Raw genomic sequence first — 121,896 nt, 5'->3', positions numbered from 1 at the left:
ACATACATCCTGGTGATGTACAGCTTGGCGTTGGGAGGTTGTCCATTCATCTAACTGAGCCTATTACTGTAACACAGCAAATCCAGGTCAAAATGCGGTAACATTTGGTGCTTCTGAGTCTGGGCAGTTTGCCCTTTTGTCACACCTAGGGGACTTGGGTGCTGCAAAGCTTCGTGATGTTTGTTTTTAACAAGTTACTTTTAAGAATAGGTAATATGTGCACATAGTACAAAATTTCTTTTTAAATGTATAATGAAAAAGGAATCTCCTCCCCGGTCCTTTCCCTCCCTGACAATAACCACTGTTACTATTACTTCTTCATTGTGCGTCCTTCAGAGAGAGACAGAGACAGAATGTGAATGTGGGGGGGGGGGGTTGGTTTTTTTTTTTAAGTCTCAGGTTTCTTCTTTGATTGCTAAATAAGAATTTCTCTGCCCTTATCCCCGTACTCTAGGCTCTAGTCTAGGGCATTTGTGCAGCCTCAGTAGGATTAATCCTATTTGTCTTGTACTGTAAAGTTCAGACTCTGGATCTGTCGTCTGGCTCCAAAGTCCATGGTTCTCACAGGATTGGCCGTGAGTTGATAATTGTCTAGGCTGGGTTTTTTGTTTTTTTTTTTCACAGTCCAGGCCTTTTATTTTCTTTACACCCATCATGCCATGAATTCATAGGGAATGGGCTCCAGCAGTTCAGGCTCCTTTCCATTGGTTCTCATGAAGTGTGCTTCTCTGGGTGGAGCAGGCTGGTGCTTCAGTTGAAACCAAGTACCTTTCTCTTTGGCTTCCTTCTTTTTCTGATCATTTTCCTTCACCCGTTTCAGGAAGCTATCTCGGCTCTTAGAGTGCTTAATATGCTCGATATGCACATTAATTCTCTTGGCAAGAATCTTGCCCTTAACCTGTTTGTTTACAATGATGCCAGCAGCATGCTGGGTAACATTTTAGACTCTCCCAGTTTTGCCATGGTAACATTTGTGGGGCATTCCTTTTCGAACAGTGCCCATTCCCTTGATATCTACAATATCACCTTTCTTGTAGATTCGCATGCATGTGGCCAAAGGAACAACTTCATGTTTTCTAAAGGGCCTAGAGAACATGTAGCGGGTGCCCCTCCTCTTTCCCTTTGTGTTGATCATTTTGGCGAATTACTGGAAGATGGCTGTTCCGGCCGAAAAGAAGTAGGCTGGGTTTTTTACATTAGGCTTTCTACTTCTTTTAATATATATTTGAAATTTTCTGTAATAAATTTTTTTTAATTCTTATTTCTTTAGCAGTAGCTCCTGCAACACACCTATCTGCTTAAATTTTGCGTTTGTTTTAAAGTAAGGTTTAAATTGCAACCTGAAAGCAAACCATAGATGGATCTCTAGATAGTCCCATCCTCCACTCCCTACATCCATCCAAATCAGTCATTCAAAATTCCAAAGTTACAAACATGAACCAGGATGATTATTCACTTTCAAAAGCCATCCTTCTTTTTTTTTTTGGCGGTACACGGGCCTCTCACTGTTGTGGCCTCTCCCGTTGCGGAGCACAGGCTCCAGACGCACAGGCTCCGCGGCCATGGCTCACCGGCCCAGCCATTCCGTGGCATGTGGGATCTTCCCGGACCAGGGCACGAACCCGTGTCCCCTGCATTGGGACAGGCGGACTCTCAACCACTGCACCACCAGGGAAGCCCCATCCTTCTTTTTAAACATAAGGTTGACCTCAAATTTATTTTGAAAAGCCAGCTTCTCTGGCAGGCAAAATTTCATTTGATTTGTACACTAAGTTTCTCAAGAATGTAAATCTCATGCAAAACAGAGGGCTTATATTCAGCCTTGAAAAGTATTTTATACAATATATGGGCTGAAGAGCCAGGGAAGGAAGAACCTCTCAGACCCACCCTCAGCTGGGGAGAAAACATAGCTTGCGTGGTTTGGCCGCATTTCCTAGCAGCCACCTTATTTTGTACTCCTCTGTGACAGGTGGATGAGGGGTCAGGTCTTCTCCAGATCAGAGATTCCCAAAAGATACACAGCCCGGGGAAAGGTTTTCCAATTCAAATCCCATATGGTTTCCCTAGGGCCATTTTATCCTTGATGTCCTTTCATGCTCTCTACTTTGTCTTGCTGTAATCTGATCACCCAGGGCCTCTCCAGTTATCATTAAATATATTCCCACTGGTCAGGGAGCTCCCTTTGAGCACCCCTTTAGAGCAGCTGTCACATTTGAGCAGCATCTGTTTTCTGACAAGCTTGAAGACTGAATGAAGGAAGTCACTGAGTCTTTCCCAGTGGAAGTGCATGACACAAGTAACCTTTGGGACTGCGATCAGGGTGCTGTGAGTTGAGTGGCCTGGCAGCTCGTGTGTGCAGGGAGAGGTGGGTGATTCCTAGATGGGGCAGTGGATCTTCATGGTCTCAGCCCTGTGGTCCATGCAGGGTCCTAACACTAGAATGGTTCCCTAAGCCTTTGGCTCCAGCTCTTTCTGGGCAGGGAAACAGAACGAGGCAAGACGCCTGGTGTGTTTTAAATAGATTTTGCTTGCTGCAGCCAATAAGCCCAATAGCTTGGGAGGTGAGTGACCCTTCCTGAGAGATTTCTGTTGCACCATTTCTCCGGCCTCCAGCCCCACAAGTGCCGACCACCCCCTCCCTTCCTGCTCCTTCCCTCTGACCTAACTCCCTTGCTTTCTGGATGCTTTCTGTTCAGCCCTTTCTGGTTTTAGTATTTATTACACTTTTATTGGCTTTCGCTCTCTGCTTTTTCTTTCCCTGAAGCTGTTTTTCCTCATGCGCTGTATCTTTTCATCTCTTGGAGTCTTGTTTCTGTCCACTCTCTCAAGGGCACATCTCCATCTTCTGCTCCTTGTCTGACGCTGTCATGGCTTCTCAATTGTCCCCTTGCCCCAACCTGGGCTTTATTGACCCTGGCAAGAAAGAATGGCGGGTGGAGGAATCCACCTTGAGCAATCCCAGTTGTGGGACAGGTAGTGGCTCCAGTCTGGGAAGTGGACCTTAAAGGTGGCAGCTGTTTCTGGACACGGTGGCAGTGCAGTAGGCAAGCCAAAGGAGGAGGAATCAGAGATGACAGGAGGGGTGGAGTGGCCCAGGACCCATCGCAGGTGACAGTCAGAAAAGGAGATGGAAGAGGAAGGCCAGGTGGAAGCTGGATGTCGTGAGGGAAAGCTGAGGAGGAACTGGCACCGGGGGAGAAAACCAGGGATGTGGGACCCTGCCAGAGATGCTGCAGCCCAGCTCTGCTGAGCAGAGGCAGGCAGAGTGGGGTTGGGGCCAGGAGAAGAGAGCACCTTAGAGACCTTTTCTCCCCACTCTTCTCTGGCCCTTTTGTTCTTTCTCTTTCATGTTTCTGTCTTCATGTTATATTAGCAGCAGAAAACAATACAAAACAAAAGGCAGTCTGGGGACTTCCCTGGTGGCGCAGTGGATAAGACTTTGCACTTCCATTGTGGAGGGCCTGAGTTCGATCCCTGGCCAGGGAACTAGATCCCACATGCATGCTGCAACTAAGAGTTCGCATGCCCCAACTAAGGAGCTGGCAAGCCTCAACTAAGTAGCCCACGAGCTGCAACTAAGGAGCCCACCTGCCACAACTAAGGAGCCCATGTGCCGCAACTAAGGAGGCTGCCAGCTGCAACTAAGACCCGTTGCAACTAAGTAACTAAATAAATATTAAAAAGAGGGGAAAAAAAGGCAGTTTGTCTTTGAAAGGGAATGGCGAGATCTGGAGGTTTTAAGGCTGGATACACTTCCGCCTATGCTGAACTCTTAGGTCCTTTGCCTGTCTGGCTGCTGGGGCCATGAAGGCCAGCCCCTTAATGGAGCACCTTGAATAGAGGCCCTGTACCAGCTTGACAGTCCAGCTGGAGTGCCACCAACAGTAGGAGCGGTAGCACTCCCCAGCAAGGGCAGCCAGCAGTAGGGTGCACCCACAGACCCCCTCCAGGCACACAGGGCAGCCAGGGGAGCAGGGATGTTGGCTAACCCAGCCAGAGGGCTTGGGCTGAGGGGTGGCTTCCAGCGAATGATGCCAGCCCCATCATGGACTCCTCCCCTGCTAGGAACTAAGCTGCAGAGGGGCCTGTGCTCGAAGAAAGAGAAAGGAAAACTCTTGCTTAAAAAAGTTTTTAATTGAAGAGGTAATAAATGCACGTGGCAAAAAATTCAAAAGGTACAAAAGAATATATGCAGTGAAATCTCCCACGCCCGTTCACCGCGGGTTCCCCTCCTCAGAGGTGTCCCTGGATGTAACAATTTCTTGAACGTTCTTCCAATTTCTCCTTTTTAGTTTGCTGTATTCTGGAACTTTTCAGATTCTTCATGCAGTGGAACATTTTAAATTGTCTGGGTGTATATGTATGTATGTAATATGGGCCGGGGGACCCAATGATAATAAAGAAAATTGTATCTCAGTTTATTGCCAATAATTCTTGCTGGGGCAGGGAATGGTTTAAAAAATTAAAATAAGTAAACAGAATCCTAAAATACCAGCACTAGAAAGGACCTTCCAAATTCTTTTGTACCAAAGATCTTATTTGAAACATAAGTAAGGGGTCACCAAGCTAGCCTATGGTACACCTAGGACTAAAACCCAGGTTCCCTACCTCCTAGTCATCCCAGTTGCCCGAGAACATACTAAATGCTCTGTCTTTAGGTAGTGGCCTTTGTAAAGGTATGTGATTCAGAAATGGAAGGAAAGACAAATGCTTGGTCACGGATTTAGAAATTTCCTCCACTGGACACAAATATAGGGAAAGAAATCAGTAATTCCAGGAAAAACCTGAAGTCCAATTCCAACTGAAAAATAGCATGTGCGTGCACACACACACACACACACACACACACACAGACACTGGCACTGGCAGAAGACAGAAGACGGACGTCCGTAAAGTCTATTGTCTGTCTCTCCTGCTGAGTCCGGCAGAGGCTGTGAGAGGTGGCACGACCCCCCGCTCTGCTGAAGAACCCGCGGCCCTTGGACTCACTGTCACTGGGATGCAGGTAGAGGCAGGCATCTTTGGGCAAGAGAAAGAAATGCCAACCTAGACTAGAGGAAGAGGACAGTCTGTGCAGGGACACGGGGACAGGGATGCCAAGGGAGAGCAGAAGTTGTGCCTGGCCAGGCCACCACGGAGCCCTGCCACCACTGGTCCCAGGAGCACTGGCAGCCCCAACTGTTTCTACCACCTACCAGGATGAAACACCCCAAGATTTATGTGCTGACAAAACGGCAGCATGATTTTAAAAATTCTCTCTGCTTTCACATCAGCTCCAGACACTGTGTACAATTTCAGTGTCCAAGCCAGACTGATGGGCCTTTTGATCGCTTCAGAGGGTGACTCCAGTGAGAGGGGACACGTATGACTATAAACATTGGCTGTAGAAACCCTCAATTGCTTTGAAATGGTAAATTTCCAGGCAAAGTGGATCTGATGTCACACGCCTCCTGCATTAACAGCTTTTTCTTCCTCTTCAATTATTTTGGCTGGTAAGGGAGTGGAAATTACACTTCAGAATATATCGATGGGTATTTTCAGCCTTGCTGAGAGCTTCAAATTATATACCAATCCTGGGAACATTCTCTTAGTTTCCACTTCCCAGTTTCTCAAGGAAAATGGAGGTTTCGATTATAGGCACCATTAGATGGAAGGAAATGCAGGACAAGGACCACGGGTCTCTTTTCAATTCAAATGCTCTCTGGTCTTATCACCTGACCTATTTTTGAGCCAAATTTTGTTCCGGCCCTAGGTGTAGAGGTCCATCCTAACATGTACGAGATGATGAGGTTCTTGATAAAAAGACAAGTATGTCTAACAGCCTGGGTCCAGGGCTTGAATCAGGGCATCTGACAGGCAGGGGAAAAAAAAAAAAAGCCAGTTCTGTCTCTTCATCTTCACACAAGGGATCCAAAAGTCCTGATCTCTGGTACACACGGCCTCTCCCCCGTGCTTAGGTGCTGGGTACACGGGCAGCCTCCCAGCTGCGTCTTTGCCCCAGCTGTGTTCTGGTTTTCTCTTCTCGACCTGACTGGCCTCTTCTGCTCTTCACCTGAGGACCAGACCTGGATTTACAGCTCCCTTCCTTGGCAGACCACAGAGAACTCAAGTTCAACTGAACAAGTCTCCCGAATCTGCTCCACGTCCTGTGTCCCCATTTCAGTTAGTGGTTACCTTACACCAAGGTACTTGTCTCCTACACGAGAAACGTACGTGTTATTCTCAAATCCTTTCTCTCGCCTCCGCCTCCAACCGATCCCCAAATCCTCTGAGTCTAACCCTCTTTCTCTTCTGCTCCAGTGTTTCTGCCCTAACCCAGGCTCACAGCACTGCTTGCTGGGACTGTTGCAAAGTCATTGTAATCCCCCACCACTACTCTCCAGCCTCTTCACTAAAATTTATAACTGATCATGTCATTCCCTGTTACAAAATCTTGGGTGGCTCTCCGTGGCTTACCAGAATAAGTCCAAACTTCTTACAAAAGCATACAAGACATCTGTTAACTGGCCCATCTACCTCTCTAATCTCGTTACCATCACCACTCCCTACCCAGTACACACCACCCGCTGACCATTTCCTGGTCTCCCTCCCATACACTTCCACACGTTAGTTCCTTTCTTTGCTCTTCCTCTGTGCAGAATGCCCTTCCACATCTTGTCCACCTGCTTATCCTTAATACTCAGCTCTCAGATGACTCCTTCCTTGGATGAAGTCCCCTTTGTGTTTGACTAGAGTTCTGTTATACCCTTTTGTGACCGTCTGTGCCTATTTCCCCATTATCAGTTACCGGGCTCCTCGGGCGGTGGAATCAGGTTTTGTTCGTTTTTGTATTCTTGGAAGCTAGAAGTGCTTGGCGTGGTAGGCATTCGAGAAGGAAAGGGAAGAAAGGGACTGGAAATACCACCCTAATGGGCAAACAGGCATTGGCTTACCATCTGAGTGGGCTAGGTGGCATTTTAGTGGGACAGAATGGGGAGTAGCAACCAGCCTGCTGCCCTAGATACTTATTCATTCATTTACTCATCGCACAGATACTTAGTGAGAGCTGCCATGATGGCCCATGCTGTGCTGGAATCTGGTGATACACAAAAGAAGGCTGCCAGGCCCAGAGGGACTCCCATTCGAGGGCAAGAGACAGGCATGTAACAGGCAGCGGCCTGACATTTTGGGCCAGCTGGTCTGCTCTGAGGATCTTTGCCACTCAGCTCCACAGAGGCTGTGGAGGAGGGGAAGGGGCGAAGGAGACAGGCAGTGAGATAGGGAGGTCAGGTAGGCCTTGCAAAGGGCTCTGCCTCCAGGACCAATTCTGCTGACCAGCTGGCTTTATTTATGCATTTCTCCTTTGTAGGAATTCCTTGCTGTTAAGAAAAAGCATGTGACACATTTCTAATTAGCCCTCTAACTCTGCAATCCTATTATTCCCAAATGTAGCAGTTGGGTCATTTCATGATCAGTAATAACTTTTGTAGTTCCTGCAGTTATTCACCAAATTGGGGTCATTCCTTCCCTGACTTCTGGTGGAACCACAGAGGATTTTCTCATCCCCTCATCTGGGGCAGCGGGGTTTGGCTCCTGGCCCCATGGTTGGGGGGCAGCCAGCTGCTCCTGTGGAAGCGCTGGGAGGGAACCTGGGTTACTCACTACACCGGCCCACACTGACCCAGATGAGTTGCGCCCTTTCTCTGGGCTCTAGTCCTGCACCATCTCTCAGGTGCTTGACTTAAGACAGAAATGCATGCTGCACTGAGTACCCTGCCCATCTTCTTCCCTCCTTCCTTCCACCAACAAATACTAAATGAAGGACTTCCCTGGTGGCGCAGTGGTTTAGAATCCGCCTGCCAATGCAGGGGACACGGGTTCGAGCCCTGGTCCGGGAAGATCCCACATGCCGTGGAGCAACTAAGCCCGTGCGCCACAACGACTGAGCCCATGCGCCACAACTGCTGAAGCCCGTGCACCTAGAGCCCATGCTCCGCAACAAGAGAAGCCACTGCAATGAGAAGCTCACGCACTACAACGAAGAGTAACCCCCGCTGGCTGCAACTAGAGAAAGCCCACGAGCAGCAGCAAAGACCCAGTGCAGCCAAAAATAAATAAATAAAATAACAATAAACTTACATTAAAAAAAATACTCAATGAGCATGGACTATATACACCAAGCAGTGTTCTAAGCACTGGGGAGACAGATGAACAAAACATACAAGAACCCCTGCCCTCATGGGGCTTATACTCCAGGGGCAGAAACTGATATAAAAAGCCACGGTTCTCAGACAAACAGAATGATGACTAATAAAGAACTGAGTTCCTTTCAAAGAGCCAGGTCCTCAACTTGATCTATAATGGTTCGTAGAAACTTGACTTATAAAAAGCTTTTCCTTAGATACGCTGGTGCATTAAGTGGGGACAGTGGGTAGCATACCTGCCACCTGGTGGCTGGGTGACCTCTGCAGCCATCCGTCTCTTCATCCGTGAGATAGAGAGGGTGGAGCCTTCCTCACAGGGTCGTCGTGAGTGTTCTGAGATGGTGTATTGGCACAGTGTCTGTTTCATGGTAACGTACATTCTGTTCACCATCCCTGGCTCCTCTTTCCTGCTTCGAGCAGACATGGGAGTCTAATCAGTTCCCTTCAGCCTCCTGCTGGACCCCTGCTGCAGATGCAGACAGGACAAGAGGCTCCTGAGGTGACCCAGAGTCTCGAGGGTAATGGGTAAGCCAGCGAGAATGGACACCCAGCAGAGGCTGCGGCCGTACACTCTGCCTCTCCCCTCCCCCCCAGCCCCACTGAGCAGAGGCTCTGGAAGAGGCAGCCACGCGCCTGTGGGGCAGGACAGTCATCCCTGTCGGAACTTGGGTGTGGCTGAAGAGGCCTGTCTGGGGTCTGTTCTCCTTCGCGGCCCAGGTGAGCAGTCCCCCGCAGGTGCCCTGGCGGGCCCTTCAGGAGTCCCCGTCACCCCAGCAGCAGCAGCACTGCCTGTGAGAGTGGGCCTCCAGGGGACGCCGGTGGTTACCAAGCACTGGATTTTACTTGCTTCATTTCATCCTACCTTTCCCAACAATGCTGCAAGTTAAGGGCTGTCACTGCCCCATTTTACCGTTGAGGAAACCGAGGCTAAGAGAGGGAGTAAGAATTTGCCCAAGCCACTCTAATATGTGACGGAACCAGCATTTGAATTCAGGCTGTCCAGCTCCAGAGCTCGGGCTTCACACTGACCTATACCCTTTCTGCCCTCTGTTAACAACCCCAATCCCCAGATCCACACATCAAACTCACAGGGGCAGACAGTTCCCTGGGCCCTCTGGGAGCGCCGGGGCCACACGGCACTCTGCCCAGCTTACCTGAGTGCTGGCTTCAGCAGCTTGAAAGAGAAGGGGGCCGTGCCTGAGAGCAGTGACAAGGGAGACAACTGCAAGTCCAAAATGGCACAGCTGGAGGGACCTTGGAGGTCATCTCTCGGCAACCCTTCTTTTACCGAAAAGAAAACAGAGGTCCAGAGAGGGAAGTGAGGTCCCTACATGCAGAACTTCTACCACCCTGCAGACTGCCCAGTGGCCTCAGAAGCCCGGCACGGAAAATGGATTCGAACCCAGTCCCTCCACCCACCTGTTGTATGACTCTCAGCGATGGAGGGCTTCACTGAGCCTCAGCGTCCTCTGCTGCAGGTCGCGGGGGCTTTAGAGATAATGCGTGTGAGATGTCAGCACAGCAGCTGGCACCTGCTAGGTACTCAGTGAACTGTAGCTATTATTATCACTCTTGTTGGCTCCGAAGTTCAATGATGTTAGGCAACACTACCTCTCTTAGGTGTTGCTTTGATTCTGTGGTTCTGCTAGCTAGGCCCAGAGAGGGAACAATGTTCACAGCCACCTCTGAACGCCGAAATCCATCTCAGGGAGGGCTAAGGCTCAGCTCGGTGCCTCTTTGGGATTAGAATCTGGAAGAATGACCGTGGGCTGTAGCCGAGGTGGCAGCTGCAAGTTCCCAGCTCTTCCAGCGTGCCTGTGGCTTGAGACCCATCACTCAGCCTCTGTCTATATCAAATTTCTGTGAGTCCAGTGAGCGAGGTAATCACCTGCCACCTTACCTCCACCACCCACACCCAGGGAAGTTTATTGTGCTCATTTAAGGAAGGGCTAGCTATGAAGTCTAACACCTTCCAGAAAGGCTACACTCCTAGGGGTTTTGGGGGGTTTCTCTTTGTGGTGGGGGGTGAGTAGAGAAGACTTCTCTCTGAGACAGAGCTACCTGGCGGTGACAATTTGGTGCAGATGTACAGCATCCTCACCACTGAGCCCTGAGGAATAAGGGGTAAGACTTGTAGAAACCTGCCAAGTTCCAGCTCCTTCTTCCCTCCCTCTCCTCATGGAGCCCTCCTTCTGGAGCCATCAGTAACCCATCAGCCTGATTTCGGTTTGGCATGGTCCAGCTTCATCCTCCATGCCTAGGGGTGACTTTGGAGCCTCTCACTATGGGTTGATGTGATGTCTTTGGATCCCACATTCTCTCACCTGGTTCTTTCAAGACCAAAGGCAGCTAGACCTAATAGACCAGGCTGGGATGAGAGAAGCAGCCTATATCAACAAAGGGTCATTCCCCAGGTCTTCCCACCTGGCTGACCTGAGAGCCTGTATGGGGGTAGGGACACCAGAAGGGCAGTGCCCTTACGTTTCCTCGTCATCTAGAGATGGCTGTGGGGCCTGATTCCTAAGGAGCAAGTCTCCCTAGCTTCCCACAGAGGACATGACCACTGGGTCTGCCCCATGATTGCTGCAGAAACAAGCCAGTGGCTTGACAGGGGTTATCGTGGTCTATGGAAATGAATCCTGGTTCCCTACTGCAGTCTAATTAAACTCCCCAGGCAAGGGAGACCTGGGAGAGCAAGGCTGGCCTGCATCTCCACACCATCTCCTATTGCTCCTGACTGCCACACAGCTCATGCCTCAAATTCCCTGATATTCTTCTTTTTTTGCAGTACGTGGGCCTCTGACTGTTGTGGCCTCTCCCGTTGCGGAGCACAGGCTCCGGACGCGCAGGCTCAGCGGCCATGGCTCACGGGCCCAGCCGCTCCGCGGCATGTGGGATCTTCCCGGACCGGGGCACGAACCTGTGTCCCCTGCATCGGCAGGCGGACTCTCAACCACTGCGCCACCAGGGAAGCCCGCCCCGCTATTCTTATAGATTTCTTTGTGAGGCCCTCTTTTACGTGTCCCCTTCTTTCTAGGGTCACTTTCTTGGTAGGGCCATTTTTGGACTTGTCCTCGTGGTTAGTCTTCTGAGTGAGGAAAGGGTATTGCAGTTAAAACAATGACTTTTCTGCAGCAAAAAACCCATTCAGGTTTTCTTCCTTCAATTCACTTCACTCCAACCGAAGTGTACTGAGCAGCTATTACAAAAGTGCTTCAGTCCTGAGTGCTGGAGAAACAGGGAAATGCTGATGGGGGTGGTTGGGGGAAAGCATGAACTGTGACCTCACCATCTGCCTGATTCCCGAGGTAGCTTCATTCAGAGGCCAGGACCTAATGTGGTCCTTCAGATGAGCCAGTGCCCAGGAGTACCAGCAGGATGCAAACAGCCTGACAATCCTGTGTCTCACATGAAAGGGCTTCCTGAGTCCAGACTCGCCCAGCCTGACCAACTTCAACTCCCACCAATAACTTCCCAGCATCCTGGGCCGTGGCACCGCCAGGTAGATCTCTTCCTTGAAAACATCAAGTACTTTCATCCTCTGGACCTTTGCTCATGCTGTTCACGCAGCACATCCTGCCCTGTTCTCCCTTTCCTGCCTCTTAAGAATTTATTCAAAGGAGTTATCTACCTTCTGTGAGAAGCCTCCCCCTAAGACCACCTCGCAATACAATATTTTTCCTCTGTGATCCCTGCTTAGTTTGTTTATTTCACATCTGAGTGTCTGTTCTGTCCCTGACACTGTGCTGATCTCCTAGAACTAATTTAGCCCACCTTGCCTTCTGCCCGGAGTGAGAGTAGTTCACATCAGATTCTCAGTGCCACCAGGGCTGGGGCACAATCTCAATGATTTCTGTGTCCGTGTCTCTCAACACGGTGTTTTGCACTTTGTTCAAAGTGTCAGACGGAGAGGTGGTTTCTAGACTGGGCTCTGCCCACTAATTAGTCGTGTGGTCTCCAGCGAATCTTCCAGCCTCTCTGGCAGCCTCCCTTCTTCCTGATGAAATGGTGATGATAATACCCCAGGGTTGTCCAGGGGACAACGAGGCGGGGTGGAAAGAAGCATCATGAAAGCTGGGAGCCCCAGGCCAACGGAAGAGGGGGGGTGGTTGTACCCCCATTCTCCTTTCACTGGCTATGAAACAGCGTCTCTTCCCCTTCGCTCTCTTCGAATGTCAAGTGCACCAGCTTCCAATCCCTCCTCGGGGCGGGACCTCCGGCGGCTCGGAATCCTAGGCTGCGGAGGATTCCGGTGCAAACTCCAGACTCTCCTCTTGCCCAGCCGTCCCTTTCCAAAGACACGCCGAACACACCTTAAACCCTGTTCCAGAGCGCAGTTCAGAGCGCAGTCCAGAAAGGCAGCTCCGCAGCGCGGGCCCGGGCCGGGGTCGCGCATCTCCAACCGGTGACTCAGGGCCGCTCGGTCCGGGGGTGGGTGGAGGTAGGCGGGACAGACCAGGGCCGCGCGCGGGCAGCCGCCAGGAGCTCGGTCGCCGAGCCGTTGGAGCCGAGACTGGCTCTGGCCCGTCGCCATTCCGCCGCGGGCGTCTGCCTCGCCGGGCCTTCCTCCGGCGCCGCTTTGCACCCGCTACGCTCCTCTCTCGGGGCGCAGCGGCCCCGCAGCCGGCCGGGGCTGGAGCGGGGGGCGGGCTCTGCGCGCGAATGAATGGGCGCCCGCGGGAGGTGCGCGCCTCGGACTGAAGGGCATTAGGACCGTGAGGATCGCTCCGTGCTCCTGTCTCTCCCTATCCCCCCCCCAACCCCCCACCTCTCTCCTTTTTCTGCTCTGCGGGACTGAGCAGCCCGGCGCGAGCGAAAACAAACAGCTGAGGCTGCGAGTGCCCCCGCCCCGGCTCCAAGAGCACGCCGGCCCGGGCCCCTACTCCGGGCGCCCAGCCGCCCACCATGAGGAAGATCCGCGCCAATGCCATCGCCATTCTGACCGTAGCCTGGATCCTGGGCACTTTCTACTACTTATGGCAGGACAACCGAGCCCACGCAGCATCCTCCGGCGGCCGGGGCGCGCAGAGGGCCGGCGGGAGGCCGGAACCGCTCCGGGAGGACCGCACCATCCCGCTCATTGTGAGTACGCGTTGCGAGCCGAGCGGCCGGCCGGGGAGCCGCGGCGCGCGTCCTAGCCCCGCGCGGCAGCAGAGGGCGAGAGGCCAGGCCGGGGGCTGCGTGCCCGCCGCGCCCCGCCGGCTTTGTATACGTTGGAGCATTCCTGTCCGTTGTTATGGCAACCTCTGTCGGGCTAGCGGGGCCAGGGCGCACGGATGGAGGGAGGGTGACAACGGGTGGGGGTTGGGAGAAAGTACTGCAAGTTTGGTGGGCCCGGCGTGCACGCGCGACTGGGAACGTGGCGGCTCTCTGGGTGCTGCGCAGCCTGGGCCGGGGGCCGAGGGCCGAGGGCCGGGGGCCGAGGACTAGGGGTTGTCCGCGTCTCATCCGCCCCCGAAGGCGGCTGGACCTTGCGCGCGGCGAGCCGGCAGTGGGAACCACACGCTGCTAAGCGCGTAGGTGGTTGTGCGCACCCCACTTCAGCCCCTCGGGGGCAAAGGACGTGGGGTGGGTGCGCTGGGTGAGGCAGGGTCGCTAGGGACTTGCTGGACTTTGAGCTCCCTTCTCAGTCCGGGTCAACTTGAACCTGGTTTTTGGGGGGCACGGAGGACTCCCCACTATCACCCCCGGGGTTCTTCGGGTCGGGGAAAGGTCTTGTCCTGAAGGCGTCTCACGCCCCAACACCAGTCCATCACGACGCGCTAACTAGCAGTGTCTGCGCCCAGGCTCGGAGATTGCCTCTCACGAGGTCAGCCCCGCGATGTCAATGCGAGCGGGGAAACCAAGGCGGCGGGGCACGGCGGAGGTGCGGGGGAGCCCCCCAGGCGCTCCGGGGACCTGGGCTGGGGCGTGCCTGTCGCCGCCTCCGCCCGGGCCCCGGGAGCCGGCTCTTTGTGGCAGGGGCACCTGTTGAGACGGGAGGCTCTGGAACCCGCGAGAGGCGCGCTCAGGCGGGCCGCAGTCTTCCGATGGGGGTGGATGGTGGGCGAGACTCTTGGGCGACCCGACTCGCAGGACAGACTGCTGGGCCCGGTGCAGCCTGGCCGGCGGGGGCCGGAAAGAAGGAGAGCAGAGTGAGGGGTTGAGGGTGGGGGAGTGGAGCAGGGTGGCCATTCTGAAAGATCTGGGTCTGGGGAGGCAGGGGTGAGGAGCTCCTGGAGAGGCGCAGGGTCAGGAGGGCAAAGGCTTGTGTGGAGTAGACTCTGAGATCTTTGTGCCAAGGCAGCTGAGCCCCAGGAATACGGTGTGTTGTTTGTAGTGGCAGTTGTAGGCGTGGAAGTGCTCTCGTAGTCCCATCCTGCCCTAGATTCCCTTTCTTGTTACCTACCCGGAAAGAAGTGAAAATCCCCTGCAAAAGAACCATATTTCCAGGCTTTGCCTGAGGAGACCTTGGGGTTTGTGGGTTTTCCCCAGCCCCACTCCCCCATTGCCAGATCCCCGTCTGGTTGAGCTCTCTGGGGGTGAGCCTGATTAGGTGGAGTGTTCCCTTCTGGGCTGAGGGTCCCTGCCACTAAGACACTGTTTCCAAAGCACTTGTGGATGTTTGGACGGAAGGGCTGATGAGGGAAAGCCTCCTGTGTTAAAGACCCCAGAATGTTGGGATCTAGGTGGACAGATTCAAGTTGGAACTGAGCAAACCAGGAGTGGCCCCATACCCCCAGGGAGCTCCCACAGCAGGGACTCATCCAAGCTGCCCTGTTCTTACGCTCTGAGAGGGCCAGCTCTGGTCCAGGGTAGGCGGGCCTGGAGTGGCAGGGAAGAGGCAGGCTGCCCAGATGTTCTGTCCTTCTCTGTGGTGACGTGATGGAAGGAGGGTCTGAGCTGGGTCTGAGCTGGAAGAGGAGGAGGGGAGAGAGGAGGGGGAATGGAAGGGAAGAGCACAGAGATACTAACTGCTGCTCAAAGCCTGAGGCTGGTCTCATCACAGGTGCCTCTGCTTCAGAATCGGGGAAAGCCACTCAGACTGAGAGCCTGGGAATGGTGCCGGGGGCTTGGGGGGGCATTGCTGGAGGTGGGCGACACTCGTTTTGAGTGGTGGCAATGGCAGGTCATGGGGGCTGCAGTGAACATCCTCTCGGCCCTCTCCCTGTTCCCATGGGGTTTGACTTACTGCAGATTAGAAGAGGGCTGTGAACTGGAAGCCGAGTGAGTTTAAAGTGTGAAGGAGTATCGGCGAGCCAGGAATGGAGGTGCAGGAAGAGAGGGAGAGTGGAAGTTCCTGGGAGTGAGCCGCGAGCCTTCTCTGGCCACTCGGGGCATAGCCAACTCCCTCGTTGTTCTTAGGCTTTAAGCCCTGAATGTCTGTTCCATAGGCATTGATCCCCAGTCACACCCTGCCTTTGACACAGCCTTGCGTTGTATTCCCATATTCGGGGTATTTCGCTTCAGTGGGACTTCCAGTCATCGGCCTGTCTCCTCATTGAATGCAAGCTATCGTGCAGGGACAATGCAGGAAGCTTCTTGCATCCCCACCTTGATGAGCACAGCAAGACTTAATAAGTATTGTTACACGAGTGAAGTAGGATTTCTGCCCAACTCTGGGAGCAATGATCCAAGCTTCATATCCCACTAATACTTTATTCCAGCTCCAGCTGACTATAACTAGAGAGCCAGGGGAATGTGTGTTCAGCTTCTCTGGGAGGTAAACCCTTTGTTCAACTTAAAAGGGGCAGGTGCAGCTGAAGATTTAATTTCTCTTTGAAATCTGTGGTTAACCTCTCACTGGTCTTCTTGCCATTCCAGAACACGTCTCTGTCTAGTTGGACCAGAATGCGCTGCATGTGGATTTTCAGATTCTTAGGGAATGATGTGGCTAGTCCGGCTGACAGAGGCTGAGAAAATTCAGACAAGCATCATCATCACTCCCCTGGGGAATCAGAGAGCTGAGCTGGAAAAGGGAGGGTCTGCATAACAGCCTGGGCCAGGAGGCAGCTCCGTCTTCACAATGTCTGGGTGATTCCAAGCCAGCCAAGTTGTTTCTGGACCTTGGAGACAATTGTTTGGCATTGCAGGGTGTCGGCATGGCAACCGTATGGCCCAGATATCTCAGGGAGGTCCTAATTTTTAATATTCTGCCCTGTTGTCAGCCCATGTGTCATAAATTTTGATGTGAAAAATTGGTTATAGAATCTGTAAAACTAAAGGGCGATACGGACTTCATCCATAAATGGCTGCTATGATGTGGCAGGGTTTGTGATTTTTCCATGCTGTACGTATGGGCAAGGCAGTGGATGTGGGGGTATCCACTTGAATCTACATTGATGCTCACTGGCTCTGGACTGCATCCAAAGCAGGAAGTGGAGCAGACACAGCTGGCCTTCAGCCTTTAGGACTCACAGTCGGGAAGAACATTTGTGGTTGGTTTGGTTTTCCATATGCTAATTCTCTAATAGGCATGGGTGGGATGCGAAGGTGTTACATGGAATTTCACTTTACAGACATATTTTTAAAAGACTGTCCATTGTGGGTATTTTCAGGATAGGTGTACTCATTTGCAACGTCTCCTATTCGAAACCATGAACGTTTTAGGCAAGAGTTTTCCTAAACTGGAGTTTTTTATCCTACAGTTGGGATACTGCTGAGTGAGCATGGACAAAAACTTACATCTCTGGACCTTGGGTATTTTATATGTTAAATTTGGGTGAGGGAAATTCCCTGGTGGTCCAGTGGTTAGGACTCTGCGCTTTCACTGCACAGGGCATGGGTTCGATCCCTGGTTGGGGAACTAAGAGCCCACAAGCCTCACGGTGTGGCCAAATAAATAAATAAATTTGGGTGAAATGGTTTGTTAGGTGTGTTGATCCTTGGATAAGCTGATGATAGCTTCCTTTCTAGAAGCAAATAAATGGCTTTAAGAGAGTTCTTTTGAATGGTGGTGTGAGATTTGTGGCTAGCTGAGGGATACCCCTGTCCAGAGTTGGTCCTGTAGTAACCCCTGAGGCTGCACAGGGATCCCCACTTACCTAGTAGAAGGGAACAAAGAAGATGGCTTTTCCAGCACTGTTCTCTGAGAGCAGAGGCTTCAATTAAAATAAATATAAATTAAATTATATTTAATTTGTGTAGGTGCCCAGTTCTCTTTGCCCCACAGACACCCCCAGTTCCCTTTGCCAAAATGTCTGAACTGAAAGAGCTTGGTTTCCCATCCCGTTCCAAGGAATGGAACTGTGGCTAGCGGGTAAAAGTTGCAGGGAGAGAGATTTGTTTTTACCAGAAGCAACACTTTCTCACTGAGCTGACTGTCACAGGAATGGTCCAAAGGCTGGCCAGGGTTTCTCTTCACACTCCCTGTGGCCAGCTCAGCGCTTTCTTCCAGCAGCAGTGGGAGGAGGAGAAAAAGGCCCGTGGTCCTGACTGTCTCGGAAGATGTTAGACAGCTCTGTAACCGAGTCTGAAATAGGGCCCAATTATTATACTGCAAGAGACCTGGCGCCCTGGGAAGCAAGGCTGGCTGAACACACTGAGGCCAGGGAGGAGGGTGATGAAAAAGAAACCCATAACTGCCACAGTGCTGTCCCCTCCCTGTTCCTTTGGAGCTGCCAAACAGGGAAGGAGAGGGGGCCAAGGCTGGTCAGAGGCAAGGCTGCAAAGCCGGAAGTGCTGGTCTCAGGCTCTTTCCTGCTCCCCAGAACGAGGCCCACAAAGGTTTTCCACCCACCTGAGGCCCCTTGAGTCTGACCTTCCCATATACCACTTCTATTTCCCTCATCCAGCCTGGGGAGAGTTTCCAGGTGGCCTGTCCTGCGTCCCGGGGCCTTGCCCATTGCTTTCCAGGGCGGTGCCGGCTGGCAGTGCCCCTGAGCTGTGTTTATGGAGGAGACTGAAGCCCAGGCCTGCCTGGCTCCCCAACACCCTGAATTTCAGCCACACCCTTTGCCAGTATCTGGTTAGAGACAGTAAGGCCACCGGAGGACTTCTGTGAACATTTCAGAACTGGTAGGAGTGGCAGACAAGGGGTGTTTGGGGACAGAGGGGGCCATCATTATACTCTGTAGGCAAGATAAGGCTCAGGCCACAGCTGGGGAGACACCGAGGCAAGTCTGCCCCAGGTATGGCCTTTCCACTTTTCTGGACCTATTAGGAAGAGCTGCAAGTTTAGCCTAAGGGCACCAGTGCCACTTCCTTGCCATTCCATGAAGTGAGGTGTGGCTCCGTGGAGATGAAGACAACACTGTCTCAGAGCACAGGGGTTGGGCGGGGGGGGGCGGTGACCACATCTCTTAACATGCTCCAAATTGTGGGCCCTGACGTTGCGATTCACCCAGGCCCTAGCTAGGCCAGGTCCAGGCAGAAGGAAACGGCTCAGGATGGAAACGGATGTTGGCTACCAGGGATGAGGAGGTGAAGGGATAGAAAGAGGATGCAGAATGAAGGCCAACTGATCCCTCTTCCAGGCTCAACCCTACTCTCAAGGGGCTGTGTTTCCATAAGTGAGTCACTTCCACTCTCGGGGTCTTAGTTTCCTCATCTGTCAGATGAGGGTTGAACTAGAGGATCTCCAAGGTCCCTCCCAGCTCAAACCAACTTTGACCTTTTGGACCCATTCCTGCAAAGGTGAGGTGGCCCCAGGCCAGGGCTCGTGGTCTGATGGTGCTTGGATTAAGGAGAATAGGGCCGGGGGTGAGGTGTACAAAGACCAGACCACTTGTGTTCAGAAGAGCATGAAACCAGTTCTCATAAGGAATAAACTGTACCAAGCCCACCCCGCTCTCTTCTCTTGAAACACTGTCTGATGGAGGGACGCAGCTCGCCTTCTGCTGAAGGAGAATTCCATTGTATTTGTGCGTGTCTGGGAGGCATGCAGACACATGTGCAGGAGTGTCTCTGGGTGGACTTCAGACTCGCAACAATCCGGGAAGACCAGAAGGACTTTGCAACAATCTGCAAAGACCCCTGAGTAGAGAATTCATAGTCTCAAGCTCTTGGACTTTATTCAGAAGACAGGCATGGAATTAGGCCACAGCCTAGAAATCCGCTTTTTTTGGCCTCATTGCGAGGCATGTGGGATCTTAGTTTCTCGACCAGACATCGAACCCATACCCTCTGCAGTAGAAGCTCACAGTCTTAACCACTGGACTGCCAGGGAAGTCCCCGAAATCCACACTTTTTGTAAAAATCAGTTTAAGGAGTTCAGAAGGTTGTCCATCTCCTGGTAACCTTCAGGTTTTCATAGGCTACATATACAGCAGATTAAAAGAAGCAAGATGAGGGCAGAGCTAGGAGCTGCTGATACACTGAGAAGTGACAGGTGACAGCAAAGGACCAACCAGCCATGTGAGGTTGGAGCAGCCCTCCTCCCACAGGTACACACTGGTCAGAAGTGCTGAAGGCATCGTTTATTCCTTCACTTGACAATTATTTACTGAGTACCTACTGTGCCAGGACTGTTATAGGCTCTGGGGATAACAAAACAGGCAAAATCCCTGCTCTCAAAGAGCTCACATCCTAGTCGGGGAGACAGACCATAAATAGATATACTATACAATGTGTTAGGTGATGGCAAACGCTATGAAAATAAAATAAAGTGGCAAAAGGGGACAGAAAGATGAGAGAAGGATGGCCAGAAAAGGCTTGTTGGATAAGATGGTGTTTGAGCTGCAGCATGAATGAAAAGAGTGAGCCATGCAGACATCTAGGGAGAGAGTGTACCAGACAGCCAAAGCCCAGGGCAACTATCTCTACAGGGTAAGCAAGGGTAAAAGTGGCCCAAGGTGAAAGCCCAGATCATCAGGCCTTGTAGATCATGGCAAAGATGGGCTCAGAAACATGTTCCTGAGTCATCAGGAAGTGATCAATTACATTCAGTGTACTGGCTTGGGATGTCAGGGAGCTTATGTCATTCAGTTCAGAAAGATTTCCAGCAGTGTCGTCAGATATATTAGTAAGTGTTGGTTCTTAAAGAGGTAACTAGGTTCTTTGAAAAATGTTCTATGGCTGGAACACTTCATTTCCCCACAATGTGAGATCAGTGAGGTACTTGTGTGTCCTGTGTGTGTGTGTGTGTGTGTGTGTGTGTGTGTGTGTGTGTGTGAGAGAGAGAGAGAGAGAGAGAGAGAGAGAGAGAGAGAGGAGGCTGGTGAGGGGGGACAGAGGGTGCTAGTGCCTGAAGAGATTTAAAAGACAAAAGATAATGGAGCCCTTGTTGAAATGTTGCAGTAGGGCAGGACGGGAGGCTGCTCTTGGGGAGAGTTTTGTGCAGGAAGGAGAATTCCTCTGTGCGCTGGTACCTGATCCAGCACCCCTTTGTTTCTTCGTCTGGTTCATCGTGTTCTCTTCAGGTGCATTCGGGACTCCGGAAAAGATGTTTTCTGGCAATGCAGGAACTTGGAATTCTTGCCCTTTCCTGCCCTCTTCTGTACAAACAGACCCTGGAGGCTGAAGCATCCAGGGCCTTCCCGCAGACAGGGAGGTGGGCACCTATGCCTGGGTGGACACCTGAGGCCTGGCAGAATCAACGAACCCACACAGCTTTTTGTTCAGGCAGGAGGTGGGTGAGAGGGGCTGCTTTCTGGAAGTGGGCTCTGCCTGGGCCTGTCTGAGGCCATGTGCACTGATGTTTCGTGGATTTCCCAGTGCCCGGGAGACTGGTATGATGGGGCTTCATGTGGCCGGCAAGCTGCAGCCATTCTATTTTTGTGGTTCAGGTCACACACCTTCAGTCCCAAAGCCCTGTAAGTCAAGCGCTTTTAGACACCGCTTTTCAGACTTCAGATTTCCATCCCTTTATCTTCTTACAGCAGCTCCGGCTTTTAGCTTCTTTAAACTAACTGCTGGGGACGGCTTCTGACATTTCAAGGTCTTTAATTTCAAGAGGGTCTGGCCTTGATGCCAGAGGGAACCTATGTTGCCTTCCAAAGTGGCCAAGTCAGTTCCAGGGGGCTTAGCTTCTGCTGCCTCATAAGTCTGCGACCAGATTCTTTGCTTGGAAGCCATCTTTTCCCCTTCCTGTGAAATCCCTTACTGGGTGCTGGGGGACAGCTGGCGGGGGGTATGGGAGGCTGGAGGCATCATCCCAGCGTTTGGGGTAGAGCCCAGCCTGAGGCTCAAGGAGAAAGAAACTGTGATTGATTAGTGATGTCTGCTGTGGTGCTGGTGGCTTGAAGGAGTAAAGTGGTAGGACTGAGCCACAGCCCCCAGATAGTTCACCAGCCCAAGAGGCCAGAGGAAGAAAGGGAACCAAGGGACAGAGCGCACCCTACAGGGACCAGGGAAGGCGATGGAGGACCTTCTGGAGCCACAGGCCAAGAGGGATTCCAGATAGGAGCAGAGGTGCCCATAGTAACGTTTTAGTACCATCTTGGTGCCACCTTGTATGGGCATGAAAATGGCAAGGGCCTTCTCCCAAAACACCAAAAGGAAATGACTTGCCCCTGGATGAACCCCCAAATTGCCCACCCCTGGTTTTTTGCAAAGCAGAAACACAGCATCACCTAGACAACCCTTCCAGCCAAGCAGGGTCCCTGAACCACACCTGGGCAGGGGCACAGAGCCAGGTTGGGGTGGACTAGCCCAAGAACTGCAGAGCATGGAGCCTGGGAGATCTGAACACCTGTGCTGGGACACAGCTGAGAGCAAGCCAAGCTGAGAGAGTAAGAAAGGGCCTGGTCAGAGAATGAAACCGGTTGTGAGGCCCACACCTGAGCAGGAGTGTTCAGAAGAGCCAGGCCATGGGTTCCCTGAACATAGTCACAGGGGCTCTGATGGGAGATGGCAGCTGCCCACAGGTAGGGAGAGCCCTGCAGGGTCCAGACCTGCACTGACCAAGGTCAGCAGCCACCAGCCCCATGTGGCTATTGGGTGCTTGAAACGTGGCTAGTGCAACAGAAGAAACTGAATGTTTACTTTATTTAATTTTAATTGATTTAAATTTAAAAGCAGACACCCATTTCAGTTATTGGAAAACTTCTAGGAGTGTTTAGAAGAACTTCAGTATATGGAATCTACATTTTCAGCTGTAAATTTTATGAAATCTCAATATAGATAAAATATTTCGGGTGAAAATTTAGTATCTTGTTTTTAATTTGATTTTTAAAATATTTATTTATTTGGTTGCACTGGGTCTTAGTTGCAATAGGTGGGCTCCTTAGTTGCAGCTTTGTGGGCTCCTTAGTTGCGGCTTCATGGGCTCCTTAGTTGTGGCATGCGAACTCTTACTTGGGGCATGCATGTGGGATCTAGTTCCCTGACCAGGGATCAAACCCGGCCTCCTGCATTGGGAGCGCAGAGTTTTACCCACTGTGTCACCAGGGAAGTCCCAAAAATTTAGTATCTTAATTGAAATGTGCAGACTTCCCTGGTGGCGCACTGGTTGGGAGACCACCTGCCAATGCAGGGGACACGGGTTCAATCCCTGGTTCCAGGGGGATCCCACATGCTGCGGAGCAACTGAGCCCGTGCTCCACAACTACTGAGCCTGCGCTCTAGAGCCCGAAAGACACAACTGCTGAGCCCAAGTGCTGCAACTACTGAAGCCCACGCGCCTAGAGCCTGTACTCCGCAACAAGAGAAGCCACCGCAATGAGAAGCCCGTGCACCGCAGTGAAGAGTAGCCCCCTCTCGCCTCAACTAGAGAAAGCCTGCACGCGGCAATGAAGAACCAAAGCAGCCAAAAAATAATTTAAAAAAGAAAGAAAGAAAGAAAGAAATGTGCTATGAGTGTAAAGTACATACTGGATTTCAGAGACTTAGTACAAAAAAGAATTAAAATACTTTACTAATATTTTTTATATTCTGTGTTGAAATAATATTTGGATATATTGGGCTAAATAAAATATATTATTAAAATTAATTTTACCTGTTTTTTTCCTTTTTTTAATGTGGCCACTAGAAATTTTAAAATTATATATGTGGCTTGTATCCTGTTTCTTCAGACGTCGCTTGTCCTTACATGTGTTCACGACCCCTTTCTAAAGCGCTATGAGGTTGTCAGCAGAAGGTTATATATAAACTAAAGAATGTGGCTGTGTTCCTAGCTTACCTTGACTTCAGGATGAGTACTTTCTGATCCAGCTGCTGCTGAGTCTTTAGTTCCTAATTCACCATTATCTATGGGCACAGACACCTCCCAGTCTGGGCCCTCATCCTTATACCATCATTAAAACCAAGGTCAATGTTTTCTTTCAGTGTCTTCTCTTTTTAAAGTCCCTTCTAGGGCTTCCCTGGTGGCGCAGTGGTTAAGAATCTGCCTGCCAATGCAGGGGACACGGGTTTGAGCCCTGGTCTGGGAAGATCCCACATGCCGCGGAGCAACTAAGCCCGCAAGCCACAACTACTGAGCGCCCACACCTAGAGCACATGCTCCACAACAAGGGAAGCCACTGCAGTGAGAAGCCTGCACACTGCAATGAAGAGTAGCCCCTGCTCGCCACAACTAGAGAAAGCCGTGCACAGCAACGAAGAACCAAAAGCAGACAAAAATAAATAAATAAACCCAAACAAACAAACAAATACATAAAGTCCCTTCTAGACATACAGATGGCCAAGAAGCACATGAAAAGCTGCTCAACATCACTAATCATTAGAGAAATGCATATCAAAACTACAATGAGGTATCAGCTCACACCAGTTAGAATGGGCATCATCAGAAAATCTACAAACAACAAATGCTGGAGAGGGTGTGGAGAAAAGGGAACCCTCTTGCACTGTTGGTGGGAATGTAAATTGATACAGCCACTGTGGAGAACAGTATGGAGGTTCCTGAAAAAACTAAAAATAGAATTACCATATGACCCAGCAATTCCACTACTGGGCATATACCCAGAGAAAACCATAATTCAAAAAGACACATGCACCCCAATGTTCACTGCAGCACTATTTACAATAGCCAGGTCATGGAAGCAACCTAAATGCCCACTGACAGACGAATGGATAAAGAAGATGTGGTACATATATACAATGGAATATTACTCAGCCATAAAAAGGGATGAAATTGGGTCATTTGTAGAGACGTGGATGGATCTAGAGACTGTCATACAGAGTGAAGTAAATCAGAAAGAGAAAAACAAATATTGTATATTAACCCATATATATGGATCTAGAAAAATGGTACAGATGAACCAGTTTGCAAGGCAGAAATAGAGATACAGATATAAAGAACAAACGTATGGACACCAAGAGGGGAAAGTGGCGGGGCAGGGTGGTGGTGGTGGGATGAACTGGGAGATTGGGATTGATATATATACACTAATATGTATAAAATAGATAATTAATAAAAACCTGCTGTATAAAAAATAAGTAAAATAGGGCTTCCCTGGTGGCGCAGTGGTTGAGAGTCCGCCTGCCGATGCAGGGAACACGGGTTTGTGCCCCGGTCCGGGAAGATCCCACATGCCGTGGAGCGGCTGGGCCCGTGAGCCATGGCCACTGAGCCTGCGCGTCTGGAGCCTGTGCTCCGCAACGGGAGAGGCCACAACAGTGAGAGCCCACGTACCACAGAAAAAAAAAAAAAAAAGTAAAATAAATTCAAAAATTCAAATAAAAATAAAATTGAGGTATAATTGAAAAAAAAAAAGTCCCTTCTAAACTCTTGCTGTGATGAAAATCGGTTTTGGAGGAGAGGTAAGAGCAGTGGAGGCAGGGAGCGTTTTTACTCCCTTGGAAACTAGAGGGATTAGTTCCAGTCTGTTGCTTTTGGTGTTTTGTCTTTGTCCTGTTAGAGCCAGAATGACAAATAGGTCTCAGCTCTACTGCCACCTCAGAACCTGTGGAAGTGGTGTCCTGGAGCACTGTGGTGAGAAGGATTCTGAAGCTGCATCCAGACTGAGTGGGAAACAGGCAGTTGATTAGCCATGTCTGTAAAGGGCAAGTAAGGGGACTGTAGAACATGTACATTGTATTTACTGATCCTGCATTGATGAAGCTGCCTTATCCGAGAGATTTTCTCCACTTAAAGCACATGCTTTGGGACTTCCTTGTGGTCCGATGGGTAAGACTCCGCACTCCCAATGCAGGGGGACTGGGTTCAATTCCTGGTCGGGGAAGTAGATCCCACATGCATGCTGCAACTAAGAAGTCTGCATGCTGCAACTAAGAATTCTGCATGCTGCAACTAAAAGATCCCGCGTGCCACAACTAAGACCCGGCGCAGCCTAAATAAGTAAATAAAAAGAAAGATATGCTTTAAGACATTGACCACTTTGAAGAAGCAGGGATGAGCCTTGTATTGAGTCAGATGTGCAGAGGAATGTTCTTTTTTCTCCCTTTGGACATGGTACATGTTTAATATACAAGAGATGGGAAATCAAAAAGGACCTGAAAAATCACCCTAAAACCCACCATTCAGGCTTACCACTATTAACATTTTGGTGAATAATCAATTCAGATCTTTTTTGGTGGATTTTTCTTAGTGAAATCATACATTTTATCCTGCTTTGTACCTGGTTCTTTTCATATAACACTTTATCTTTCTATGTCATTGTCTTCTTCCAAATATTTTTTAACGGCTGCCTAGAATTTCAGTGGGTGAATGTTCCATAGATTATATAATCACAGTTCATAAATGATGGATATTTACATTAGACTGAACAATATGAAACTGTTCTTTTTAGATGAAAAATAGTCAAATGTTCGCAGTTTCATATGGTTCAACCAAATGTTCTCCTGTTTTTTATTTTCGTGAACAACACAACAATGAATATCCTTGCAGGTAAATCTTTACACATAGCCTTGATTAATTCCTTAGATAAATACCTGGAAATGGAGTTGTTGAATAAAATATCAAAAAATAAAGACATAATCTGATAGGGCTGGGATTAGGGTGAGGTGAGTGAGGTGAGCGCTGTAAGTGCAGGGCTGGATCCTGTCTTTAAAATTTTAATATTTGATTTAAGAAAATATTTCAGGGCTTCCCTGGTGGTGCAGTGGTTGAGAGTCCGCCTGCCGATGCGGGGGACACAGGTTCGTGCCCTGGTCCGGGAGGATCCCACATGCCGCAGAGCGGCTGGGCCCGTGAGCCATGGCCGCTGAGCCTGCGCGTCCAGAGCCTGTTCTCCGCAACGGGAGAGGCCACAACAGTGAGAGGCCCGCGTACCAAAAAAAAAAAAAGAAAATATTTCAGTAAGATATAATCTATGTTGATTCCTGAATTTTTTTGGTGCCCCTTTACATTTTGCACCTGAGTTCCTCACTTCTCTCACACTAATCCCAGCCCTAGATAACAGTAGTATTTACCTTTTTGAATTGCGCGTAAACCTCTCAAAACAGCATCCACGGTGAGCACAATAAATGTTGTGTGCATTTCCACTCGGAAGGCATTTGTTTTCTAGTGCGTGACAAGCACTGAACTAGAAGTTGGGGTGCAAAGGTGAATGAGCCCCGGCTCCTGCTCTCTAGTTGCTTGGGCTTGGAAGGGAGCTGATGAGGGTGGGGAGGTCTGTGGGTACCATCACAGGGCATGTGCTGAGTAGAGCAAAGTCTTTGCCTCCCTTGCTGAGAGGGTGATGATGTGGCTGAGACTTTATTTATTTATTTATTTCACAAGACAACTTCAATTAAAAACTTTTATTACATATATATACATTCTTTTTTATATTCTTTTCCATTATGGTATATCAGGATATTGAATAAAGTTCCCTGTGCTATACAGTAGGACCTTGTTTATCCATTCTATATATAACAATTTGCATCTGCTAATCCCAAATTCCCAATCCATCCCTCCTCCCCCCCTCACCCCTTGACAACCACAAGTCTACATCTGTGAGTCTGTTTCTGTTTCGTAGATAAGTTCATTTGTGTCATATTTTAGATTTCACATACAAGTGATATCATACGGTATTTGCCTTTTTCTTTCTGACTTACTTCACTTAGTATGATAATCTTTAGGTCTATCCATGTTGCTGCAAATGGCATTTAAATCTTTTTATGGCCGAGTAGTATTCCATTGTATATATACACCACATCTTCTTTATCCATTCATCTGTCGATGGACACTTGGGTTGTTTCCATGCCTTGGCTGTTGTGAATAGTGCTGCTATGAACATAGGGGTGCGTGTATCTATTTGAATTACAGTTTGGTCCGGATATATGCCCAGGAGTGGGATTGCTGGATCACATGGCAACTCTATTTTTAGTTTTCTGAGACACCTCCAGACTGTTTTCCATAGTGGCTGCACCAACTTACATTCCCACCAACAGTGTTGGAGGGTTCCCTTTTCTCCACACCCTCTCCAGCGTTTGTTATTTGTAGACTTTTTAATGATGGCCATTCTCATTGTAGTTTTGATTTGCATGTCTCTAATAATTAGCAGTGTTGAGCATCTTTTCATGTGCCTGTTGGCCATCTGTATGTCTTCTTTGGGGAAATGTCTATTTAGGGCTTCTGGTGGCCAAGACTTTAAAGATGAGCATGTGCTGGCTGAACATGGAGAGAAAGGAATATCAGGCAGGAGGTGTGGCCTGAGCAAAGGCATGGTATGCTTTGCCCAATTCCAGGTCATTTTCTAAGGTTGTAGCCTGGAATGGGGGGTGCGGGGTAGGTCAACAATGAGACTGGGTGGGCGGGGGAAGACCCTGGGATTCCACCCTGAGCCGAGCATTCGTTCTGTTCCCAAGTCTCACTGACTACAGGAGAGCTCAGCCTAGGATGGTCCACTTTTACTCCCAGGGGTGCCGCTTTCCCTGGGTAACAGAAATGGCAGTATTGATGCCTAATATTGATTTCTTCTTCTTATTTTCCTATGTTTAATTGCAGTAAACTACACATAACATAAACTTTACCATATAAACCATTTAAAAATGTACACAGTGGCATTAAGTACATTCACACTGTTGTGCAAGTGTCACCACCATCCATCTCCAGAACACTTTCATCATCGTAAACTCAAACTCCGCACCCATTGAACACTAACTCTCTATTCCTGCCAGCCCTTGGAAAGCACCATTCTACTTTCTGCCTCAGTGAATGTGCCTCCTCTAGGTACCTCCTGTAAGTGGAATCATACAGTACTTGTCTTTTTGAGACTGGCTTATTCCACTTAGCATAGTGTCCTCAAGGTTCCTCCACTTTACAGCATATGTCAGAATTTCCTTCCTTTTCGTTGTTTTGTTTTTGTTTTAATTTTTGGATTTTATTTTATTTATTTTTTTATACAGCAGGTTCTTATTAGTTATCCATTGTATACCTATTAGTGTATATATATCAATCCCAATCTCCCAGTTCATCACACACACCCCCAACCCCTGCCACTTTCCCCCCTTGGTGTCTATACGTTTGTTCTCTACATCTGTGTTGCAATTTCTGCCCTGCAAACGAGTTCATCTGTACCATTTTTCTAGCTTCCACATATATGCATTAATATACGATATTTGTTTTTCTTTTTCTGACTTATTTCACTCTGTATGACTGTCTCTAGATCCATCCATGTCTCTACAAATGACCAAATTACATCCCTTTTTATGGCTGAGTAATATTCCATTGTATATATGTACCACATCTTCTTTATCCATTCGTCTGTTGATGGGAATTTAGGTTGCTTCCATGACCTGGCTATCGAAAATAGTGCTACAGTGAACATTGGGGTGCATGTGTCTTTTTGAATTATGGTTTTCTCTGGGTATATGCCCAGTAGTGGGATTGCTGGGTCATATGGTAATTCTATTTTTAGTTTTTTAAGGAACCTCCATACTGTTCTCCACAGTGGCTGTATCAATTTACATTCCCACCAACAGTGGAAGAGGGTTCCCTTCTCTCCACACCCTCTCCAGCATTTGTTGTTTGTAGATTGTCTGATGATGCCCATTCTAACTGCTGTGAGGTGATACCTCATTGTAGTTTTGATTTGCATTTCTCTAATGATTAGTGATGTTGAGCAGCTTTTCATGTGCTTCTTGGCCATCTGCATGTCTTCTTTGGAGAAATGTCTATTTAGGTTTTCTGCCCATTTTTGGATTCCGCTGTGTTTTTTTAATATTGAGCTGCATGAGCTGTTTATATATTGTCAAGATTAATCCTTTGTCCATTGATTCATTAGCAAATATTTTCTCCCATTCTGAGCGTTGTCTTTTTCTCTTGTTTGTAGTTTCCTTTGCTTTGTAAAAGCTTTTAAGTTTCATTAGGTCCCATTTGTTTATTTTTGTTTTTATTTCCATTACTCTAGGAGGGGGATCAAAAAAGATCCTGCTGTGATTTATGTCAAAGTGTTCTTCCTATGTTTTCCTCTAAGAGTTTTATAGTGTCTGGTCTTACATTTAGGTCTCTAATCCATTTTGAGTTTATTTTTGTGTATAGTGTTAGGGAGTGTTCTAATTTCATTCTTTTACATGTAGCTGTCCAGTTTTCCCAGCACCACTTATTGAAGAGACTGTCTTTTCTCCATTGTATATCCTTGCCTCCTTTGTCATAGATTAGTTGACCGTAGATGTGTGGGTTTATCTCTGGGCTTTCTATCCTGTTCCATTGATCTATATTTCTGTTTTTGTGCCAGTATCATATTGTCTTGATTACTGTAGCTTTGTAGTATAGTCTGAAGTCAGGGAGTCTGATTCCTCCAGCTCCGTTTTTTTCCTTCAAGACGGCTTTGGCTATTCAGGGTTTTCTGTGTCTCCATACAAATTTTAAGATTTTTGGTTCTAGTTCTGTAAAAAATGCCATTGGTAATTTGATAGGGATTGCATTGAATCTGTAGACTGCTTTGGGTAGTATAGTCATTTTCACAACGTTGATTCTTCCAATCCAAAACCATGGTATATCTCTCCATCTGTTTGTATCATCTTTTATTTCTTTCAACAGTGTCTTATAGTTTTCTTCATGCAGGTCTTTTGTCTCGCTAGGTAGATTTATTCCTAGGTTTTTTATTCCTTTAATTGCAGTGGTCAAGGGGAGTGTTTCCTTAATTTCTCTTTCAGATTTTTCATCATTAGTGTATAGGAATGCAAGAGATTTCTGTGCATTAATTTTGTATCCTGCAACTTTACCAGATTCATTGATTACCTCTAGTACTTTTCTGATGCCATTAGGATTCTCTGTGTATAGTATCATGTCATCTGCAAACAGTGACAGGTTTACGTCTTCTTTTCCAATTTGTATTCCTTTTATTTCTTTTTCTTCTCTGATTGCCAGGCCTAGGACTTCCAAAATATGTTGAATAATAGTGGTGAGAGTGGACATCCTTGTCTTGTTCCTGATCTTAGAGGAAATGCTTTCAGTTTTTCACCATTGAGAATGATGTTTGCTGTGGGTTTGTCATATATGGCCTTTATTATATTGAGGTAGGTTCCCTCTGTGCCCACTTTTTGGAGAGTTTTTATCATAAATGGGTGTTGAATTTTGTCAAAAGCTTTTTCTGCATCTATTGAGATGATCATATGGTTTTTCTTCTTCAGTTTGTTAATGTGGTGTCTCACATGGATTGTTTTGCATATATTGAAAGATCCTTGCATCCCTGGGATAAATCCCACTTGATCATGGTGTATGATCCTTTTAATGTGTTGTTGGATTCTGTTTGCTAGTATTTTGTTGAGGATTTTTGCAGCTATATTCATGAGTAATATTGGTCTGTGATTGTCTTTTTCTGTAGTATCTGTGTCTGGTTTTGGTATCAGGGTGATGTGGCCTCATAGAATGAATTTGGGTGTGTTCCTTCCTCTGCAGTTTTTTGGAAGAGTTTGAGAAGGATGGGTGTTAGCTTTTGTCTAAATGTTTGATAGAATTCACCTGTGAAGCCATCTGGTCCTGGACTTTTGTTTGTTGGAAGATTTTTAATCACAGTTTCAATTTCCTTACTTGTGATTGGTCTGTTCATATCTTCTATTTCTTCCTGGTTCAGTCTTGGAAGGTTATACCTTTCTAAGAATTTGTCCATTTCTTCCAGGTTGTCCATTTTATTGGCATAGAGTTGCTTGTAGTAGTCTCTTAATATGCTTTGTATTTCGTGGTGTCTGTTGTAACTTCTTTTTCATTTCTAATTTTATTGAGTTGAGTTCTCTCCTTCTTTTTCTTGATGAGTCTGGCTAATGGTTTATCAATTTTGTTTATCTTCTCAAAGAACCAGCTTTTAGTTTTATTGATCTTTGCCATTGTTTTCTTGATTTCTGTTTCATTTATTTGTGCTCTGATATTTATGATTTCTTTCCTTCTGCTAACTTTGGGTTTTGTTTTTTCTTTCTTTAGTTCCTTTAGGTGTAAGGTTAGGTTGTTTATTTGAGATTTTTCTTGTTTCTTGAGGTAGGCTGGTACTGCTATAAACTTCCCTCTTAGAACTGCTTTTGTTGCATCCCATAGGTTTGGGATCATCATGTTTTCATTGTCATTTGTCTCTAGGTATTTTTTGATTTCCTCAGTGACCTCTTGGTTATTTCGTAATATAGTGTTTAGCCTCCATGTGTTTGTATTTTTTATGTTATTTTCCCCTGAAATTGATTTCTAATCTCCTAGCGTTGTGGTCAGAAAAGATGCTTGATATGATTTCAATTTTGTTAAATTTACTGAGGCTTGATTTGTGATCCAAGATGTGATCTATCCTGGAGCATGTTGTGTGCGCACTCAAGAAGAAGTGTAATCTGCTCTTTTTGGACGGAATGTACTATAATCTCAATGAAATCTATCTGGCCTATTATGTCATTTAAATCTTGTGTTTCCTTATTAATTTTCTGTATGGATGATCTGTCCATTGGTATAAGTGAGATGTTAAACTCCCCCACTATTATTGTGTTACTGTTGATTTCCTCTTTTATAGCTGTTAGCAGTTGCCTTATGTATTGAGGTGCTCCTATCTTGGGTGCATATAGATTTATAATTCTTATATCTTCTTCTTGGATTGATCCCTTGATCATTATATAGTGTCCTTCCTTGTCTCTTGTAAAATTTTTTATTTTACAGTCTATTTTATCTGATATAGGTATTGCTACCCCAGCTTTCCTTTGATTTCCATTTGCATGGAATATCTTTTTCCATCTCCTCACTTTCAGTCTGTATGTGTTCCTACGTCTGAAGTGGGTCTCTTGTGGACAGCATATATATGGGTCTTGTTTTTGTATCCATTCAGCCAGCCTGTGTCTTTTGGTGGGAGCATTTAATCCATTCACTTTTAAGGTAATTATTGATATGTATGTTTCTATTACCATTTTCTTAATTGTTTTGGGTTTGTTTTTGTAGGTCCTTTTCTTCTCTTGTGTTTCCCACTTAGAGAAATTCCTTTAGCATTTATTGTAGAGCTGGTTTGGTGATGCTGAATTCTCTTAGCTTTTGCTTGTCTGTAAAGCTTTTGACTTCTCCATCGAATGTGAATGATATCATTGCCGGGTAATCTTGGTTGTAGGTTCTTCCCTTTCATCACTTTAAATATGTCATGCCATTCCCTTCTGGCTTGTAGAGTTTCTGCTGAGAAATCAGCTGTTAACCTTATGGGAGTTCCCTTGTATATTATTTGTTGTTTTTCTCTTGCTGCTTTCAATAATTTTTCTTTGTCTTTAATTTTTGCCAATTTGATTACTATGTGTCTCGGCATGTTTCTCCTTGGGTTTATCCTGTCTGGGACTCTTCTGTGCTTCCTGGACTCTGGTGGCTATTTCCTTTCCCATGTAAGGGAAGTTTTCGACTATAATCTCTTCAAATATTTTCTCACGTCCTTTCTCTCTCTTTTCTGCTTCTGGGACCCCTGTAATGCAAATGTTGTTGCGTTTAATGTTGTCCCAGAGGTCTCTTAGGCTGTCTTCATTTCTTTTCATTCTGTTTTCTTTATTCTGTTCCACAGCAGTGAATTCCACCATTCTCTCTTCCAGGTCACTTATCCGTTCTTCTGCCTCAGTTATTCTGGTATTGATTCCCTGTAGTGTAGTTTTCATTTCAGTTATTGTATTGTTCATCTCTGTTTGTTTGTTCTTTAATTCTTCTAGGTCTTTGCTAAACATGTCTTACATCTTCTCGATATTTGCCTCCATTCTTCTTCTGAGGTCCTGGATCATCTTCACTGTCATTATTCTGAATTCTTTTTCTGGAAGGTTGCCTATCTCCACTTCATTTAGTTGTTTTTCTGGGGTTTTATCTTGTTCCTTCATCTGGTACATAGCCCTCTGCCTTTTCATCTTGTCTATCTTTCTGTGAATATGGTTTTTGTTCCACAGGCTGCAGGATTGTAGTTCTTCTTGCTTCTGCTGTCTGCCTTCTGGTGGATGAGGCTATCTAAGAGGATTGTGCAGGCTTCCTGATGGGAGCGACTGGTGATGGGTAGAGCTGGGTGTTGCTCTGGTGGGCAGAGCTCAGTAAAACTTTAATCCACTTGTCTGCTGATGGGTGGGGCTGGGTTCCCTCTCTGTTGGTTATTTGGCCTGAGGCGGCCCAACGCTGGAGCGTACCCCGGCTCTTTGCTGGGGCTAATGGAGGACTCTGGGAAGGCCCACGCCTAGGAATACTTCCCAGAACTTCTGCTGCCAGTGTCCTTGTCCTCACGGTGAGACACAGCCACCCCCGCCTCTGCAGGAGAACCCCCAACACTAGCAGGTAAGTCTGGTTCAGTCTCCTATGGGGTCACTGCTCCTTCCCCTGGGTCCTGATGCACGTACTACTTTGTGTGTGCCCTCCAAGAGTGGAGTGTCTGTTTCCCCCAGTCCTGTCGAAGTCCTGCAATCAAATCCCACTAGCCTTCAAAGTCTGATTCTCTAGGAATTCCTCCTGCCATTGCCGAACCCCCAGGTTGGGAAGCCTGACGTGGGGCTCAGAACCTTCACTCCAGTGGGTGGACTTCTGTGATACAAGTGTTCTCCAGTTTGTGAGTCACCCACCCAGCAGTTATGGGATTTGATTTTATTGTGATTGTGCCCCTCCTACCATCTTGTTGTGACTTCTCCTTTGTCTTTGGATGTGGGGTACCTTTTTTGGTGAGTTCCAGTGTCTTCCTGTCGATGATTGTTCAGCAGTTGGTTGTGATTCCAGTGTTCTCGCGAGAGGGAGTGCAGAATTTCCTTCCTTTTTGAGGCTGCACATTTTCTACCATATGCATATACCACATTTTGCTTATCCATTCATTTGTTGTGGACACTGGGTTGTTTCCAACTTTTGGCTACAGTGAATGATGCAGCTATGAACGTGGATGTATAGATATTTCAGTTCTTCCAGGTACATACCCAGAAATGGAATTGCTGGATCATATGGTAATTCTATGTTTAATATTTTGAGGAGCTGCCATACTGTTTTCCTATTCTTATTATTTTTACCAGATAAGAGAGCTGAGGCACCAGGTACACTGCCTGCCCCTAGTGATGCTGGTTGACTGAATGAGTAACTTGCCTAAGGCCCCACAGCTAGAGGTGGGGGAGTGAGGTCAGAACAAATTCAAACCCAGGGGCCAACCCAGGGGCCAAAGGCTCTTTATCTCCAGGCTATTCCCATTTCCTGAGAGGGCCTGGCTCTCATCAGTCCTGGGAGGAGTCTCACCCTCCCTTCTCCCTTCCCTCCTTTTGGGGCAGAATCTGAGGATACAGCCCTTAGGGAGCCCCCCAACCCTTTGCAGCAATTAGTTCCAAAGTTGCCAGTGATAACTGTGACTCTTAGGAAAAGAAAGGGGCAGGCAGGTCCAGCCTCAGTCACCCACGTTCAGGAGAAAAAGAGCAGCTTGGGCTGCTCATGACTAATGAAAACTTGGGGCCTTCGCCCCATGCCCACGCCACTCCCCGAGGGCCCAGGCACCCGCTACTGTGTCATCAACCCAATCACGCTAGAGATTACTCCTCCTTAGCTGATCCTGCACACCCAGCAGACAGGGTTAGCGTTTGTACCTGACCTCCACGGTGCCTGGTATGTGGTGAGCACTCTGATTCTGGGATATTTGAACCTACAGGGCCTCCTGTATGATGGGCCCAGGGCAAAGAACTTTACCCATGTTCTCTGACTTGACTCTGTGAGCTAGGGACTGTTAGTGTCTCCATTTGACAGATGAAGATACTATGGCTCAGAGAGCGAGCGACCTGTTTGCTGTTGCAGCCAATCCTCTGCAGTGCTGGGATAGGCAGCAAGGGGCTGCTCACCACAGACTCATACAGGAGAGGGGAAATCCATGGCCGCTCCAGGCTCGTTAGGTTTGGGAGGTCTCACTTGAAGCCCCCACTTGAATCCCTAGATTAGGCAGGAGGAAAAGAGGGGTGATTCCAAACCTGGTGGACCCCTGTGCCCTGCTTGTCCGCCTTCCCCTCTTTGCAGGGTTCTGTGAGCTCCGGAGGTGGAAAGGGCTCTCCTTTGTTGCGAACAGGGCTGTGTGGTCAGGACACCAGCCCAGCCCTCCATCCTCCTGGACTCCACATGCTCCCGTGACCCGGGGAGCCCTGACTGCTCAAGACAATGACATCACTCTGTTCTCTCAGGACGCAGGCCTGTGGCATTTCTGAGGCCCGATATTTCACAGGCCTGGGGAGCCCCACTAAGTCCGCCATCACTCCAGACACAGTTCTCTGCCCCAGCATGGGGGTGTTGGTAGCAGCTGAGCCTGTCCTCAGGGCCCGTCTAAACCACAAGCCACCACGATGGTCATTAGAGAAATGATATTCCTTCTAAAATTACTTCCTGCTGGTGAGTACTTGCATACACAGAGCATGTCAAAGACCAGGTGTTAGGACTGTTGATTTTCCATAAGTTACGTGGTGGTGGTTTGCCCCAAAGGACCTCTGAGAGACATCAGGATTGATAAAGATTATGTTTGCACTTGGTAGCTTTTTTTTCTTTACATGCAGACAATTCAAGCTGCACGGTGAGGTCAGTACCCTTCACAGGGGCTTGGAACCTGGGACCGCCCTTGTCCTCTAGAGGCGATTCCTTGCATCGTTCCTTTGCACACTACCAGCTTGGACACGTTGTATGTTGGAGCACACAGGCCTGAAGTCAGCCAGGCCCAGGGTCAAATCCCCTACTTTATTGATCTCTTAATGTTCCCTCTGTTCACTGCGTCCCAGCCACACTGCCCTCCTGTCTTAACATCAGGAAGTCAAGTTGTTCTGCCCCAGGTCCTTTGCACAGGTGGTCCCCTCTGCCGAGAGCCTCCACCCCCACCCCAGAGCTGACCATACTGGCTCATCTCTCCTGCCTTTTACCTTGCTTTACTGCCTTCCCCACACTTATCACTCCTGCAAATGATCTTGATTATGTGTTCTTTACCGCTCTCCAACTCACCCCCTTTACCTGAGAGCTCCCTTCTGTACCACCAGAGCAAGACCTGCCATGCAGCTACCTGTAAATATGTGTAGTTACCATGGGGCAAGTGACCTGACCGCTCTAAGCCTCTGTTTCTTCATGTGTTCAGTGGGCATAATTACTCATGAGGGCTACATTAAAAGAGATATACCATACACATGGGGGGTGGCATAGAGCAGGCGCATCACAAATGGTGAATCGCTAATGTCCTTCACTTGAGTTCCTTGAGAGCAAAGAGCACGTCTGTCTCGTGCTCTGGTAGGTTACAGGCACCGGAGAGTGTTTACCTACCAGTAAACATTGACCGAATCAGCGGGAAGCTGACCATTATTGGTAAGGCTGCTGTTTCTTTGCTCACAGCTTGGCCCTTTGTGGGCCGTATCACCCGTGTCTTGGTTGCCAGAACATCGGAGCGTCTGCCAGATTCACACTTGTCCTCTTACAGGTTTTGATTCTTGGGCTCAGGCGAGTAAGGAGCTTGGTGTAATACTCCAGGAAGCTTGTCCAGGGTAGGAAAGATGGGGTGATGGTCATCACAGGAGTTAAGACCGTGGACCCTGAAGTCTAACTGCCTTGGGTTTAAATCTAGCTTCACTGGTTATTAGCTGTGTGATCTTGGGCAAGTTACTTAACCTGTCTGTGTCTCAGTACCTACATCACAGGGTAGTTATGAGGATTTGACTGTTTACTATAAGTAGTGCTCTTAGAATGGTGCCTGGCACTTAGTAAGTGCTATGTTAAGATTGTTATTATTATTATCCCTCTGTTTTCTCTGCTTCCCTGTGTTGTGTCTTCACTCACGTAAGATACAATCATTAAACACCTACAATGCATCCAGAACTGTGCAGGGTACCAGGGAATCAAAGGTGAACCAGTATCCTGGCCCCTGTCCTCAAGGTACTTACAGTCAGGCGGGAGAATACATGATGACAGAGGTGTGGATAGATACCAGGGGACGACAGACCTAAGAAGAATGATCAGGGCTTCCCTGGTGGTGCAGTGGTTTAGAATCCACCTGCCAATGCAAGGGACACAGGTTCGAGCCCTGGTCTGGAAAGATCCCACATGCCATGGAGCAACGAAGCCTGAGAGACACAACTACTGAGCCCACGCACCACAACTACTGAAGCTTGCGCGCCTAGAGCCCATGCTCTGCAACAAGAGAAGCCCGCGCACTGCAACGAAGAGTAGCCCCCGCTCGCTACAACTAGAGAAAGACCGCGCGCAGCAACGATGACCCAGAGCAGCCAAAAATTAAAAAAAAAAAAAAAAAAAAAAAGAATGATTCCGCTCAGCCGTGCCCCCTCCTGGTTTGGAAAAATAGATTCCTGCCTCAGGGCGCTCACACCTGCCTTGCTGAACATCTCTCTCTGACCCTCTCCTGGGACTAGACTCATCCTGACTTCTCATGGTCAGGGGCCATGGAGACCTGCATCTCTTCCTTCTCTCCCACCCAACCCCTGCTTCAGTTCCTCCAGGAAAGGCTGTCGGCTCTTCGGCCACAGGGAACGGGGAGCACAGCCACCTCCTTGATGCTGGCAGTGGGGCCATCCTGCCACCTTCCAGCCTCAAGGACCCTGGACCATCACTGTCAGCAAGGACAGAGGAACACAAATGTCGGGGAGTGGGGTTGGCGGGTTGGTGGCACACAGATAGGTATAACTGAGGAACCCTCAGCCCCGCCTCAGCTCCTGGGGCTGCCACTTCAGGTAACTCGCCCTGCCTGGTGTGTTCCGAGGAGGTGATGGTTGGGAGCCAGAGCAAGGAGGTTCTTTTCACGTGGGCTGCTCGCTTGTGACAAATGCTCCAGGGCAGAAAACTTACCACCTGGCCTCCGCTGAGCAGGCACGTGCGCAAACGCCGGGACTCCCGGCTCTGCACCACAGCTCTGGTTCCTCAGCTTACCGTGAACTTGGGCAGATTACATCTCTGTCCTGCGCCTGTTTCCTCAACTGCAAAATGGGGACAATGCGGAGGATCAGGTGAGATTATGTGTTGAAACGTGTGGTACTGGGCTTGGCTTTATTATCACTTGTTATGCTGGTGTCATTTATTATTGTCATCATTTTCCAGGGACATTTAGGTCACACCTACTGCCCATCCCACGTGGAAGCAGGATCTCATGTAAGAAAGGTCCTTTCATTTTCCTAACAAACTATCCTACATACCATTGTCTGCATTTACATTCTAGGGAGGCTGTTGTAGTTTGTAGGGAGGAGAGGCCCCCAGGTTTCCACAGACGCCGGACACCTGGAGTTGCAGCTGCAGTCGAAGGGAACTGAGGCCTTCTCTCCTGTCCTCCCTCAGGGACCATGTTGTCCTCACACAGAGGCTTGTGTCTCCTGGACGCACACTCGTGGTCCTCACTAGCCCTGGCTTCTCTGTCCTTCTGCTGACATGTGGCCCGTGACTGTGGTGACCCAGCCCCAGATCTGCCTTGTGGCCTTCACCTCGTGTCTTTGCCCAGCCAGTGCAGTCTCTCAGTGTTCTACTGATCTCGGAGGGACAGCAGTGAACCGTGGCTTGAAGCGAGATCTTAGTTCCCTGCCCAGGAATTGGACCTGGGTAGCCTGGATGAAAACCAGGAATCCTAGCCACTAGTCCCCCAGGGTCTACAGGCTAGAAGCAAAGTTCCCCTGGCTCTCCCCCCTACCCTTTGAAAGCAAAAATATTTCAAGGAGGCAAAAACTGTAAAAACAGGTGCAAAGTTTATCATTAGAGACACTGTACAACAAGGGGGAGAGCACACAGAGAAACAGTTTATTTATCTAAGACTGAAGCAAGGCAGAAATACACACCCGGAGAGAAAGAGAAAGGGTATGGGCGTCGTCCTCCTCTATAGAGGTGATTTAAATCCCTTATACAGGACAGTCCTTCCAGGTCTTTGTTTACCTTTGGCCAATTATCTAGTTTCTTTTTTCACACCTGACCTGCCCTAGGGCCCTCCCCAGCGTGCCTGCGCAACTTTTTGCTAAGATGGATCCCACCGCAGAGGCCCCTGGGGGTATGTCCACAGATTATTAGGGGGTGGCGCCCCTCCCTTTTTGACCCCCAAGGAGCCTTCCTGCGCATGTGCAGACAGGGAAGTTTTCCTTGACCTCAGGAGTGGTCATCTTATCTCTTTACTTCAGCAGAGCTCAGCTTCTGCCACTAGCTTTGCCCTTAGAGTGTCTGGGGGGAGAACAAAGCTTCACTTTTACTCCACTTGACAAACACCAGCTGTGCAGCCCAGGGGCCCATCTACCTCCTACCTTACTACCTCCTGAGAGAGCCTCTGATCGGCCCAGCCCCTCCCTCTGAGCCCGGCCACAGAGGTTGAATGTCACTAGCCAAGGCCTAGATGGGCCACCTTTGGGTCAGTGTCCACACTGGCCAGATGGCTGTGGCAAAGCAACCAGAGTCGTGGGGCGCAGATCACATAGATTACGGCAGCTGGGGCTATGGGGATGCGGTGGGCGGTGGGCCCCTTAAGAAGGAGGCGGGCAAGGGAACTCTCTGGAGGGATATTAACGTTGTATTTCTCCGCGAGGATTTGGATGGCACAGGTGTATGCATTATCAAACTTCATCTAAAGGTACACTTAAGATTTGTGCATTTTACATCCACACACAAAACCTTAAACATGTTTTGAACTCTAGTTAATGATATGCATGCTGAAGTGTTGAGGGGTGATGTATTTCAAAGCTTTCTTTGAAATACATCAAAGAATTAAGGTGGATTGATTGACAGATGGAAGGATGGATGGAGGGATAGATACACGATAAAGCAAACACAGCAAAATGCAATAGAATCGGGGTGGTGGGTACATGACTGTTCACTGTATAATTCCTTCAAGTTTTCAGTACCTTTGAAATTTTTTACAATAAAATGTAAAAGTTTTAATAAAAAAGCAAGGGAGTGTGAGTGGGCAGGTGCTGCCTGACACGATTTGTTCTTCCTCCAGTTAGAAACACAGGACACTAGCGCCCCGGGCCTGCTACAGAAGGCTGAGCATCTCTTGTCCAGCCCCTAACTGCTGTCAAAAGCTGAAATGAGTTGATGAATAATTGAGAGAGTCTCCAGGATATGTGGGTCGCTCACCACTCCTGGTTTTCCAGATCAGGTCCCACATCAAGCTAGGTCCCCAGGAAGTGGCATAGCTGGTCCCCAGGAAGTGGCATAGCTGGTGCAGTTTTGCTTGCTGTTGACAAGTCTTTTCAGAATTACAACTCTGCGTCACACCCTCACTTTTATAGACCCCCTCTCAGCATCTTTTGTACCATCAGCACTGGCATCATTGTTGTATTTCCACTGTGTGAGAATCCCCAAGATAAAATCCCCTCAGGTCTGGTTGCTATTGTAGACCCAGCTCAGTAGGCCTCTCCTAGATGCTCAGTAAGTGTTTACTGGCTAAATGGAAGACTGAGTGAGTTGCAGAATTCAGTGGAGGAAAGAAGCATCTCTCTCTTGACCGATGGATAGCTTTCTTTAAGCAAAGACTGAGAACTAAGCGTCGCACAGTGCTTCCCTTTTGGTGTGGCTAGAAATTCAATATAGCAATTATTACTGCTCCTGTAGCCTGGGGTCCCTCACCAGGAGTGGGAAAGCTACCCACTCCCTCTCTTTTACGACTCTGGATTTTTTTGTCTTCTCGTATCTGACGTTACAGGGAATACATAACAAATAAATGAACAAAGTCAAGTCCAATTCTTTCATTTTGCTGTTGAGGAAAACAATTCAGAGAGGTTAAGCGACTTGCCTGAAGGTGAACAGCAGCCTCCTGGACAGCAGAGCCAACACAGATCCAGCCTTTCCTGCTTCCACAGTTCTTTCTCCTGGATCACACTGCCTCTTGTATTCAGATCGGAGGCGAAACTACAGCTTGGAAATGATGCCACTGCCTCTAAAATGAGATACACTAGCCGAAAATCCTAACTGTGTAGGGTCCAAACCAGCAGAAAACTCTCCACTTGATCCTCTTCTGGGTATTGAGTGACTACTTCTCAGGACGCCCAGAAAGCTCTCCAGAACACCAGGAGCTCTGCATTGTCCCTGAAGTCTCCTGAGTCCTGGAAGACTGTGGTGCTGAGAAGCCAAAACGTTTCTTGGAATCAGTGACCCTGCACGTCCAGAGCAAACTAGCACAGGTGTCTGCCACTGCCTCCATCAGGTCCCCACACCCTGCTTCCCAGCTGCACCGGGAGGGAGGGCCAGTCAGATCTGAAGAAAGGACCTGGCAGGCCACCTGGTAGCCTGATTTACAAGGAAGAATTGAAGGATGGAGAGACCATCCCTTGTTTAAAGCCACACAGTCTGTTTGTGCAGACGAGGGCTGGGATGCAGGCCTCCAGGCATCCCAGCCACAACTCTTCCCACCATATCACGCTGCCTCTTCACAAAGCCACGGAACAGTTGTCCTGCATTAGGGTGAACCAGAAGGCAGTTGGAACGGGTTGACAACCGACTTCACAGAAGCCTCGGATACAGTTGTTGGTGGATGAATTTAGTGGAGATGCTACCAAATTGGACCAGCACCAACACGTCAGGCCCAGGAGACCACAGCACTCCTACCAGTAACCCCAGCACCAGTGCATCCCCAAGACCCAGCGTGGCTGGTGGCATTGACTTTATTCCTGCATTGAGTGAGCACCTAGCCTGGCCTAGTGAATTGTGGTCCCAGGCCTCACTAGTTTCCCACCTGGAATCACTTGGAGATAATGAGATTTGTGGGCTTTTCACGGGGTACATCCTCAAGGACCAGAAGGCTCCAGCAGGTTTCCATCAACCCAGAACTCAATGGGTTGGAAAATAGTCTCCACAGCCTCAGAAACTCAAAAACTCAAGCCAGGGTCTGGAAAAGTCAGCACCTAGAGAGAGAGGGAGTGTGTACGTGACCCAGGCTCATGTTTGGGTCTGACGACGACGTGGCTTTTTTCTCGGCCAGTGGATAGAGGTCATTAATTATTTTCCCTCTGGGGCCTCTGAGGGAGGCCTTGGAGAGGCTTAGTGGCTAAGCCCACCTGGAAGTCATCACTTTGATGGGATCGCCATTTTGGAGTCTTTGGTCTTAAGTTAGCATGACAGAGTTCAGTCGTAGGCGAATGTACTGCTGGGATACCTGGGAGGCTGGGAACCAGCTGCTTCAGGTGATCAAAACCTCCGAAGGCTTTACTTTGCTAGAAGGCTCACCGTCTGCACTTCTCTGTTGCTGGTCTCAAGCCTAAGGCCTAGGAGGGCCTTGTTGGCCCACTTAAGTCCCGTGGTTGCCCTTTGGTGGGAAGAAGTTGGATGTCTCCAAAGGGGCCTGAAAGGACCCCTCTGGCTTCCGTGGTAATGTTGGGGAGTGGGGTGGGAGGAGATGCTTGGATTTACCTTCTCACTGAGGTTGCCCTCAGAGACAAGAGGCATTTCTCTAAAAGGAAACCAGGGTGCTCCTCAGAAGGGGAAATAGATGCTGGGCTTCCCAAAACAAAGGCTGTCTCCATGCCCAACGTAGAAATTGTTCTACAATTTATTTTTGTTAATTAATTTAATATGAACATGTGGTTTGTTGGTCATTGTCAGTGATGTAACCTGTAAGATTCTTAAAAGCGAGAGGCAGTGCCACAATACTTTATTGCTACGTACCCATACATGCATCTGTGTCCACAGAACTCACATTTGTAGACACTTTGACCCACACCATCTCGCCTGATCTTTGCAAGATCCCTGGGAAGCAGTTTTACCGGATTCGGCGCTCCCAGGAGAATGCCCCTTTGCTTCAGGAAACCAACATCTTGGACGGCTTTGCAGGCAAACAGGAAGGTGGGGGAAGAGAAAATTGTCTCAAGACATGAGAAATGAACCCAGGCCGCCTGCACTGGGAACAGCTCTGCAGGGGCGGACTCCCAGAATCATCTGTCCTTGCTGCCTCCCCAGAGGAGCAGAGACATCGGCCTGGGCTTTACCCTTTGGTTTCACTGTTGATGATTTTAAGATGACAGAAGCACATGAAAAAGTTATAAAAATAGTAGGGCTCTCATTGGCCCCCAGATGCTGCGGTGGAGAGTGATTGAAAGATTCACATTAAGAATGTGGCCCCTGAGAGCACCTTCCTTCGCTCAGACCCGCGGAGGAAACTTCCCTGCACACTTTACCTCTGGTCTGGGAACAGAATCTCAGCCCCGGTGGTAATGGTCCCAGAAAATTACCAGCCCTTGGAAATGAGGACGGAGAATGAAAATGCTATTTCAGCCCTATCTGGAAAGGATTAAATGCACAAACCCTCCATCCCAGTTCCATTATTGATGACAGTTAAACTGTGTTACAGACGCATACATCAGCTGGGAAGGCACCCCACACACAGCTCTCGGAACCCACGGAGCTCCTGGGACACTTGTGATTCTCGGAGGAGGCCCCTGTGCCCACAGGGAGGGAGAGAGGGGCTTCCAGACGCCAATTCTCAACTTCAGTGGCCTTTACCTTAGGGTTAAATCATAAGGGAGATTCTTTTTGGAAGGGCTGGTCTTTGCTTTTTTTCTACAAGACTTAATATTTTAAACATTTACATAGATCAATACCTTGTAGTAACCTATAATGGAAAAGAACCTGAGAAAGAATATATATATGTATATATAAAACTGAATCACTTTGCTATACACCAGAAACTAACACAATATTGTAAATCAAATATACTTCAATAGAAAAATTATAGTCACTATAAATATTTAAAATGCAGAATGAATTCAAGAAAATAAAAATCACCTAAAATTCTGTCAACAATTTTTTTTATATAGAAATGTTTGAAGTTGGTCCCCAAAAATCTCTTGGAAGGACCTGACTCGACTTCCCGTGTCTCTACAGGGGGTGATCCCAGGTAGGCCAGCTGTGTTGGTGAGGATACAACCCAGTGAGACCAGGGCCTGTCCCCACCTCTCCTGCTCTTGGTCAGGGCGGTGGGAGGGGGTTTTCCTCCCACAGACATATGCCAGGCCCTGACCTTGACTCTGGCCTGCCAGGCCTGTGGTCACAGACCACAGGGCACAGAAGCTCGGGCAGGAAAGTGAGTACATGCCGCAGCAGGACAAGCCCTCACCTCTGCCACGATGAGCAAAAGTGATATGGAACAGAAAGCCCAGTGCCCCGGGCTTCAGTCTCCCTTCACTAGCTGTGCAATCCCCCCTTGAATCTCTCCATTTCTCAATCTGTAGAAACGCAATTATAATACACACGGGCTTAGATGAGATAGTGCACGTGAAACTGCTTTACAGACTGTCCAATGCCGTAAAAGCATAAGGAACCCCAGTCGTCACTGTAGTGGGTATGGTAAGTGGAACCCCGCAGGAACTGCTAACTTGAGAGGGCTTTGGATGCCCCTCCTGGGCACAGATCAGGTGGCATCTTGCTGTGTCCCTCTTTTAAGACAGGAACCTGGGGTGGGAGAGGGGACCTGTGGATGGCTTTGTCTCAGCCTCAACGCTAGCTTAATAATAGTGCTATTTGTGGAGCAGTAACTCTATGCCCAGCACCGGCCTAAGCGTTTTACACACATGATCTTGTTTTCTTCTTCCAGCATCCCTGTGGGATAGTTACTGGGGCACAGAGAGGTTAAGTAACTTGCCCAAGGCTACACAGCTAGTCAGGGGCAGAACCGGGACCCCCACATAACTTGTTTCATTCTTAAGTTAGTGCTCTTAGCCCGTTGGCCAGACCACCTCTTTGTTTCCCATTATGACCTGTACCCTGGGATGGAGGGAAAAGGTGGGTCAGCTGCTTGATGGCATTGCTCGTGATGGGCCCTGCTCCTCCTGGGAGAGGAGACCGAAGCCGAGGCAGGCAGGGCAGGGAGTGGAAGCACCATTCCAGAGCCCAGGGGAGCGTAACTGACTGCCCCTCAGCTGTCTCCTGTCCCCCGTCTCCTTCCACACCCTTCATCGGTCTTATGGCCACAGAAGTCCTTCTTTGTGCCTAACTTGGCCAGCCTCCTGGCCCAGCCTAGACCCAGCTGCTCTTCTGCTCTCTGGGGAGATGGAGAATTATTCCATCCTACCCACAATAATCTTCTACCAAACTCACAGATCTAAGTAAAGCCCCTCCTTCCTTTGGTCTTTAGTGTAGTGAGGTTGGCTTCCCATCACCCATCTGGTTTGCAGGCCCTGTGGAGAGGCTGGCAGATGCCTCCTGGGGACAGTGACTGTAGTTCCCGGCTCCCCTCCAGGGTGAGGATAGGGTTGGCCCACTGGGCAGCCTTGTCCCAATGTCGAATCACAGTGTTGGGACCACAAGACATTTGGTTAATCTTCCTCTACAAGTGCAATGCTTCCTTAATGATCTACAATGAGAAATCTACCTGTAGGTGATAAGAAAATTAGATAGAAGACAAGCGCCTCCACTTACTAAGCCCTAAGTGTGTGTCGTGAACTCATGCTGATCACTTTATACATATTATGTAATCCTTTCAACCCCCAAGCTGGTCCTCTTCTTTTTTTCAACCCATTTTACAGATGAGGAAGCTGAGACTCAATAGAAGTTAAGTATCTTGTCACTGATTGGATGGCCAAATTTGTGGAGGAGCTGGGATTAAACTCGTTCTGTTTCGCCGTAAAGACTGGGCTCCGGACGCCTCAGCACACTGTCCCACCGCCTTGCAAAGAAACCCAGGCACTTAAGTACATATTAGGAATAGCATTGACTTCTCCCTACTCTCTCCATTCCTTCATATCTAAACCAGATAGAGAAGAGATTTCTTTATGGCTGCTCTGTAGGGTTTAGTACTTTCCTTTCAGACTATTTCTTAGACAGGCTTGGCTCTTTATTCTCTGAACATTTCAAAATACAATTGGACGAACACAAGCTATTTGAGTCAATTAGATGGTGGTTTCTCCCCTCTGTAGCGTTTACTGAGTACTTAATGTAGGTCAAGAACTTTGTATTAATTATTTTTATTTAGTTCTCATAATAACCTGAGTTAGGTGGTGTCATCGTGAGGTATTGCAGTCAGGTGGTTAAGCACTCGGCCCTTGAAATCAGCCTACCTGCTCTTCTGCTTGCTAGCTGTGCGAGCTGGTGTGACCATGGGCAAGTCACTTAACCTCTCTGTGCCCAGTTTCCTCATTTGGAGTAATGCCTGGCATTATAGTAAGCTTTAGTTATTACAGACCCACTTTACGGTGTGGACATTGGAAGGAAGTAGCTTGCTCAGCTGAACTGGGAGAGCTGACATTTTAACCCAACGAGTCTAATAATGCCAAGACCCTTGCACTTAACCACTACCACTCCTTAGTAGCCCCAATTCTTTCGCTTTTTTTAAAAATTAATTTTTAGGGCTTCCCTGGTGGCGCAGTGGTTGAGAGTCCGCCTGCCGATGCAGGGGATGCAGGTTCATTCCCCCGTCCGGGAGGATCCCACATGCCGTGGAGCGGCTGGGCCCGTGAGCCATGGCCGCTGAACCTGTGTGTCCGGAGCCTGTGCCCCGCAATGGGAGAGGCCACAGCAGTGAGAGGCGCGCATACCGCAAAAATAAAAAAAAATTAATGTTTACTGGAGTAGAGTTGATTTACAACGTTGTGTTAGTTTCAGATGTACAGCGAAGTGAATCAGTTATACATATACATATGCCTCCACTCTTTTTTATATTCTTTTCCCACATAGGTCATTACAGAGTATTGAGTAGAGTTCCCTGTGCTATACAGTAGGTCCTTATTAGTTATCTATTTTATATATAGTAGTGTGTATATGTCAATCGCAATCTCCCAATTTATCCCCCTCCTTACCCCCTTGGTAACCATAAGTTTGTTGTCTACATCTGTGACTCTATTTCTCCTTCACTTTTTAAAGCGATTTTAATGAGGCATAATTTACACACCATAAATTACATTCTTTTTTTTTTTTTTTTCCGGCTGCACTGCGTAACTTGTGGGATCTTAGCTCTCCGACCAGGGATTGAACCCACGCCCTTGACAGTGAAAGCACAGAGTCCTAATCACTGGACTGCCAGGGAACTCCCCAGATTCATTCATTTTAAGTGCACAATTCCATGACTTTTATTAAATTTATAGAGTTGCGCAGCCATCACCATAAGCAAGTATAGAGCATTCCTGTCATCCCAGAAAGAGCCCTCCTGCCCATTTACAGTCACTTCCCCTTCCCAGTCCCAGCCCTAGGCAACCACTCATCTACTCTCTTTCTCTATGGAGTTGCCTTATCTGGACATTTCCTAGAAATGGAATCATACAATATATGGTCATGTGTCTGGCTTCTTTCACTTAGCATGATATTTTTGAGGTTCATCCAGGTTGCAGTTTGCTTATCGGTAGTTTGTTGCATTTTACTGATGATTAGTGTTCCATTGTATGGATAGACCACATTTTGTTTATCCATTTACCAGTTGATAAACATTTAGATTATTTCCAACATTTGACTATTATGAATACCTTTTATTTTATTTATTTTATTTTTAAATTTATTTTATTTTTTTATTTTTGGCTGTGTTGGGTCTTTGTTGCTGTGCGCGGGCTTTCTCTAGTTGCAGCGAGCAGGGGCTACTCTTCTTGGCTGTGTGCGGGCTTCTCATTGCGGTGGCTTCTCTTGTTGCGGAGCACAGGCTGTAGGCGCACAGGCTTCAGTAGTTGTGGCACGCAGGCTCTGTAGTTGTGGCTCGCGGGCTCTAGAACGCAGGCTCAGTAGTTGTGGCGCACGGGCTTAGTTGCTCCGCGGAATGTGGGATCTTCCCGGACTAGGGCTCGAACCCATGTCCCCTGCATTGGCAGGCAGATTCTTAACCACTGAGCCACCAGGGAAGCCCCTTTTATTTTATTTTACTAATTAATTTATTTATTTTTGGCTGCATTGGGTCTTTGTTGCTGCGTGCGGGCTTTCTCTAGTTGCAGCGAGCGGGGGCTACTCTTCGTTGCGGTGCGTGGGCTTCTCATTGCTGTGGCTTCTCTTGTTGCGGAGCACAGTCTCTAGGCGCGCGGGCTTCAGTAGTTGTGGCTCACGGGCTCTAGAGCGCAGGCTCAATAGTTGTGGCTCACGGGCTTAGTTGCTCCGCAGCATGTGGGATCTTCCCGGACCAGGGCTTAAACCCGTGTCCCCTGCATTGCCAGGCGGATTCCCAACCACTGCACCATCAGGGAAGTCCCATGAATACCTTTTACATTTTTGATAATTTACTGTGAAAAATTCTCAAACATACAGTGTACCCCCACAGACTCATCTGCGAGCTTCAGCGTTTAGCGTTAACATCCACCGTCGTTGCTTCATCTAGATCCCTCCCAGACAACATATCATTGCACTCCTTAACTTCTTCCTTTAAGCATATAAATTTTTATTTAACTTTAATAAGTTATATATTCATAAGATTCTAAGACCAAAGAGTATAAAAAGGTATACAGTGAAACGTTTCATTCTGGAAAGTTCTATGTCCCATCTGCTCAGTTTTCACTCAGTGCCCTCCAACTTCTGTTATTTTCATGTATTCTTCCAGAGTGCATATGTAAGAAAATAGGAATATATAGTCTTTGCCCGCGTTTTACATAAATGGTAGCATGTTTACTATAATACTGTTTTGTACTTTGATGCTTTTAACTTAATAATATAGCTTAAAAATCTTTCCAGGGCTTCCCTGGTGGCACAGTGGTTGAGAGTCCGCCTGCCGATGCAGGGGACACGGGTTCGTGCCCCGGTCCGGGAAGATCCCACATGCCACGGAGCGGCTGGGCCCGTGAGCCATGGCCGCTGAGCCTGCATGTCCGGAACCTGTGCTCCGCAACGGGAGAGGCCACAACAGTGAGAGGCCCGCATACCACAAAAAACCCCCAAAACTTTCCACATCAGAACATAGTTTCCGTATTCTTTTATCTTTATTTTTACAGCTTATACTATTCCATTGTATGGATGTACCATAGCTTAGTCAAACAGCCACCTACTGGTGGACATTTGGGCTGTTCCCAGTTTTTTACTATTATAGGCAATGCTGTGGTCCATAAACTTGTATATACATCAATTCTCACTTACACAGAATATCTGTAGGATACATTTCCTAAAATTGAATTGCTGGGCCAGACAGTATATGCATTTGTAGCATTTGTGGTTTTCGTTGGTTCGTCCTGTTTAGCAGTTGTACCATTTTATACCCACCAGCAATCTATGCAAGTATTTGATTCCCCATTGCCTCGCCAATAGTGTGAGCTATCCAGGTTTTTAACCTTACATAATAGTTCTGTTTGTCAGCTCTTGCCTCATTTTCTTTCTTTCTTGCCCTTCTTATTTTGCTTTAGTTTATACATTTTTACGTTAAGAATTTTTGAATGAGTTATTGACTGACCACCTTGAGTCAGTTTTTAAGGCTTTTCTTGGCAACAGTTCTTTGAGATATAATTCACACACCATACAATTCATCCGTTTAAAGTATACCCTTTGATGGTTTTCAGTCTGTAGGTCATTTTTAACGCTCATCTCTGACCTTTTATAAAAGCTTTTTTTTTCTAATTACAGAAGTAATACATGTTCCATTCAGAAAACTTGGAAAGACAAAAATCAAAGAAAAAAAGAAAACATAGTGCCATCACCTAAAGATATGCATTGTTAACAGTTTTTTTAATTTTATTGAAGTATAGTTGATTTACAATGTTGTGTTTAATTTCTGCTGTACAGCAAAGTGACTCAGTTATACATATATGTTCTTTTTCCTATTCTTTTCCATTATGGTTTATCACAGGATACTGAATATAGTTCCCTGTGCTATACAGTAGGACCTTGTTGTTTACCCATCCTATATATAATAGTTTGCATCTGCTAATTCCAAACTCCCAGTCCTTCTGTCCCCCAGCACTCCTGCCCCCTGCCGGCAACCACAAGTCTGTTCTCTATGTCTGTAAGTCTGTTTTTGTTTCATAGATATGTTCATTTGTGTCATATTTTAGATTCCACATATAAGTGATATCATATGGTATTTGTCTTTCTCTTTCTGGCTTACCTCACTTAGTATGATAATCTCTAGATCCATCCATGTTGCTGCAAATGGCATTATTTCATCTTTTTAATGGCTGAATAATGTTCCATTTTACACACACACACACACACACACACACATATATATATATATAAATGGGCAATGTATATATACGTATACGTAAATGTCAATGGACATTTAGGTTGTTTTCTTGTCTTGGCTATTGTAATAGTGCTGTTATGAACATAGGGATGTATGTCTCCTTTTGAATTAGACTTTTGTCTGGGTATATGCCCAGGAGTGGGATTGCTGAATCATACAGCAACTCTAGTTTTAGTTTTTTGAGGAACTGCCATGCTGTTTTCCATTGTTAACATTTTTTTAAACAAGAATGATACTTAATATATATACTGTGCTGGGGTTTGCTTTTATCTTTCTCAGTTCTTTTGTCTCTCAATTATGTCTTCAACATTCTAGGTCTGCTAATCAACATAATTATCATTGATGATGATAACAGTAGCAATAATAACCACAGTACTCCCCACTTACTGTGAGATTGCAGTGCGCCGGGCACTTGTGTGTTGCATACTCTATGGGCTTAATCCCAGTTAATCCTGGAAATAATTTTATGGCATTGGTACTATGCTCATCACATTTTACAGCTGAAAAAAACTGAGGCTCAGAGGTTAAGTAATCTTTTTTTTTTTTTGCGGTACGCGGGCCTCTCAGTGTTGCGGCCTCTCCCGTTGCGGAGCACAGGCTCCGGACGCACAGGCACAGTGGCCACGGCTCACAGATCCAGCCTCTCCGCGGCGTGTGGGATCTTCCCAGACCGGGGCACGAACCCGTGTCCCCTGCATCGGCAGGTGGACTCTCAACCACTGCGCCACCAGGGAAGCCCAGAGGTTAAGTAATTTGCCTAATATTAAACAGTAAGAGAAGGAGCTGAGGCTTGAACTCTTATCTGTGTGACTTCAAAACCCCTGGTCACTAAACTATACTTCAGATTAAAGACGTTCAGGATTGGTTCAAATAAACGGCTTCTCTTGAGACCAATCAGGAGGACCCAGGGGTTACAGCGCCCTTGTCAAGAGCAACCGTGGGGCCTGCCAACACACTCTGTTCGGAGTGGAGTTGTCTCAGGCCCAGTGCCCTTTTTTCTCCTGGCTGTGTGTGGTCCCCTCTCTGCCCCTTGAAGTCCCCCTCCCTCCTTCACCTTTCAGAAAGGGGGTGGAAGGGGTAGGTGGGTATTGCTGGAGACATGGCCTACATCACAAGAAGAGTGGGGACCCCTCTGGCACAAGCTCTTTATAGCTCTCCCCACCCCAACCTGTTGGTGGAGAATTGTGGAACAACTGCAAGAGCACTGGGCGCTGCTCCTCACAAACACCCGCCCGTCCCCCACTCACTTCCCACGTCCCCCCACCATGTTCCAGCCTCTCAGACACTTTAGGGGTATCTTCCCCTGGGTTCACCAAGCCAGATAGCCAGCGGGGGGCTTGCGGCTGCTTAGCGGGAACAGCGGGCTGGCTGCTTGGTTGCCATGGCAACAGCTGTTGTGAGTAAGTGGTCGCTGTGGCAGAAGATTTAATTTAATAAACTAAATTTGGGGGCCCAGTGGGAAGGTCTGGTACAGGCTTTACTGGGTACCTTCTGTGGCGCTGGGGCTGTAGCAGGGCATGTGTCGGAGGAGGGCTTTTGTCCTGCAGAGGTAGGCCCGGTGATGAGAACTACATCCTGTGTCCTCAGAGATCCTGAGACTCGGCTCTAGACGTCACCCATGAGCGGCCGGCTGAGGCCTTGCACCGCTGCTTGCAGCTCAGAGGTATCAGAGCAGCCCTACCGCTGGGAACAACTGGAAAATCTGGACAGAGTGTGCAGACCTTCTGCGTGAGGTCGAGACTGAGGTGGACAGGGCAGGTGTCCACCGCTAGGGATCCATCTCGGTGTGTGCAGTGGCCCTGGGGAAGCAGAATGCTGTTTCTGGGTCTCCGTGCTGTGATTTAAATAACAAACTGGAAAGTCTATGCTTCCGTTCTTTCTTGATCTACTTCAATCAGGTTTTTGTCCCTACTATTCCTTTGAAATGCTCTTGTCAAGGTCACCAATGACCTCCACATGACTAGATCCCGTCATTAAATCTGGGTCCTCATCCTTCTTTTCTATCAGCTGCTTTTGACACTGTCGGTCACTCTCTCTTTTCCTCGTCACTCTCGGCTTCTGAGAGACCGCACTCGGCCGGCCATTCCCTCCCCTCTCTGTGCTGGGGCTTCCTCCTCCCTGACCCTTAAACTTTGGAGGGCTAGGACTCAGGGCTTGGTCCTCTTGTTTGTTCTGTTTTCTCTGGCTCCCTAAGGAATCTCACCTAGATTCTTAGGTTCCCAGGAAACAGGCTCTGAGACAGAGATTTGCGTGGAGCCGGTTCACTGGGAGTGCCTGGGGATGAACACCTGTGAGGGACTGAGGGATGCTGGGGGCGCAGAGGGAGAAGTTGCACCAGTGATGCCATTGCAACAAAGGCTCCAGCCAACAGGGCTGGGATCCAGGGAGCGCCAGGCACCGCGCTTTGCGGAATTATCTCAGTGAATTCTCATAAAGCCCTTGTGGAGCAGATTTTGTCAGTGTCCCCATTCTGCAGGTGCAGAGGTTGAGGCTAGGTAAAGCTATCCAACGTGCCCCCTATGAGGAGCTGGGACTCAGACCCAGTCTGGCTGCCTCTCAGAACCCTACACAGAGCCTCTGAAAACCATACTGAACCTACTGTATAGCACAGGGAACTCTACTCAATACTCTGTAATGGCCTACATGGGAAAAGAATCTAAAAAAGGGGGGATATATGTATATGTATAACTGATCCACTTTGCTGTACAGCAGAAACTTACACAACATTGTAAATCAACTATACTCCAATAAAAATATTTTTAAAAATTAAAAAAATAGGGGCTTCCCTGCTGGCGCAGTGGTTGAGAGTCCGCCTGCCGATGCAGGGGACGCGGGTTCGTGTCCCGGTCCGGGAAGATCCCACATGCCGCGGAGCGGCTGGGCCGGTGAGCCATGGCTGCTGGGCCTGCGCGTCCGGAGCCTGTGCTCTGCAACTGGAGAGGCCACAACAGTGAGAGGCCTGCATACCACAAAAAAAAAAAAAAAAAAAAAAAAAAAATTAAAAAAATAGAACTACAAAATAATAAGCATATTGAGTAAAACTCTTGGGCCAGGTCCCTTGGAGGTCCTGCCAGAGTCTACAGCCCTGGCACTTACTCCCCTCACCACTGGCATCCTAGGATGAACCCCCGCAGGGCTCCCAGGGCCTGTTCCCAAAGCCTGTCACCTTCCTGAGGAGAGGGGACACATCCCTCCGGGGCTCTGGGGCAGGACCTGAGGCCCACAGAGCTGTGGGAGTCTCCTGTTTCATTTAAAGATGTATGAGAAGTTTGTACCTACTTCTTGTGTAATAGAAAAATAGCTAGCTCCCAGATCTTTCAACAAAAGGAAGATGCTCTGTGATTATCTCATGTCTTTGGCTGGATTACCTCATATTCTTGAGGTTCATGGGCCTTCCTTTGATAAGCACCGACATCCCCCTTTACTTAATAGACGTGGGCTCTGAGAATGAGGGCAGGTGGGCAGATTCTCCCTTCCCCCCACCCGGGCCTGGAACAACTACAATCCTCCCCCCATCCATCTTTTCTTTCCTCCCTGATCAGTCACGGTGACTCACACTGCCCTGGGCTGGCTGCCGAGAACCTCCAGCTTCTCTCTGTGTGGCTGTCAGGGTGAGGGTGGTAGAGGTGGTGCCAGAGGGGCTTCCCCTGGCTTCCGTCCCTAAGACACCAAGGTGGCCATGTTTCAGGGTCTGATGGAGCTGTTTGCGGTTGATGAAAGAATTCTATCAGCTCCAGAGCAAAATGAAGGGATGAAGACCTGCCCAGCTGGTGGCGTTCAGCACACATGTGTGCAAACTGCAGGGAGGGACGTTTCTTAGGGTGCTGCCGTATGTCACAAATGGTTCAGAAATTTGCACACAAAAGAAGTCCATGCCGAAACAAGCAAATCTCTAACCTTTGCGGTGAACCCCTCTGCCTTCTTAAAGAGCTTTTAGGGCTTCCCTGGTGGCACAGTGGTTGAGAGTCCGTCTGCCGATGCAGGGGACGCGGGTTCGTGCCCCGGTCCGGGGAGATCCCACATGCCGCGGAGCGGCTGGACCCTTGAGCCATGGCCGCTGAGCCTGCGTGTCCGGAGCCTGTGCTCCGCAACGGGAGAGGCCACAACAGTGAGAGGCCCGCATACCGCAAAAAAAAAAAAAGAGCTTTTATATTTAAACATTTAAAGTAGACGTGCATGTGCCACATCTGCGCATGCACACACACACGTGTGTCCTGATGCACACAGCATGCCCACGTCCTCACAAAAGCTTGTGCCCATGTATATACATAAGCATACCTGTGCAACCCACCAGCATACCCGTGCAGACAGACATACGCACCCCTGTACTCATACAAACATGCAGACTCAGAATGGAAGCCCTGACCGGAGTCTGCCTAGAGCGAAGCCATTCTCTCCTTTGCTGTCCCTGGGGTCACCAGGGATCGAGGGGACATTATCTGATCTCTCGGAAAACCATTCTTGCCTTTGCGCACTCAGAGCCCAGGGTGATGTTTGAAGCCTGCAGGAGAAACTTTGCATGTAGATTTGGGGGATGGCCATTGAGGCATCTGCAGAATGTTCACAGCATCCATTGTGGGGCTGGAGGGAAAGAGGGGTAGGCTGGCTTTAGATGCGACCCCTTGGATTTCACTGACTTTTGAAGTCCTGGGTGTCAGTTTGGGGCCCATGAGAGGAGGGCTGAGGACTAGGCTCTTGGTGGGTGGTGGCAGGTGGAGGTGGAGGGGGGCCTGGTCTGGTGTGGAGTCCCTGGGACAGGGCAGGGAAGGAGTGGCTTCCCAGTGGCAGAAGCCAAGAGCATCGGTTGGTCCATCCCTGAGAAGGCCAATTAGCAGTGCTTCGTTTTAGGGCCGTGGGCTGTGCCCCTAACTGGTCCAACTGGAGGATGCCAGAAGGACTGGAGCTTGGCAGACTCCTCCAATGGAATAAGAGCTGCTCAGGACGGGGGTGGTGGTGGTGGTGGTGGTGGTGGTGTGAGGGGGCTTCCCCCTGAGAACCAGGGGACTCTGACAGTCCCGTTCGTGCTCCCTCATCTCATTCATAGCCTCAGATGAAGTACCTCTATTTTCTGGGCCTCGTTTTCTCTGGGGACAGCTCTTTGCTCACGTGACTTCATTTAATCCTCCTGGGAGCCTGAGGTAGAGGCAGGAATTGTGCCCATTTTATAGCAAGAACGTCAGGTCAGACAGTTCATGAGGGGTGGAACCAAGAATTAAAGCCCATATTCTTTCTTCTTTAAAAAGGATTGTTAGATTTTCAAAAGTCACAAAAGCAACATATGCCTGTTTTTTGGGGGTTTTTTTTTTTGCGGTACAGGGGTCTCTCACTGTTGTGGCCTCTCCCGTTGCGGAGCACAGGCTCCGGACGCGCAGGCTCAGCGGCCATGGCTCACGGGCCCAGCCGCTCCGCGGCATGTGGGATCTTCCCGGATCGGGGCACGAACCCGCGTCCCCTGCATCGGCAGGCGGACTCTCAACCACTGCGCCACCAGGGAAGCCCAACATATGCCTGTTTTAACACGTGCAGTGATACAGAGCTCTCTAAAGAAAAAGCTAAAACTCTCTCTTCCTGCCCCTTTTCCCCATCCCACTTCAATCCCATCTCCCTGAGCTAAATATTAACAGCCTACTATGGAATTTCCTATTCTTTTCTCTATGTTCATAGAAGTGCATATACACATATACATAGCTAGCTTTCTCTCCCTTGCTCTCTTTACACAGAAAATGGAACCTTATAAATGATTCCTCAACTTGCTTTTCCTCTTAAAATATTGGGGACATCTCTTCAGAACAGTGTGCTTAGATGTACCTCTTCCTTGGAATGGCCTTAACACAATTGTTTACCCATTCCCCACTAATCGGCATTCAGGGTGTTTCAAATCTTTGCCAGTATACACAATGCTATAATAAACACTCTTATACATAGGACTTTGCACTCATGCCTTTATTTCTGTTGCATAAAGTTCCCAAACTAGGATTACCGGTCAAAGTTTTGTATATTTTAAATTTAAACACACCTTGCCAAATTATTTTCCCCCAGGTGGTGGAAATGAGTACCTCCGCTAGCTGTGTTTCCTGCAGCCTTATCAGCACTGGATGTTATTATTCTGTTTTCACTTTCGCCCATCTGATAGATGAAAATGGCATCTTATTTTATTTTGATTTTTTACCTATCAGTTGTTTCATATGTTCATTGGCAATTTGTATTTCCCCTTTAATGAGTTGTCCATATCCTTTGCCCAGTGATTTGGGTTGTCTTTTTCATATTTCAGAGATTAATTTTTATCTGTCAAATGTGGAATAAATAATGAGTTATTAATTCAGAGGATATTATTTGTCTTCTGAATTTCATAGTATTTCTGCCATAGGAAAATTGTTAATTTTTGTAAAGTCCAATCTATTTACTTTTTCCTTAATGGCTTATGGGCTTCCTGCCTTTCTTAAGGATCTTCCTCAATGTTCAGTGATTCTAAATTTTATTATAATATTTTTATTGTTTTAAAAATATTTATATTTAAAATTCATCTGGAATTTATTTTAGTACCTGTTATGAAGTGAGGACCTAATTTTGTTTTCTTCCATATGAGTAGCCAGTTATGTCAACACTATTTATGCCAAGCTATCTTCCTTATTGAATTAGAATGCTCATATGTCACATACTGAGATCTCATATTTCTAGATCACATTTTGTTCCACTGATCTGTTTTGTCTTTTCCTCAGCCATTACCATATTGTTTTGATTATAGTAGCTTTAGAGTTAGTTTTTTTTTTTAATTTTTATTTATTTATTTATTTATGGCTGTGTTGGTTCTTCGTTGCTGCGGGCAGGCTTTCTCTAGTTGCGGCTAGTGGAGATTACACTTCCCCGCTAGCAGTTGCAGTGCACGGGCTTCTCATTGTGGTGGCTTCTCTTGTTGTGCAGCACAGACTCCAGGGGTGCAGGCTTCAGTAGTTGTGGCTCGCAGGCTCTAGAGCGCAGGCTCAGTAGCTGTGGCACACAGGTTTAGTTGCTCCGTGGCATGTGGGATCTTCCTGGACCAGGGCTCAAACCCATGTCCCCTGCATTGGCAGGTGGATTCTTAACCACTGCACCACCAGGGAAGTCCTAGAGTTAATTTTAATAACTGGCAAGGCAAATCTCTTCCATTGTTATTTGCCTTCTTTTGGGGGTATGGGGCAGGGGAGAGGTCTATTCTAGAGAGCCCAGGGCTCTTTTCAGATGTTCTTCCAGATGAACTTTAAGATCTTTCTGTCAAGATGAAAACAAAGAGAAAAAGCAACTGGTGTTCACACTGGAAGGACATCCGTTTTAGTCTTAACATGAGCTTCCAAGCCCAGGCTCCTGCCGCTGTACAGGGCTGTCGTAGGCACTTGCTGGTCTTGTGATCCTCTGAGTACATAAGAATGAGGTGAAAAAGATAAAGGTGGCTTTAGCCCGAGCTTGGAACTTGCCCTATGCAGAATATTGTTGTGTTTTTCCCTAGGAAAAGAAACATAAATTTGTGTTATGTTCATAGGGTTTGGTGATTATGTTTTGGTTTAAAATGTATAGTGGATTGGAGATAACTTTGTGTCGGTTACCACGCTCCAAAAAAATACCCTGTTCATTCCTCCTTGGGTATGTAGGTTAAGTTTGTTTGTTTGTTTTTTAAGAGATGCCAAGATGTAGAGCTGCTAGATAGGAGGGTGTGCACGTTTAACATTCCAATAGCTACTACTAAATTACCCCGCCCTCCGTGGGGCTGTCCTCCCAGGCTCCCAGCCCTCTCCCACACCTTGTCAACCCTTGTCAAGGGTTTTAAGGGCCATAAAAGAGATTGGTTCATGTTACTTAAGTCCCTGCTTAAGAGCTATTGAAAGGAGTGGGCGGCCAACTTGGAGTTGACACAGTACTCTGTATTCCATTCCCACACCCTCTCCCTGCCCCACGCAGCCATCCCAGGAACAGATCATACAAAGCAAGAAGTACCAGCTTTGGATCTCCCTGTGGTTCTTCCTGTCAACTCCAATGTTTTTCAACAGCACTCAGGGTGCAAAAAGCTCTTCCTCTGCATCTTTCTCTCTCTCTCTCTCTCTCTCTCTCTCTCTCTCTCTCTCTCTCATACACACACACACACACACACACACACACACACACACACACACACAGCTTAAAAGTGCTTGCTGTGTGATGGTGCCCTGGGAATGCTGCGCTAGATTCTATCCCTGGCTCTGTTGCTTTTTTCAAAGTCTATATTTAACCAGTTTGGCCCTGAAGGGAATTAACCAAGTCAGGGCTCCAGTGAGTGCCAGAGGCTTGGGATTACACCAGAGGTTCTGACCTGGAGTCTGAGAATGGACCTCAGGGAGTTTGTGAGCCTCAGAAACCGCCTGCAGCGGCATTTGGGTTCATGTGTGCTTTTTTTTCTTAGGCGAGTCCATAGCTTTAAATAGGATCTCAGAGCAGGTGTGAGACCACTGCCCGACCCCCGCAGAAAAAGGTTAAGAACAACTGCCACAGGGACAGAGTAAGTAGCTTTATGAGCAAGCAGAATAAAAGAATGGCATTCTAGAATCTAAGGAGGGATTCTTAACAAGAAGGACTGAGAGGGGGGACTGTATGCAGAATTTTCTGTGAAAATACCTTCTGAGTCTAGGACAGAGAGACTTCATTAGATCCCCAAAGAGTTCATAACTCCCAAATTGAAGAATCTCAGACATAGAGGCTTAATGATGTTAAAGTACTAATGGCATCTGAGAGGCTAGATATTTCTAATAGCAATTTTTTCAAAATAAACGCATTTAGTTCATCATAGAAAATCTGAAAAAGTCTTCTAGAAATCTTCTAAAAATCACCTATAATCCCAACATCCAGAGATAATAATTAAAAAAAAAAAAAAAGGATTCTTGGGAATTCTCCGGCAGTCCAGTGGTTAGGACTCTGCACTCCCACTGCAGGGGTCATGGGTTCGATCCCTGGTCAGGGAACTAAGATCCCGTGTGCCTCGCAGCCAAAAAAAGAATTCTTCCAGAGTGTCTGTATCTTTCTCTCACACTCTCCCATTCTCTCTCTCCACATATGTGTGTGTGTATATGCAAACCTAGAATCGTACTGATTTTTTAACATGAATTTTTCTACTTATTATTTTATAGCGCTGTCTCCTGTTGTTAAATAGTTTTCTAAAACAGTGTTTTTCAACCTTCTTTTAGCAATGGAACCCTTATTTTCAAACCAAATCTTATGCAAAGGCTAAAATATAAAATAAATAAAAGATGTGATGTTCTAGCTAAAACATAGGGAGAGAAGAAACACAATTTGAAAGCCCCTGCTCTAAAAATACAAGTTTTAATGGCTACATAGTGTTCTATTATATGAACGTGTAGGGTGGCCAGATTTAGCAAATAAAAATACCAGATGTCCAGGTAAATTGGAATTTCAGGTAAACAATGAATAATCTTTTAGTATAACTATGTTCCAATTTAAATTTCAGATAAACAACAAATATACTTTTTTAGAATAAGTATATCCCATGCAATATTTAGGATATACTAAAACATTTTAGAAATTCTTATTTAACTGGGCAACCTGTATTTTACATGGCAACCTTATCATGTGCCGTAGTTTACCTAACTAAGATCCCATGGTCGGACATTTAGATTATTTCCAATGTTTTACTAGTATCAAAAATATTGAGCGGTATATCTTGTACCCATATCTTTATATATTTATTAGTTTATAACACCTTAGGATCAGAATTACTATACCAAAGGCTGTAAACATTTTAAAGTCTTTCAATACATTTGCCAAGTTGTTTCCCCCAAAGGAATGTACTCTTGAGGGCTGTGTATGCAAGCACCTGTTCTAGGAGGGGTTAAACATGCGTCAATCCATTATTAGTGGCGTATGTTAGGTGGTCATTCTGCCCCTGCAAGACCCTGAGACATTAAGGTTCAAAGCTGGCAAATTTGATCCATGAGCTCTGGGATTAGCCAAAGGGGGCTGGTTAGCTCAATAGCATCTGGGTGCTTGGGGTCAGGGGTCCAAGTTGATAAGCAATAGGGTAGAGATGTACAGGCCTATAAAAGGAGAAGGTGTCACCAGGATAGACTTCACCCACAAGAAGTAAAGGAAGCTGCAAAGAGCTAGGCCCATTGTAAGGCATTATTTTAAGTAAGCAGCCTTGCGTTCCCTAAAGACAACCATTCCAAGCAGGGGAAAGGCTACAGAGGAAAAAATCTCAAAGGAGTTTTTTCTACTTGAAAAATAAAAATTACCTAAACATAGTAATAACCGAAAGGATGGAAAATCACTCATAATCTCCCCATCCTAACAAATCGCTGTTTTTAGTTTTCGATATGCCTTTCTTGTCAAGCTCCATAATTTTTACATAACTGCAATCACAGAGTATATACAATTTTTATCTTGCTCTTTCCTCCCATTATTTTTTTAAATTTATTTATTTTATTTATTTTTATTTTTGGCTGCGTTGGGTCTTCGTTGCTGCGCACAGGCTTTCTCTAGTTTCAGTGAGCGGGGGCTACTCTTCATTGCGGTGCGCCGGGCTTCTCATTGCGGTGGCTTCTCTTGTTGCGGAGCACGGGCTCTAGGCGCGCGGGCTTCAGTAGTTGCAGCACGCAGGCTCAGTAGTTGTGGCTCGCGGGCTCTAGAGCACAGGCTCATAGTTGTGGCACGTGGGCTTAGTTGCTCCGTGGCATGCGGGATCTTCCTGCACCAGGGCTCGAACCCATGTTCCCTGAATTGGCAGGCGGATTCTTAACGACTGCGCCACCAGGGAAGCCCCTTTCCTCCCATTATTGTGCAAGTAATTTTCTGTGCTGCTACACAGGTTTCATAGCTAATATTGCTAATGTTATTTTTTCTTGATTTCACAAGTAATAATTATTCATTAAGACAAATTAGAACATCTAGATAAAAATGGAATCACAATGCACATATTAATTTGTAGCCTGTTGTTTTTTTTCACTTAACTGTGTATGGCGAACATCTTCCCATGTTAAAAAAATACATTTCTACATCTTTTAAGATAGTTGCAATGTATACTGTTGGTGGGGGGGTGTACCAAAACTTACTGAACCAATTCCCTGTTACTGGAAGTCTATGGGATTTTCCTCCACCATCTTTTGCTATTGTAAATGGAATCCATTTTTAATCATTTCCTTAGGACAGATTTCTAAAATTAAATCATATGTGCACATCTTTTTCAGACTCTTGATACACACTGGTAAGTTTACCTCTAGAAGATTTGTACCAGTTTATACTCCCTCTAATAACATGAGAGTGTATTTATTTCCCCCAGCCTATGACAGTTATAGTAAAAGGTTGCCAAATATTCTTTTTAGTTGATGGAACATAATTTACTTAATCTTTTCTCTGCTGTTGACATTGGATTGTTTCCAAATTTTCATTCTTATAAATAAGACTGTCATGAACATCTTTATGCCAGTATTTGTCTATAATTAATTATGTGGTTAAAATAAGAATCCTAGATGAGAAGGCATATTTACACGTCACTCCCTTCTTCCAAAGGTTAAATTTAAATCTTCTGGGTATGTGGGAGATTTGGGGCCCATTTGGTACCCTGCCATGACTAAGGGAAGATAATGGACAGAATAAAATAGAAAAGGCCATGTGCCAAAAGATATAGCACTAAAAATGTACTGCCAGACTGTTTTCCAAAAGGGTACTAATTTAATAACCATTCTGTTGACTTAAAAATTAATATAATCCTCAAAGATATTAGTCAAGGGAGAAAAGCACTGTCTGCCATTTACCCACCGTAATGTCATTTCCTGCAAATGACTCAAACCACAATAAAACACACATTTCTGTCCCTCCTGGGCCCAAAGCTAGCATGTCCATCTGCCTAGCTCCTGCACGTGGCAGAAGCCACAGTGGGGGTCTCAGGTTCACCCGCTTCCTGCAGCTCCCCCATTCTAGAGGTCCTTTGTATTCTTACTTCCTGTTCAAACCCAAGGCCCCAGAAGGAGCAAGTACCATTTTGGTGACACTTAATCAGAGCTGCTGACCATTCCTCCAGCTCCCTCGGAACCTGGCTCTCTGGGGAATAATGTACACACCTTCCTAATGTGACAAACACCCCCCCTGAGCACCTACCATGTATCAAGGTCACCTATGAAGACGCTCTTGGCTCTCTAGAGGGCCTCCGTGATCTGCAATAAATATGTCTTGAAAATGATGAGGTGAATGGATGTAGTTATAGTTCATTTAATGTTCAAGATGGAAGAGGCCTCAGAGGCCATCTTGTTCAACCCCCCTCCTTTTATACAATCATTTAGTGAGGGCCTCCCATGGCCCGGATGTGATGTATCTTACTGAATACGCTTGACACCTCTGGGTGGTAAGTATCATCACCTCCTTTCTGCAGGTGAGGAAACTGCTATGCTCAGAGGTTAACCCAGGCGCTGCAGAATGGCTTGTGGGCTAGCTAGCCTGAGGGGCTCCACCGACAGCCCTTCGAAGCCCTCCTTGGCCCGCCCACCCCTTTCAACCAAATTACTAAGTTAAGCACTCAACACCGGGCACTTTTAAAAGGTTGCAAAAGCTTAAAATGGACAAAATGAAAAGGAAATGACACCAGTCGCCCGTGAACCTCCCCACCAACCTCTTCAGAGTGTACTTCTCTGGTCGGTACCTGAGATGAGGTTAATGGCCCCTGGTCAGGATTTGCCCTGCACCCCATTTTCAGTTGTTAGACTCACGCTTTGGGGAGAAATCAGGAGAAACCCAGCTGGCTCTCAAGCATTACCTGAATGATGGATTCACCTGCAACAACACCCCTATCCCTGCTCTCCCCCGACCTTACATATTCTCTCTTCATCTGGCTCTTGATTTGTATCCTTTGTAATAAACTGGTAACCTAGCGAGTTCTCTGAGCTGCTCTAGCAAATTAATTGAACCCAGTGAGGGGGTTGTGGGAACCTCTGGTTTTAAGCCAGTAGGTCAGAAGCACAGGTAACAATGTGGGCTTGCAGTTGGCATCTGAAGTGGAAGGCAGTCTTGTGGGACTGAGCCCTCAACCTGTGGAATCTGATACTACCTCTAGGTAGATAGTGTCAGGATTGAGTTGAATTATCGGACACCCAGCTGGTGTCCAAGAATTGCTTGTTGGTGGTTTGGGGGAAACCCCAGCACACCTTGGATTTGGGTCCCAGAACCCTTTATCTGTCTTTATTACAGGAGTCTCAGCTAAGAATTCAGAAGGGCAGAAGGAAGATTATTTTTCCTCCCTGAAACTTCCCTTCCCGTCCTCTCCATCTGGTGCTTCTGCCCCTGGTTGTTACTTCTGCCCCCAAATGTTACAGCTGAGGAAGGGCTTACTTTCCATCAATTTATTTATATCTGAGATTCACTTTGAAGATGCTAATGTTGGTGATGACAGTAATTAGCTCAACTCTTCTGGGTAGAGAGGAATTAAGCTTCATCTGGTTTTTAAAAATAATTTTATTGTAAAAGAATAAGTACTTATTTACAAAAAAATTCAGATTTGTATAAACAGAAAGGTAAAATTCTTTAGTCTTCCAGCCCACTCCTGTGCCGCCTGCTGGAGGTGACCACTGTTTAGCAGTTTGCCGTGTATTTTTGCAAACAAATCTATGCATTTAGATATGCATGTTTTTATGAACTCTTTATAGGAAATGAATCACAATATTCATACATAACTTATTCCTTCTAACATTTGTTCAGAATTCTACTGTAAGGATAAACTGTAATTTATTTAATCAGTTCTCTACTGATGGGCATTTAAATTATTTCCAGCATTTTAAATAAATACTACTGTAATTAAGATACTTGTATATTTAAAATTCTCATGTGAGTTTAATTATAGAGTGAATATCTAGAAATGTAAGGTGATCATATAATCTATCACGTAAACTAAGGCAGATTCTAATTCAGAGGGGCTCCTGAGAGCACAGGTATATACTGAGACTGTCTCAGGAAAACCAGGTATGTGTTTATACAAAATTGAAACTTCTACCGAGTCAAAAAGTAGCATTTAAAATGCTGATGTTGTCAGGCTTGGTCATACCAATTTATAATCCACCAACATATAAGGGCTTCTGTTTCTTCAAACTTTCAAAATACTGAGCATTGTAGTAATAATTATTTGCGAATTTACCAAATTAGTAAGAAATTGTATCATTTTAACTTGCATTTATATAATAATCAGTGATGTTGAACATCTGTCATTTATTATTGGCCATTTGTATGTCATATATATATTTTTTAATATTTATTTATTTATTTGGCTGCATTGGGTCTTCATTGCTGCGCGCGGGCTTTCTCTAGTTATGGCGAGCAGTGGCTACTCTTCACTGCGGTGCACGGGCTTCTCATTGCGGTGGCTTCTCTTGTTGTGGAGCACGGGCTCTAGGCGTGTGGGCTTCTGTAGTTGTGGCACTAGGGCTCAGTAGTTGTGGCTCGCGGGCTCTAGAGCACAGGCTCAGTAGTTGTGGCGCATGGACTTAGTTGCTCCGTGGCATGTGAGATCTTCCCAGACCAGGGATCGAACCTGTGTCCCCTGCATGGGCAGTCGGATTCCTAACCACTGTGCCACCAAGGAAGTCACAGTATGTCATATTTCTATGAACTACTTGTTCATATCCTTTATGGCTACATTTCTGTTTTTAATTTATAAGAAATTGAGCCCTGGAAATTAGGTGGCATCTTTTTTTATTAATTGAAGTATAGTTGATTTACAATGTTGTGTTAACTTCTGATGAACAGCAAAGCAGCTCAGTTATACGTAGATATACATTCTTTTTTATATTCTTTTCCATTGTGGTTTATCTTAGTACATTGAAGATAGTTCCCTGTGCTATACAGTAGGACCTTGTTGTCCATCCATTCTATATGTAATAGTTTGCATCTACTAACCCCAAACTCCCAGTTCATCCCTCCCCCACTCACCCCCACTTGGCAACCACAAATCTGTTCTCTATGTCTGTGAGTCTATTTCTGTTTCATAGATAGGTTCATTTGTGTCATATTTTAGATTCCACATATAATTGATATCATGTGGTATTTGTCTTTCTCTATCTGACTTACTTCACTTAGTAGGATAATCTCTAGGTCCATCCACGTTGTGCAAATGGCATTATTTCATTCTTTTTTATGGCTGAGTAATATTCCACTGTATATATGTACCACATCTTCTTTATTCATTCATCTGTTGATAGACATTTAGGTTGTTTCCATGTCTTGGCTATTGTGAACAGAGCTGCTATGAACATAGGGGTGCATATATCTTTTTCTTTTTTAATTTTTTGAAAATTTATTTTTTGGCTGTGTTGGGTCTTCGTTGCTGCGTGTGGGCTTTCTCTAGTTGCGGCGAGCAGGGGCTACTCTTTGTTGGGGTGAACAGACTTCTCATTGCGGTGGCTTCCCTTGTTGCAGAGCATGGGCACTAGGCGTACAGGCTCAGTAGTTGTGGCGCACAGGCTTAGTGATTCCGTGGCATGTGGGATCTTCCCAGACCAGGGCTTGAACCCGTGTCCCCTGCATTGGCAGGAGGATTCTTAACCACTGTGCCACCAGGGAAGTCCCAGGGGTGCATATATCTTTTGGAATTATAGTTTTTCTGGATATATGCCCAGGAGTGGGATTACTGAGTCATACAGTAGTTCTATTTTTAGTTTTCTGAGGAACCTCCGTAATGGCTATGCCAACTTACATTCCCACCAACAGTGTAAAGAGGGTTCCCCTTTCTCCACACCCTCTCCAGCATTTGTTGTTTGTAGTTTGTCTACATTCTTTTGAATTCTTGGTTCTTATTGATTCATAAGAGCTCTTTGTATATTAAAGAAGTTAGTTCTTTGTTTGGCATATATTTGGCTAATATGCTTTTTTCCCAGTGTGATATTTGTATCTTGACTTTCTGGTGTTTTTAGTCATAAAATCTTTAAGTCTTTATGTAGTTTTTAAAATAACATTTGAATTTCATGTCCAAGATTGCCAAAAAGCAAGAATAAAAAGTAAACAGTTTTTTCTTTATACGTCTTAGTTTCTTTTTTAAATTAAAATTTTTGGGCCACCTAGAATTAATTTTGGTTTAAGAAATGAATCCAGCTTTATTTGTTTCCATGTTGTCTAGTCACTTTTCCTAGCATCATTCACTGAATAGCACATCATTCCCTTCCCCCTGCCATTTGAATTGCAACTATATCTTATGCCAACGCTTCATATTTACATGAGGTCTATTTCTGATCTCTCCATTTTCTTCTATTGATCTGTTTGGTTTTATGCCAGTAGTATCTTGCTACATAGAGCCTGCAGTCTTTGCTGTGTCTTAATATCTGTAGGTCTATTTCTCTATATTTTTTTTCAGATTTTCCCTGATTGTTCACTCATGTTTAAGCGCTCCCAGCTGAATCCTTCCTGTCCCCACCACCGCCCCTCCCACTGCCAACACAGTTGTTTTTTGTTATTTAAACAGATTACACTGAGTTTGTAGATTAAGTCAGGGAGGAGTCATACCTTAACATCACTAAAACTTTTTCAAGAATGAGCTATGTCTTCCCTTTAAGATTCTGTTTAGCTACAGGCTGGCCATCAAGGGAAACGTGGATGAGCATATATAATACGTGGCTCATTTAGATTACGTGACAACGCGTGACGTAGTTGTTTGTTGTTGCTCATTAACAACGTATGGTTCGGTGCATTGTGCAAAACTGCAGTGAATGTGGTACATAAGATCACATTTCCATGGATCCCAGCACATGCATCTGTGATACGCTGTGCTCAGATGATCTGTGTCTCTGATTTCTCATTGAATAAAACTGCATCTTTAGCATATCCCAGAAGAAGTCATCAAAAGGGCTCTATTGGTTAAAAAATATTAGTATTATCCCTGTTTCCAGATTTTTACGGCCACTTTGTATATTGTACCTAGATAAAATGCTGGGCTGCAGGGGAGGTGAGAGTCCAGAGCATGGTCCTGTGGAGGGGACAAGTTGTACCTGTCCCAGCGGTGGCCCTTGAAGAAAGTTGCCCACGAGGCAGGCTGCTTTTTCCAGTTCCCCTTCCCAGCCTCCTTTTTCTTTATGTTTAACCTGATTTTAAAAGTCTGCCTTGTTAAAGAAGATGTGGCACATATATACAATGGAATATTACTCAGCCATAAAAAGAAATGAAATTGAGTTATTTGTAGTGAGGTGGATGGACCTAGAGTCTGTCATACAGAGTGAAGTAAGTCAGAAAGAGAAAAACAAATACCGTATGCTAACACATATATATGGAATCTAAAAAAGAAAAATGGTCATGAAGAACCTAGGGGCAAGACGGGAATAAAGATGCAGACCTACTAGAGAATGGACTTGAGGATATGGGAAGGGGGAAGGGTAAGCTGGGACAAAATGAGAGAGTGGCATGGACATATATACACTACCAAATATAAAATAGATAGCTAGTGGGAAGCAGCCACATAGCACAGGGAGATCAGCTCCGTGCTTTGTGACCACCTAGAGGGGTGGGATAGGGAGGGTGGGAGGGAGGGAGACGCAAGAGGGAGGAGATATGGGGATATATGTATATGTATAGCTGATTCACTTTGTTATAAAGCAGAAACTAACACACCATTGTAAAGCAATTATACTCCAATAAAGACGTTAAAAAAAGAAAAAGTCTGCCTTGGGAATTCCCTGGCGGTCCAGTTGTTAGGACTCTGCGCTTTCACTGCTGAGGGCCTGGGTTCAATCCCTGGTCAGGAAACTAAGAACCCACAAGCCGCACGGTGTGACCAGAAGAAAAAAAAAAAAAGTCTGCCTCTGTCATGCTTTATCCCATTGATGGGTCTAACCTAATTGTTTAATTACATTAGTCATGAACCACAGGTAAAGTACTTCTTAACGTGACCCACAATGCCAATAACGTACCGCATCAGCCACTACACAGATTTGGCTCTCTGTTCTGAAAAGTGTTACAAACTGAGGTGCTCAGCCCATGATCAGGGCCTTGCTGAGTGCTAATGGGTTGAATTTTATCCTGGCCCAGCTGGTCCCGACCTCAGTGTTGAGACGGGAGGCTATTGCCGCCTTCAAAATCGTCGTACTCTTTATGTTCTATGTGTTACCTGGCCCATTATTGCTTTTATTTTTTCAGTTAATATCTGACAGGTTCAAGTTCAATAGATTCTGAATATGAAACACCAGAAGTGCAACGATAACTTACAAACATTGACATATTACACCTGTGTGACTAGAGCAGAACGGGGTGGTGACCCCCACCGTATGTTGGCCAAGAGGGTGTGTGTTGGGCCTGGGGAGCCCTGAGAGCTGTCGCGGCAGTTCTTTCCGCTGACATCCTTTCTCTCAGCTGCAGAGCGTGGCCGTGTTGTTTGGGGGATTGAGAACGATCCAGCAGACAAGAACCTGAAGGGGAATCAACTTTGTCCCCCTTTTGATGTGACTGCAGCTCAAGGTCACCAGGACCCTGGAGGCATCCCTGGCTGGAAAGACCAAGCAGGGCCTGGGCTGACCTGAGGAGATCTGGTTATGTGCTGTTTTGGTCTGAGTAATACAAACTCTTACGCTTTCCGTTTTTCTGTCTTCTTTCTAGCCGTAAGCAGAGAAGTGTTTCCATGCTCATGTTAGGCCAAGAGATGACAGCACTGGGCAGGTCCCCATCAGAGTCATGAACTGATGCTTTGAACCCTGAGCCCAGGAGGGAGGCCGCCTCTGGCCTGCACTTGTCAGGGCCTGGCTGTGGAGCTGAGGGACTCAGAGTTGGAAGTGGGCTGCCAAGCACATCTGGCCCAGAGTAGTCTGAAGGCACACAGAGGTAGCTTTATGTTTAGGCTTTCCAGACGGACCGCCTCAATTCTAGTCCCAGCCCAGCCACTCAGCAGCTGTGTGACCTTGGGCTTGTTGTTTTACCTCTCTGGGCCTCAGTTTCCACCTCTGTAAAACAAGGGTAAGAAGAGCACCTATTTGGCAATAAGACTACTTGAAGATAGAAATAAGCACCTCGTATAGCATCCAGCTTATGGTAGGCCCTCAGTGAGCAGACAGTATCGGTTCAGATTAGAAGAGGCCTAATCTTTCCTCATGTTCTGCGGCAGCTGTGGCTGGGAGGGTCAGGCAGAGATCTAGTACCCTTCACAGACCCAGGAATGCTCTACTCAAGCTGGGTAAACTGATAAGCAGGTGGAAACTGCTTATCACACCACGTATTCCTAGCATGGACCACCTTCAGAATCCCTCCATCCCTACATGGCCTCTGGGCTGGGTAGAGAGTGGGAAATGAGACTCAGAGAGCTTGACTGGGCCTGGAAGCTTCCTGGATCTGAACACAGGTGGTCTGGAACAGTGGGCCTGATGCCTTGTCCCAGCCTTAAATAGAGGATCCTAGTTGGCTCAGATATCTAAGAGGATGGGAAACGTGCCCTCTCTCTTTCTTGGTGAGATCACCATAGCCACTAGAACTCCTTCTTGGTGAGACCACTGGTATCATAAAGCTGTGCAGTCATTAGCACCCTGGAGAAGTCAGGTCATGGTGGGAAATCTAACTGGAAGTTCAAGGTGGGCCTCCCAGGCAGCCCCTACCTTGTGCTCCTTGGTATGAAATTGAGCTAGAACCTCCCAGGCCTGTGAGCATAAGTGTTGCAAGGTGGGATTTCTATAGTAGCCTTGGGGGCTCTAGCTGAGTTGCAGCTGGCTCTGCTGATGGTGAAGCTCTGGGTCAGTACAAATAGAGGCCAGAAAACCAGACTCACGGTGAGGCTCCTGGGAAGGGGTCAGGGGAGATGGCCTAGGTCCCTCCTCGTTCTTGGTCTTGTGATTTTAGCAGCCCATGACTAGCCGTCGCTCACCACCCTGCATCCATTCGAAGCAGCTGCTCAGCCTTGGTAGCACATTGGAACACCTGGAGAGCTTTAAGAACCCCTGATGCTTGTGACCCACCCCTAGAGGTTCTGATTTAATTAGTCTTGGGTGGGGCTTGGACGTCAGGATGTTAAAAATCTTCCCACGTGATTCTGATGTACAGCCAGGGTTGAGAGTCACTGCTAAAAAGACAGGCAAGCTAATGATAATTAATATATAATTTATGTGCCAGTTACCATGCTAAATATATTATCTATATTATCTCCTTTAATCCTCACCCTAATCCCCATTTTCCAGATGAAGAAGCATGCTCAGAAAGGGTAGGTGACTTTCCAAGGCCAGAGAGCGATAAGCACTGACATTTTATCCCAGGGCCATGGGATTTCAAAGCCCAGGCTGGTAACCCCTATGACAACTACTTTTTTTTTTTTTTTTTTTTTTGCGGTACGCGGGCCTCTCACTGTTGTGGCCTCTCCCGTTGCGGAGCACGGGCTCCGGACGCGCAGGCTCAGCGGCCACGGCTCACGGGTCCAGCCGCTCCGCGGCATGTGGGATCTTCCCGGACCGGGGCACGAACCCGTGTCCCCTGCATCGGCAGGCAGACTCTCAACCACTGCGCCACCAGGGAAGCCCTATGACAACTGCTTTTGAGGCAATGTGTAAAGGAAGATGGGGACATATCTGGGGCAGGCCCTTGGTAACCTTAGGTGAGTTCCGCCTGTGCCCAAGCTGAGGTTGCCAGCCTGGTGCCGCCCCTGGCATCTTGTCTGGTTGAGCAGGGGCACTGGCTGTCCAAGAGGGGTTGGCTGCTTCCGCAGAACCCAGCAGCTTGCGGGGAGACCCAGGGGACCCACCTTTTCACACGGGAGAGGTGGAACCCAAGCCTGTGCTCTCCGAGATGGTGACTCATGCTCTGTTTCCCAGCTCTCCTGATGAATGGCAGTCTTTCAACTTGGGACACAGCATCAGATGAAATTTTTGTCCTAGGGGAGTCGGGAGTGGTTGGGAATCACATTTTGTTCGCCAGGTGTTTGGCGTTTAAAGCAGACTCAGAAAAAAAAAGTCAGGAGTCATCCATAAAATAGGACCAGAGCCTTTTTATTTGCAGTTTCAGTGACTTTAGTGAAAGGCAAACAGCAGGTACCTGTTTCACTGGCAATAAAAGGAAATTGGGCAGCAGTCATTTAAAAGGGGTTCGAGTTGTTTAAATCTGAAATTTAGGGGTACATGTGCGTATAGGCTCAAAGAAAGTTTACAAGGCTTGGAGATTTGGGTTGAACTGTTTTTGATGAAAATGACTTGGAAAATATTGTCCTTTCTTATTTTCGACCTTCCCCTTGGCTGTTGGTTTCCTAAATTTAGCAGTCAAGAAGAAATAAGCAAATCTAGCTGGAAAAAAACTGATACAAGTCAGGCAGGTTTCATAGTTTAATCGGAGTGATTGACTGAAGATAAAAGTCTCTAAGATGAGAAATAATTCTTCCCATTTTATAAAGCAGAGTCATTATTTCAGCTTAAAAAATTTCAGATGTGATTGACCTTATTGGACATGGAAGTGCTGGATTTGACACTTCCTGAAAAGACAGACTGGTGATGGTTAGGAGGCAGCTGCCTAAACGTCACCAAGAACTCTCGGCAGGAGGCTGGAGGGCTGTGGGAGCCTCCTCAGGCTGGCACTCACCATCTTCCCAATGCTTGTTCCTCACCATGGCAACCCAAGGACCTCTTAAGTCGTTGTCCAGATGGAACCCCCTCCTGCCCCCCGCCCTTCCCAAAGCCTGGCCACAGCCCTGCCTGCTGGACAAGGCTAGGAATGCCTCACCCGGCTCTGGGCTCAAGTCCCTGGGCCAGATGCCAGAGAACAGCCTGAAAATCTTGGCATGGATGGCTTTCACCCACACTGTGCCATTGCCATTGGTGGCTCATTTGTGGGGTTTTGGTTTTGATTTTTGTTTCTTACTTCTGGAGAATGGCTTGCTTTTCATTGAAAGGACCGAAGGACTGACATCTCAGAACTTTTGGTTATGAGAGAAGAACAGCCAACTCAAACTAGTTCAAGAGAAAAAAAAAGGACAGATAGGTAGTTAAATAGTTAGATAGACAGATATAGAGAGATAGAAAAGCCCCAAAGTGAACTTGGATCAGATATAATTGGCTCCAGGGACCCCAAACAATATCATTAGAGCTCTTTCTTTCCATCTCTTGGCTCTGATTCTTTCTTCTTGGTTTCATTCTCCAGACAAGATTTCTCCATGTGAGGGGCAGGAAGACGCTCGCCTCCCAAGCTGACCAGTGCTGACAAAAAGAGCTCAGTTTACAGAAAAGTCTCAGGGTGGATTCTGATTGGCCCCGATTGAGTCAAATGACCGTTCCTGAACCAGTCCCCTGCGTCTGGGAGTGCAGTGACAAGATCACCCTAGCCGGGGTCTTGTGCCCACCCCATGGTGGTGATTGAGGTGTTGGTGGGATGGGAAGACAGTGATTAACAGCCTTGCCAGGAGCATGTGAGTGAGGAGGTCCCTAAGACGAGCAAAACCACCCTCACCTTCTTGGTCCACTTCAACTCCAAGCGTGTGTGAGCTGAGTGTGGGGAGCGGGGGAGGGGGGCAGGGGGGCCGGGAGATGCTTGTCGGCATGACAACTCATCACTCACATACTCATTAGCCATTGTTTTCCAGTCGCATGGGGCACTGTTCTGGGCTTTGGGGTCCAGCATTAAACAAAACAGACAATCCCTGCCCTGGTGAAGCTTATATTCTTGTAGGAAGAAGGAGTCAAAAAGATAACATTAATAACAAAAGTGCACATCGAACATCCGATGATGCTACGTGCTATAAGGAAAACCAAAGCAGGCGGGAGGATGGGGAAGGCGAGGGTGGGGCTGAGGCCACAGTTTCACAGATGGTGGCTGGGGAAGGCTCACAGAGGAGCCAGGTTTGAGCAGAGCCCTGCAGGGGGTGAAGGAGGGAGCCATGCAGACAACTGGGAGAAAAGCCTCCCAGAAAGGAAGCAGAAGGAATAAAGGGGCTAAGGAGAAGGTGCTGGCAGGCTCAAGGAACCTCAGGAGGCCAGTGTGGCTGGAGCAGAGCTAGGCAGGGGGCAACAGTAGAAGCTGAGTCCAGCGAGGTGACAGGGCATCCGCTCCTGGGCCGCTGTGAGCTCTGGGGCTTGTGCCCTGAGGGAGAGTGAAAGCCACCGGAGGTCACGTGTGGTGTCAGAGGATCCCATTTGTCCACTGTGGTTTTCTCCCCACTTGATTGTAAGTAAGGTGAGAGCAGGGACGCTGTCTAGGTATCCATTCCTTCATTCACTCCGTATTCATTCCTTTTTTCAGTAAACATCTGCTCAATACCTACTATGTGCCAGGTGCTAGGAGCTCACTATCTAGTGGAAAAGAAAGAGAAGTAAAGCACAGATGTCAGTGCCATGTGGTATAAGAATTCCACAGACAGCCCCAAATGCCCTCACCCCCTCCAGAAAGGACAGCAGTGCGAGTCCTCCTATCCAGTGGCTCCGACTGGCTCCAAGCCCAGGATCTGGGGTCTCTCAGGCGGATCCAGATATATCTCCTTATGGTCCCGCAGCCTAGAGCCAAAGGATGTATTTACCCCTCACCGATATGCTTAGTAAGCAGTGTGGCTGGGAGAACAGGATCACACAACACACTTCCCCTTTGGAAGAGGGGAGCAGGGAGGCGGCATTCACTGGCCACCAGTGCCTGGTGCCTGCGCCATCACCGGACTCCTGCCCCAGCCGGGGTGGGGTGGGCGAGGTTCCATGGCCAGTTCTCCAGCTACCCGTGATCTGAGTTTGAGAGTGGAGGTTTCTTCATGATCCTCCATGGCCATGCCTGGCATGGGATGGGGGAGGAAAGGGGAGTGACCTAGATTCCTAGATTTCTCTTCTGGGGGCCATACTTTTTGTTTATTTTCATCCTCCCAGCTTCTTGCACAGTGTCTGCACAAACTAGACTTTCAGTAAATAATCTGTTGATTTAACACTAGTGGCATGTGCATAGGACACTGCCTGTGAGACCCAGGGCGGGGGTCTGCTTCAGGCTGTGGAGCATGGGGGAGGGCACTAGGGGTGACCCCTGGATTTGTCACCTGGAGGACCAGCAGGGTGGGACTGCCCACCTCTGCAACAGGCAGCACAGAAGAAGCAGCTGCTTTGGGGATGGATGAAGAATTCATTTTGAGGCATTGAGTTAGAGGTAGCCACTGGGACACCCGAAGGCCTGGAAGTCTCAGAATCAAAGACCAGGGCCAAAGGGAAAGGAGAGTTCAAGAACTGGAGGGAAATGAGCTGTGGTGTGGGTGTGTGGATAGATATCAGGTAGAAGAGCTCAGGGCAGTGACTGAGGTGAGGCCAGAGAGGGACTGGATAGAGGGGTCACATCCTATCCTGCCTCGGTATCGCCTCCACTCCGCTGCCGCAGGGCCAACTGATGTTTCAGCTCTAAACCCCGGGGATGCTGGGTCAACGTGAAAGCAGAGCTGAGACCTCTGGGAGGGAGCAGACCCTTGTGCCCTTCTTCACAAGGTGTGTCACAGGTGAAGGGTCTAACCTCGGAGGAGGGTTGGACCATCAGAGGCTACAGGTCTGAGGGAGGGAGAAGCAGACGCATCTTTGAGGATGTCTAGCTCAGTTTTGAGTTCCTGAGAGGAACTTCTCTAGAGATGCTCTTCCACAGCCTTCTCTGTGGCCCTGAAGAGGCTTTGAATGAGGCGCAGGAAGGCAGCAGGCTGGGGATGGGGACAGTGTCAGAACCATTTCTTCTCCTTCCTGGCACATAGGTGGTGCTCAGCGGAGTTTTGCTGTATGAATGGGTGGATGAATGAATGAGCAAGTGGAGTCAAGCCTCTGTAAACAAGTGAATGAATGATCAGGTGATCCTTGGAACTTGCAGGAGGGTGTCCTAGTGTCCAGTAGCTGGTGGCTCTCGATCAATGTTTACTGGGCAATGGATGAGTGTGGGTTGAGAGCTAGGAGGTTTCCTGACCCACAGCGTGGCCATAAGTCCTAAATAAATAAGCATGGTTATTTCTCTCAGTTGACTGGCGGGGTTAATTCATTGGCACGCTCTCCCTTTGGGAGCTTCTGCAATTTTTTTTCTTATTTTAGCTCCTCCACCATCAGCTGGAGGCCGCTTTCCATTTGCCTGATCCCGGGCTAGGTGGACGTGGGGGGCAGAGTTAGCACCCACTCTTTTCTCTGGTGGGAAGGGCACAAAGGAACCCTCATCCTCACTCTCACAGTTAACAGCGTGGGTCCTTCTAGCAATCCAGGATTCAAGCCAGAACCTTCTTCCTCTCTCTCTCCTCCCCACTCCCTCCTTCCTTCACTCCTTCTCTCTATTTTTTTTTTAGATGTCCTTACCTTTTTTTTTGTTAATTTTTGAATTTTATTTTATTTATTTTTTTATACAGCAGGTTCTTATTAGTTATCCATTTTATACACATTAGTGTATATATGTCAACCCTAATCTCCCAATTCATCCCACCACCAACACCCCCTGCCACTTTCCCCCCTCAGTGTCCATACTTATGTTCTCTGCATCTGTGTCTCAATTTCTGCCCTGCAAACCGGTTCATCTGTACCATTTTTCTAGGTTCCACATATATGCGTTAATATACGATAGTTGTTTTTCTCTTTCTGACTTACTTCACTCTGTATGACAGTCTCTAGATCCATCCACATCTCTACAAATGACCCAGTTTTGTCCCTTTTTATGGCTGAGTAATATTCCATTGTATATATGTACCACATCTTCTTTATCCATTCGTCTGTCAATGGGCATTTAGGTTGCTTCCATGACCTGGCTATTGTAAATAGTGCTGCAATGAACATTGGGGTGCATGTGTCTTTTTGAATTACGGTTTTCTCTGGGTATATGCCCAGTAGTGGGATTGCTGGGTCATATGGTAATTCTATTTTCAGTTTTTTCAGGAACCTCCATACTGTTCTCCACAGTGGCTGTATCAAATTACATTCCCACCAACAGTGCAAGAGGGTTCCCTTTTCTCCACACCCTCTCCAGCATTTGTTGTTTGTAGATTGTCTGATGATGCCCATTCTAAATGGTGTGAAGTGATACCTCAGTGTAGTTTTGATTTGCATTTCTCTAATAATTAGTGATGTTGAGCAGCTTTTCATGTGCTTCTTGGCCATCTGTATGTCTTCTTTGGAGAAATGTCTATTTAGGTCTTCTGCCCATTTTTGGATTCAGTTGTCTGTTTTGTTAATATGAGCTGCATGAGCTGTTTATATATTTTGGAGATTAATCCTTTGTCCATTGATTCGTTTGCAAATATTTTCTCCCATTCTGAGGGTTGTCTTCTCGTCTTGTTTGTAGTTTCTTTTGCTTTGCAAAAGCTTTTAAGTTTCATTAGGTCCCATTTGTTTATTTTTGTTTCCATTACTCTAGGAGCTGGGTCAAAAAAGATCTTGCTGGGATTTATGTCAAAAAGTGTTCTTCCTATGTTTTCCTCTAAGAGTTTTATAGTGTCCCGTCTTACATTTAGGTCTCTAATCCATTTTGAGTTTATTTTTCTGTATGGTGTTAGGGAGTGTTCTAATTTCATTCTTTTACATGTAGCTGTCCAGTTTTCCCAGCACCACTTATTGAAGAGAGTGTCTTTTCTCCATTGTATATCCTTGCCTCCTTTGTCATAGATTAGTTGACCGTAGATGTGTATGTTTATCTCTGGGCTTTCTATCCTGTTCCATTGACCTATATTTCTGCTTTTGTGCCAGTACCATATTGTCTTGATTACTATAGCTTTGTAGTATAGTCTGAAGTCAGGGAGTCTGATTCCTCCAGCTCCGTTTTTTTCCCTCAAGACTGCTTTGCCTATTTGGGGTCTTTTGTGTCTCCATACAAATTTCAAGATTTTTTGTTCTAGTTCTGTAAAAAATGCCATTGGTGGGCTTCCCTGGTGGTGAGTGGTTGAGAGTCTGCCTGCCGATACAGGGGATACGGGTTCGTGCCCCGGTCCGGGAAGATCCCACATGCCGCAGAGCGGCTGGGCCCGTGAGCCATGCTGCTGAGCCTGCGCATCCAGAGCCTGTGCTCCGCAATGGGAGAGGCCACAACAGTGAGAGGCCCATGTACCACAAAAAAAAAAAAAAAAAAAAATGCCATTGGTAATTTGATAGGGATTGCATTGAATCTGTAGATTGCTTTCGGTAGTATAGTCATTTTCCCGGTATTGATTCTTCCTATCCAAGAACATGGTATATCTCTCCATCTGTTTGTATCATCTTTAATTTCTTTCATCAGTGTCTTATAGTTTTCTGCATACAGGTCTTTTATCTCCCTAAGTAAGTTTACTCCTAGGTATTTTATTCTTTTTGTTGCAGTGCTAAATGGGAGTTTTTCCTTAATTTCTCTTTCAGATTTTTCATCATTAGTGTATAGGAATGCAAGAGATTTCTGTGCATTAATATTGTATCCTGCAACTTTACCAGATTCATTGATTAGCTCTAGTAGTTTTCTGGTGGCATCTTTAGGATTCTCTATGCATAGTATCATGTCATCTGCCAACAGTGACAGTTTAACTTCTTCTTTTCCAATTTGTATTCCTTTTATTTCGTTTTCTTCTCTGATTGCCGTGGCTAGGTCTTCCAAAACTATGTTGAATAATAGTGGTGAGAGTGGACATCCTTGTCTTGTTCCTGATCTTAGAGGAAATGCTTTCAGTTTTTCACCATTGAGAATAATGTTTGTCTTATACGGCCTTTATTATGTTGAGGTAGGTTCCCTGTATGCCCACTTTCTAGAGAGTTTTTATCATAACTGGGTGTTGAATTTTGTCAAAACCTTTTTCTGCATCTATGGAGATGATCATATGGTTTTTCTTCTTCAATTTGTTAATATGGTGTATTACTTTGATTGATTTGCATCTATAGAAGAATCCTTGCGTCCCTGGGATAAATCCCACTTGATCATGGTGTATGATCCTTTTAATGTGTTGTTGGATTCTGTTTGCTAGTATTTTGTTGAGGATTTTTGCATATATATTAATCAGTGATATTGGTCTGTGACTGTCTTTTTCTCTAGTATCTTTGTCTGGTTTTGGTATCAGGGTGATGGTGGCTTCATAGAATGAGTTTGGGAGTGTTCCTTCCTCTGCAATTTTTTGGAAGAGTTTGAGAAGGATGGGTGTTAGCTCTTCTCTAAATGTTTGATAGAATTCACCTGTGAAGCCATCTGATCCTGGACTTTTGTTTGTTGGAAGATTTTAAATCACAGTTTTAATTTCATTACTTGTGATTGGTCTGTTCATATCTTCTATTTCTTCCTGGTTCAGTCTTGGAAGGTTATACCTTTCTGAAAATTTGTCCATTTCTTCCAGGTTGCCCATTTTATTGTCATCGAGTTGCTTGTAATAATCTCTTAGGATGCTTTGTAGTTCTGTGGTGTCTGTTGTAACTTCTCCTTTTTCATTTCTAATTTTCTTGATTTGAGTGCTCTCCCTCTTTTTCTTGATGAGTCTGGCTAATGGTTTATCAATTTTGTTTATCTTCTCAAAGAACCACCTTTTAGTTTTATTGATCTTTGCTATTGTTTTCTTTGTTTCTATTTCATTTATATCTGCTCTGATATTTATGATTTCTTTCCTTATGTTAACTTTGGGTTTTGTTTGTTTTTCTTTCTCTAGTTCCTTTAGGTGTAAGGTTAGATTGTTTATTTGATATTTTTCTTGTTTCTTGAGGTAGGCTTGTCTTGCTATAAACCTCCCTCTTAGAACTGCTTTTGCTGCATCCCATAGGTTTTGGATCATCCTGTTTTCATTGTCATTGGTTTCTAGGTATTTTTTGATTTCCTCTTTGATTTCTTCAGTGATCTCTTGGTTATTTAGTAACGTATTGTTTAGCCTCCATGTGTTTTTTTTTTTTACTTTTTTTTCCCTGTAATTGATTTCTAATCACATAGCATTGTGGTCAGAAAAGATGCTTGATATGATTTCAATTTTGTTAAATTTACTGAGGCTTGATTTGTGACCCAAGATGTGATCTATCCTGGAGAATGTTCCATGTGCAGTTGAGAAGAAAGTGTAATCTGCTGTTTTTGGATGGAATGTCCTATAAATATCAATTAAATCTATCTGATCTATTGTGTCATTTAAAGCTTGTGTTTCCCTATTGATTTTCTGTTTGGATGATCTGTCCATTGGTGTAAGTGAGGTGTTAAAGGTCCCCCACTATTATTCTGTTACTGTCGATTTCCTCTTTTATAGATGTTAGCAGTTGCCTTATGTATTGAGGTGCTCCTATGTTGGGTGCATATAGATTTATAATTGTTATATCTTCTTCTTGGATTGATCCCTTGTTCATTATGTAGTGTCCTTCCTTATCTCTTGTAACATTCTTTATTTTAAAGTCTGTTTTACCTGATATGAGTATTGCTACTCCAGCTTTCTTTTGATTTCCATCTGCATGGAATATCTTTTTCCATCTCCTCACTTTCAGTCTGTATGTGTCCCTAGGTCTGAAGTGGGTCTCTTGTAGACAGCATATATATGGGTGTTGTTTTTGTATCCATTCAGGGAGCCTCAGTCTTTTGGTTGGAGCACTTAATCCATTCACTTTTAAGGTTATTATTGATATGTATGTGTCTATGACCATTTTCTTAATTGTTATGGGGTTTTTTTTTGTAGGTCCTTTTCTTCTCTTGTGTTTCCTACTTAGAGAAGTTCCTTTAGCATTTGTTGTAGAGCTGGTTTTGTGGTGCTGAATTCTCTTAGCTTTTGCTTGTATGTAAAGCTTTTGATTTTTCCTTAGAATCTGAATGAGATCCTTGCTGGGTAGAGCAATCTTGGTTGTAGGTTCTTCCCTTTCATCACTTTAAATATGTCATACCACTCCCTTCTGGCTTGTAGAGTTTCTGCTGAGAAATCAGCTGTTAACCTTATGGGAGTTCCCTTGTATGTTATTTGTTGTTTTTCTCTTGCTGTTTTCAATAATTTTTCTTTGTCTTTAATTTTTGCCAATTTGATTACTATGTGTCTTGGCATGTTTCTCCTTGGGTTTATCCTGTCTGGGACTCTTCTGTGCTTCCTGGACTTGGGTGGCTATTTCCTTTCCCATGTTAGAGAAGTTTTCGACTATAATCTCTTCAAATATTTTCTCAGGTCCTATCTCTCTCTCTTCTCCTTCTGGGACCCCTATAATGCAAATGTTGTTGCGTTTAATGTTGTCCCAGAGATCTCTTAGGCTGTCTTCATTTCTTTTCATTGTTTTCTCTTTATTCTGTTCCGTGGCCGTGAATTCCACCATTCTCTCTTCCAGGTCACTTATCCGTTCTTCTGCCTCAGTTATTCTGCTGTTGATTCCCTCTAGTGTGTTTTTCATTTCAGTTATTGTATTGTTCATCTCTGTTTGTTTGTTCTTTAATTCTTCTAGGTCTTTGTTAAACATGTCTTACATCTTCTCGATATTTGCCTCCATTCTTCTTCTGAGGTCCTGGATCATCTTCACTGTCATTATTCTGAATTCTTTTTCTGGAAGGTTGCCTATCTCCACTTCACTTAGTTGTTTTTCTGGGGTTGTATCTTGTTCCTTCATCTGGTACATAGCCCTCTGCCTTTTCATCTTGTCTATCTTTCTGTGAATGTGGTTTTTGTTCCACAGGCTGCAGGATTGTAGTTCTTCTTGCTTCTGCTGTCTGCCCTCTGGTGGATGAGACTATCTAAGAGGCTTGTGCAAGTTTTCTGATGCGAGGGACTGGTGGTGGGTAGAGCTGGCTGTTGCTCTGGTTGGCAGAGCTCAGTAAAACTTTAATCCGTTTATGTGCTGATGGGTGGGGCTTGTTTCCCTCCCTGTTGGTTGTTTGGCCTGAGGCCACCCAACACTGGAGCCTACCTGGCTCTTTGGTGGGGCTAATGGCGGACTCTGGGAGGGCTCACGCCAAGGAGTACTTCCCAGAACTTCTGCTGCCAGTGTCCTTGTCCTCACAGTGAGACACAGCCACCCCCCGCCTCTGCAGGAGACCCTCCTACACTAGCAGGTAGGTCTGGTTCAGTCTCCTATGGGGTCACTGCTCCTTCCCCTCGGTCCCAATGGGCACACTACTTTGTGTGTGCCCTCCAAGAGAGGAGCCTCTGTTTCCCCCAGTCCTGTTGAAGTCCTGCAATCAAGTCCCGCTAGGCTTCAAAATCTGATTCTCTAGGAATTCCTCCTCCTGTTGCCGGACCCCCAGGTTGGGAAGCCTGACGTGGGGCTCAGAACCTTCACTCCAGTGGGTGGACTTCTGTGGTATAAGTGTTCTCCAGTTTGTGAGTCACCCACCCAGCAGTTATGGGATTTGATTTTATTGTGATTGCGTCCCTCCTACTGTCTCATTGTGGCTTCTCCTTTGTCTTTGCATGTGGGGTGTCTTTTCGGGTGAGTTCCAGTGTCTTCCTGTCGATGATTGTTCAGCACTTAGTTGTGATTCTGGTGCTCTCGCATGAGGGAGTGAGAGCATGTCCTTCTACTCCACCATCTTGAACCAATCCCCTCCTTCCACTCATTCTCTCTTTCCTGCAATGGATTGCGAGTCTGTGGGGACCCATCTGTCCAGTCCCCGGCATGGCACCAAATAAGAGTATCACAGTGCGGCAGTGCAGCTGTTGTCACCATCCTGAGTATGTGTGTGACACAGGGCTGGGCCCAGTACACATGAGGAAACCTCCCTCACTGGCTGTGACCTCAGGGAGCTCAGGGACTGGTTCCTAGGAGGCATGAACACTACAGAGAGGCAGCCCTAGGAGACAGGCACTCCCCGGAACCTTTGCATTCCTGTCCCATGAGGCTGGGAGCTAGGCTCTCAGGGGAATGTGGAGGCCCTGGGCTGCTGGTGGATCACCCAACACATCCATGTCCTCTCCACAGGTCGAGCTGTCTTCTTGGGACTGTTCCTCTAGAGACTAGGCCTGTGATGGAGTTCTCATGCAGGGATTCTGTGCCTAGACAACTCTCACCCACCTTCCTGCTGCCCCTGTGGGCCCACAGCTGCTGCCCGGGCTGCTGGTCCAGTGGAAGGGGCAGAGTCGAGATGCACTCACCGTGGATGATATTTCCAGGCAACATCCGGCTGGCAGTGTGTTTCAGATAATGAGATGTCAGCATCCATCCACTCACCCATGCGTCTCAGATGTATCTTTCCCCAGTGACTTTCATGGGGGGACTTTGGGAGCACAAAGCAGGGTGTGGCTAAGAGGAGGGAGGCTGGGCCATGGCATCTGTCATCCATCACTCCCCAGCACTTAAAACCAGGCTGCCCGGGAGGTCTGACGTGAGCTATTTCAGCAGCAAACACAAGTCCCAGAGAAGATGCGTCACTGCCCGTGCATTTGCATCCTAGCAGCTCTGGCATTAGCCTGTGAGGGCCCACCTGACCTCACAGGTGGTTCTCTGGGCAGCATCTCGTCCCAGCGTTGGATGTTTTACTGATCAGGCACCTCCTTCATGCCTAGCCCAGTGTCAGGCCCAGGTTTATCCCTAGGAGACTGTCATTCTGCAGGTTGCTTGGTGACCTCTCAGGACACCTCATCTTGGGGGTCAGGTGCCCTCCAGGTGTCACCATCTCCATATCCAGCGAAGAGCCCTGGTCAAGAGTGTGGGCTTCAGAGTCAGAACAACCATTTTGACTCCAGAAACCTGTGACTCACTAGCTCTGACCTTGAGCTTTTTTATTAATAGGTTTATTTTTTAAGAGCAGTTTTAGGTGCACAAAATTCAGCGGAAGGTACGGAGAGTTCCCATGTACTCCCTGCCGCCACACGTGGGGGTACCGTCACGAGCCTCAGTTTCCTCATCGGTGCAATGGGGGAAATAACGATCTCCTGCTCACAGGTACAAATGAGGTAATGCAGTTGGGTCCTACCGCGTCGTAAGTGCTTACCACACAGTGGCTACTTTATCCTCTTGCCTGTGGCCCCTCTGATGCTGACCTTTGTCTCAGGTGACAGGAACACCCTCGAAAGGCTTTGATGAGAAGGCGTACCTGGCAGCCAAGCAGCTGAAGCCTGGAGAGGACCCCTACAGACAGCATGCCTTCAACCAGCTGGAGAGCGACAAGCTGAGCCCTGACCGGCCCATCCGGGACACGCGCCATTACAGGTGTGGCCTCCATTGTGCCGGTGGAGAAAGAAAGGTGGAGGGAAGGGCCAGCACCAGTTGGCTTTTCTTTCAGTCATGTGGATTTAAGAAATGAGGAAGATTTCCTCAGACTCGGTCCAGCTCTTGAGACATTCAAACCCTTACCATCTGTCGTTTTCCTGACTCATCTTTATTTCATTGACCTCCTGAGAGCCTGAGAGGTCCAAGGAGACTTCCCAGCGAGGCCAGAGAGGCCCCTATATACCTCAGGCTGGAATCCCAGCAAGAGTGACCTGCCAGGGGACCACGGGGAGGTCTGAAGGGGGTAGGCTAGCCTGGCGTTCTTGGTGCCCGTCTGGTGATGTCTGAGGTGAAGGGGGGCCGCCAGCCCTGCCTGCACTGTGCGAACAGTAGAGTGCTGTGCGCCGCCCCACTGGTATCCCTGTCCTTCCTCTCTTCCTGCCCCACTGCTGCCACTTCCTCGGCAACTCCCAGAAATGCTCGGCAGTCTTTTGCTTTTTGTTCTCCCAGAGTGGTAGGTGGGAGAGGCCCTAGACCAGGATCAAGGACACCTTCCATGCTGATCCCAGCTCGGACTCTGCTCCGTGTGAGCGGGCAAGTCATCAGCCCCCTCCCTCGTTCATGCCCTTGTAGTGTCCCGTCTGGAGGATACGAGTCTCCACCTTCAATCTCTCCTCTTGCCATAATGAAAAAACAGTCACCGCTGGAATAGTCAGAGAGCAATTGTAATAAAGAAGATTGCCATGAAAACTAGCACTGCGGCTGCCTTCACGCTGCGGCCCCAGGAGCACCAATAAATGCATTCACAGAAGCAGTCGCAGAACCGACAAGGATGAAGCCTGGCAGGGATGGATCATTTTAATTCCCTTTTCTGAGCATGGGGAAGCCAATGGGCCCAAAATGTGGTGTCTGGAGAAGGCAGAGCGCAGAGCTGCTGGGCGAGGGAGTGAGGTAGGGGGAAGTGGTTTGGTGTCTCCTCAGAGACTCAGTTTCCCCTAGGTGTCCCAGGGCCCGTGGGAAGAGTGGGACTGCTCCCCTGCCTGGTGTCACCACGTGGCTGTTAACGGTGTCAGCGAGAGGGAGGAATTCACGGGAGGGCAGGATGGGAACGATTCCTCTCCAGATCCCACCAGATGTCAGGAGCCGCTACATCCGAAGGAAGAAGCTACAGCGTGTCAGAGACAAAGAGAGGCCATTTTCCCTCTTCTCCCCTCCACCATTCTGTCTCTCTTGGCTGCCCCATCGGGCAGGGAGTTCTGTCTGTTGGTCCAGGGCTTGATCCTGGGGCCTGTGTGGTGCCTATACACGTCGATCCCTCCTCAACACTTTAGTGACTGTGGGGCTCCGAGTGCTCTAGGTCTTTTGTAAAGAGCATCCAGGCCTGGGAAGGTCCCCCAACCCGTGCTTCCCTCCAAGGACTCCAGGCTGGGCAGCCTGAGCGGGGTGGGCATGGGTGTGGAGGCCCAGGGCCCACGCCTGGCTTCAGGGCGCAGCAGGCCGGCCAAAGAGAAGCTTAAGCCTGCCCTGAGATCACTCTCCCAGCTGCCTTCTGACCTCTCTGCTCTCTTCTCAGTTGCCCATCCGTGTCCTATTCGTCGGACTTGCCGGCCACCAGCATCATCATCACCTTCCACAACGAAGCCCGCTCTACCCTCCTGCGCACGGTGAAAAGGTAAGCCCCACCTTGGACCTTTCATCTCTGCGGTGCTGTTCCCCCAGGCCTCGGGGATCTGCTGGGCCCTGGCAGGGGAGGACTCTGAGACTGGGTGCTGTGGCCAGACAGCGTGAAGACCAGCGGGCACTGGCAGGGGGGGTTCTGCCCTTCTGAGAGGCTGAGGCTGGTGCATCAGGGTCAGGGAGACCCAAGAAGTCCAACTGTTAGCGAGGTGCACAAACACAAGGTCAGGTCCCCAGGACTCGGGCAGAAATGCAGGGGTCAGGAGCCCAGGGCGATGGGGATGGACTTGAGGCCTCAGGTGGATGGATGCCAGCCCAGTAGGCACCTGTCAGCGATTCAGAGAGCGGTGCTCCTCCTGTTCTCCTAAGCTTGGCCCCGTGGTCAAGTCTGACTTCTACTCACCTCATTTCTTAATGAACTTAGATAAGAATAGGATTCGGGGGCTTCCCTGGTGGCACAGTGGTTGAGAGTCCGCCTGCCGATACAGGGGACATGGGTTCGTGCCCCGGTCCGGGAAGATCCCACATGCCGCAGAGTGGCTGCGCCCATGAGCCATGGCCGCTGAGCCTGCGCGTCCGGAGCCTGTGCTCTGCAACGGGAGAGGCCACAACAGTGAGAGGCCCGCGTACCGCAAAAAAAAAAAAAAAAAAAGAATAGGATTCGGAATGGAGTACCCAGGGATTAAAGAAGTTTAGGTTTCCTTCACCAGGGCGTAAAGGAGGAGGAGGGATGGTGGGAGGGAAAGAGTTGGCAGGGGAGCTTTCTGAGAACATCCCTCCTGACCCATCAGGCCAGAAGGAGCCTCGCTAGCTTTCCAAGCAGACAGCTTCGGGGCCAGCGGGTGTTGTCCTCAGGTGGGCTTGTTAAGCCCAGGTAGCCAGAGCAACTAAGGTCCTGCCTCAACAGCTAAACTAGGGCAGTCCCTACCCCCTATCTGGGGTGGGTCCCAAGTACCTGAGGGTCCAGGCAGCAGGGTCGGCAGGGTCTTGGAGGAGCCTGAGGAACACACTGCCCCTCAGCCATTGACCAGGGCCCGGAAGGTTTGCTAGAAGCTGCCCGTGGCCAGTGTGCTGGCTTCCGAGGTGGGCGGTGGGGGAACCCACGGCAGGAAGAAGGTGGCCCCTAAATCTGGGCTCCTCTGTCCCCGTCACTCCTCCAGCGTCCTGAACAGAACTCCTGCCAGCCTGATCCAGGAGATCATTCTAGTGGATGACTTCAGTTCAGATCGTAAGTGTGCACCTTCTTTTTTTGCACCCCTTCACACCCCATTTCCCCGGAATGCCAAGGGAAGCGCTCTTGAGGTTGTTCTGGCCATCACAGGCTGACCTCTGCTCCCCACAGGGATCTTCAGTCTTTTCTAGGTGCCCTCCCTGGCTCTGCTCCCTGGTGCAAAAGGAGTGGTGTTGCTTTGATGGGACACCAGTGAGATGACATTAAAAAAAAAATTAAACTGCATCAGCAGCAGCCTTCATTACCACAACTGCCGTGTGCAGAATATTGTCCCCACAATCTAGCGCCGAGGCTGTTGGACCGGTGACAGTGCTGGCGCTCTCTGGTGCCCCCTGGCGGGTAATGCCACAAGTACAGGCAGTCCTCAGTCTGGCCGGGGAGTGGAGGACAGGGCAATCCTTTGCCAGTGGAGATGGCCACTCTCCTCCATGCCTCGCCTTCCCCTGGGCCTGGTCTGGAGAAGCTCCTGGGAGGTTCCAGTAGTGGTCGAACCACATGTGGTCTGACGTCAATATCTGAATGAGCTTGCTTCCTTCTCTCCACCCTCAGCTGAAGACTGTCTTCTCCTGACCAGGATCACCAAGGTCAAATGCCTGCGCAACGACCGGCGGGAAGGTAAGTTCTTGGACCCTAGGTGCCACCTCAGAGCTCTTTTGATCTAGACTTCTGCACCTCCCCGCTCCCTTTTGGGGCCATGTCATACCAAGCCAGCGTGGTCCTGCTGCATTCCTGGTGGCCAGGACCAAGGTCTGGGGAAAGGCCCTCTTGCTATCTTGGGTCAGCCCCTATCACAGTATGACTTCCGGCTGCCTTCGTTGTCTCTCGTGAGAAATGGGAATAATAATAGTACCCTTTCTGTCCTGCACAGTTGTTTTAAGGATTAAATGCTTTGAGAAAACCACAGGGCAGCATAAAGCAGATGTGACCTCACTTCCAATCAAGAGGTGTTTTGGAGCACCGACTACAGCATAGGATTGTACACGGCACTCTAGGGGACACAAAAGAAGTATAAATGTGGTCCCTGCCCTCGGAGAGCTTATTATGGAGCTGAGGCTGGTTATAATTATATGGGGTAGAAAGGAGATGGAGGAGAGGAGAATGATCGGAGAGGGTGCCTGGATTGGGTGAAGGGGTTGTGAGACAGATGAATAGGGCACAAGGGAGGGCGTTCCAGGCCCAGGGACTCTGCAAGCAAAGGCATCAGTCCGGCCTGGGTACAGGAAGTACTAACAGTCTCTCCCTACGTTTCCTGCATTCTCACCCTGTAGCATTCACTCTGCCCACATTCTCATGTTCAGTCCTCATAACAGCCCATCATTCTGTTTTGAAATAAAGAAACTGGGGTTTAGGAAGGTTCAGTAATTTGCCTGGAGTGATGAATAAAGGAACCAGGATTCCACCCCGGGGCAGGGGGCCCACCCAGAGCCCAGCCTCTTAACCTCCCTCTACTTAGTCTCCCTTCCTGGGAGAATTGGGCCTGGTCAGCACGAGGAATGAGTGGGGTGAGGATAGATGATGGGGGGGGCATTTAGACTTGATAAAGCAGAGAACAGGGAGCCACTGAAGGTGAGAGAGGGAGAGAGACAGAAAAAGAGAGAGAGAGAGAGAGAGAGGAAGGAAGAAAGGAAGGAAGGAAGGAAGGAGGGAGGGAGGAAGGAGGGAGGGAGGGAGGGAGGGGGGAGGGAGGGAAGGAGGGAAGGAAGGAAGGAAGGAAGGAAGGAAGGAGGGAGGGAGGGAGGGAGGAAGGAGGGAGGGAGGGAGGGAGGGGGGAGGGAGGGAAGGAGGGAAGGAAGGAAGGAAGGAAGGAAGGAAGGAGGGAGGGAGGGAGGAAGGAGGGAGGGAGGGAGGGAGGAAGGAGGGAGGAGGGAGGGAGGGAGGGAAGGAAGGAGGGAGGGAGGGAGGGAGGGAGGAAGGAGGGAGGGAGGGAGGGAGGAGGGAGGGAGGGAGGGAGGGAGGGAGGGAGGGAGGAAGGAGGGAGGGAGGGAGGGAGGAGGGAGGGAGGGAGGGAGGAAAGAAAGGAAGGAGGGAGGGAGGGAGGAAGGAGGGAGGGAGGGAGGAAAGAAAGGAAGGAAGGAAGGAGGGAAGGAAGGAGGGAGGGAGGGAGGAAGGAGGGAGGGAGGGAAGGAAGGAGGGAGGGAGGGAGGAAGGAGGGAGGGAGGGAGGAAGGGAGGGAGGGAGGGAGGGAAGGAAGGAGGGAGGGAGGGAGGAAAGAAAGGAAGCAGGGAGGGAGGGAGGAAGGAGGGAGGGAGGGAGGAAGGAGGGAGGGAGGGAAGGAAGGAGGGAGGGAGGGAAGGAAGGAGGGAGGGAGGGAGGAAGGAGGGAGGGAGGGAGGAAGGGAGGGAGGGAGGGAGGGAAGGAAGGAGGGAGGGGAGGGAGGAAAGAAAGGAAGCAGGGAGGGAGGGAGGAAGGAGGGAGGGAGGGAGGAAGGAGGAGGAGGGAGGGAGGGAAGGAAGGAGGGAGGGAGGGAAGGAAGGAGGGAGGGAGGGAGGAAGGAGGGAGGGAGGGAGGAAGGGAGGGGAGGGAGGGGGAGGGAAGGAAGGAGGGAGGGAGGGAGGAAAGAAAGGAAGCAGGGAGGGAGGGAGGAAGGAGGGAGGGAGGGAGGAAGGAGGGAGGAGGGAGGGAGGGAGGAGGGAGGGAGGGAGGAAAGAAAGGAAGGAGGGAGGGAGGGAGGAAGGGAGGGAGGGAGGAGGGAGGGAGGGAGGGAGGAAAGAAAGGAAGGAAGGAGGGAGGGAGGGAGGAAGGAGGAGGGAGGAAAGAAAGGAAGGAAGGAAGGAAGGAAGGAAGGAAGGAAGGAAGGAAGGAAAGAAAGAGATGTGATGGGTGTATTTAAGAAAGTCTAGTCAGGCCGAAGGGACCTTCAAACTGGAATGGAAGAGTCCAGAGAGAGCTCTCTCCCAAGCCCTGGGTTGCAGGTGCCTTTAGGCCTGGGAGTATGCTGTTCCCTGGGGTTTTACCCAACATAGATGTAAATTTATGATTAGGTGCTTTACAGCTCCCTATGGAGTAGAAGGACGGGGCAGTAGAGTGCCGGGCAGAGGTGTGGCCAGGGAAATCTCCCCACACCAGTGGCTGCTCTGTCAGGGGCAGGACCATCTGGGTCTCCTCCCTCCTGATCAGGCAAGTCCCCAGCTCTGACCAGGGTGCTGCCAAAAGTGAGGCCATTTTTTGACAGTTGACGAGCCTTCGACGAGACTGGGGAATGAGGTGGAAGCAGAGTAGAATCTCTGCACATGTCGGTTTCCTGGGCACCACGCACTGTCCCCAAGAGGCAGGGATTATTCTCTCTGAATCTTCTGGATAAGAAAACTAAGGCTCAGAGAGGTTAAATAATATGCTACAGTTAGTGAAGGGGCTGGCATACTAACTCCAGCTTGTCTCAGTCTAGAAGACTCTCTGCATGTCGTAGAGGATAGTGCAGCTGGAGAGGACCACCCTGAGGTTCCTGAGTGGTGGTTTCTGGCTCTCCTTTGGTACCAAACCACACTTTATGGCAACTTCTGTTCACTAAACTCTGACTGTTCATCATTGTGTCCCCAGAGTCCAGTGTCTGGCATGCAGAGGGCACTCAGAGAATAACCTTGGAGTAATGATGGTTGATGGATGGGTGAGAGAAAGAAAAAGAGGGAGGGAAGAAATCAAGAAATACAAAGTAAAGTTAAATCACAATAACTCAGGGAAACCTCAGCCTTAAGGGGCGGAGAGCCCTAAGACTTTGGGGGGACGGATGAGCAAATTGGCTCAGTCCCAGCACCATCCTTTGTCCCTTCCCATTGCAGGGCTGATCCGGTCCCGAGTTCGCGGGGCAGATGTGGCCGCAGCTGCTGTCCTCACCTTTCTGGACAGCCACTGCGAAGTGAACACCGAGTGGCTGCAGCCCATGCTGCAGCGGGTGAAGGAGGTAAGTCTGTCTGTCCCTGGGGGAGCTCTGGACGTGCCCACATGTTCTTGGCATGAGGGGGGATGATGAACGGTCTCTGGAGTTGGGCAGGCAGAGTAGGAAGCCTAAATGGTCTGCTCCCTCCTGAGTAACTTCACCTCATTGAGCTTTCTCATCTGAAAACAGGGATAATTGTAATATTTGTCTGACTGGGTTGTGGTGAGAATTAAATTGGCTGAAAGCCTGGGTGAGCCACAAAGCTCCTACTACGAATGGGTGTTGTTGTTTTCCTCCTGAGGGAGTGATGAGTGAGGGTGAGTCAGGCTGGGAAGCCTGAGAAGGAGGGAGGAGAGGATGGTGTTCTCAAGCGGGGGGGGCCCTCCCATGTGCCTGCTGTTCTCTAGAATGGGGAGGATTTGGACATATGGAACATAGGATGAGGTGATTTCAACTCAACCATAAAAGGCAAATAACCCAATTTAAAAATGAGAAAAGGGCTTCCCTGGTGGCACAGTGGTTAAGAATCCACCTGCCAATGCAGAGGACACGGGTCCAAGCCCTTGTCCGGGAAGATCCCACATGCCATGGAGCAACTAAGCCCACGTGCCACAACTTCTGAGCCTGCGCTTTAGAGCTCGCGAGCCACAACCTATGAGCCCGAGTGCCACAACTACTGAAGCCCGGGCGCCTAGAGCCCATGCTCCGCAACAAGAGAAGCCACCGCATTGAGAAGCCCACGCACCGCAATGGAAAATAGACAAATGGTCAACCAGCGCATGAAAAGATGCTCAACGTTAAGTCATTAGGGAAATGCAAGTCAAAACCACAATGAGGTACCACTTGATACCTACAGGATGGTTATAATCAAAAGGATGGACAGTACAAGTGCTGGTGAGGATATAGATAAATAGGAGTCTTTATACATTGCTGGGGAGCGTGTCAAATGGTGCTGTTCTCCACTTTGGAAAACAGTCTGGCACTCCCTCAAAAGTTTAAACATAGAGTTACCATATGACCCAGCAATTCCACTGCTAGGTATATACTCAAGAGAAATGAAACATGCCCCACACAAAAACTTGTGCCTGAGTGTTCAGAGCAGTGTTATTCAGAATAGCTGAAACATGGAAACAGCAAAATGTCTATCAACCGCGAATGGATAAACAGCATGTGATGTATCCATACAGTGGAATACTGTTCAGCCATAAAAAGAATGAAGTAATGATACATGTTACAATATGGATGGACTTGGAAAACCTTATGCGAAGTGAAAGAAGCCAGTAACAAAAGCTGCATATTATATGATTCCATTTATATGAAATGTCCAGAATAAATAGATCCGTAGAAATACAAAGGGGATTAGTGGTTGTCAGGGGCTGGAGGGAGCGGGGTATGGGGAGTGACTGCTGATGGTACAGGGTTTCTTATTGGGGTGCTGAAAATGTTTTGGAATTAGAGAGTGGTGACGGTGCCACAACCTTGTGAATATACTGCAAACCACTGAATTGTACACTTTAAACTGGCGAATTTTATGGTATATCAATTATATCTAATAAAATTGTTATGAAAATGTGAATTAGGGCTTCCCTGGTGGCGCAGTGGTTGAGAGTCCGCCTGCCAATGCAGGGGACATGAGTTCGTGCCCCGGTCCGGGAAGATCCCACATGGCGCGGAGCGGCTGGGCCCATAAGCCATGGCCGCTGAGCCTGCACGTCCAGAGCCTGTGCTCTGCAACGGAAGAGGCCACAAGAGTGAGAGGCCCGCGTACTGCAAAAAAAAAAAAAAAAAAAATGTGAATTAAATCTCAATACAAAAAGTCTATAAAAAGGATAAGGTGAGGCCCCCATAGAACACTGTGGGAGACCGTGGATTTTTCTCCCTGATCCGCCATGTCCCACATTTTTGTCGTCCTGAGACGGAGTGTGAACTGAGGGGCAGAGCTGGATTCCAAGTTGCAGACAAGAGGATTTTGAGGGTCAGCACAGAATGCAGAGAGAGGAGGGAGAAGAAGCTCTGTTCCATGTCCCTCCATGGAGGGAGAAAGGAAGAGAACAGACATCCTGCTGATGGAGGGCAATTAAGTTTTGCACGTGGTATATGACAGAATCCACCACCACCACTATCCCCCCACCCCTCACCCCCAGAAAAAAACCTTTAGTAAAGTTGGCATATTACCCACCAATGTTTTGGAGGTGGATTTATGTCTGGGAGATGATGAAGGGAGCGTGAGTCTGACTTTGAAGTGGATGTGGCATGAGAGGAGTGCCACCCAGGTTACACAGAGCCTGCAGCGTCCCTGCCCTTAAGCTGCCGGTTGTCCAGGTGGGAAGACTCAACCTCAACATGTACAAAGACGGACGACAATTAGTAAAACAACAGCTCACACCAGCAACAGAAGATCCACGTCAGGCAGCATCTGATTCACTGTCCCAGGAATTGTCTGGTCTATAACTGTGAGAGCAGTTTAAAAGAGGAAGAAGTCCTCAGCCTGCAGCAGTCAGGGAGGGCTTTACTGAGGAGGTGAGATCCTGGCAGGGCTCACCATGATGTGAGAGGAAGAGGCTGGGAGAGCGTCGTGCCCATGAGACCCAAGAGGGACCTTCCGGGAGCCTAGATGTGGTGATGCAGGACAGCTCCTGGGAGCCTAACGTGTCCTGCAGGAGGTGCTGAGTGCCCGATGCCTCGAAGAGAACTTCTTCCCAGAGCAGGCAGTTGGGCCTTTATTCACAGAGTCCCTGGCCTCACGCCATCTCATGTGTTCTCTCCTAGGATCACACCCGCGTGGTGAGCCCCATCATTGATGTCATCAGTCTGGATAATTTCGCCTACCTTGCTGCATCTGCTGACCTTCGGGGAGGTGGGTCCGGCTCCCAGGGGAGGGGCTCTAGACCTGAAAGGAGGCAGGTGAGGGCAGGCAAAAGCCCTGGCTTGGTGCTCTTCTTCCCAACTGTGCCAGAGCGTCTCACACACCCCCCCCCCTTTACCTCTACAAAACGAAAGGGGATTGTGTAGAGCCATGGGGTTGGGGACGAAGGGCCAGGGCTGGCAGTTGCAGGCTCCTGGCACAATCAGGGACAGGGCCAAGCTAGTCTCTGATCTTTCCCTCCCCCCAAACTTTGACACATCCTTCTCAAATACTGCCAGCCCCGGGGACCATTGCCACAAGTCCTGGCAGAATAACATGAAATGACTGCTGTCGTCTTGGGGGTGAGGAAGGGGGAGCCCTCAACTTTGCACGGCTTCCTAACCTGTACGTCTGGAAATGGTCTAGACCTGGCCGAATATGGTAGTTATTAGCCACATTTGGCTACTGAGCTCTTGAAATGTGACCAGTCTGAACTGAGATACGCTGTAAGAAAAAATACACACCAGGTTTTGAAGACTTAGTATGAAAGAATATAAAATATCTCATTAATAATTTTTTGTATTGATTATGAATGTGATCATCAATGATAATGATTGAAATGATGGTATTTTGGATATATTGCATTAAAAATACATTATTCAAATTAATCTCACATGTTCTTCTTACTTTTTGACATGGCTACTGGAAAAATTTAAATTGCATGTGTGGCTTGCGTCTCCGGCTTGCATTGTATTTCTTTTGGGCAGCTCTGGTCTAGACTTTAGAACTGTACTGTCCAATACAGTAGATAATAGCCACTTCTGGCTATGTAAATATAAATTAATTAAAATTAAGTAAAATTCGAAACTCAGTTCCTAAGCTGCCCTAGCAGCATTTCAGGTGCTCAATAACCACATGTGACTAGTGTCTACCATGTTGGACAGTGCAGATATAGGACATTTCCGTCATTGCAGCAAGTTCTATTGGGCAGGCTGCTCCAGAGAACCTGTTGCCAGGAGCTAATGCGCAGAGTGGATTTCCTATTTGGGGCTCGGATTTCCAATAAATGGACACAGTTGTTAGTTAGATGTTGAGGCTGAGTGGGATTCTGAAGGGAGCCAGGCATTTCTCCTTAGGGAAATCACCTCAGGGCCTTTGCACTTGCTGTTCCCCCCACCTGGAATTCCCTTTCCCTACATGTCTGCATGGATCAGTTCTTCATTCAGGTCTCTACTCAAATGTTACCTCCTCAGAGAGCCTTTCCTGGCTACCCTTACTAGAATAGCATGGGTACCCCTCCTTTCTTTTCTTTTTGTTTTTTAGCACTTTACAACCCCAACTGACATATTATCCATTTACTGATTTATCTTTGTAAGTCTTTGTCTTACCCAGTAGATTGAAACTCCATGAGGACAGGGACCTGTCTCGTTCTGAATGAAGGAATGACTACGTGAATTGCCCAGGGCCCTCTACAAGCTGGGTTCTGATCAAGGGAGACTCTCGGGGGGGGGTGGAGTGAGGGAACAAGAGCCCCCGAGCCGCATCCTCACCCTAGTCTGGCCCTTAGGATTTGACTGGAGCCTGCATTTCAAGTGGGAGCAGATCCCTCTGGAGCAGAAGATTGCCCGGACAGACCCCACCAAGCCCATAAGGTCAGGACTGCTGTGGGCTCTGGAGAGACCCCTTCCTTGCCTGAGTCAGGGGCTTTGGAGGCTCCTGGGAGGGCCATTGCAGTTGCCAGGGCTCCTAGGGGTGCACGATCCCAGGGCTAACTCTGTTCTGGGCCCGGGGGAGAGAGAGGCCAGAGGCCAGCAAGCGGGCCAGATATCCGACCCCAGTGACTCTGCAAGTGGGGGATGCTAGGGCAAATGGCCTGGGCCCTGGGGCCGTCTAGAGGGGTTCAGATCTTCCAGCTCATGTGTTGCTTCTTTCCTCTCCTTGTTCCCAGGACGCCTGTCATAGCTGGAGGAATCTTCGTGATTGACAAGTCTTGGTTTAACCACTTGGGAAAGTATGATGCCCAGATGGACATCTGGGGGGGAGAGAATTTTGGTAAGTTGGGAAATAACCACAGTAATAATAATGGGTAACCTGGGTTGCGTGTTTTCTATATGTAAGGCCCTAAGGATGTTACACATATTGACTCCTTAAATCCTCACAATGGATCTCTGAAGTACTATTATATCTCCATTCTACTGGTAAAGAGACCGAGGCACAGAGAGGTTAAGTAATTTGTCCAGAGCCACACAGCTAGTCGACAAAGAGATTAGGTGGTCAGGGAGAACCTGTGGCCACATGGCTAGACACATGTATGGAGGAAGCACATGGCTGCTTCCCTACAAGAAAGGCTGGGGGTGGTGTGTGCAGTAGGGGGTGGCGGTTAAACGTAAGCAATGGGGTCAGATGGCCTGGGTGCAAATCCTGGCCCTACCACCTATAAATTGTTTGGCCCTGGGCAAGTGAAAGCCTCCCTGAGCCTCAGTTTCCCCAAGAGGCTGTTATAAGTACTAAGTGAGATGAGGGGGGTGAAGATACTGGCAGCCATTATTATTATTATGAGGCCATAGGAACCCTTTAGCCCCACAAGGAAAGGGAAGAGCCAGTGAACCCCCAGCGTCGCTGGTGAGGTTCAGGTGAGATAAAGGCTGGGTACAGATGGAACATCTGATGTGGGTAGTTTAAGGGGGGTTTATAAAAGGGCCTATTTACACGGCGTGGGCAAGTTACAGGGAACCACAAGGGCCAGGGTAGGGCTGGGCTGGTGACTGCTGGGAGCTGTAGCCACCCTCAGGTCTGAAACACAGGGAGGGAGTGCTCCCCGACAGTAGCTGTGGTCTTGGGGCGCCTGCAGCTGGTCCACTGTGCCAGGTGGAAGGTGTCAGGGGATAAACACCCACCCTCACTCTCCCCCGACCTGCTGGCTGAACTTCCTCACATAGGAAGGAAGCCCAGGGGTGCAGCCCACACAGGCAGCCTCCCAGATGAGGAGCGTGGTGGAGGAGGGTGGCGATCGATCCCAGGGATCCAGGAGTGGGCCAGGGTTTGTGGGGGCAGGTACCTTGAGGCTTGTGAAACACAAAGGCCTGTCCTTGCTCTGGCAGTGGACCCAGTCAGTCCTTTGCAGAGCCCTTTCCCACTGCTTCCTTTTTCATCCTGACCAGGTTTTTTGCAAAGTAAATAGGGCTGGTGGTATCTCACCCATCTGACAGATGGGCAAACTGAGGTAGACGCCGCCTTCCAGATCTCAGCTGGGAAACTCCACGTCTGACAGGTGTAGGTAGTGCCTTTACAGGAGCCACTTAAGTGTTGTGAGGTGTGATCCAAGTCAGAGTCTGTGTTTCTGGGAGGCAAGGACCAGGTCTTTCTTCCCTCTCTGACTAGGGCAGTGGGACAGATGGGCAGTGGGGCTCCAACTCAGGACCAGCCGGAGTGGAAACAGGCGTGGGATTTTCTCCCCTTTGTAACTTAATGCTTGGAAACCGTTTCCAGGCAGGCATTCAGAGGAGTAAATTCTGGGAACTGGGGTGCAGTGACCCTTCCATTCTGACCTCCTTTTATGTATTTTGGGCCTAAGTGACCTCTTTTGTGTTCTCCATCTCAGCCTGAAGGGAGCTTTGGCAAATCCAGTTTCCTGTAAAGATTCAGAGGGCTGGGAAACTAATGGTCTCTGCTGCATCCAGAAGCCTTTTTCTTTTCTCCTTCCTTCCTTTTTTTTTTTTTTTTTTTTTTTAAGGCTGGGGCCTGATGGAGAAACAAGTGAATGATCAAATAGCTAACTTCAAACTCTGCCTGAGGCCAGGGCTCAGTGATTGGGGAATTGAAAGGTGAACCACACAGTGGTTCTAGAGAGGGTTTTGTTTCTTCGAAAAAATTCAAAGAAATTCCTAGGCTAGCCGTGGTGCTCAGACGTTCAGCTGCTGGGACTAGTTTTGAGCCAGGAGACTCTCGTCACTAATGGGTTTGGGCCTTTCAGAACTGTTCATTTGGGGCTTCCCTGGTGGCGCAGTGGTTGAGAGTCCGCCTGCCGATGCAGGGGACACGGGTTCGTGCCCCGGTCCGGGAAGATCCCACATGCCGCGGAGCGGCTGGGCCCGTGAGCCATGGCCGCTGAGCCTGCGCGTCCGGAGCCTGTGCTCTGCAACGGGAGAGGCCACAACAGTGAGAGGCCCGCGTACTGCAAAAAAAAAAAAAGAACTGTTCATTTATGGAAGGAAGGGAGATGCCCAAACCCAGACTCGTTCCTGTTTCCCCTGAGAGAGCCAAACGCCAGAACCCAGAGGCCACCTTGAGTGAGGGTGGCAAACGTGAAAACCTTGGGATTCTCATTAGGGATCCTTTTAAAAGGTAGTCAGATCATGTTACTGAGCTGCTCAAGACCCTGCAAGGGCTTCCGCATCACTCAGAGCAAAACCCGGAAGTCCTTACACCATCTGCCCTTCCCCCACAAGCACACACCGCCAGCTCCGCCCTCAGCTCCTCCTGCCCTCCCCGCACCTCGCTCCGCTCCTGCCTACTGTGCTCCGCAACGGGAGAGGCCACAACAGTGAGAGGCCCGCGTACCGCAAAAATAAAATAAAATAAAATAAATAAATAAAACATGGGGATCATAACACCCAATGCCACATGGTAGCTGTGAGAATTAGACATCAGCCATGAAGAGCACGGAGTGAGTGCTCAGTAAATGGACGATGGTTACCGCTTTTGTTGTTGCCGTTGTTGTTTTTTTTTTTGGCTGCGCCATGCAGCTCGTGGGATCTAGTTTCCTGACCAGGGATCGAACCTGCCCATGCCCTCGGCAGTGAAAGCGCAGCGTCCTAACCACCGGACCACCAGGGAATTCCCTGTCATTGCCATTGTTGATAAAAATGACAATAAGTAATAGTAATGTGGACAGTATGGACTATGTGGGATGAAATGACCTAACATAACAAAGTTAATCTGAAAGAAATGGTACCAGAATGCAGATCTCCCGTCCCCAGTTCTAAATCTCAGTTGCCGAACCAGCTGCAGGGCTCTGACCAGGAGAAGGGACAGAGGCCTGGCAGTTTGCAGGCAGACCTAGGGAAGCCCATTAACGTAGCCAACCCTGGGTGCGGGTCCAGATATGCCTAACGTCCAGTCGTGGACCACACTGGGAAGTCACCGGGTGCACATAGGCTGGCCAGGAGGTAGGCCTTAGCCCTGCCGCCTCCGCCCCCCACTCTGCTAGTCCCTGGGAGGTCCCTGAGCAGTCGCTCCTGATGAGAGCCCCCAGACCTGGCCAGGGACCACAAGTGTCCTTACAGCCACCTGGGGAGTAGGAAGAGGAACCAAGGCTGGAACTCATGAAAAAAAATGGTCTTTCCGTTGTTTTTGTTTTTTTTAATTAAAAACAAAAAAACAAGGGCTATGGATTTTCTGGGACAGGAGGGAGGTGTTTTAATGTCAAAGGGTGTCCAACTTCAGGGTTAAAATGAAAGAAAGTAGAAAATCAGAAGAGGTTCGGCCAACTGCTAAGGTGGGTCCTTGCCGGAAGTGAGGATTGTTGAGTGGAAAACAGAGTAGGCAACGTGTGACGTCCCCTTCTGGGGGGCAGGATGGCCACTGCTCGCCTCTCCCAGCACTCCTAGGGACCACAGTCATCTGTGAAGGCTCGTTCAGCGTCACACCCCCACCAAAAGGAAGTATGTCTCAGTAGGGCCACTGGTAGCTGTAAATGGAGAGCCCCGGGGCCATGAGGGAGGTCTGGGCCAGCCAGAAAGATGCCAGCGGGTGTGTGTGTGTGGGATGTGTGTGTGCACAAGCATGGAGGAAGCAGTCAGGAACACGTGCAAGGAGTGGCTGCACCCCGTGTACACAGGCCCAGGAGCTCTGACACCAGCATATGCCTCCACGGAGACACCAAAGGCAAGGGAAGCCAGCTCCTTCCCCCTTCACTCCGTGGGGACTTGCCGAGTGGCTCCTTCCCGTCCTGATGGCTGCCGTCTCTGCAGAGCTCTCCTTCCGGGTGTGGATGTGCGGTGGGAGCTTGGAGATCGTGCCCTGCAGCCGGGTGGGCCACGTCTTCAGGAAACGGCACCCCTACAACTTTCCTGAGGGCAACGCCCTCACCTACATCAGGTGGGTCACAGTGCAAAGAGCACCGCGCTAAGAGCTAGGACACCTAGACCCCAGCCCTGTCAGTTACCCAAGGGACTGTGGGTAGCTACCCCACCTTTCTGGGCCTCGGTTTCCCCATTTGCCCCCCATTCTGGGATCCCAGTACTTTCAGGCTGGAAGGATGAAGCTGGGAGTGTCTCCACCAGGCCTCACTTGTTTTGACTGTCCTTGTCCATGAGGGTCTTGGAAAACCAGCCAAATGACCAACTGGAAGCTGCCCTCCACTCACTGGGTCCCTAGTACTAGTCACAGATGCCATGTCCTGACCCTGACTTGGTCAGCGTCTGCCCATCCGTGTCCCCAGCCATAGCGTGCACTTCATCTTGAGGGGCAGTGGGCAGGGTCCTAGAAGACCACCCCCATCACCCGCCCCCCTGACGCTGGTGGCAAGGGGAGAGTGGGAGGAGCGTCATGGACACTGCTTCCCGAGGATGAGTCTTCATCTTCTAAGGCTCCCTTGTTGCCAGCGGTGGCTTCCCAGGTCTAGCTCATCAAATGGCCTGTCTTTTTGTTTTGCTTCCCCTTATCCCATTTTAGTTGTTTTTATACTTGTAAAAGTGATACATGTTTATTGTAAAAATTCAAACTATATCATATATATTATATATTTATCTGTACATATAGTATATTATACATTATAATTTTTACTCTTCATATCACATAGAGAGAAAAAAGTGAAAGTCCCTTTCACCCAGTCTTACTCCTATCCACTTGTCTCTCCAAAAGTAACTACTGCTAATAGATTTCTAGCCTATCATTTCAGGTCTTTTAATTTATTTTCATATATATATATAGTTTCTGTATAGAGATGCATGTGTTTGTGGGGTGTTTTTTTTTACATTTTTTTAACTTTTTATTTTATATTGGAGTATAGTTGATTAACAATGTTGTGTTAGTTTCAGGTGCACAGCAAAGTGATTCAGTTATACATATACATGTGTCTCTTCTTTTTGTGTTTTTTATATAAATGGGGTCGCACTGCATGATTTTTCTGCAGCATGCTTTTCTGCCACTCCACACTAAATTGTAGACGTCCTTCAGCGTCAGTATGTACTAACCTTGGTGTTCTTTTTTGAGGCTGCCTAGTACTCCATCATGTGGACATAGTTCATTATTCTCCTATTGATGGGCATTTAGGTTGTCACGAATGTTTTATGACACGAGTATTCTTGTACATGTCCCTTTGCCCACATGCTGGTATTTTGGTAGAATAGGTTCCTCAAAGTGGAGTGTCAAAGAGTACCCATACCCACAGAGCTGATGGATGCTGACAGATTGTCCTCCAAAAAGACTGTTCTCATTGATACCACCCCAATCAGCATTCTTTCGCGTGCACTTCTGCCTCCGCACCCTGAACTTCACAGAGCTGATCTTGAGCCCAACCCTAACTCTGTCACTGCCCTGGTGACCTTATTTTGCTCCTTCCTACCCTTTTAGGAATACCAAGCGCACTGCAGAGGTGTGGATGGATGAATACAAGCAGTATTACTACGAGGCCCGGCCCTCGGCCATAGGGAAGGCCTTCGGCAGGTGGGCCCCTCTCCCAGCCCCCCTTGGCCTTCCTCCACAACCTTAGCAAAATACAAAATTGCGTGTACACCAGGGAAGCGCTCAGGGTCTCCTTAGCACCTGAGCTGCCCCAGGCCACTGGGCTCTTCCAGGCCTGTAGGGTATACGACGCAGAGACAAGGTTCTGGTCCTTGAGGAGGATGCAGCCTCATAGGGAGAAATAACCAGGGAGGGCTCGCTTATGAGAGCACTGCCGGTCCACAAGCTGCCTGCAGGACAGACATCTGTGGACGTGCTTAAGGACGGCTCTCTGTAGAAAATACTCGGGGGTTTGACTCCACCCCTTGCTGTTCAAAATCTGACAGTGATCTGTTAGCTTATTTTTCTGCCCTGGACTGTTATGACTACAGTCTAGTTAAGCATTTTCAAAATGTGGATTAATTGTGAAATCAATTTAGAGAGTCGTGACCAGTTTTTTTTTTTTAAACGATAGAGAACTAGAATATTACAGATTAGTACGGAACAGAACAGAACATAACAGCTGATGGCAGTTACGGATAGATATTGTTTTGTGAAAATTCTTATTTTGGTTGTGTGTTTGTAGCCATATATGCCCATGGGTATACTTGGTCACAATGTATTTATTTCTTACTTAATGCTGTGGTCAGATAGGTTTGAAAACATTATTAGCGATCATCAATGAATCTCCCTCTATTTGTTTGTATCTATCCCTTGTTAAAAAAAAAAGAAGTTATGTCACTATTTCTTTTAGTGGGGAAGTAACATCTGCTGAGGACCTACCCTGTGCTAGGCACTTATGTCCCCTTTATTCATTTGATTCTCACAAAAACCTTTGGAGGTAGATGGTTGTGTCCCCACTTTACTGAGAACAAACAGGCTCAGAGAGGCGGTGAGGTTATCTGTCAGTGGCCGTTATGGTCAGTGGAGCTGAGGAAGGTGTCCATGGACACATCAGATGGTTTTTATCTGCCAACTTTATGGAAAGATGTTTAAAGCGTGGTTTTCTTGTTGGTAGACACTTTCTGCTCAGCTGGAATGCAGGAAAGGAAAACTTCTAGTTCATTAAGGCTCTGCTCTTTCTGTGAAAATAAGGACCAGATAGTGGTATCCTCACCTGAGGTCTCAAAGAGTAAGAAGCCGAGATTAAAGCCTGACCCCCGTGGGCTGGGCAGATCCTGAAAGGTGAGCAGGAATTTGAGGAGAGAAATAAGGCATGGCCAGGAACCCTGGGAGGAGCTTGCAGGTCAGAGAATGACTTAAGGCAGGGACCAAGGCTGGAAGGCAGCCTTGGACAGCTCCTGGCCCTAGCTCCCTGGGGTAGGTGGAAAGAGGGGGCCAGCCTCCCGGGCCTTCTCATGCCCGCTGAGCATTGCCTTCTCCTCCAGCGTGGCCACGCGGATCGAGCAGAGGAAGAAGATGAACTGCAAGTCCTTCCGCTGGTACCTGGATAACGTCTACCCAGAGCTCACGTGAGTGCAGCCCTCAGCTCGTGCATCTGGCCTGGGTGGGGGCCGGCAGCTTGGGGACCCTTCACCCTGATCTCTCCCCAGCCCAGGCAATCTGGCTCTTTCTAGCTGTCAGTGTTTGTTGTCATGTGAAGGGTCTGGAGGAACCGGGAGGAGGTTACCAGGAGTTAAGAGTGAGGTGTGGTAGGAACCAAAGTTTAACAGACCGGGCCTTAGAGCTAGAAATGGGCATTGTCCCCTTAGGACAACAACAGTGTATTATGTAGCAAAGGCTGCAGAAACACTCATTTCCTTTGACTCTCCTCTCTTCCTTCTGGGAGGTTATCCTAAGGAAATAAAGCAACCAAAGCAAAAAAAACCTGTTGACAAATAAATGTCCACTGTAGGCTTCTCTGCTGTGAAAAAATTGAGAAAAAACTAACGATAGGGGCTGGGTTTAGTGAATCATGATGCGTCGATCTAAACAAATATGTGTCAATTAATGTTATAATCATAAACCGTGAAAAAACATGGGGAAATGTTTGCTCCAGCAAATGAGGAAGCAGCATGCAAATGGTGTATGTGCGTGGGTGACAGGACGGCGGGCAGTAGCTGTAATGACAGGGGTAGGGAGGGCAGAGCTGTTTCTTTTTTTCCTCATTTCAAAATCTTTCTCAGCATCCTGGCTACATCATTCCTCACCTCCTCCAGGTCTTGACTCAGCTGTCCCCGCTGCGTGAGGCTCCCCCAAACTCTGCATTGGCCGACTGCACCTTCCCCAGCATTCCCTGCTTATTCTCCTCTGTCACCCTTATTGTCATTCAGCATATATGTGGCCAATTAATTTTACTGTCATCTCCCAACACTTGACAGGAAGCTTCGTGAGGGTAGAGGTGTTTATCTGTTTTGTTCACTGCCTTATCTCCAGCCCCTAGAACAGTGCCTGTCACAAAATGGGCACTTGATAAATATTTTTAACTGAATAAATTGCATAGTCAATAAGCATCAGTAATAACTTTGAAATTAGCATTCTCTCTTCTGGAAATGTCACCTCGGGGAATGGGTTATTCCACTGCTGTCTCCCAAGGATGCTATCATGGCTTTCCAGAACACTCCACCTCTCAGAGCCTGCAGATCCTCCAAGGAGGCAAATCTTTGTCCTTCAAGGGCAGATTTGATTTTTGGAAAACAGCCGTAGTTAAGTTGTAGCCAAGTCCAGTGAGTAAGCTGGTTGATTAACCCAGATAATACAATCCTGGGTCCCAAATACAGGGTGACAAGACTGAAACAAGTAACAAGGATAAACTGACTCTGCAAGCAATGTTCAAGGAATTCCAGAAGGGTCTGAGCAGCGGCTGCATCCTTGGAAAAAGTTGGCAGCCGGATAACCCCAGCTCCCCAGATGATGGCTGTGCATGGAAGAACATTACTTTACAAACTTGTAATAAATGAACCGCTTCCTCAAGTGGCCACTTTTAAGGGGACAGTTTCATTCAGACATGTCATTTCTGAGGGAAAAAAGCATAGTCTTTCTTTATGTTGTGTCAGAGTTCATGCTATCTGGTTGGAGTCATGGACTCCAGGCCTCAGACAGGAGCTGGGGAGCTGGGGGAAGAGTTGGGAGGATCGGGGATGTGCCTCTCCCCACACCCCAGTCCCCATGCAATCCCTTGAGGACCAAGAGGAAGAAGTAGTTTATAACTACCGTAAGTCTGGATCTATCACAAAGACAGGAGAGTGGATGAAACCAGCCGTGTGATATGAGGAGCGTAAGTCATCTTCCGTTTGTTTTGTCACTGTGTGGACGTTTAAAAATGACTTTTTGTTGTTAAGGTAGAAATTGCAGTTCATTCCTATCCAGTTTACTCATCCTCGGTCTGTTCCTTCATGTTCTGCCTCAGTTCTCAGGGCGAGGGGCCCGGAGTGGATCAGGTTGTTAATTAGAAAGGAGATCTATAGGCCCAAATGATACCATGTTCCTCCAAACAGGATCCTAATAGTTGGGCCACACTTGCAGATGGTCAGTGGAGAAACTTAGGAGGCTGAACAGAGAGATCTTTGCTTTCCTAGGCCTGCCTGCAGTACTGCTTTTCCAGATCAGAGTTCTGTGGCTAGCCTCAGCAATTGCTAATGTATGACTTTTATTAGGATGTTCAGGAACAGTTGTGCAGGCTGTGCATTGCACAAGCACACCATATGTGAAGGGTGCTGGTCACACAGTATTGTACATTTATTACTACAATTCCTGGCAAATGACAGTAAAAGTCTTCTAACAAAAGACTTTTTTGTCTTTTTTTTCATAATGTAGAAAATCATCTATATTATGATGATTTTCTAACAGATGGAAGTAAAGTGTCTCAAGAAAGGGATGCCTATTGCTGTTTCTACAAAGGCACCATAAGGGCTAATGGCAGCCCAGCTTCGAGGTGGTCCACAGAGAGGAAAGCAGATGCAGACTTAAGAGGGCTACCAACAAATAGGACAGCTTAGCCTGGCTCTGCCAGAGAGCAGAGGAAGGCTGGTGATGGCCATCCCAGCTGCTGCAGGGCTGCTGCTACCACTCAGACACCTCAGGAGCTGCATCTGGTCTTGAGATTGCTGCCCAAGCCCCGGGTTTCCTGCATAAGCCTCAGTGGGCAGGCCTTTGTTGTCAGTGACATTGCCACACTTGGACAGTACACATCTCACCTCTGAAAACTGATCAACTTGTACATCTTCCTAAGCAACAGCGGGTAGGGAGGGGAAGAGAAGAGTAGGGTCTGAAACAACCTTGGCTTCTCAAAGAGGCTCCCGCAGGACCTTGTCTCTGTATAGAGGGGAAGTATAACACGTTGCCCCTGGATGAAGCAGAGGGGGTGGAGCTTTTGCCTCCCGACAGCCTTGCACCTAGCAGGTTGCAAACTTACATCCTACAGTGATCAGACAGACAATGTCAATAAGTCAAGTGGGTGGGGATGACCGTAGGGAGTGGAGGGGACTGTGGCAAACTGAAATGAACAAGCTCCACCCATAAGGGGGCAGCTGCTGCTCATGACAGCGTGTTAGTGCCGTGCTGGAATGCAAGTTCGGTGTGGCAGCCTGACCTTGCTATGTTTTCCAAAGAAGCTGGATTTTTGGTGTGATGAATTGGGAGATTGGGATTGACATATATACACTAATATGTATAAAATGGGTAACTAACTAATAAGAACCTGCTGTATAAAAAAATTTTAAAAATTCCAAAAAAATTCTAAAGTTCAAAAAGAAAAAGAAGCTGGATTTTTCTGTGTAAACTTGAAATCTTAAAATACGGCCAACTAATTAAAAGCACCAATAATCACACTGTGCAGGTCAGAAAAAACCTGTCCAGGGCCAGATTCAGCTTAGGGGCCAACAGTTTGCAGCCTCTGTTCCAGAACTGCACGACCTCTTACAAGGGGGTGTGGGGTTCTGAAGGGGCACTGCTACCAGTAGTGTGGAGGGAAAGTGAAGGGCTCTCCTTGAGGCTCTGTGAGAGCGGGTAGGTTCTGGGAATCCGGGGGCTTCCAACCAGCCCTGAGGAAGGAAGACCTGGTTTGGTCAAGGTCCTGCAGGATGTCCACATGAGACAAGAGAGTGCCGGAAATGTTCTGATCCATGCCCCCCGCCCAGGTTCTCTTCCTGACAGAGGTAACAGAGGCAGATAGGATTAGCATGTGGTCAGACTCCAAGCCCTCCTGGTTCCCCATCATGCCCTGTGGGTCCGTAAGCCAAGTGCGTGTATAACCTTCTAAACCCAGGAATACCAGCCCACATCAGCTGGGGCCAGCATCCCCCTTAGGTTTATTACCCACAGGGTAAGACAGTGTGTTTTATATCTGTGTGTGTGTGTGTTTAAGCATGTTTTTCCTGTGCATACAAAATGTTTTAATAATACACTATTTTGAAACATGCCTCTTTTACTTAACTGTATGTTTTGAACACTTTCCCACATTACCAGAGTCATTTTTAATGGCTAAAGGTTTTTTCCATCCTACAGATGAATCAGAATTTACTTAGCCCATCCCCTATTGTTGGATATCTAGGAATTTCCAATGTTTTCAGTATAAGCAGTCACTCTGAATGAATATCTTTTAAACTAAATCTCTGCACACATATTTAATTATTGCCCTAGGATACTAAGTTACTGGAAGTGGGACAAAGGTGTGCACCTTTTTAAGGCTTTTGATACGTAATACCACACTGCCCTCCAGAAAAGGTGGTCAGTTTATGTTCTCACCCAATCCCACAGCTATTGCCAATACTAGGTAGTGATATTTAAAAATATATATATGTATATCTATATATATGTATATGTGTATATATATGCATAGATATACACTTAAATATATAAATGTTTTATGTATGTAAATAAATCATACACACACACACACACACACATATATATATACACATATGGTAAACAAACAGTGGTACCTCTCTGATATGTATTTCTTTAATCGTTGGTGAGATTGAACACATTTTCATATTTGTGTATTTTACATTTGCCTCTTCAAAGTGACCCCTTCCCTGTCATTTCGAGATTGTTTATTGAGCCCACATTTGGGCCTCAGCCTCTCCCCAGCCTGTCCTCTTTCTGGGCTGGGGAGCCCTGGTTTCTGGTTTGAACCCTCTCAGGCCTGGCCTCCAGGGCAGGCCCTGGGGCTCCCGGAGCTGCCCAGAACCCAGTAGGGCGAGGCCCAGTCTTCCCAGAGGCACCCCTGCTCACCTCCCCCTGCTGCCAGGCCTGCTCCCCGGCTCCCCTCCCCGCAGACACCTGGGTGCCCCGAGAGCTGGCAGGGCGCTACCCTCTGGGTAAGTGTGGGTAAGCCCGGGGAGGGCAGAGGACAAGCCTGACTGCTGCCTTTTCTCTCAGCGTCCCCGTGAAGGAAGTGCTCCCCGGCATCATTAAGCAGGGGGCTAATTGCTTAGAATCCCAGGGCCAGGACACGGCTGGTAACTTCCTGCTCAGCATGGGGACCTGCAGAGGGTCTGCCAAGAGCCCGCCGGCAGCTCAGGTAGGTGGCTTAGGGCCCCCAGGTCAGGACCGGGCACGGGTGGGGGCCTCCCTCTGCCCGTTCTCATCTTCCCTCTGCCTACACCTTCCACAAACCCACTTTCCCAAGGACCCTGCAAGCTGTCCCCTCCCACTCTGCTCCTTGGGTCTGCTCCCACCATACTCGGTCGCCTTTGTCGCCTGTCACACAGTCGCCCTATGGGCACCACCTGCTTTCTCCTTGCAGAGGTAGAAATGCTGCCCAAACAGAGTCCAGTTCTCTCCTGGGATGCAGCTGTGGTCCGCCTGTATATACAGGGCCTCCAGGACGCCTGTGTACACACGTGCGCAACATGAGTGCTGATGCACCATGGTGAACTAGAGCAGGTCATGGAGACCCCGGCGTGGACTGGCTCCCTGGCTGCCCTGCTCCCATGTCCTGTCTTTCTCCCCATCCCCTGAGCATCCCTTCATACGTCCTCTGGCCAGTTCCAGCTAAGCTCCCCCACCCCAATATTTTATTATGAAAAATTTCAAACAGAGAAAAGTTGAAAGAACTGTACAGTGATTACCCATACACCCATCCCTAGTATTTGTAGAAAATTTTACCAAAATACACAGTGTATTTGCTCTATCTACCCATCTATCCATCCATCCATTGCTGTACTTGTGGACTTGGCCTTTCTGCTCCCTGTCTTGCAGGCGTGGCTGTTCAGTGACCATCTCATCCAGCAGCAGGGGAAGTGCCTGGCTGCCACTTCCACCTCCATCTCCCCCGGGTCCCTGGTCGTACTGCAGGCGTGCAACCCAAGAGAAGGCAGGCAGGTAAGCCTTCTCGCCCATGGGCACGGGATGGCGGCAGCCCCGGGGAACACAGTGCGGGTTTGACATACAGACTCAAATAAGCCCTCCAGAGTGAGGATTTGGGGGACCTAAGCCAGTATCCAGGTCAAGTCTACTGTTTTCCTCATGAGGAAGTACGGTAAATCGTTGTTAAATGTCCATCCTGCATCCCGTGGCTCCTTGCGGGCAGGGACTATTTATCTTGTCAACACTGTATCCCTAACCCCTGACAACCAGCACAGCCAAAATAAATGTGAGCTTTCACTGGGAAGCTGTGCTAGGAGTGTTACATAGGTCGTCTCATCTAATTCTCCCAGCAACCCAGCAACGTGCGCCCTAGTACTAACCCCATTTTAGAGGTGAGAAAACTGAGGCTCACTGAATTTAAGAAACATATCAGATCACGTAGTGGGGAAGGGGTGGAACTGAGGTTCAAACCCAGGTCAGCATGACTCCTAAGCCCACAGTCTTGCCCCAGCATATAGTAGGTGCTCAGTAAGTATTTCTTGACTGCTGGCTGATTGGGGAAACAGATCCAGCCACAGTGTTTTCCAAGCTGGCATGCTGCCCTCACGTGAGCACTGCCTTTTCCATTTGCCAAACACTCTCACGTGCCCTATTTTCATGAATCCTGGGAGACACAGGTCAGACCTGCCTGTTGAGGAAGAATCGGATGCTCAGGGCACACAGCAGCCAGTGACAGTCAGCCCCACTCCATTCCTGGCTGGGAGGGCTGCCCCTCTGCCCGGGAATGGACACAAAGGCCAGAGCTCTGGTCCAGTCCTTCCTCTGCCCACACCTTCTTGTAGCTCCCCCTGTGCCTGACCCTGGCCAGCTGCGGGGCAGTGCAAGGGGCAGAAGAGTGCCTGGCGTTTTGATTCAGCCACGGGCTTTCCTCCCACCCCTGTGCTGTTGCCTGGGTCGGCTCTTTCTTTAGGGATGACCGGCAGTTTGCTATTTTATTCTGGAAAAGCAGCCGGATCCTTCCTCTCCCTTCAGCCTCCGTGTGTGTGTGTGTGTGTGTGTGTGTGTGTGTGTGTGTGTGTGTGTGTGTGTGTGTGTGTGTGTGTGTGTGTGTGTGTGATAGGGGGACTCAAGTGCCCTCACCCTCCCATCACTCTTAATCTCTGCAGGGACGGCGACCAGTTCCCATTAAAGTGTGTAGGTAACCGGCTGCACAGCTGCAGGCAGAAGCTTAGAGCTCAGGAAGAAGAAATCTTGTTTGAAGGAGTAAAGGATTCACCTAGTCCAGGACTCAACCTCAAGGGCCTACAGAGTGCAAGTGGGGAAGCCCTAGAGGAGAAGAGTTGGGCCCAGGTGGGACTATGGCGAACAGGAACTAGGCTGACTAGCAGAGAGCAGGTCTTCGGCCACAACCGACTGATGCCACCAAAGAAACCAGGCCCATGTCTAAAGGGAAGTTGTAAATGCAGGTTTTTATGCGACGACTAAGCCACATTTTAAATAAGCACGTGCAGGCCAGACAACATGCATCTCTGGGCTAGACTCAGCCCGTGGGCCTCTGACCTAGACAGTGAGCTCTTCGTGCCAGCCTACGGAAGCCAGAGCGTTCAGGAGGAACGGACTTCAGGCTTGCACGTGGGGTGTGGCCACCTCTTCTGTAAGGACACACAGACCATTTAGATGGGGGTGTGTCCTAGGCCCACTTGCATCCACGTGTAATGAAGGGATGAACGCTATGATTATTATTAATCATTGTTTTCTCTTTCCCCTCCTTTCCTGCCTCTCCCCACAGAGATGGAGGAGAAAAGCCTCTTTCATCCAGCATTCAGTCAGCGGCCTCTGCCTGGAGGCCAAGACCACCCAGCTGGTGGCCAGCAAGTGCCAGGCCGACGTCCCAGCCCAGCAGTGGCAGCTGCTGCCGCACACATGACCGTAGCCTGGGGCCTCCTGTACCTTTTGCATGAGACTTTGGGACCGGAAGGGGGTTAGGGTGGGGGAGTGTAAAGCGGGCCGTTTCCATCTCCTCACATTTCTGCCGGAATCATCAGCAAACACCACTGCCACGACACACGAGTCTCCAAAGCTTGTACGGGGAGGACGCAGGGGTGATGCCCTGCTGCCCTGGCCGCCACCCCGGCCTTGCCTGGGGAGAGGAGCAGGTCAGGATGCTGGACTGCTACTGGGCAGAGACTGGGCAGGAGCCCTGGCCCTTTGTTACCTCCCTTCACCCTTCCGAGGTCTGGACAGTGGTTGGGGGCCTCCCCTTGTTGGCTGGGGAGAACGAGGGCAGCAGCCCACGCGGGTCCCGCTGGGCCAGGGGTCTGCCTGTGGGATCGGGCACGAGAGGAGAATGTGGGCAGTGTGGACGGGGGGGCAGGCTGAAGGTGGAGGAAGGGGCAGCCTGCGGGGCAGGTGGAGAACAGCAAGAGGTGAGCAGCTCAGTGGCCTGTCCCAGGCAGCTGCTGGGTTGGGGGCGGGAGGGATAGGATCCAGGGCAAAGGATGGGTGATCTGCAGAAAGACGAGGACGGAAGAGCAGCATAGCACTGAAAAGGCTGGGTCTCTCCCCGGGGACCTAATTCCTCCCACACGTACCAGCCCCAGGGACAGTGCCTCCGGTCCTGCGCTCTGGTTCCCACGCCTCAGCAAGGGGCTGAAGGGGGATCTCCAGGGGCAGCCTCAGGACACAGTTTATTAAACAGATCCCACTTCTATGTGGATACGTGTCAGGACAAGACCTCTCCCTTGGGCCTTAAAGACCAGCGGGTGCCCTGGCTCCCTGCCCGGTCGTACCGTGTGGACCCCATAAGGACAGACACCACTGAACAGGCCCATCCCTCTTAGTTTTTGACTCCTGCCTTCTCAAAAGCCCTTGCCTCTGTAGATACAGCGTTACAGGGCCGGGGGCAGGGCGGTAAGCACGGGACCTCCATTCTGGAGCATCCCTAGGTCATGGCTAAGCCAGCCAGGCTGGAACTTGTCCTCACCCCGCCCCACTGCAGGAGGGAGGCCCTTGGGGCTCGGCTGCTGCAGTGGCCTGGAAGCTGGCTGGAGCCCCCAGTCTGTGCAGAGCTCCCAGTTCCTTCTCACAACCACTGGGAGTCTCTCCCCTCCCCCAGGGCCTGGTCTTGGAACCGCTTCTGCTGTTTCCCACGTTCCTCTTCCCCCCGCCCCACTGGCTCAGGCAGTGTGATCTTAGGGAAAAGACTGGTGGTACCAGGAACCCTGGTGGGTCTCCCACCCAAAGCAAATCAGCCTGGAGCCCCTAGGGAGTTCATGGATTCCAGAAGGCTTAGGAATGTCCTGAAATGGTCCCCCAGATATTGCATTGTGTGCATATATGCATTTTCCTGAGGAGAGGGTCCATGGATTTCCCCAGCTTCTTACAGAGGTCCCTGATCGCCAAAGGGTCTGGATTGGAGCTACCAGTCACTGGAGCTGCCATGCCCCTCCCCCTCCCTGCTGTGCCTCAACTGCTGTGGTCCTGCTCGCTCCATGCAGCCCTTGGGGCCGTGGTGCCCACACCCACCCTGGAGGGCTCTCGGTGGTTTCCTCTCGCCTCCTGGCTCTGGCTGGCGTGCTCTCAGCAGTGTTCCTGTGCCCTAGCCTGAACCCCTGCGCTCCCCAGCACGGAGCCCTTGGCCCCCAGGGCAACACTTCTCCCATCCTCTGTGTGATGTTTCATCCACCGCCATCTCCCTTGTGCGTTTCCACCCCAGTGGGTAGTGTGGACCTTTGGGGACAGGGAACGTGGGCATCTCTCAATGAATGTAAGAGGACTGCTGCTCAGAGAGCCTTTGAGAGGGCCCCCTCCTTTCCTGTGATCAAACCAGGCTCAGCACTTGTCAGCTGTCCTTTGGGACGCAGCCCTATTCTGTTTTGCTTTTCCTCTTCCTGACCAAAGCATGTGCCACTCGCTGCCCCTGAGGACCTCATCTTTATGAAGAACTCCTGGAATAAAGCCACTTCTCACATGCACACGTGCACCAGCGCCTTCCTTTCTGACTCCAGAGCCAAGGCCTTCAGTGCCACCCTCCCTCTATTCTGGAAAATTGAAACTGAGCACGCTCAGCTCTCACCCCTCCTGCACCTGGTAGCTTGCTCCTCGGCCCACGTGCCCCCCCCCATACGACCCCAGGCGCTCCTGGAAGACAGGCTGGCTGCTCTGGGGGGGAGCCATCAGGTGGGGCAGGCTGGGACCAGAGCCCAGGCTCCCAGGCACCAGCCTGGTCCCTCTGAACTGCCCTTCCTTTCCTCTGCCACGCAAGACGGAAGTGGTAAAAACGCAGGTGGGACGATTTTCCTAGGTCGAAATAGCAAAGTAATTCCAGAAAGAGTTCTACCAGCCTAGCCTTGTTTGATGGGGTAGCAGATGCTCTGTCTAATGTTTCCATGGAAACCAATGGAAAGCCCCCACCATTTCTGTGATCAGAAGCTGAACCTACCCAGGTAAAAATAAGCACTGCCTCGGTGCGCACATGAACAGTAGTGGGCAGGCCAGCGCGCCACTAAGTCTCCCCGAACACAGCCGTTCCCACCCCCGCACCCACCTGGTCTCAGGGCTGCTCATACAGGATTCTCCAGAACTGACCACCAGGCCTGAGGGGCCCAGAGCAAAGCCCTGGCTGGTGACAGTTCCGAGCACACAACGTGGCTGCAGAGTCTGTCTGTCCCTCGTCCTCTCAAGGAATGCAGCACACTGCCTGCCGCCTTCTCGGGCCCCTTTCCCGGCCAGGCTGAGCCAGCTTTCCACTTGGCCTCTATTTTCACTCCTAGCCTGAAGGGCTCTGGTGCTGGCTTCTCCCGAGTCATGCTCTCTCTTGCCCTCCTCCAAGCCTACCTCTCCAGAGGCCCATTCTCTCTCTCACCCCCCCCCCCCCGCCCCGTTTTTTCCTGGGAACTAAGACTCTTTGCCCTTAGCCAGCCCCTGGAGGAATCAGCAAAAGCCCTGGGGCCAGCAATTAACCATGGCCTTGGGCCTTACGTAACTCTAATGCGGCAGAAGAGAGTCTTCCAGAGCACATGGGAAGGGGAGAGCGGGAGGGGTGTCTGCATGGGGCCAACCTCCCATATGTCAAGTGGGGAGGGGGTCCCCCGTCCCTGGGCATCTGTGACTTGCCTTCACAAAGGCTCCTCCCGGCCCCTCGGTATGGGTCTCCCCACTCACAGTTGGGAGAATATAACCCAGGCAACATCTCTGTCCTCCCGGGGGTCTGGCACCCCCAGGCCTGGGGAGGATGTCTTCCAGCGCTGAAGGGGTGTGGTCCTCTCCCACCATGGGACAGGAAAGGAAAAACCTGAAGAGGAAGGGCTGGAGTTCACAATGTCCACAACTTCATTCCCGACAATGTTCTCAATGTCTGTGGTATTTCTGTGTGTCCCCCTTGATAGTCTGAGTCAGTTTCCTCCAGAACGAGGGAGGGGGACCAGGGCAGCTTCTTTCATCTTAAAAGTCTTCGCTGCCAGGCCCTTAGCAAAGACCTTGAGATGGAGCAGGGTGGGCCGCTCTCTCCTGACCTGGCAACGAGTCTGTGGGCAGCCAAGCTGGATTGAGCCATCTGGGGACAGCCCTCTGCTGTGGAACTCAGCCCCACGGAGTGTGGGCAAGGGTGTAGCAGGAGTGGGGATCCGGAGACCCCATCAGCCAGGTCCATCCCGCTCTGCCACTTACTAGCTGGAAAGTTATTTCATCTCTCAGCCTTGGTTTCCTCACCTGTGCAATGGGGGTACTCATAGCTCTCGAGGGTCTTTGTGAGGACTGGCTTATTTAACTACTGCGAAGCAGCCAGCCCTTTCTAAGGGCTTAGTAAGTGTGTGTTATTGCTGTTATTAACAAGCGTTTTCTGAGTGCCTGCTGCACGCCAGGCACTTTCCTAGGGGTGAGGACACAAATATAAACAAGGCAAATGTTCTAGAACTAATGTTCTAGCAGGGGAGATGGACAGATAAATAGGCCACCGTAATACCAGAAGAGAAAAGCTACAGGGAAGGCGGGAGCTATGGGAGCAACACGGAGGGGCCTCTCACTGTGGCCTGGGGGCCGGGGAGTCATGGTGCTTCCAGGGCAGCTGGAAATGACATTCTGGGCAATGCCTGTCTCGGGCCGGGTAAAGGGCGGGTTGGATGAGGCCTGGTGAGGCCCGCTGGCCATACTAGCCCAGCTGGAGGCTCAGCGGGCAACTACCAAGTGGCCTTGGCTTTCTACCCTAGTGCATTGCAGCATGGTGGTGATGTGGACCAGGCTGTAATCACAGAATATAGATAGAAAATACAGGAGCCATTTAAACCCAGACAGATGGGCCTTCTGCTCCTTGAGCCAGTGACCACTCCTGCAGGGCTCAGTTTTCTTAGTGTGGGGAGGGCAAAAGAAAGGGTGGGATGAGATGGCCTGGAAAATGCAGTGATTCTTATCTGGAGAGAATGAATACAAATGACCAGCAGGTGTTCAGAAAGGCTCGCTTTCTTCTTGCTCCCTGGCTTGGGTTCTCTCTGACCGCTCAAGCCGTCTGAAAAGCAGGCCTGTCTTTCAACAATTCCTCTTTCAAATAAGTTGTCTCTCAAGGTGCGTCCAGATAACCCGCTGGAATCGCTTGAGGTGCTTGTAAGCGCGTTTGTGCCCGGGCTCCCACCCAGACCTGCTGATTCCCAGTTCACCTGCGTGATGACACGTGGCCCGGCTGATACGACGCATGTTGAGTCCACAGTGCTCTGAAGCAGGAGGGAGAGAAAGCCGCGCAGGGTAGAGTCAGGACACAGTGCACACAGGCCGGCTCTGGACTGTGTACACTGAGTACAGCGGCCCTCGACCCCACTGCGAGAAGAAGAAGCCAAGGGGGAGCTGGATGAATGTGGGGACAAGATCTGGGAGCCAGACATCGGAGCCAGACCGGCGCCCCCATAAGGAGAAATGCCCCCAGCTGGGAAACCCTCTTTGGGAGGGGAAACCAGGGCTGGCAGGAGAGTCTGGGGTTCTGGGTCCAGAACCAGGAGGGAAGAGTCTCCAGGGCCTCGTTGGGACCTCTGCCACCGTCCGGGTGAGAGGCGGTTGCCAGCGCAGCCGGAGGCTGGCTGCAGCACGGGTGACCCTTGGCCCCAGCGCTCTGGGGTAGCTGCATAGCTCCGGGCTCCTCTGCTTACAGGCAAGGGCAGACCTTGCCTGGATGACTCTGCTCTCCAGAGCCTCTTCTCCACAGGGGTGGGAGAGTGGGGGGTTGTTAAGTCAGGTCACAGTAAGCAGTGGGGGACAGCAGGTGTAGCAGCAGAGTGGTGCTGGGGGCCCTCTCCTGGGTGTGTGTGTGTGACCTCAGCCCTGGGCTCATGTCCTGCGGCTGTCGGGGGAGGGCAGGGGACTGACGGATGCTGGGAAGGTGAGCAGGCTCTGGGCAGCGGTTTGGGCTCCTTGTGGATACCCTTCCTGGGTCATGCAGACGCTCACACCTGTGGTATCCTCACCAAGCCCATAATGTGCTGAGCGCCGACCCCACAGAGGGCACAGAACAGGCTCGGAGGAGCCGTGTCAACCACCGACGGTCAAGGCCATCCATCCCTGGACACCAGGCAGCCAGGCCAACCTCAGCTCCCACCCTCTGTTCCTCACTCTGCAATCCAGCCACACCGCTCTGCGTCCTGTTTCTGGAAGGTGCGGTCTGCCTTCTCTTGTCTGTACTTTTGTGTTTCTTCCACCCTCTACTTGTCATCTCCAAGGGTTGAATGCTATCCCTTTTCCAGGCAAATGCTGCTTCCATAAGGAAACCTGCCCTATCTCCCACCTGCCTGAAAGCATCTCTCTGGCCTGTTTCTTCCTCGTCTTGAATGTTCCTCTCCAGCTGAAGTGAGCACTTTCCTCCTTATGCTGGGAGGTGGACTTTTTTCTGTTGGACTGCAGCTCCTTGATTACAGGACCTATGTCTGCTCCAGCTTCATACAGCACTTCCCAGCACAGTACAATACAGCTGCAGCACAGAGCCCAGTTCTCAGACTCACCGTGAGTGTTAGCTTGTCGAATGAATGAAATGAAAGATTCTAGCTGCATTTCATTGGTTGGTTGGTTTTTGTTTTGAGTGATAAGGCATTTTTGCATTTAGGAATCAGTACACAGCATTCAGAAGGCACCCAATCTCTATTTGTTCATTTTCCCTCTCACTTGTCTTTAAAAGCTTAGGATCTTCAAATCTCCACCCTTCCTACTTATTAGTTGTCTCTGAGCCCTCAGCAACAATGCACTGGTGGATTAATGGATTGAGCATTTCCTGGGATCCCAGAACTGAAGAGGGCTACCATGTGCCTTGTCTCATTTGGTGTCCACACCCACATGAGGCAGGTTCTGGTGTGCCCACCTTAGGGATGAGGGAGTGGCGACTCAGTCAGGAGAAGAAACTTGCCCAAGGACAAACAGCAAGGTGTAAACTCAGTCCCACAGAGGTGCAGGTGAGTGGTTCTCAAAGTGTGGTCCCACAGACCAGCAGCCTCAGCATCGTGTGGGCACTTACTAGAAATACAAACTCTTGAACTCCACCCAGACCTATTGAATCAACACTGGTGGTGGCGTTCAGTCACCTGAGTTTAACAAGCCCCCAGGGGATTCTGATGCACCCTCAAGTTTGAGAGCCACTCACTGGTTTGGTGACTGAGATGGGTCCTGGTCTCCTACCGGAGGGCGTGGGTCACCACCTGGCACAGAGGGCTCAGAGAGCTGACGCTGTGTGTGGCAGACCTGGCCTCTGCTAAGTAGGCTGCCAGATATCTCCGGGCAGAGGGTGGGTGGGCAGGGGGCTTGGCCAAGGTTTGCTGCTGAGCCAGATGTCACATGCCAGCTTTGCTTTGTGTGATTTGAGTTTCTTCCCCAATACCAGCCACAGATGGCTGACTTGGGTATAGAAGAGTTTCCACCCCAGAAGATTCATGAATCAAGGAATCAGTGCTGCACCTCCCAAGCCCACAGGATGGGCATACATTGTGCCATGAGTTATATGACTAAGTCCTTTTTATGGGTCATCCAGCTGATGACATTCATAGCCAGTACTATCACTTATCCACCAGTCACTGACAGTCACACATTTCAACTTCTTTAATCCTAACAACAACTCTATCAGGTAGGTGTTTTATCATCACCCCGTTTACAAAGTAGGAAATTGAAGCCCAGAGAGGCCAACACACCTGCTCAAGATTACCCAGCTAAGCTGGAGGTAGAGCCAGAATTTGAACTCATGAGGTCTGACCCAGGGTCCAAGCTCCTTACTGCCCTTCATTGCCTTTCATATATTAGTTCATATCCTCTTACTAACTCACACTTCTGTATTGTTATTTCCCCATCTTGCACTTAAGGAAACTGAGGCCCTGTGCAAAGCTCTCAGTCTTATTCCAGGGCCCAAGGTTTGTCCCCTTCCACCCCAGTTCCTTCCATGGCTGATTCCTGAAGCCTGAGCGGTAGGGTGGGCCAGGATTGGCTCCACTATCATCTTCTACAGATGTAGAAACAGGCTGAGAGGCTGAGACGTCCAAAGTCACCGAGCAGGAAATTGGGAGCCCCAGGAGACCTGAGAACGTAACCTTCCGTGACACAGTAACAGAGGCAATTGCTGATGTCTCTGCCTGGTGCCAGGCTCCCCCTCCAATGCTCCGGCCCCACAGGCCAGGGTTCTCTCCTACACTGTCTGCTTTCTCCCTGCAGCCTGGCCAGGGTACTGTTTTCCACACACCTTCCTGCCAGTAAGTTTCTTTGTTCTGCATTATTTCTCCTCAGCCCCTAGTTTTGTGCTTGCTCAGGTGGAATCTCCAGTTGCACACTAGCCCCTGTGGCTTTGTCCAGCTCGGGTGGGGATTGAGGGTTCTTTGTGGAGCCTGGGAGATTCACCCAGTTCTCACCAGGCACCTAGGTGGTCTTGTATGCTCGTCAAGCACCTGGGCTTGTTTTAAATTTATAACCCAATGTGTCCGTCCCAGTTATTTCTTGGCTGTGTACCATGTGACAACAGGGGTGGCGAGGAGAGTTCTGGCCTGGCAGTAAGAGAACAATTGCTCCAACTCTAGCCCAGCCCTTTATGCGCCAGGTAATCTCCAGCACGCCGCTTAGGCTTCCTGAGCCTCAGGGTCCTCAACTGTAAACAGGGGTGATGTGGGCAGAGGTCACATGAGAAAATGTCTGTGGTCAGAAACTGGAAAGCATGTGCAGCCTTCTGGAAACTATCAGGGAGGGTTTCTCTGACCCTGGGCCAGGCCAGAGCTGCCAGACCCTGAGCCTGTGGGTTTCCCAGCTGCTAAGGACGTTCTCCAGCCAACAGGAGACGGCCTCGCAGCTCAGACGTGGGGGCCCGAGTCCTGGCGTCCGCTCTGTTCCTGAGCTGCTGGTCTGGCTCCGAAACTTTGCTGGTACCACTTGCTTTTACCTTTGAGAAGCAGAGAAGGTTGACTCAGCAGGGGACTTGATGTTCCAACAAGGCTTTGAAAAGCTTCAGCCTGGTGGGGAGGGCCAGGATGGGAGCCGGGAGGGAGGGTTACGAGGCAGAAGCGTGGTTCCATCTGGGGTCCTCTCTCATTTGCGTCCCCGGCCTGACACGGATCAGGGCTCATGGGCCCACCCCCTGGAGCAGAGGGGCTGCGATGACTGTCCTAGGCCCGGGGCCTCTGTCGTTGGAGGCTACACAGGCACGACCTTGGCACTCTCAGCAGGCCTGAGGGGGCATGACAAAGCCACACTTTGAGAAGGCCCCACAGATATTAATCAATGACACAGAGAAAGCCCCTGTGTCATTGTCGGGAGGCCCCTTCCCAGCCCAGGGTTCGCTCTGCCTGGTGGGGCAGAAAAACCACACTGAAAGCTGTGGCCCGGCTGTTTCTCTGACTAGCTGGATAACCTACAGCAAGTCACCTCACCTTTCTGAACCTCAGTCTCCTCCCTGGTAAAACAGGGAAAACACTACCTGCTTCTTAGCGATGTAGTAAGAGCTGAACGAGGTGACATTTGTGAATGGACAGGAATAAACAAAGAAAAGGGGGCATGGTGCCTAGAGGGGTGCCCAAACTCTGTGAGGGGGGAAGTATTTGTCTCGTTTGCAACTGGACCCCCAGAGCTTGACGCAGAGGATGTGCTCAATAAATGTGGATGAATGAACGAATGAATGAGTGTAGCTCAGTGGGAAGCAAACGAGTCTCCTTGGGAAGGCCTTGACTCCAGCTTTAGCCCCAGCCCTGGTCCAGGGTCCCCAGGACTCCAAAAGGGGGCATGTATTCAAGATAGGTACATGTCAGGCTTGTTAACTTTGCAGACAGAGGAGTCCTGGCAGGCCCAGATCTGAGAGATGGACAAATGGATGTAATTCATGGGCAAGAATGCTGGGAGCTTCCCTGAGATTCTCCACCTCCATCCCTAGCCACTGGGGGAGGGGTCTTCCTAAAGGTTCCCTGAGCGTCCATATTTCTCCCTTTTACCTTGAATCGGGGTTGTATTCTACATTCCCACTAGAATGCAAACTGCAGGAAGATGAAGACATATCCACAGCACCTGGTAAACACCTAGCACATGGTAGGTGTTCAATAAATGTTTGTTGAATGACTGAATGAGTGCAATAAAGCTTCTGTTCTCTCAGTTCTGAGAGTCTTTAGCCTTAGAAAGCAGGGTTTGGTGTGCAGGTCAATTTTTTCTCAGCTTTCTCTTCTAAACTGGCTGTTGATTTGGGTTTTCAAGGAATCAGGTGAGGTTTGACCAGTGAAAATACTTTTTCATCAGGCAGGGAGACCCAGCATTTGCAAGTTAATGCCAAATCAGTGCCTGATTAAACAGACAATGAATGTGAGAACAAGGATAATACAGCAGAGATGATGCAGCAAATACAGATGGGGATGCACCTACCTTGTTAGAAAACTGCCTTACATACTAATGAATACATTAAAGGCTAAGGCAGTGAAAACGGCAGCTTTGGGATTATCTAAGGTTTTAGTTTAAACTGGCAGGCAGCAGAGAGAAACTGATGAAGGCTTCTCTGTGGTCCAAGCCTTGGTCTTCTTGAAGTTTCTGCCCAGGGCCATGTCCCGGCTCAGGGTGTTGGAGTCTTCAGTATTTGCATACAAATTGCAAACATCTACAAAGTCTTCCCTCAAGCAATTTTTAAGTAAAATATTATTGCTTCCATGAAGGCTATAATTCCTTGGTTTTTCTCCTCAGTATTCTTCTCACTTAGCAGTCACTCACACTGACCCAGATTTTCCACCTGGGACTATACAGGAGAGTGGGAGGAGCCAAAGGGAGAGGAGCAAAGAAGGGAGTGGGCAGCTGGGCCACTGGGCCTGCTTTTCAGGACATGCAGAACCGGACCTAAGGGTTTTAAGTATTATTTCATTTAATTCTCAAGCCAGCTCTGTGGGGGTAGACATTATCATTATCTCCATCTGTAACGAGGAAATCAAGGTTAGCAGATGTTATGAGTCGCTCAAAGTCACACAGCTAGGAAATGGCAGGACCAGGGCTCCAAGGATGTCTGGCTTCCAGAATTATATTCTTGAACCACACTATCTCTGTAAATCACTTCCCTTTCCAGAGCTTTAAATATACAAGGCAGTCTGGTCCAAATTATTAACAGTGATGTGCAGAATCTACTGATTTGTCCCTAAACTGTTTTCAAATCTGGATGTGCTGAGGAGATGTCTGGAGTTATCTTTAGGGTGCGGCTGGCTACATAATGTGCAGGATTTGGTGCAAAATGAAAATATGGGTCACCCAATGCATAAACTATTAAGAATTTCAAAACAATCACAGCAGCACGGGGCCCTGCTAAGCACAACACCCTGAACAAACTGCACACATTGCGCACCTGAGAAGCCGGCCCTGAGTCAGGGTTCTTGGTGGAAACATGTCTGTTTTGTCCTGGAACAAGGCATTAGGTCTGGCACATGACAGACATTTAAAAACTGTTGGCTGGGGCTTCCCTGGTGGCACAGTGACTGAGAATCCGCCTGCCAATGCAGGGGACACGGGTTCGAGCCCTGCTCTGGGAAGATCCCACATGCCGCGGAGCAACTAGGCCCACGAGCCACAACTACTGAGCCTGCGCGTCTGGAGCCTGTGCTCCGCAACAAGAGAGGCCACGATAGTGAGAGGCCCACACAACACGATGAAGAGTGGACCCCGCTTGCCACAACTAGAGAAAGCCCTCGCATAGAAACGAAGACCCAACACACCCAAAAATAAATAAATAAAATTTAAAAAAAAACCAAAAAACTGTTGACTAACTGAATGAACAATAAATACTCACCTACTACTACACACCAAGCAGTGCTCTAGGCACAGGGGATATAGCAGTGAGCAATACCTACAAGGTCCTGATATGGAGCATATATTCTAGAGGGAGAGAAAAAAAAGTAACCCACAAGATGTACCAGATTATTCTGAGATACTAATAGGTGTTATGCAGAAAGTAAATGGTGCCTATGAGACTCAGTTACTAGGAAGGTAAGGGCTAACTTCAGATGGGGCAGGAATTGGAACTGATGCAAGACCTGAGTGCTAGGAGAGGACTGTCTGGGGAAGAGCATTTGGGCAGAGGGAGTAGTGAGTGCAAGGCCTCGCGGGAGACGCCCTTGGCCAGAATGAAAGAACCGCACAGCTGGGCGGGTACCTCCGTACTGGGGTTTCCTGTGTGGTGAGCTAGAGTCCTGAGCTCTGCTCCCCACCTACCTGTCCATCCTCATTTTGTTCTGCTCCCCCTTGCCGTCACTGTGCCAGTCTTCTCTGAATTCCTCAAATGTACCAACCTCTTCCCCACTTAGGGCCTTTGCACAGCAGATCCTCTGCCTGTAACATGCTTCTCCCCCACTCTGGCTGGCTGGCTCCTTCTCATTTTTCAAATCTCAGCTTAATGTAAGGCTTATTGGGGCCTCTGCCTCTGCAAGCTCCAATAACTCAAAATATTATTCTCTCTCAAAAAAACCTAATGGTTTCCTTCATAATAGTAACCACATTAGTTTTGTGTGTGTGTGTGTGTGTGTGTGTTTT

General features: G+C 48.6%; 1 protein-coding gene and 1 pseudogene across 2 annotated transcripts; one reads left to right on the top strand and one right to left on the bottom strand.

Annotated features, from left to right (window-relative positions):
- Positions 1-652: 652 nt before the first annotated feature.
- On the bottom strand, positions 653-1,490 carry LOC307182498 (large ribosomal subunit protein eL21-like; annotated as a pseudogene). Its single transcript has one exon. The product of its transcript is annotated as a large ribosomal subunit protein eL21-like (transcript).
- Positions 1,491-13,036: 11,546 nt separating this feature from the next.
- Positions 13,037-111,774, top strand: GALNT16 (polypeptide N-acetylgalactosaminyltransferase 16). The gene is made up of 15 exons (XM_079913808.1): positions 13,037-13,265; positions 83,213-83,370; positions 84,944-85,042; positions 86,208-86,275; positions 86,828-86,893; positions 90,055-90,176; positions 92,922-93,009; positions 94,565-94,649; positions 94,946-95,049; positions 98,970-99,096; positions 100,573-100,665; positions 102,051-102,134; positions 106,984-107,125; positions 107,806-107,928; positions 109,703-111,774. The coding sequence occupies exons 1-15, from the start codon at positions 13,089-13,091 to the stop codon at positions 109,838-109,840; spliced, it is 1,674 nt and encodes a 557-aa protein (XP_079769934.1). The 5' UTR covers positions 13,037-13,088; the 3' UTR covers positions 109,841-111,774.
- The last annotated feature ends 10,122 nt before the right edge of the window (positions 111,775-121,896 follow it).

The sequence above is a fragment of the Stenella coeruleoalba genome (assembly GCF_951394435.1).
Source record: "Stenella coeruleoalba genome assembly, chromosome: 2".
In the NCBI taxonomy this organism is placed as follows: Eukaryota; Metazoa; Chordata; class Mammalia; order Artiodactyla; family Delphinidae; genus Stenella; species Stenella coeruleoalba.
Note: the sequence above shows the minus strand (reverse complement) of the source record. Positions and strands in the feature narration are given on the sequence as shown.

What these genes read in the sequence shown, in the direction of transcription:
- GALNT16 (XM_079913808.1), top strand. Translation starts at nt 13,089, where the DNA reads ATGAGGAAGATCCGCGCCAATGCCATCGCCATTCTGACCGTAGCCTGG. An exon ending in CTGGGGGGGAGAGAATTTTG is followed by an intron (nt 95,050 to 98,969) that starts GTAAGTTGGGAA and finishes CCGTCTCTGCAG; the next exon opens with AGCTCTCCTTCCGGGTGTGG. An exon ending in AACGCCCTCACCTACATCAG is followed by an intron (nt 99,097 to 100,572) that starts GTGGGTCACAGT and finishes CTACCCTTTTAG; the next exon opens with GAATACCAAGCGCACTGCAG.